The following is a 144,179-nucleotide window of genomic DNA, read 5'->3' as shown; positions in this document are numbered from 1 at the left end:
CATTGTATGCAATATGCTTCAACTGGCTTGAGGTTTTTGTTAGGCTCTGGACCTTCATTTTTCCAATGATCATCGGCACCACATTTGTGAAAGTTTCCCGTTCTTGGCTTAATTATGGGTTTTACCATGGGAGGTCTGACACCTTGATTAGCTACATAATACATTGGTGCAAGCTCTGGTGGAGCATAAGTCACGGTTTCTTGTGAATAATACCAATCTCCTTCTACCATTATTGTCGACAGACTAGGCTCTGCACAGGGTGTAACAGGCACTAATGCTTGTTCATCTATGACTCCTTCAGAGTGCATGTACTTTACAGACACGGCATTATGTCCTGGGTATAGAGGTTGTTGTCCCAACACAGGTTGAGGTCCCCAACCAATAGGCTCACTATGAGGGAAACATGAATAGGAGCTTGACAAGTGTCCTAGTTGCTTTCTTTGTACCAAGCTTGGCTTGTGTGAAGGTGTGTGTGTGTGTGTTCTCTCTCTAGCTCCGACAAAGAGGGCTCATACCTTTATGAGTAGGGATATGCTTTGACTTTTTGAACACCTTAATCCCTCAAGCACCTTAGTTATGGAACACCTTAGCAACTTAGTCATTAAGCACCTCAAGTATCTTAGTTAGCAAGCACGACAAGCACCTCAAGCTTGGGCCGGGTTCCCACCTCAAGCACAGCCCTAGCTTGCCTAAGGTTAAAGGACATTTAACACTAGCCTTTGGAGGTCTTTAATGAAGCTAACCCTAATTTCTTTAAGCTCCATCATGTAGCCTTTCTCTTTGACATACCATCTCTCATTTGAACCCCTTTACCCCACTGGCCCCGTATTGAGATAGATCTATAAGCACATGTCTATATTCTAACCCTTTTTCTCGTCTATTCTTCCAAATTAATGATGAATTTAAGATGAGAAAATCATTTGGGTTGGTTAGATATTAGATTCTATGACATTACCTCTCTCTTGAAATCATAGTCGTCCGACTATGAGGTAGAAGAGATAAAGCCTTAGCCGCTAGTTAATGTTTCTTAGTGGGTAGAGGATCCCTTTTTACCCTACGACATCATTCCAAGATGGATGACTAATCCATTTGGTGCTTGGGAGACATAGCTACCGCAAGCATGTCTGCTCTTTAGTCTATTTCATTCTCCCAAGTAGAGTGATAAATTCTACTTGGTGTTTGAGAGACGTCATCATCACAAACATGATTCCAAGCATGCATACTACTTAAATTTTTTGCACAATAAAAAGAGAATTAGTCTTATAAGACAAAAACATTCATCATTAAAAAGAAACATGTACATTTGCTTACTCTAATGTAGCATTGTAAGCATTGACAAGGTTCATACTATCCTTAAGCTGTATTCCTTGCATCCATCTAGCATATTCAAAAGGATATTTTTTAAACTTAACAAGATACCGTCGGATAATCTTACCATGTTGTAGTATCTTGTCTTCATGCCGAAGGATAGCTTCGGGTTGTAGCACCTCTTCTTGGCCTTTGAATTTGGGAGGGTCTTCAATAATTGGTTCACTTGGTGGATCTCCTTTGTAGGGCTTAAGTAGGCTCACATGAAAAGCATTGTGTGTGAGCCAATGGTTGGGCAGCTTGAGTTGATAAGCCATCTCAATGATTGGCTTCAAGGTTTGAAAAGGACCATAGTATCTTTTTGCTAGTTTAACATAATATTTTTGATGGCCTGTAGGATTTTTACCCGTCATTTGCCCCAATCGAGCCTTGGGAAACTTAAGTACCATCATTTTCTTTAAACATTAAGGCCCTTCTGTACTTGTCAACATCAACTTTTTGCCTTTGTTGAGAGATGGATATAGCCTCCTTAATCTTTTGGAAAGATTCTTGTAGGTCATAGCTACACTCATCGGTAGCAAAGATCTTCCCATGTACTTTAAGTAGCAAGGGACTTTTAGGTCTTCCCTCTAGGATTTCGAAAGGTGCTTTTCCCATAGATGTATGGATAGTATTAATGTATGCATACTCTACAAGGCGTAAGTACTTTTCCCATTGTGAGCGTTCATCTACTTCTGTACTTACGCCTTGTATGCATACTCTACAAGGCGTAAGTACTTTTCCCATTGTGAGCGTTCATCTACTTTTGTAACATAAGTCTTTAGTAGATCTAGTATCATAAGATGTGTCAGCATTTTCATACCAAGCACGAGGAGGTTGCTTCAACCCATACAAAGCCTTCTTACATCTGCACACTTTATCCTCTTGTCCTTTTATGACAAAACTGCGAGGCTGCGTTACATAAACTTCCTCAAATATGTCACCATTCAAGAAAGCAGTAACAATGTGTGATTGATGTATATCCCAACCAAGATGAGTTGCCAATGCACATAGAAAATGCACAGTAGTCATATGACAAGTGGGAGCAAAAGTCTCTTCATAATCTATGCCTTTTTGTTGTGCATAACCCTTTGCAACAAGTCAAGCCTTATGGCGATCGATCTCACCATCCGGCTTGCATTTCAACTTGTAAACCCACTTTGCACCAACGGCGTTTTAGCCAGGAGGCAAATCACATAAAGTCCATGTGTCATTTTCTATAAGTGCATCATATTCTGATTGCATGGCAGCCATCCAATTTTTTGAATTCTTTGCTTTATCAAAAGGCAGAGGCTCCTCAATAATGTAAGCTAAACACAGCCAAAGCATAACAATCTGATACATAAGATGCATGGTGAGAGCCTGAACGAGTACAACTAAACAAAGGTGCATCCAATTTACTATCACGTAAAGTGTATACGAGCCATTTTGGCATATCTCTAGCCTACTCATTTTCAGCCCTTTCCTCATCAAGTACATCATGTACGTTTGCATCAGTAATAGGCGAATCTGTAACATTTTCAGAAACCCCCATAAGTTGTACATTTGCCTCATTGGAACTTACAATCGTATTTCCACCACCAAAAAGAGGGAACAAAGTGTCATAAATGTCCTATGAGCTTACATTATTATCTCTAGTACATGACAGCAAGGGCTGAACAGAATCTTCCACAAACACTACATCCCGTGAGACCAGAATACATTTTGTTTGCGGATGATACAACCTGTACAACCTTTGCTATCAGCACTATAACCAACAAAAATACATTTGACAGCCTTATCATCCAATTTTCTACACTGTGTTTGTGGCACCAAAGCATATGCCAAATAGCCAAAAACACGCATGTGCTCAATAGAAGGCTTTCTGTGGGACGCATGTCTAACCTCACCATCCTATCTTATTGCAGTATTAGCGAGAACCACGATTAATTTGTCAAACCATGGGACGAAGCTGACTCGACTAGTGCATAGAGGCTATAAGAGGTTGTCAATCTCTCGAAAAACAACTAACAACTCGCATCTAACTCAAGCTACACTCAAGTGACTGAAATCACCAAAAGCCAATCGCTCACGGCAAGAAAATCACATCAGTTATAGCATCAAATGACATCCAAATGTAACGAAACTTCTAGGACAAGTTTATAAGGTAAGCACACATGTCTATGGTCTCAAACCCCACTTTAGGTCAAGTTCCAAAATCGCGATTATTAACAGTAGTGGATTTTTTACCTAGTTGTTTTCGACCCAGAATGCATCTAAATGCTTAGCAATGATGCCCCAATACCCCGCCTATGCTTAGTTTTTTATTTAAAAGTGTAAATTTCTAGTTATGATAAAATTATGCCGCGGGTCGGCGACGGCGAAAGCTACGAAATATGGTGAATGGCTTACGTCAATGCGTAGAGCTCTTACCTGCGGTTGCAATGCAACAAACAGCATTCACAATGTGACAATCGGAGAGGGAGTATGAAGCACGAGAAGGAGAGAAGTGAGCGCCGTTAGGTTACGCTGTGTATTTCTTATCCAAAAACCTATAAAACACTTACAAAAATTGGCTTTTATACCTTAGCCAAGGTTTTTGGGTGGTCAAAACTAATAATCTGGAGTTCTACCAAAGCTGAGAATTGACTGGCTGATACAATCTGGAAGCTAGTAGCCTCGGGTCATTAATTACAAGGTTTATCAGAGAAAATAGGAGTTACAATATTCCCGATTTATCAAAATAATAAATGTTTTACAAGGAGAACTCCGAAAAATGGTATCCGCGTTAGCTTGCTGCTAACATTCCCCCCCTCCTCGCCTGTGTCGTCCCTTGACATAGCTTTATGGACTGAAGTAGTCTTTGGGTTGACGACGGGCGAGGCGGTCTTTAAGTGCTTCTAGTGCCTTTTGGTATATAATTCTTCATTCTTTATCAGGCACTTACAAAAATTGCATGTTGACTTGATTCTTCAGCTCCACCGTTGAGTAGCCAACAAACCTGGATGTTAGGTTGCTTATCACCGGCGCAAATATCTTCATTCGCCAGGTGAAGAATCCAGTGTAGAATGATTCTTCAAAGGCTAGCATATTATGCGAGGATAGGAACATGCATCTAGCATAGAATCCGTAAAGGATTTCTTCTGAAGTTTGCCCACTCAGATCGTAACATAAGCCTTTGTTTCCTTCCAAGAATGGGAGCCATGGGGCTCCTGTCTGCTCAAGCTCATTGAAAACTTGTATGCATGTGAGTAGCATCCTGCAGATCTTATATAACATTGCACAGGAGAGATCTGGCAGACTCTTGAAGAATGACATGGTGCCCGTTAGGGTTTTCACCATGTATTCCTCTGTCGCTTGGCCTCTCTCTGGAGCTGGCACCCTGGGGAAGTTGAGCCAAGTTGGCCTCTTCTTCTGCAATGCTTCATGCGCTTGCCATGTCCTTACTCTGGGTACAGGACAGAATGTTGGATCTCTTTGTAAGGCTGCAGGTGCTCTTGTGAACAGAATCAAGTATCTTGGATTCTTGTTCAACCAGCTTAACCTCCACTTTGGGTGGTCTTTATCTATCTCATCTTCTTGTACACCCTTTCTTTTACCTGTAAAAGTTCTACTTTGATGAGAGGGTACGGTAGGGATAGTCCGTGCCATTGAGCGTTGATTTGATTGGGAGTGAGTTGAGTGACGTTGACAGAGTGTAAAACTCTCAACTCTCAATCCATAGCGGCCTTCCACTGCTCATCCACCTCTAAGGTGATCTTCTCCTTCAGTGTTCTTCTTCAGCTTTTGATAGCTGGACCATTGGCAGTGTATCTGCATCTGTGATGTGAATCTGAAAATCTTCATCACCACTCGGCTCTGTTGTGGACTGCGTCTCAAACTCAGCAAATGAGACTGAGGGAATGTCTATTTGTGGCGGCTTTGAAGTGCCTACCTCTTCCTGCATATCTGGATTTCTATCTCTGAGGAGCTGATTTATCCGCTTGAGTTCTGCTATCTCCTTTAGGAGCTCCTCCTCTCTTTGAACCCGCATCAGTGCCAGGTCTCTTTGATGTGACTGTTCAAGCTTTAATTCCAGTTCTAAGTCCTTGTTTTTCTTTTCAAGTGCCTTGTACACTTCATTGGTTCCCTTGATCGAGGCCACGGCTGGGTTTTCTCTGATTTGCCGTAAGAAAATAGCCTATTCATTGATTCTCTGTTCAGAATATTGCAGGGAAGCATTAGCAACATCTAACTGCACTTGAATTTTTTGAGCTGACAGAGAGGTTGTAAGAAGTTCATTCGTGACTTCTGTCAAATTGCTTGTCTTTTACCTTGCAGGCATTAGATAATTTGGTGAGGAGGTCAACTAACTCCTCCATTTCTTTTTGTTGTTTATCCCTGGCTATCTGATGATGTTCCGCTTCTGCCTTTAGTTGTTGCACTTGCCTTTGGAGACCAGTGATGGTAATGATCCTATCTTTGAGAGTTCCTTGAAGAATGTCAATCACCATTTCTAATTCCTTGGCCTTTGTGTTGCGGTTCAAAGCTGCTGAACGGAGTCTCTCCGTCATTTCCTGCATCTGGCGTGCATATTCATTGACCTGTATTATGACTTCATCGTTTGTCTGCCACTCCTCCTGTCGTGCCAACTGGGATGTGCCTGTAGCCTCATGTGTTTCTTCTTGCTGCGTCATAATTGCTCGTGGTTCTTGTGTGGAGGTAATTGGTCGGTCTTCTTTTGGCCATCCTGAGGCTTTGATGCCTCGGCAGTTTCTGGCTAAGTAGAAGTAGATGGTGTGGTCTCAACATTTACTGTCTTTTCAGGTGCCAACCTTTCTTCCTTCTCTGGCTCGGTCTCCGTCTTAGGTGCAGTGGTAGGCTTTTTTTCTGTATCTGCTTCCTCATTGGTTTCTTCTTCCGGCTTTTGAGTCCCTTCTACTGCCTGCTCCGGTTCTGGCTCGGCTTCTTTTTCCTTATATCTATCGGTGTGGTCAGCTTTTTGTGTAGATTCTGTTCGTTGGGTGGACTCAAAATCTTTCTCTTTTTCAGTCTCTGCTTCTTCATTGGTACCTTTTCTTGGTGGTGATGGTGGTGGGCTAGGCATGGGATGGTCCTATTGTTCCGGAGGCGGTGAGGTGGGTCAGGGATATCCCTGGCTTTGCTCTTTTGTAGCCGTTTCCTCAACTTTCTTTGCCGCTTCTTTTGCCTCTTTCAGCTTTAGGGCTTCGGCCTCTTGGTACATTCTTTCTAAATAATCTGTTGGATCATCTGCCTCTTTTCTTGTATGATGCTTTGTTTGAGGTCCTTTCAATCCTATGGGTACCCACTTTTCTGGGCCCTTTCCTTGTGCTTGCCCACTGTGTTGGTAAGCCTGTTTTTCTCTTTCAAAACATGCTTGTTTTTGAGCTGGCTCCTCTTGGTGGGCAGCCACAGCTTTCCTCTTCATCTCTTTCCTCCGAGCTCTCTTTTCTTCGTTGTCAGAGCTCTTGCTGCTGTGCTGCTCTGGTGAGCTGTTATAGATGACTCATCATCTAATTTTTGTGACCTTTTACCTGACCTTGTACCTCGTGGAGAGGGTTGTGCTTCCAAGATCCATGTATTCTGATCAGGGCAGGTGGTAGGTTGTCGGCCATGCCGATGGCATGATAGGCTATTCTAGTCAACACTTCTGGCGCGCCCAAGTATGTGATTTTGCCGTCCTTCTTGGTGCCCTTCAAGGTTGTCAAGACATACTGCGCGTGGTCCAGAGGTTGCCTTGTTGTTGACTTAAGAACCTAAGTGAAGGTGGTGGCCACGGCATGATTTGGTGTAGTGTATCTTGGTGGCCTTTTTGCCAAAAAATGAAAGTGTTGATGGTACAAACGGGCTGGCTCTTCCACCTATTTGTGGATAAGATCGGCGAATGTAGCCGTGGTTATCTCCTTGGTAAATGTGCCTACGGTTTTCCTGTCTCTTACCCGCATGGTCATTCCTTCAGTGGGCAACCTGAGTGCCTCTGCCACTATCTCTTTGGTGATTACTACCTCAACCTTGTTCCCTTGGGTGTCGCATATTTTTGCGGTTCCATCCTCTTTGATGGTGGATAGAAGCTCGTAAGCTTTCTAAAAGTCCACTCCGCAAGGCTCTTGTTCGTAGAAATGCCTAAGCCCCAACCTGCGGTTAGCCTCTTTGTTTCTGGCTTGGTAGCTACATCATAGACCTCTTTAGGTAGGAGTTACAACTCCACCTGATGCCCTTCTTCACTCTTGAACCTACCAGTGAAGACCGTAGTGTGGTGCTTTTCCAGCTGTTCTTTAGAAAGGTAGGATGCCTTTGCTGCTTTGACTAACTCAGGGTCCAGGTGATACGTAGGCAGTTCTTGTAGTTTCTCTTTTTGGTTTAGCTTCTTCTTGGCCCTCTTCACTCCTTGCATTGCTCCTGTTCAATGAATAGAGTGCAAAGTTAGCAAATTTGCCAATTTTTTCTCTGGAATGTCCTTTTAGACTGAAATGCTGATAATCTGGTCCAAATTGCTTCAAATCAATTTTTGAACAAGCAAAGATGCATAAAATCATGCAAGGAACAAAACTGTATGGTCAAAACAAAAATTTGCAACCAAAATAAATAATCGCGATTATTTACAATTGAGGAAAATTTCCAACTTTTGCAAACTTTGCTTTATAGGCTTGAAGTATATACCCAATACATGCTCTGAGTGAATTATGAGCTCATTTGGATGCACAGGTTAAAAGATTTTGGCTTTAGGTCTCTGAAACAATAGATATAAAGGAAATTTGAGATTTTGAACTCCAAATTGATTCAAAGTTGGCTAATGGTCTTAGCACGACATGTACTTTGGATGTATGATGGCAAAATATCAAAATTCACCAATTTTGACTAAAAAGTAAATAATCGTGATTATTAACTTTTCTTCCAAAATTGACATTTTTTTGGTACAAATTGGTTCTAGGCATGGTATAGACCTTGGGTATGAGATATGAGGTGATTTGGATCAAGAAAAGTTGTTCATAACCCAAATTTTGCCTTGCAAAGACTTCTTTGCTGTTTTTGGCAATTTTACAAGTAATGGGTGGTCATTTTGGCTCATACTTGATTTTTGGCATGTAATAGGTGTGTACACATGATAGGTGAGGTGATTTGACAATTTCCAAGCAAAAGTGATGTAAAAGTAAATAATCGCGATTATTATCTTCAGTGACAAAAACTTTGCAAAACCCACAAATTTTGACCTAAACATGTTTCATACACCTAATACAAGTCCTAAATTGAATTTGGTTAAGTTTGGTCATACCGACATCACTTTGTGCTCTGTCCACTCTGAAATCACCATTTTTTGTGATTACTCTGTCTGTTGGGTTGGTCGGTCAACTTTGAGGCTTTGGACTCGTCCATAACATAGTCGTGAAGCTACTTGTCCAATTCTGGCTCATTTGGAGTCAGTTTGGCCTTGTATGTCGAATTTGACGCTTTGTAACCTTCGAGCCGTTTTCTGCTTTTCGAGGGCTTTGCTTGATGGATTTCACCAAACCCATCATATACATTGTATATGAACCTCATTAGCAAGCCATCTTTGGAGTCAGGTCAAAATTCTGGCATTTGCCAAAAACCTAACGTTTCTACTGGGGACCCCCTTGACCCCAGCCGAATGGTCATCCGATGGTATAGAAAGGTTCTATTATGTTAGGGTGTGCTATGGTTCAAATCCCATCCGTTTTGGTCAAGCTGGCAAGCCGCTATGGTCAGTTTTAGGTCGTAGGTCTTCGTGCACTCCTCGATTTCTAGGGTTTTTTCTAACGCTTTAAACTAGCTACCGGCCGTACAAAATGGATCATTATCGAGTAAAGAACATACCCTCATGTCTCATGTGAGACAGCGCTGAAAATGGTCAATTGTGGGCTCCGGAAATGTCGCGCGAAAGAGGCCGAAATCTCTCTCTGCAAAGGCTCCAAGTGGAAATGAGGTGGTTTTAGCCTACCATGGATATCTATACCTGGACTTCCCGAACCAAATTTCCCCAAATTCCCCCGTTAGTCCTACTAGACCGTGAAATCTATGTTAGACTCAAAAACTTCTTTGATCGGATTCCTGTAGCTCATTCTGCAACAATTTTGCAAAAGTAGGCCTGGCCGCTTAATTTAGGCTTCCCGCTTCCGTCTTCTGATTTCATTGAAAATTTTTGTGCTTGTACTCCTTGTCCTTCTGATCACCATCGTGTCTTCCATTTTTCCATCTGAGCTTCCCTGTTATTTATTGTTAATTTTAACCTGTTTATTTGAAAAAATCAAAGAAAATAGTAAAATGCTCTAAAAAAGTAAAGTAAAAATCCAATAATTAAGAAAATCCCTGGAAAAAAACAACTTTATTGTTTTTTGTTGGATTTGTCCATTTTTAAGTCTCCTTATCAACAAAAATGATATTAAAAAAATACCCAAAAAAGGACTATTTTTTATGATTTTCAGATAGTATATACACTATTTACACTCATTGGAAAGATATTATCAGTGAATTTTTCCTTGATGATGAATTATAAGGGCATTATTAGGTATTTTTGCAAAAAATCACACGTTAACATGGAACTTTTTCCTCCCTCTTCAAACATTGCCCTTAATTACGTAGTACTTAGTGCCCTTCCACCCCTCCTAGGTGGCGTACTCCGGGACGGTTGCGTGCATGTGTTGAAAAATTGTGTCTATGCATAGCCGTGATTGGCTCTACCATGATATGAAGATCAATGCAATTCAAACCCATATGCTGTGCAAGAGCTGGGTCTTGAGTAATTGACTCAAGGGTTTTTGATGTCGAGGTTTGTTGCTGATGTCTTAAAGAGCAAATCTTGTAGCTTTTGTGCTCTCTGCTTGATTGTACCATCAGGGTGCTTTAGAATTCTGATTGCTTGAGCTATCGATAGCACTTTCGATTGTTGTCGAGCTTTTTCTCTCCATTGGTAGTTCGGTAGGCTTGGTGATGCATGGTGTGGTGGAGTCCGTTGAGACTTAACTCGCCACTGCTTGATTGGTTTCGCGGTTTGTGGAGAAGATAAGTGCTCCTTTTCTTCCAAACCCTTTTCATGTTAGGTTTCTTGCTCGGAGATACTCGATTCTGTGTTCGAATCCATGGAACCTTCTTTTGTTTCTTCGGTGAAGTTTTTGGCACCCAGATCTGAATTGGTTTAACCTTAAGCGATGCTTTTGGTACCCAAATCTTCCTCACTCCTTGCATGCTACATGTAGCATTTGATTGTTGAGGGAATGGAGAAGATTGGCTCGTGGATTGCTCTGTTGATTGCTTCTTTTCCATTCCTCCTTGCTTGGTGCAATTGGAACAATGAGTTTCCCACCTTAGGTGATAGCTTTAGTTGATTCATATCCCAATCTGGTACTGCTTTGTATGTACGCATCCACGGAATTCCAAGAATCATCGTCTCATTCATGTGTTCATCTGGCAAGCATACAAACTGATGAGGACATGAACATCCATGTACTACCACATTCAAGTTGACTATTCCCAATGTTGGAGTTGGACTCTTGTTGCATCTTTTGATTGTCGCTATGCCTGCTTCTGTTAATGCTTGACTTGTTGCCTTCTTGTATGTGGAATAATTTACTACATTCACTCTAGCTCATGTGTCTACCAAAGCATTGGTGCTATGATTGTTGAGTTGTACTTTGATGCGCACATCCATTCCATCTAACCAGTCGTCATCTGTTAAAACTGCGTCTTTAGGTAATTCCCATTGTTGATCATCTATTTCCAAAGTGTTGATGGGAATCGGTATCTGTTGATTCTTGAGAGCTTTGGTCAGTACCTACCGAGTTAAGAATTTTATTTGTATGCTCAGCTTGTCCGTTTGCTTGTGGATGATAGGGAGCTGATTTGTTATGGATGACCATAAACTCATTAAGGAAATACTCTATTATCTCATTGAGAAAAAGAGTTCCCCGATCAGTGACAATCTCTATTGGCAGTCCATATCTTGTGAATACATACTCATATAAGAATGCAGCAGTGGTTCTGGCAATCATTCTTTTGAGTCGCTTTAGCCTCGGCCCACTTGGTCAAATAGTCCGTAGCTACAATGATATATTGAGTTTGGGTTCTATAAGCAGGTGGCTGTATCGGTCCAACAAAACCTATACCCCATTTTGCGAAGACTCTAGCCCCCATCATTGGTCTTAAGGACATGCTGTCTACTCGTGTTGGCATATTTTCTCGTTGACAAGCATCACACCTTCGAACATATTCTTTGGCATCTGCAAAAAGTGTTGGCCACCATATGCCTGCCATCAAGATTGCTCTTGCGGTGGTCTCACTAGAAAAGTGACCTCTAGCTAATCCAGCATGTGCTTGTTCTATAATCGGAATATACTCGTTTTCATTTACACAAAGACGCAAATGTTGATCTTTACCTCTCCGATACGATTGGTTCTCAATAAGAGCATAGTCTCTTGCTTTAGTTTCAATTGCTCTTTGACGGCATTTACTCATATCCTCAAGAAATGTTCAGCTCGATAAGTAAGTAACCAAATAATTACTCCACTTAGGAACAGGTGACATTTGAAACAATGTTATATGAGGAATAGGTGGTTGTTTTTGACATTGAGTTCAATCTTTTACAAAAGATCTAACATCTCTCCTCATAGTCGGCCAAAATATTCCAAGTCTCAAGATTCGTTGCATAGTTTGGTCTTTCGCAAATTGAAGTCCTACTATGGTAACATGTGCTTGACTTAGGTATTGTTCTTTTTCTTCAGGGTTAATGCATAAAAGCAATATCCTGTCCCGATTTCTTTTATATAGCCTTCCAGCTAGTAATTGATACATAGCCGATTGCTCGATTAAATCAATTGTGATAGGAAGTGGTATTTGTGAATCCACTTGAGCTATTTTCATCAATGACACAATGTTTTCCGACCATCTAGGTATCATTTCCACGGAGAACAAATAGGCATCTGGTAAATCATCGTCTGCCCCGTTAGGTAATTCCCCTGAAACAATCCTTGACAAATGATCTGCTCGTTGATGTGTAGTGCCTTTTTTTACAACTACAGTGAAATCAAATTTGAGAAGAATGATGAACCATCTCACTATTCTCCCTGTGCTGCATGGCTTATTGACCAAATATAACAAAGCTTGGTGGTCCACAAAGAACACAAACTTGTTGGCTAATAGGTAATGCCTATACTTTTTAACGGCATAGATCATTCCTAGTCCTTCTCTTTGGGTGGTGGTGTAATTCTTTTCTGCCATGTTCAATTATCGGCTAGCATAAGAGATAGGAAAGTCAATTTTCCCATCTCCTGGTTGGGCTAGTATACAACCAATAGCAAAGTTTGAAGCATCTACATGTACGTGGAATACCTTATCGCAATCTGGTGCTTTCAATATTGGAGCTGAGGTGAGAGCTTGCTTAAGCTTCATGAAGGATTCTTCACATATCTCAGTCCATTCAAAGTGCGTAATCAAGCTATACATGGGTTTTGCAATTATACCATACATGTAGATGAACCGTCGGTAATATCCACAATGTCCCATGAAGGCTTGTACCCCCTTGACTGTTGTTGGTCTAGGCAAATTAGCGATGACATGAATCTTCTCAATATCAGTTGCTATGCCATTTTTAGACACTATATGTCCAAGAATTTTCCCTTGTCTTCCCATAAATGTGCACTCAGGATTTAAGCAAATCCTATAAAGTCTACATTTCTCGAATACCTTTTTGAGGTGTTCAAAATGATCAGCCCAGATTGACGAATGTACGCATAGATCATCCATGTATTTTCCGAAGATACTCTTTGAAAGCATGGCTTATCAACCTTTGAAATGTGGCTGGAGCATTAGTTAACCCAAACGGCATAACCCGATAGGCAAATATACCCCATTCTGTTGCAAAAGCAGTTTTATGCTGATCTTTTGGGTCAACCAAAAGTTGATTGTATCCCAAAAAGCCGTCTAAGAAGTTGTAAGCTTCTTTTCCTACCACTCGTTCTAAAACATGCTCAGTTATCGGAAGAGGAAAGTTGTCTCTAATGGTAGTTGCATTCACCTTTTTGAGATTAACACACACTCGTAATTTCCTATTCTTCTTAGGTACTACCACAATTGGAGACACCCAATCTGTGTGTTCAATTTCATAAATGAATTTAGCTTCCTTTAGTTTTTCAATCTCTTCTTTGATCTTCCTGGAAAATGTTTTGTTATAAGTGTATGGTCTCTATCTACTTGGTTTCGCATCATCTCTCATGGGTATAGTATGTTGACAGATTTTTGGATCAACACCCTTGAGATCCTTGTAAGACCAAGCGAAGATATCCTGGTATTCCTTTAACAAGCTCAGCAAAAGCTTTTCTTCTTTTTTTGTTAGGTCATTCGCAATGTAAGCAGGTCTAAGCTCTTCTCCTGGTTCAGCCAAGTCTACCCTTTTAGTGTTTTCAGGCCCTTCGTAAGATTCGCCTTGTTTCCGTAGTTCCCTAACAAGTTGTTCAATTATGATTTCCCAATCTTGGAGAGTATACTTTTTGTAATGGGATGGAACATGCATTACATCCTTACCATCCTCTTCTGTGGTTTCCATTTCGGTTGTGTATATCTCCTTTAGAGCTTTTTTTAACTTTTGATATTTCTTTTTTCGCTCGACTATGGTCATGAGTGGTCTCTTATTTTGTGATTTTTCTTGAGTACCCTTCCTTGTTTTTCTCGATGTCTGAGACATTTCTGAATTTTTGTTTGAAGGATATCTGCCAGTTATTTTGTCCTTGACACAATCATTAGCATCTATCTGCATCAGGAATTGTGTTTTACTGGAGACTGATGACATAGGTTGTGTTTTCATGATATTCATGTCTCTCTTTCGTCTATACCATTTTTGTCTTCTTGATTTCTGGTTTGGAAAGTCAAGAAACATTTCATCCCCTCCCCTTAAGAGTAACTGAGCTCTAGTATGCTCTTTTTCTGACCCCAAGTCTTCTCAGGTAGCTGAGTGTTCATCTAACTCATCAGTTGCATTGTAATAGAGATCAAAAAAGACTTGTTGAGCTTTCATCAAGTCCTTGGGTTCCTCATCTTTGTTTCCAATGTTGAGGACTAACATCATTTGGATGGGAATTATGTTGTAGCCATCCTCATTGCAAAATTGAGTAAGCATAGATGTATTAACACATACATCCATTGTCGCTAAAATTTGAGTCCATTCGAATGGTTCAAATAAATGCTCTAGAAAGGGTTCAGGTATGTAGGCTTCATCTGTACAGTCCCTTTCTAGGATACATTCCTCTCGTCTTAAGCATCCATTTTTTGAAGCTCCACACATCCAAATAGGAGTGTCTTTGTTTAACCAGGATGGGAATTTATACTCAACCAAAGAGACTGAATCAAACTCTTGGATGGGTGTTTTCAAGACATCTCTATAAGTGTGATCTTTTAGATTGACTCTTGTTATAGATCCCACCTATTTCAAGTATAGATAGTTGTTTCCCCAATCTTGGATAAGTTGTACATGTCGCATGAAAGGTCTTCCCAATACCAATGTGATTTCATAGTTGAGTTTTTTCCCAAAGTCTACTATGGGAAAAGTGTGTTGATATTCAATTCCACAGGAATTGACTAATCACTTTTTCAAGTAGTCCTAGTGGTCTCTCAATGTGCCCGTCAGGCAACTGCAATTTCATTCGTGTTTGTCTAAGTGGTTGGCTGTCCCCAGGATTCCCATACTGCTTTAGTGGCTATGGCTATGCCAGCTCCACTATCCAGTATTGCCATGGTTTCAATGTCCTTATATTTCACTGGGAGGGTGGTGTTTCCTTCTTCCCCTTCATAATATTCTCTGACCTTGTTCATAGGAACTGATCAAATCTCTTTGTTTTTCATTTCATTTTTCAATTTTCCCAAATTCTTAGAGATTAATCCCGTTATCCCCACCTTCTCTAGGGTTTTCTGTAAATTGTTCCATAAGTATGGCCTGAGTTTCAACAGTTCTCCCAAAGTAAGAGTGCATTGGATGGGTGTAGACATGATTGAATGAATGTTGTCTACTTCTAGGGTCTGTTTGGCTCTTTTTACTTGAGTGGTCTTGCACACGATGGATTCATCTTCAACCTTATCTCCCAAGTAAGAAGGTAATGTTTTAATGTCAATGGTTTAGATATTCCTGAAGCTTCCGATCTGCAATTCCCGTGCAAGGATTGTAAATCCATGTTCATATCAGATGGTAGGTTATCCAACTAGACTTCCTCTATAGGAGCTGACTTTTAGTTAGGCTCCCATCATTGATCTCTCTCACCTTTTCCCATAAGTGTCCTGGCCAGTCTTCCTCTACGAATGGGATTCCGTCTAAGGCATCTTCACTGTCCGGCACTATAAGCTCTGGTTCATTTGTTTCAAGGTGGGGTTCTGCCACCACATCGGATTTCGCTTTCGTTTCTTCTACCGCACGCTCTTCAGGTTTTGCGATACTTTCAAGCTTGGGTTTTTGTTTATCCAGTATTTCTTGCGTGATTCTTACCAAATTTTGATAAGCCTCCAACTTTGCTGCTTCCATGTCTGGAGATGGATAGTTATTCCATTTGTTTTTCATGTTTTGGCCTGCTTGGTAGGCTTCCAAGGCAGCATTAAAAGACTCAAAAAATTTATCAACCAGAATGGATCCTCCATATTTCACAGTTGTTTCGTTGAATTCACTGCCGGTTTCTTTCAACTTGTCCTGCTAGCATTTTCGCTTTCTCTTCGTTTTCAACCCATTGTTTTTGTTTTCTCATCTCATATCTTTTGCTTCTGCTCCTTTTGATTCTTTGAGAAGAAACTTTCGTGTTCTCTGAATCATCAGAAGAGTTGTGTTTCTTTTCTTTACCTGGGATCTAGAGTGATTACCTCGATTGGAACAATCGGTTCACTCTCTGATGAGCTACTAGGGATCACTTGGACTACGTTTATGACAGTTTTTTCCTTGTTCAAAGGATTCTTAAGACAATCTTCTGGAAAGTGTCCTCCCTTTTTGCAACATTGTATGCAATAGGCTTCAATTGGTTTGAGGTTTTTGTCAAGCTCTGGATATTCGTTCTTCCAATGGTCATCAGCACCACAAGTATGACAATTTCCTGTTCTAGGCTTCATCATGGATCTTCCCATGGGAGGTCTGACACCTTGATTAGCTACATAATACATTGGTGCAAGCTCTGGTGGAGCATAAGTCATGGTTTCTTCCATTGGTGGTGGATGTGGACTATACCAATCTCTTTCTACCATTACTGTAGATGGACTAGGTTCTGCATAGGGTGTAATAGGCATTAATGCTTGTTTATCTATGACTCCTTCCGAGTGCATGTACTTTACAAGCACTACATTATGTCCTGGATACGGAGGTTGTTGTCCCAACATAGGTTGAGTTCTTTCCATACCCATTGGTGGTCTTTGAGCTTGGGCCATATTAGGCTGATACCGGTACATGGGTTGTCCTTGGGGCCTTATGGGCACGTACTAAACATTCCTATCATACTTTGGTTTGAAGTAGCACTCTTGGGTCTCATGGTTGGTCCATTTACCCTCGATTGCACACCATTTTTGTGGCCTAATTGGTTGCCCCTGTGGAGGTATCCCTTGTCGTGGTCCTCTCATAGGTGCTTTCTGCATATTGTTCATCATGTTGTTCATCCTTTTTAGCATATCTTCTAGAGATGAGAGTGGTGCCGCAGTAGCCGTTCCACTTGTGCTGGTTTAATGGATGTTGTCTTCTCACTTTGGTTATCCTTAGGGACATCTTCTTCATTGAAGATCTCGCAATTGTCTCCTAGGTCAAGAGTAACAGACACACACGCTTCAAGGGTTGTATGATTTTTACTATAGAGTATAGCACGAAGTTCCTTGTTTAGCAGTCCCTCCAAAAACAAAGATACAAGTCGTTCTTCTGTAGGTATCTCCATCTCTGGGCATTTGGCAATGTATTGTTTCATTCGAGTTACACAATCCCTAGTAGACTCACCATGTTTCTGTTTAAAGTTGTAGATTTGAGCTACCGTAATATGTTTAATCCCTGTTTTGGAACAAGCGGCTACAAATCCTTGAGCTAATGTGTTCAAGTCCATGATTGACCTTGGTGGAATGTTTTGGAACCATGTCAAAGCTTTTCCGTCTAATGTCATTCCAAACCCCTCGACTTGAGTATGAAAATTGAATATACGCTTTGCTCTTAGCACTTGCTTAAAGCTTGCTAAGTGGTCATATGGATCCCCTGATCCGTTGTATTTTCTGACACATTTTTGAAAATCAGATGATCTGACACGTCTATTTGGTTCCGCTCCAGAGTTGGTCCTGTTACGAGTCCTTCAAACCAGTTTGTTGGAAATAGTGACTCATGTAGCCCTGGATTGGCCTTAGTGTCACCCGGTTTTTCTACCTGATGAGGTGGTTTCTGGTTTCTTCACATTACTCTCAAATGATCTCTCATGGTGTTCATCCCTTGGAATTATTTATGTTCCTTGCCCCAATATCCAATCCCGTATGTGGTATTTGGTTTGTTCTACCTCCTCAAGAGTCATCATAACACAGTTGTTGTTATAACAATCCTAAACAGGTAGGTTGGTAGGTCTGTTGATCCCTTATCTTTGATCTTGAAGATATGGATGATCTTCATGGCCGTTACTTGTCCTGGTTTGGCATGAGAAGTTCACAAAAGATCTTTTATGTTTCTATCTTCCCAACAATAGACTCCGATCCTACGATTATCCGTACTAAGGCGTTTCAAAGGCTTCAAGTCTACTTGATCGTATCTCTCGAATTACAAAGTTGGTGGTCCTTCTTTTGCGGACATATCTGGGATTATAGTGTTTTACTTCTAACCCCCATTTGTCTATCATGTCAGGGTTTTTGACCTATAAATATTGAGTTCCGTTTCGATCCATGTACATTTTTCCTTGTTTGTTTGCCCTAGCCTCTTCTTCGAACTCAATACCATGTTCATCAATGCGAATAGCATACTTCTCGTTAGGGTCCAAGTAAACCTGGGCTCCATGACGGTTAGTCTTGTAAAAAGATAGTATATGCTTATAGCGCACTGTCATTCTGGTTTCTGAGTGAGTCGAGTAAGAAGACATTTTGGATGTTGAATCTGAAAAAGTGTCTGAGACTTCTTCAGGAATTGTGTGCAAGGAATTTCCTTGATTCACGCTTTCTTCGGTGGATACTCTACTGGAGGTTTCTCCGAGTATGCCCTAATTTCCTAGTACACAACCAGATCTAAGATTCGTATAGACTTATGAAGCCCTGGATAGAGTACTCACCTTTGGATTGACTTGTCGTCAATTTTCACTTGATTCAATTGCAACTTTCCGTCAAGTCACTGATTCCTCGTCTGCAACCTAATTCGTGTACAAAATTAATCAAGTTAGCTATTCTTCTATAAAGACAGTAGAGCTCTTGAGAACTCTCGTGATTGGTCTCTGTGTATCACTTCCAATCGTGCTAGGGGAATCAAAATTTGACTTTCAGATTCGACTTTAGCAAAATCAAAGGTTTAATATGCAACGTATAAAGTGAGTGTATCTATACCAATTTTGATCTGATTGAACCCAAAATTGCCATGTGGCCTTATGTTATGTTGGTCTATCACTGCATGAGTTCAAAAGTCCAGAATGATGTCTCTAGATAGTAGAAGTAAATAATCGTGATTATTTACTTTTGTCAGTTTTTTGCACATTTTTTATAGGTTTGGCAAGTATACAACTTGTTAGAGTCTCAGGGAAAATTTCAACAAGTTTGGACCAATTCTGATCAAGTTTATCAATTGTTTGGTGTCCGCAGACTCTGATTTCGAGAATCCGGCTTAAGTCTCTCTTTTGGGATCCAAATTTCACCAAAATTGATTTGTGAGGTCTACTTGATGTGCTTGACCTTGTGGTATACTCAAATTTGCAAAATCATCAAGTTTTGAAGCAGATGTAAATAATCGGGATTATTTACTCCAGCTATATTTTTGCAAGTTTTTACCCCAACTTTGACACAGATCTGTTAAGCACCTTAAGTTAAGGTCACGAGCCAATTTTCATCAAGTTTGGGCAATTTTTGGTCAAATGGTCATCAATTATCTGTCCGCAGACTAACTTTGCAATATTAGTCACAAATTTCACTCCACTGGTCCAAATCTTACCAAATTTGGTTTGTGGGCTTATTACAACATGGTAAAGCTAGTGGTATGCAGACTTGGTCAAAAAAGTTGAAAAATAGGGTAGATGTAAATAATCGTGATTATTGACTTCTAATAAATTTTTGCAAATTTTTGGTCAACTGAGCATATACACATGTTTATCACATCAACAAACGCCTATGAATCAAATTTTAACAAGTTTGGACAAATTTTTCCCAAATTTATACTCAAGATTCAAAAAGTCAGTACAAACTTTAGTTTTTACTCTATTTTTTGCCAGTTTAGTGATCCAAATCTTTTGGGCCTTTACAAAAGTTGTTTGTACACATACAATGAGTCAATGGTATGAACCTTGGCCAATTTAGAGTAGAAAGTTAATAATCACGATTATTAACTTTAGGCTTGAAATGAGTACTTTTTTGCAATTTTCTCAAAGACGGTCTTTTTATAATGTTTTTTAAGCCTATAGATCAAGTCAAAACTTAATTTGGCCTAAAATGTCAAGAAAAAGTAAATAATCTGAGTTTTGGTCAACTTCTTGAAATTTTTACCTCGAAGTGTCTTTGAGCTTACCCACTAGTTTGGACAACTCTTAGGCGTAATTACTCTCCAATCGGATTGAGTGGATTCAAGTCTTTTCAAGCTATTTCTAGCCGTAGACTTGAAATTTTGCAACTTCCAATAACAACTCACACTTGATTCTTTCAGAGAGAGCAATGTTCTAAAATCCACCTTGGATCCTACTTACCCTACTCCTAGAGTCTCATGCAATGTGGTTGTGGAAAGTGTCCACAAACACTCATTTTCTTGTGTTTTTTATGTTTTTCAGAGTCTTGATCTTAAGACTTGTCTCGTCTACTAATCATTCTTCAAATCCTAATCTAAATCTACAATCCTACAGTCCTAAAGGTACTCAGCAAGTAGGATTACTTCCAAGCTACCTATACACAGCAAAAGACGACAATCTTAAGCTATGCGATTTTTAAAAGAAAGTTTTGAACTTTAGGCGAACCTAGAGGAAGTTAAAGGACAACTAGACAAGACGCTCCTGTTTTTCCCTAGTTTAGGTCTCTTCGATCCTTGGCAACGGCGCCAAATGTGGGATACATGTCTAACCTCACCATCCTATCTTATTGCAATATTAGCGAGAACCACGATTAATTTATCAAACCATGGGACGAAGCTGACTCGACTAGTGCATAGAGGCTATAAGAGGTTGTCAATCTCTCGAAAAACAACTAACAACTCGTATTTAACTCAAGCTACACTCAAGTGATTGAAATCACCAAAAGCCAATCGCTCATCGGTAAGCAAATCACATCCGTTACATCATCAAATGACATCACGTAATAAAACTTCTAAGACAAGTTTATAAGACTTAAGCAGACACGCCTATGGTCTCAAACCCCACTTTAGGTCAAGTTCCAAAATCGCGATTATTAACAGCAGTGGATTTTTGACTTAGTCGTTTTCGACCCAGAATGCATCTAAATGTTTAGCAATGATGCCCCAACATCCCACCTATGCTTAGTTTTTGATTTAAAAGTGTAAATTCCTAGTTATGATGAAATTAGGCCGGGGGTCGGTGACGCCAAAAGCTACAAAATACGGTGAATGGCTTACGTCAATGCGTAGAGCTCTTACCTGCTGTTGCAATGCAACAAACGCATTCGCAATGTGACAACCGGAGAGGGAGTAGGAAGTGTAAAAAGGAGAGAAGTGAGCGTCGTTAGCTCACGCTGTGTATTTCTTATCCAAAAACCTATAAAAAAACTTACAAAAATTGGCTTTTATAACATAGCCAAGGTTTTTGGGTGGTGAAAACTAATAATCTGGAGTTCTACCAAAGCTGGGAATTGACTGGCTGATAAAATCTGAAAGCTTGTAGCCACGGCTCATTAATTACAAGGTTTATCAGAGAAAATAAGAGTTACAATATTCTCGATTTATCAAAATAATAAATGTTTTACAAGGAGAACTCCGAAAAATGGTGTCCAAGTTAGCTTGCTGCTAGCACTTTCTATCATGCCATGCTTCATATGGAGTAATAGACTGCAAATCTTTTGTAGGACACCTCCTTAGTACATAAGTGGCACACATGATGACCTCAAGCCAAAAAAAATGCGGCAAAGCTTGACTTTTAACCATACATCGTGCCATTTCCGTAAGTAACCTGTTTTTCCTCTTAGCAACACCATTTTGCTGAGGTGTATAAGGCATTGTACATTGGTGATTTATCCCACGACTAGCCACAAATGCATTGAATTCATGAGACATATACTCCCCCCTTCGATCAGAATGGAGGGTGCCCATAGTACATTTTGAGACATTACCAACCATAGCCAGAAATTGTTTGAACTACATAAAACTGCAAACTTTGCTTTAAGCGGAAATACCCATGCATGCCTAGAGTAATCATCAATGAAAGTCACAAAGTAAAGGTAATTGCCCAAGGACGGAGTTTGCATGGGCCCGCAAACATCACTATGCACAAGCTGTAACCTGCATGTGGCCCGAACTGAACCATCCTTTGGAAACTTAGAACATTGCATCTTACCCAACATACAGCCTTCACAAACATGTTGGACAGGTGCTTCAAGGGGTGGCAAAGAAGCAACCATATCAGATTTCTGCAAACGCAGCAAACTGGCAAAATTCAGAGGACCAAAACGTGCATGCCACAGTTTTGCATTTGAAACATCCCTTGAATCTTCAACAGCATTTGCAAAATTTTGCCCACACTTGTCATACAAAGTGAGCTTATACAGCCCATGGGTCAAGAGGCCAGATGCAACAATTTCATCACCAAAATTGAGATCATGAATTGTACATCTGTCATCCACAAATTTGACTACAAGTCCAAGTCTAGCAAGTGCAGATACAGACAAGAGATTCTTCTTGATCCCCGGTACATAAAGTGCATCAACAAGTGTGAAGGAACTGTCATTTGCAGCAGTAAGCACAATCTTTCCAACTCCCTGAACTGGGTAAGAGGCATTGTTGGCACAAGTGACTGCATTCCCATGAGGGACAGACTCGAGAGAGGTGAAAAATTCACAATGTGAGGTAATGTGCTTTGTAGACCCACTATCTAAATACCACACATGTGAATCTACAGCAACAACTGACAAGCATGCATCATGGACAGCACGATTGTAAGTGCACTCTGCGCTAAAAGCCCATTCTGCATCAACATCAGCAACACAGTCTCCTTTCACAGAAGACTCAACAATGACTACATTTGTAGTGGAACCAGCATTGTGCGCTCCCTGCCGCACTGTCGAAGCAAGGGACTTGCCGATACACCGTGTGCGAGCCACAAATGGCTCCAAGCACACAACAAGACTAATCTAGCAAGCTCAAGAGAGCAAAGGGTGTGTCACTCACCGCTCTACACTCACCTTCGTGGTGGATTCCTCGCCGCGATGAAGAAGAAGCTGCAGTTGTGCCGCGCTCAACCGCTTCGCCGCCGTTGTGCCTTCGTAATGCTCGATCGCACACACACTCTCCCTCTCTCACTCTCTCTCACATACACACACACACAAGGAGGTGATGAAGAAGAAGATGGAGATGGAGATGGAGCAAGAGCACTCTTCTATTGCACAAATGAGAGAATAAGTGAATTTTAGGTTTAGTTGGCTTTTATATGAGCTCACCCCATTCACACTTGGGCGCCCATGCTTAGCCAACTAATCCCTTGAATGTCCCAGTTAGAGTGCGCCTCTCATCGGCGATCACTCTTACCCTTTTCCTATTGGTCCGACAAGCCTGGTACCTGACTCTACCAAATACATAATACACGTCCGTCGTAGGTGATGGGGTGTCCGTGAGCCATGACGGTTAACATGCCCCCCTTCCTGATGTAGATTCCGTCCTCGAAAGCTATTGAGTTGAAGCTCGTTCGTCGAGGTGGAAGAGCATTTGAGATGAATGTCCTTAGCCATCTTCAGTCACTGCAAAATCAAACAACATTGGCATAGTAATTGCATTCTCATAAGTGATTAAAAAGCATATGCATTTTTAGGTAGACAAATTGATTGGTAAAAGAATTTCAAACAATTTGTAGCAATGAACATTAAATTGCAATGTAATCAAATGCATAAACAGATGTAAAGGTAAAAAATTAAACAAGTCTGGGGTCGCTAATTTGACGGTCGAAAGGCACTAGAGATCGAATATTAATACCATGGGTAAGCTTCTTAATTTTCTGTGGTCAATTAAGTTGTTTAATCGCGAGAGCCAAGTATTCATGTTCGAGGGCTGACTAGAGGCTATATCTAGAAGACCTTGTAGTTAAGCTACCATAAAAGGAATTTCTCATGAAATCATCGCCTGACTGATTACTTTTTCTTTGACCCCCCAAAGTCTTTTCATAGTGATTCAATTTTGATGTGTGTGCTTATTTTGTATGCCTTGGGTTTTTTTGCTTTTCAAGGAAAAGCGCCCACACTGGGAACCTCTAGGGCTCTAGTACCATAGGCGATACATGTGAGTGAAGTACCCAATCAAGCTGAGATTTCTCTTCCAGCTTAAGATTTTACACTGTGGCACTTTGATTTTTTGTTTGTTCATTTTCAACATTTTAATTTTGTAACTTTGGGGGGTCATATAACACTGTTACACCTCCCAGGCTCATCACACAAGTAAAATCCCTTTATAATACTTAAGCGAAAGGTCAATAGGGTCAAGCCCACTAGAAAGCCTAGTACATTTCACACAATGCTACCTAAATCGGATTAAGAACCTAAGTAACCATTGATTATTAGGAAGGCATTCCCCATGGTATTAAGAGGAGATCTCTAACAGCTAACTTGGTCAATTTAGCTTAGTCGGACTACTTGAGTTTTAAACCTAGACAGCTGATTATGACAAAAGATTACATTGAATTAAATGTTTGATACTAAGCAAATGCATTGAATATTATGCTACCAATCACAATTAAAGCAGACAAACATGGATGCAAAAAAGATAAGGGGCAATGCTAATGGACAAGAAACACCTGTTTGTGTTGATGGTCGCGCTTGATTTGAAGTGGATGAGACAAAGATTCCATGAAGGTCCAAATCCTAACCACAGCAACACGTTCCTGTACACACTATGAAACACAAACAATACCTCTAGGAGGCACATCAGTGCGAAAAGAGAACTTTGCTAATCACTCAACTCTAAAACAGAAACACTCCTATCGTACTAATCTTACCTACCCTCCATCACTCAAGTGATGAGGATCAAAGGTGTTTTATGACATAGGTTTCTGTTTCACTGTACCAAATGTGACATGTGTAGGTTTGAGTCAATGTTTTGACTTTTAATGTGCATACTCGTTTGCTAATTGCTCTTGCTCTTTATTATTTTTTTGTTTTTTGTGAGTATAAAGCTTTATATGTACATTCCCTAAGATTGGGAGATATAGAGGTCAGGGAGGAAGGTTGAGAGGGAAGCAAGTGAATGATGGATGTCAGCATACACTCCCCCCTTCCTTGGGTAGATCATACCGTTTGAAATGAGCTTGTCACCCTTTGAAACCAATTGTTCCAGTTGGTAATAGGTGGAGATTTTTGCCAGTAGTTTTCTATTACCTTAGGCGCCTCGTCGAGTTGCAAGGGTAGTAAGGTACTCTCCCAAGATCGAACTTGAAGTAGTTCATCAGGTGATTCTTGAACACTGGGAGGTGTGGATTCCTTTGTAGCTTTATGGAGGTCCACTATTGTAAGTGGAGGCTGTGGAGAAGCTTTTACCTCCACGGATGCATTACATGAGGAGCTAGAAGCTTCATGGGACTCCCCCCTTCCTTAGCTAGGTGGAACAAATCTTTCTTTCTTTGGTACCCAAACTAGCTCTGGAGCGGGTGTGTAGCATTCTGTGATTTTTTTCTTTCCACGATCATTGATTCGTTTTGGAGCTACGGGATTGGGTTCACATGGGTCAGGTGATAGGTAAGAGCACAATCTATGTTTTGGCACCCAGATTTGATCATTTCCTTGATAGTAGCCTTGGGCTTCCAATAGTCGTTTAGGGATCCATCGCAACATTTTCTTACTTTTCTTGGAGTGAGTGGTATGTTTCTTACAAGGCTTCTGTTTTTTAGCACTAGCTATGGTCACTAAAGAAGCTTTAGGGACCCACTTGTATGTTTTCTTCGTTACATTAGGATGAGTCTTGTTAGAAGCTATATGCATTGCTTGTAGCATATTTAAGGGTACAGGCATTTCATCCCCCTCAGGTGTTACCCAGGTCGTCCCCCTATTTCCCCAAGTGTCTATGGTTGCTGCTAGGTGGACCCAATCCACATTGTCCGACTCAGTCATCCCAGGTAGGATATCCATATAAGGAGAGTTCTCCCCAATGTCCGTGTCTTCGTTACATGTGTAACAATACTATAATGGAGCTGAGTGAATTGTTGTGTCTGATCGATTATCAATGATGAATTTATTTCCTAGAGGATGCGTTCGACCATTTAAAAGATCAACTCGAATGACACAGTCTTGGAACTGTAAGTAGACATGGTTTTTGGACCAGTCATGCACCATTTTTGCTTCCCTCATGAATGGACGCCCTAAGATCATCTCAAATGACATAGGATGCTTGGAAAAATCCATAACAATGAAAGTCTGCCTTACCTTGTGTCCCAAGACCTTGATCCTGAGATCCTTTAGCATTCCAATAGGCGTAACAATAGATCCATTAGCCATTTTTACCACTACGCTTGTGGCTTCAAGGTGAGGTCGCCCCATAGACTCCCAACAACTCTTTGTCACCATGCTGACTCCCGCACCACCGTCAAGGACCCCCTTTACAGTTAATCCTTTAGTAGTGATTGGTAGAGTAGCATTAGATTCATCACCTTCAAAGTATTGCCCCAACGTGTTAACGGGTATTTCAATTACAGATTCATGTCCCGCTAGGTCAGATGGTGGTGCTAAATGTTCCTCATCATTCATCACCGAGTCAGGTTTGTTCATATGTGCAAACTGTGGTAATCCGGCCTGTAATTCTTTATTGAGAAGCGCTCGCAGTGCTAGGAATAATTCTGGATCTCCGTATAACTTAGATATGATAATCGTACGTGTTTCTGAGGACATGAAATCCATTAGCTTGGTTACATTTAATGGCATCTTCTGGGACGTAGGACCCTGACAAGAAAATGGTGAAGATGGAATCTCCACTTCCTCAAGGGGGTCGGGCATTCCCTCATTGAACATTCTCTCTAGTAGGAAAGGTGTGTGTCCACTTTCAGATGTCCTACCCTCACTCTCTTCCCGAATGATACTGGGTATAGCTAACGGCCTGTAGTTCTTGTGAGGTTGAACTTGTGTGGGAAACAGTGTGTCCGACATCTGGATATGTTTGGGTTCAGGTTCTAATTTTCGTTGAGTTTCTTCCACCAAACCCCTCATTTGTTGGACTCGTTCAATTTTCACTGTTGCGTTTGGATAGGTTCCAATCTTTCTCTTGCAATCCTCATTTTTTGTCTCTCGTGGATTATCTTGGGGGTTCGCAACTGGGTGGTTTAACTTTGAATACTCTTTTGGTGTTCGTCGTAATTCCCTCTCGTGATCCTCCTCACTGGCTTTTTCCTTTGTAGTAACAGTTTTGGTCTCCGTGGTCTCTATCGAATCTGAGTCATCCTCAGGGTCATTCATATACACGGGATCCTCTCCTGTCCCTATGTTAGTCTTTGAACTAGGTTTTGAGCTAGAAGCATTAAGGTATTTCTTTCTTTGTGTTTTCTTCTTTCTCGCTCGGCCAATGGATGCAGCATCTCTCTCTTCGAGGATGTAATTTTTCTTTTGGAGCATCGACCGTGTGAGTGCATTCACTGGTGCTATGTTTATAGTTGGTGGTGTCCCATCAACAACCTCTATTATGTTCAATGGTGTGATTTTCGGTGCGTTTGGATTGTTAGGATGCAGTGCGATCAAATGATCTATGCCACAACGATTACAAGTGAGTATTGGCATTGCCAATGCACTCCCTTGACTTGTTTGCATTAGTGCGGCATTCTTTTGCATTCTAATGGGGCACTCAGCTACTCGATGTGGTCCACCACATTCGTAGCACTGAAGAGGTGGTCTCCGGGAAAAACTATTAATGTTTTGGCCTCTTGCTACTAGCGCAATAGCTTGATATACCGGTTTTATTTGTCCCCAATGGTCTTCCATATAGTACATGGGACACTCCTCAAGCATGTCGACTCCATAGGTGATACTAGAGTCTATGTCCTCTTCGCAATCTACATAAGTACTAGATAACTCGCAACCTATTTGGTTCATAGGTGTAACTCTTGGATGAGGGGGTTGCGGTCCTAGCACTGGAGGTGGCAATGGTGTGGTTTGGACCACATTTTGGGTTCTAGGGACCATGTGTTGTAATGGCAACTGTTGCTCCATGGGTGGGGTAGGCATCAATGCAGGAACTCGAGGTGAGTCTGTCCAAGCTATAGGCGGTCTATTTTCATTGATGCGTTTAAGCATTACGCAATCCTTGGCTGGATGGCCATTCCTACCACACGCGTTACAAGTCCCGTTAAACTTTACTCTGAAAGTAGGGCATTCACTCGTAGTATGTGGTCCCAAGAAAATTGAGCACCATTGTTGCTCCCTTCTTGGATACATATGAGTGTTTTGTGGAGCACGATTACCCCTAAGGCTTTCTTGGATGGCCTTGGTGAGATCTGCCAAAGTCATCTCAGATATCGTTTGCTCTTTCACGATTGGCTTTATCTTCATTGGCTCATGCCCTGGTGCTTGCGAGCTACTAGAGTTCGGCTCGACAGACACTCTTTCTCCTGCAATCATTAAATTATCCTCCAATTGGATTGCATTCATGGTGACTGCTTCCCAAGCAGTGATACCTCTAATGACTAGGCCATTATAGATACTTTCATGTCGTAGTCCCCTAATGAATCTATCGAGAAATTGGTTGTTGTTGAATCGCTCGTTTGGATTGCATCGAGAATTCAAATTCTTTAGGCGACTAATGAAGTCTCTCACGGATTCACCTTCTTCTCGTTGGGCTTTCTGGAGCTGAGAGGCTACACCCCAAAGTACTCCCTCTCGTATGTATTCTTTTAAGAATAGTCTCCTAAGAGTAGAGTAGATCGTTTTCTCTTCTACTCTTAAGGTTCTATACCAATCTCCAGCCTTTCCACTTAGGGTCAAACTCAAAGCCTTACACTTATGTAGCTCATTGTGCTTTTCCAAGGAATCGCACACATGTTCAAAGACTTCCATATGCTTTCTAGCATCTCCATCTCCACTGAATTTCTGTGTGAGCTTAGCTACTTGAATTGCCTTTCTCCTAGGCTCTCTATCAGGTGCACTACGCATGATTTCCGCAATAGAGCGACCGATAGTTTGAGCAAATGCTGCCAAATCTCCTATTTGAACAGGTATAATGGGTGTATGTGCTCCTGGAACCACATGTGATATGGGAGTTGTCCTTGGCCTTGGCATGCACGCAGCTCTTGGGTCCCATATTTCGTATGGTGGTGTACCAGACGGTGGTCCAAAGTTTACAGGCGTGGCCCTAGGCATAGGGGGTGCCTGATATGGCATGTTATTATTAAATGGCATGGCTCCACTTGTATAAGATCTTGGATAATGCCATTGTGGATTGTAAGCTCTTGGAATAATCGGAGGTGTAGGAGCTACATGAGGCTGAGGTACGACAGGTGCACATGATTGATACATACATGTAGGTATAGTTGGGGGCACTGTGCTACTAGGCATCGGCGCAGTATTAACAAATGAGCTCCATGGTGTACTTCTTGTCATGCTCACCACTGGGATATGCATGGTAGCCGTAGTGTCATTAAGAGAAAGATGAGCTAGATCTAGGAAGGTAAAGCTGCCACTTGTGGGCTCAGATTGTACTGACCCTCCTAGCGAAACAACATATGGAGGATCAATGGGGCTCACTGAGGGAGTCTCCATTTCTGATAGGGTTGGTTGGTTGGCCTTTTCCGTATCCAAGAATCTCATTAGGCCTGTTGAAGGCATGTTGATCCCTGTGTTCTGTCTTTCTAACTCGACAATCCTATGGAGGACATCACAGACTTTCTGTTGTTGCTCATCTATGCTAGTAGCACCCGATGTGGATTGTAGAACATCTAACCAACCCACATGATAGGTGTGTCCTGTGTACCGATCAATTAAAGCTTCTGCTTGTAGGTCATACTCCCAATTTTTGTTTAGGAATATCCCATCTAGGCCTGGCGTGCTGGAGGTTTCCCTTGAAGTGGAAGCATTATTGCTCCCCATAGCTTGCCCCTCCGTGATTGCTACCTTGGGAGCACTCGGTTGCTCGGCTGGCATAATTGTTGTCATAGGAGCCTTTGCTTTCAGGGCTCGACTTTGTTCTAGCCTTCGTAGGTTCTCAATTTCCCTCTCCCTTGTTGCTTGCATATAGCATTCGATCTCTTGCACTTCGGCAAGACTCCTACCATCGGGTAGTAGAACCTCAGAGGGAGATAGTCCTAAAGGATCAGGAGGTGCAGTGGATGGAACATTCACATGCACACTCTCAAGAAGCATAGGGTCTATTTTAGGCATGAATGACGAATTTACTTCCCCACTCCCTTCATTTATTTCATTAACCGCATGTTCGGAGCGAGTAGCTCTACTAAGGGTCTCTTTTAAGCGGCTAAACACGCTGGACCCGGGCCGTGGGCCCATGGCATGCATGTCTTGACTTGAACTATCAGGTTTTGTTGTAGGATACCCCTCCATGATTTCGTAGTCAGAGGAAGAATCACTAGACACGATATGAGGATCTTGGTTCGCGCTACCTTGAGTCCCGGCCGAAGGTCCAGAACCTAGGGTGGAGGAATAATGGGTGCCCGCGTAAATGGAGGCACTACCAATATGCTCGTGCTCTAACACTCGTCCAGAGCGTAGGTACATGTGACCTCCACACTCTAAACGCGTTGGTGAGTGCCCATGAAGGCCGCTCACTTAGTTTTTTTTTTTTTTTAAAGGTGTTTATAACCCAAGTTTTTCGTTATTCTTGGTTATTTTGTAACCGAGCCACAAAATATGGCGTGTAATAGCTCATGACGAGCGTTTTGGCTAAAGGAACGTGCCGTGCTTTAGAGCTCCCTATTCGGCTACGTGAAGCCCTCAAAATCCTAAAAATAGTCTTTATAGTCCTCGAAATCCTAAAAATAGTTTTTAAATATAAAAAGGTGTATAAACTATATTTTAAAACTGAGGACTAAGGTCTGGGTTTGGGCTTGAGCTTGGGGAATGATCCCCAACCCGATCCTTCTTTTTAAAATATTTTTCTTTTAAGTTTTTTTTTTTTTTTTTTAAGTCGCCGCGGCCGCATCGCGCGCGCGCACACACACACTTAACCTACACCTAACTTATCTACTTACAGCTAATAGAGATACTGCCACACACACTCTAACACAGTTTACACAGTACTACAGTAGCTAACAGATCTACAAAACTAACCTTACAGAACTAACATTGAACCTTACAGAACTAACATTCCATAGCTAATACCTTAATTCTAACAATACATTGCAAAAAAATTGTAACTCCTTCTTTACAGAAAACAAAAAAGACAGTACACTGTAACAAAAATCTTCTCCACACAACCACACACCTTCCTTCTTCACAAATCCTTCAATTGAAATTGCATCACAAGAAAGCGTAAAGTGTTTAACGGAGCTTAGTGTAGGGCATTTCCCCGGCAACGGCGCAAAAAATGTGCGCTCCTTGTCGCACTGTCGAAGCAAGGGACTTGCTGATACACCATGTGCGAGCCACAAATGGCTCCAAGCACACAACAAGACTAATCTAGCAAGCTCAAGAGAGCAAAAAGTGTGTCACTCAACCGCTTCGCCGCCGTCGTGCCTTCGTAATGCTCGATCGCACACACACTCTCCCTCTCTCACTCTCTCTCACATACACACACACACAAGGAGGTGATGAAGAAGAAGATGGAGATGGAGATGGAGCAAGAGCACTCTTCTATTGCACAAATGAGAGAATAAGTGAATTTTAGGTTTAGTTGGATTTTATATGAGCTCACCCCATTCACACTTGGGCGCCCATGCTTAGCCAACTAATCCCTTGAATGTCCCAATTAGAGTGCGCCTCTCATCGGCGATCACTCTTACCCTTTTCCTATTGGTCCGACAAGACCGGTACCTGACTCTACCAAATACATAATACACGTCCGTCGTAGGTGATGGGGTGTCCGTGAGCCATGACGGTTAACAAGCATTTGCAGTGGAACCACCCTCTTTCTTCTTAGCCTCTTTGGCCTTTAACTTAGAATACGACTTGGTCAAGTGATCATTAGCTTTACAATAATGGAAACGCATTTTCTTTTTTCCCTTATCACCAGAATTTCCAGACAAATTGCTGCCAGCAGAAGCATTAGGAACAGAATTTTTTCCACTCGCAGCAGAACCATAATAAGTGGATGTACTGTTGTTACCACCCTTTCTCTAAGAAGCAATAAAAGCCTGTTCAACTGCACGCTGCCTAGTCCTGTTTTTTTTGGAAAGTGACTCTTGACAGCAATGTGCATAATGTATCAAACCTGACAACTTCAGGATTTCCTTGGGTCATAAGTCTCCAAGTACTAGCAAAAGTCTGGTAAGAATCTGGTAAGGCATCAAGAACAGTCTGCAGAAGGGAACTGTCTAAAATGACTTCACCTGCAGAAATAAGTTACTCATTGATATCCTTGACACCAGCAAGGAAAGTGTCCATATCATCTTCCTCATGCATAATCTTCGATTCCAGCTCTTTACGTAGCAAAGCAATTTTAGCCTCATTGCGGCTTGCATAAAGACCTGCTAGAATATCCCAAGCTTGTTTTGCAGATTTTAGGAACAATGGTGCGCTTCACAGACAACACAATCAATGCATGAGCATGCGCATCCTTTACATCCCAACCAGCTTGTTCTGCCGTATGCAAAACAACTCTAATAGCAGCAAGACCTGTAACATCCTCAACATCGCCAGCATCCTTAGAACCAGGACGTACATCAATGCCCTGCACAATATTCCAGACGCCCTTTGACACAAGAACATGTTGCATCATGTAAGCCCACATAGGGTAATTGTCCCCATCCAACCTGTCCTCAACAGCAAACATCTTGAACACATCCGTGTTGTTGTCAGCCATGGTAAATGCTGCACCTGATATGAAAACTGCCTGAAAAGAGGAGAAATGTAGCGGGAATAACACGTGCTATATAGCACAAACCGTAGAAGACTATAAGGCACCTGTTATGTAGAAAATGGCACTGTTAGAAATTCTACACAAAATGATGAAATAGCCTGTGCAGTACTGCCTCTAGTGGAAACGGAGGCCGAAATGATCCCAAATCAAAAATCTGAGGAAACTCAGCTCTACAAGCTCTCCCGAATTTTTTGTCGACCTGTGAATGCTTGCCAAAGATCACTAAAATCGAAGAAAGTGAGCAGGCGTGTGCTAGAGCAGCTGGCGACTAAGCCCGGGAGGACGCAACCTGCTCTGATACCAGTTGTTGAAAATAGGGGTGCAGAGAAATGCACACAGCTTGGAGAAGACGAAGGAAGCCCAAGGCACACAATAGAGAGTGTGTTACTTGGTGTGCAATGGAAAGATAGATAGCCCTAGAGTGATGGGCGTATATACAATGCTCGGGGTAAAAAAACCTCCTAAAGAGGGAAAAAATGCCTCGGCGGTCCTAGTGTGTTCACACACATCACTACCACATGTATATGGTAACAATGGCATGCCCTTCTTGAAGTAATATTGATCCAAGGCACTCACTACAAGCATCACATTAGGCCTCAAATGGCTTTGAGAGACCCGAAAGCATAAGGACTCGTTGGGAGGTAGGCTTCTATTTTATCTTGTAAAAAGCATTTTGCTCCTTAGCAGCCCATGAGTACTTAACGTTCTTCTTTGTTAAGTCATGTAATGGTCCTTCTATTTGAGAGAATTTTGCTATTGAGGCGTCTATAGTATGCACACATACCGATAAAGCTTCTTAGCTCATGTAGATTCCTTGGATTAGGCCATACATTTATTACTCCAACTTTGATGGATCCATATATATACCATCTTGAGAGATAATATGACCTAAGTAATGAATTTTTTGAAGGAAAATTTCACTTTTCTTTTGATTGATAAAAAGCTTGTTCTCCCTCAATGCTTGAAAAATCACTTGGAGATGTTGTTTGTGTTCCTCCATGGACTTGGAGTAGATGATAATATCATCAAAGAATACTCCAGTGAATCTGTGGTAGGGCCTAAATATTTTTTCCATTAAAAGATTGAATGTGGTTGGTGCATTAGTCAAGCCAAAATGCATGACTGTATGTTCATAAAGACCAGACATTGTACGATTTAGGATATCTCATTCACTATCCTTATTTGATGAAGTAGGTAGAGCCTTGTAGCTTATCAAACAAACCTTCTACCTGAGGTCTAGGAAATCAGTTTTTGATAGTGATATGGTTTAGTGCTCAACAGTCCACACACATGCGATAACTAAAAGGACTGGAGAACAAAAAGGAGAGGAGCTGGGCGTCACCATCCCTTTGTCTACCAATTCTTGTACTTGCCTCATGATTTCCTCTTGTTGAGCTTGAGAAACTCGATAAGGAGGCTTGTTAAGCGGTGAGCTTCCTAATAGGATCTCAATTCAATGGTCATAATCCCCTCGTTTGAAATTAAGTCCATTTGCATCAGTTTTGTCTTTACTTTCCATGGGCTTGACATTCCTTCTAGCCCCTTGTTGGAAATTGATGTGCAAAGCAACCATAGTGTGGTGGATTACTTCGGTAATAGAATCGGGCCGTTGGGAGTTAACGTACTTGGGCATCTCTTCAGGTAATCTTGCATAGAATTGTTGTTTTTTTTTTGGCAAAGTCTATCTTTTTGTTGGATTTAGGGTTGCAGAGAAACGCACATAGCTTGGAGAAGATGAAGGAAGGTCAAGGCACACAACTAAGAGTGCATTACTTAGTGTGCAATGGAAGGATAGATATCCCTAGAGTGATGGGCGTATATACAATGCACGGGGGGGAAAACCTCCTAAAGAGGGAAAAAATGCCCCGATGGTCCTAGTGTGTTACACACATCACTACCACATGTATATGGTAACAAATCCCCCCTGGAGGGATGCGGTGAACAAGAGCTGGCACATGAGTAAAGGGAAGCTCCATGCCCTGAGGACATGATCAGTCCACAAAGGGGAGTAAGCCCAAAGATTTGCCGAAAGCTTCGAGCTTCTCACGAGATTGCCTTTGTCAAAAGATCTACAAGGTTGTCCTGTGTTGGCACATAATCCAAGATTATCTCTCCTGTTGAGAGCCTCTCCTTGACATAGTGGTAATGCACCTCAATGTGCTTTGTGCAAGCATGGAAATTGGGTTCCTCGCAACTGCCAATGCGCTCTGACTGTCAGTGTAGATAGTGTTGACAGTGTCCTGTCCAACACCCAAATAAGCCATAAGGCGTTTGAGCCATACACACTCAACCGTAGCTATGAAGACTGCCCTGTACTTTGTCTCACAACTCGAAGTGGCCACAGTAGGTTGCTTCTTGCTCAACCATGACATACATGAACTGCCAAGCATGAAACAAAAACCACTTGTGGACACTCGTGTGTCAAAACAATCGGCCCAATTTGAGTCCGAAAAAGAATGTAAGTCTGGAGGCGATGATCCCCCCTTGCGATAAAACAAGCCAAGATGTAAAGTGCCACTAAGGTAGAAGAAAATCCTCTTGACAGCCTGCCAATGCTTAGACCCTAGGCTATGCATAAATTTGCTGACCTGTGAGACTGCAAATTGAATATCTGGCCTCGTGCTACATACATAAATGAGGCATCCAATAGCAGCTTGGTAAAGAGTGACATCAGCAGCATCACCAGCATCATGTAGACTCAACTTCAAACCTGTTTCCATGGGAGTGGCAATAGGTTTGCAATTGTCAAGTCCAAACTTACATAGTAATGTCTCTATGTAACTTTTCTGACCCAAGGCAATACCACCATCACACTGCTTAAAATGTATACCCAAGTAATGATGCAACAGCCCCAAATATTTAATCTTGAAAGTAGCAATCAAATCAACCTTAAATTCAGCAATATGTCTCTCATTTGGTCTAGTGATCAACAAATCATCAACATAAATAACCACAATGAGAAGTACATCACCCTCACACTTTACATACAATGTGCTTTCTGTTGGACTGTTACAAAAACCTTGTTTGACCAAATGAGTGTCAGCTTTCTCATACCAAGCACGAGGAGATTGCTTCAGCCCATACAAAGCCTTCTTACATCTCTGCACTTTGTCCTCTTTTCCTTTCTTGACAAAACCACGAGGTTGAGTTACATAAACTTCCTCAAATATGTCACCATTCAAGAAAGCAGTAACAATGTGTGATTGATGTTCATCCCAACCAAAATGAGTTCCCAATGCAAATAGAAAATGCACAGTAGTCATACGACAAGTGGGAGCCAAAGCTCTTCATAATCTATGCCTTTTTTCTATGCATAACCCTTTGCAACAAGTCGAGCCTTATGGCGATCGACGTCACCATTCGGCTTGCATTTCAACTTGTAAACCCACTTTGTACCAATGGCCTTTTTGCCAAGAGGCAAATCACATAAAGTCCATGTGTCATTTTCTATAAGTGCATCATATTTTGATTGCATGACAGCCATCCAATTTTTTGAATTTTGTGCTTCATCATAAGAGAGAGGTTCCTCAACATCATGTAAGCTAGACACAGCCAAAGCATAACAATCTGATACATAAGAGGCATGGCAAGAGCCTGAATGAGTACGACTAGACAAAGGTGCATCCAATTTACTGTCATGCAATGTATGCACCAGCCATTTTGGCATACCTCTAGCCTGCTCATTTTCATCCCTTTCCTCATCAAGTACATCATGCACATTTGCATCACTAATATGATGATCAATAACATTTTTGAAAACCCCCATAGACTGTTTTTTGCCTCATTGGAATTTACAATCAAATTTCCACCACTAAAAAGAGGCAACAAAGTGTCATAAATGTCTTGTGAGCTTACATTACTGTCTCTAGTACATGACAGTAAAGGCTGAATAGAATCTTCCACAAACACTACATCCCGTGAAACCAAAATACGCTTTTTTTTGGGGATGATACAACCTGTAACCTTTGCTTTCAGCACTATAACCAACAAAAATACATTTGAGAGCCTTATCATCCAATTTTTTGCGTTGTGTTTGTGGTACCAAAGCATATGCCAAACAACCAAAAACACGCATGTGCTCAATAGAAGGCTTTCTATCATGCCATGCTTCATATGTAGTAATAGACTGCAAAGCTTTCGTAGGACACCAGTTAAGTACATAAGTGGCACACATGATGGTCTCATGCCAAAAAAAAATGCGGCAATGCTTGATTTTTGACCATACATCGTGCCATTTCCATAAGTGACCTATTTTTCATCTCAGCAACACCCATTTTGGTGAGGCGTATAAGGCATTGTAATTGGTGTTTTATCCCACAACGAGCCAAAAATGCCATAAATGCATGAGACATATACTCCCCCTCTCGATCGGAATGGAGGGTGCCATAGTACATTTTGATACATTTTCAGCCATGGCCAGAAAATGTTTGAAGCACATAAAAACTTCGGACTTCTCTTTAAGCGGAAATACCCATGCATGCCTGGTGTAATCATCAATGAAAGTCACGAAGAAGTAAAGGTAATTGTCCAAGGATGGAGGTTGCATGGGCCCACAAACATCACTATGCACAAGCTGCAACCTGCATGTGGCCCTAATCGAACCATCCTTTGGAAACTTAGAACGTTGCATTTTACCCAGAATACAACCTTCACAAACATGTTTGACAGGTGCTTCAAGAGGCGTCAAAGAAGCAACCATATCAGATTTTTGCAAACGCAGTAAACTGGCAAAATTCAGATGACCAAAACGTGCATGCCAAAGTTTTGTTTCTAAAATAGCCCTTGAATCTACAACTGCATTTGCAAAATTTTATCCACACTTGTTATACAAAGTGAGCTTATACACCCCATGGCACAAAAGGCCAGAGGCAACAATTTCATCACCAAAACTCAGATCATAAATTATACATCTATCATCCACAAATTTGACTACAAGTTCATGTCTAGCAAGTGCAGATACAGACAAGAGATTCTTCTTCATCCCAACTACACAAAGTGCATCAACAAGTGTGAAAGAACTGCCATTTGCAGCAGTAAGAACAATCTTTCCAACTCCCTGAATCGGATAAGAGGCATTGTTGGCACAAGTGAATGAATTCCCATGAGGGATAGACTGGGGAGAGGTGAACAATTCATGATGTGAGGTAATGTGCTTTGTAGCACCACTATCGAAATACCACACATGTGAATTTGCAGCAATTGACATGCATGCATCATGGACAATAGGATTGTAAGTGCACTCTGCACTAAAATCCCATTCTGCATCAACATTAGCATCACAGTCTCCTTCCACAAAAGACTCAACGATGGCAGTGGAACCAGCATTTGCAATGGAACCATCCTCTTTCTTCTTAGCATCTTTGGCATTCAACTTAGGACACTGCTTGATCAAGTGATCATTAGCTTTACAATAATGGCAACGCATATTCTTTTTTCCCTTATCACCAGAATTTCCAGACGAATTGCTGCCAGCAAAGCATTAGGAACAGAATTTTTGCCACTCGCAGCAGAACCATAAGAAGTGGATGCATCGCTATGACCACCCTTTCTTTGAGAAGCAATAAAAGCTTGTTCACCTGCATGCTGCCTAGCCTGTTTTTTTTGGAAAGTGACTCTTGCAACAGCAATGTACATAATGCATCAAACTGGACAAGTTCAGGATTTTCTTGGGTCATAAGTCTCTGAGTACTAGCAAAAGTCTGGTAAGAATTTGGTAAGGCATCAAGAACAATCTACACAAGAGAACTGTCTGAAATGACTTCACCTGCAGAAATAAGTTGCTCATTGATATCCTTGACACCATCAAGAAAAGTGTCTATATCATCTTCCTCATGCATAATCTTCAATTCCAGCTCTTTACGCAGCAAAGAAATTTTAGCCTCATTGCGGCTAGCATAAAGACCTGCTAGAATATCCCAAGCCTGTTTTGCAGATTTCGTTGAACAAATGTGAGGAGTAATGGTGTGCTTCACAGACAACACAATCAACACATGAGCCTGCACATCCTTTACATCCCAACGAGCTTGTTCTACTGTAGGCAAAACAGCTCTAATAGATCCTTGTAGCAAGACCTGCCACATCCTCAACATAGCCTACATCCTCAGAACCAGGGCGTACTCAATGCCCTGCACAATATTCCAAACACCCTTTGACACAAGAACATGTTGCATCATGTAAGCCCACATAGGGTAATTCTCCCCATCCAATCTGTCCTCAGCAGCAAACATCTTGAACACATTGTGTTGTTGTCAGCCATGGAAATGCATGCACGTGATGTGAAAACTGCCCGAAATGAGGAGAAACTGAGTGAGACCAGCACCTGCTATATAGCACAACCCGCAGTAGATTGTATGGGACTTGTTATGCAGTATTTGGCACTGATAGAAATTCTGCACAAAATGACAAAATTTCATGTGCAAACTTGGCTGTAGTGGAAACGAAGGCCAAAATGAGCCCGAACGAGAAATTTGAGTAGACTAAGCTCTATGAGGTTTTCCAAAAAAATTGTCGACCTACGAACGCTTTCCAAAGCTCACTAAAATTGGAGAAAATGAGCAGGCGTGTACTGGAGTTGCTGGCGACTAAGCCCGAGAGGATGCAACCTGCTCTAATACCAATTGTTGGAATTAGGGTTGCAGAGAAACGCACACAACTTGGAGAAGATGAAGGAAGCTCAAGGCACACAATTGAGAGTGTATTACTTAGTGTGTAATGGAAAGATAGATAGCCCTAGAGTGATGGGCTTATATACAATGCATGGGGGAAAAAACCTCCTAAAGAGGGGAAAAATGCCCCGACGGTCCTAGTGGGTTCACACACATCACTACCACATGTATATGGTAACACTTTTGAAATACAATAGCCTTGAGATATCAATCCCAATACTTGTCTATCACGAGAAAGAAGCTTCAAGCTCCGCCATTTGGTAAGCACTTTGTCCTTTGCATCGGTTGTAAGGAATTGCTTCATGATGGGAACTCGTAGAGTTTTCCATGTCTTTGGGGCTTCACCATTGCCACAAAGGCTAGCCCACCATTGACCAGCAAACTTTTGGAAGTGTGTAGCCACATGGCATAGCTTGGAGGATTTTCTCGAAAGGCCGAATCAAATTGTTGGATGAAGGCCAACACTTTGTCGGTAGCACCAAAGGTGCCATCATAGGTGAAAAAAGAGATACTCTTTCCTACCTCTTTGAACTTCTTGAGCTTTTGGGACCTTTGACATGCAGGGTAAGATTTGCGATCTCCTCCCATCTTGTACTCTCTAAGAGAATAGCTATTGCTTTTGTCCAAGGAGGAGGAAGGTGAAGAAGAAGGAGAAGAGGGTGACCTCTTTCTTACTCTTTTCTTCCTTTGTTTACTCTCTTCCCTTTTAGAGTGACAAGGAGAAGGATTTTGGGTTGACCATTTCCTCTTGGGAGAAGTTGGTGATCGTCTAGACTACCATGTTCGTGGAGCCACATCTTCACAGGAACTTAGGGGTTCGTTTCTTTCTTGTTCTTTGGATTCGTCCTCTCTTGTGGGAGAGAGTCTTCTTTTGGGGGTCTCATCAAGAGGCCTCCTAAGCTCTCTCTCCTCTTAGAGAGGAAGGGAAATCCCATAAGCACGAAGTTGTTGGGTAACTTCGGCTTGCAAAGCAAGGTTGCCCATAGCTTGCTGCAACCTAGTAACAAGAACATTAACAAACATGGGGGCATCATCATTAGCACCTTCATGTAAAAAATTAAAGTTATTAATGTTCATTCTACTCTCTTGGTTATTTGTCAGCCATACTAATTAAACTTATGTAAAGATTACTTTGTGCTTTGGTACCCTCAAAAACTTTAGTCGCTACTCTTCTTTACCTTTGAAAATCGGTCCTCAAGCAGCCACACCCGTGGTTTAGATAGTGTTGATTGCAAAGACTAATAGAGAGGGTCTAGCGTTGCTCGATTTATTATGGTTCCTGTTGAGCTTTCTTGTAGCTCAATAATAATTAAGCCAAAGGCAAGCCCCGAGAGACTCCATTATTAAAACTATAGTTCCCAACGGTGTAGCTCAAACTAAGTCCTTCTCAACCAAGATAATAGATCCTTGTCCCACTTACCCTATTGCAATAAACAGGCCCAGCCTTTCATGGACAACTTAAGAACCTCTCTTCTTAAGCAAGAAAAGAGAAACCAATAGCTTTGATACCAATGAATGGAAATGGCCTATGAACTTTGAGAATAGCATTTTTGTGAGACTACTTTGAGAACATAGAGGGTGAACTTAATTAGCCGTAGCAACCTAACCATAGTACTTAATTAACTTGGCATGAACAATACTTTTGCAAGGGAGAGAGTTTAGAGAACTTGACAACAAAGGACTGGATTTATGTGGAGCCGGTCCCCCCTCCAATAGGATTTTGTATTATAGATTCTTCCATCAAGAGAGACTTGGTACAATACAATCTTTGTGTTCCTTTGTGACCTAGGTGATGCAATGAAGATGGAAAGCTTCATGCACCACGAGCATAACATTGACTTGGTAGAAAGCATTAACCATCCCCGGCCTCAATCCCAGGGCCTCAAACACCTCAAAGGTGGGGAGAGCTAACGGGGAATGAGAATAGGGAAGAGGAAGAAGAAACATTTATAGCAGAAAGAAATAGTTCCTCACTTATCATCACTCTTCTTGCTTAGCATACATAATAGCATAGTAATGAAGATGGAGAAGATGGAAAGCTTAAGCATTGGACCATGGCTCTCGGTTGGATTTTCATTCCATAGTTAAGATTGTTGGTGTAGGCTCTCATATTCTCTACAAGCTTGGAGAAGGAGATGGAGCTCTTGCACTTTGCACCTCACACAATGAGTGTGTGTGTGTGTGTGTGTGTGTGTGTGTGTGTGTGTGCGCGCGCGTGCGCACACGCAAGAGTATACCCGCCAAGCTAGCCCCCTCCTTGCTTTGGTCGACCCCCTCTTCTAGCATTAGCTTGCACTTGATTGGACCTCCTCAAGCCTCGCCAATCACATGCCTTGGGACAAGTTTCCCCCTTTCCCCTTTGAGAGATAGGACTTGATAAATGCAAAAACAATTAATTAAACTAACTAAATTATCATTGGACCCCTTGGGAGGCCAAGCAATAGGCTTTAGGCACACTATGAGGGCAACAATAGGAGGAGCTTGACAAGTGTCCTAGTTGATTTCTTTGTACCAAGCTTACCTTGTGTGAGGGTGTGTGTGTTCTCTCTCTAGCTCCTACAAAGAGGGCTCGCCCCCTTATGAGTAGGGATATGCTTTGACTTTTTGAACGCCTTAACCCCTCAAACACCTTAGTCATGGAGCACCTTAGCACCTTAGTCAGCAACCATAATAAGCACCTCAAGAACCTTAGTTAGCAAGCATGTCAAGCACCTTAGTCAGCAAGCACAACAAGCACCTCAAGCTTGATGTGCTAGGTTCCCACCTTAAGCACATCCCTAGCTTGTTTAAGGTCAAAGGACATTTAACACTAACCTTTGGAGGTCTTTAATGAAGCTAACCCTAAGGTCTTTAAGCTCCATTAGCTATCCTTGCTCTTTGACATACCATCTCTCATTTGGACCCCTTTACCATTGGCCCCGTGTTGAGATAGATACGTAAGCACATGTCTATATTCTAACCCTTATTCCCGTCTATTCTCCCACATTACATGATGAGTTTAATATGAGAAAATCATTTGGGTTGGTTAGATATTAGATTTTAAGACATGCTCTATCTATTCCTAAGGTCAAAAATCAATTTTGCTGCATTGTGCATAGGGAGCAAAAACATCTTGTAGACGGGCACGACTAGAAACACATTCTCATCGCAAAAGACTTATATTAAATGGAAGAGCTTTCACCTGTAAATGTGTTCGTATGCTTGAAATAGCAATGCAACCTCGTACAAGAGAGACACAAAGGATTGAAGAAAACAGTAGAGTCATAGTAAGCTTTTGCAACGTCTCTCACTTTCATTACCCCAAAAACTTAGGTTCAAAATTACAAAAGTTTGCTTTTATAGCTTAGCCAAGGTTTAAGAATGGATTCCTAGCTAATTGGGCTCAATGAGAAGGCTTAAGAACTACATGAAGTAAGAAATTTGGAAGCCTTCGGTCCCTTTACACTCATTGGCAATCAATAATATTACAACGGTTTTGGACTTTGTGGGATTTCTCATTAATACAAAGGGTTTTAATACAATCAATTGGGATAAAAATGAGAGTGGTGTCCCTTTGATGCTCTTTTTTTGTCTTTGTTAGCCGAGCATCTAACATTCCCCCCTCCTTGCTTTTAACATCCGCCACACAGCTACTTAGGGTGCTAAGTAGTGGTCGGGATTTCTTTTGCTTCAATCCTCCTGGCATGCTGCTTGAGACCTTGTTGGTACTTGAGATGAATTTCTTTGTCCTCTGTGGACATTAATTGCGTGTTTATTCTTTTCCTTTGCTCGATTGTTGAATAGCTAACAAACCTGGCTTTTAAATTGGTGATAACGGGGCCAAAAATTTTGAATTTGTAAGTGAAGAAGTTCGTATAGAATGCCTCTTCAAAGGTTTGTATGTAATATGATGGCAGAAACATCACCCGAGCATAGAATCCATGGAGAACTTCCTCTGAAGGTTGGCCTAATAGATCATAGCACAATCCCTTGTTACCTTCGAGGAAGGACATCCATGCGGCATCTGTTTGCTCCACGCGGTAGAAAGTTGGGTAAGCAGGTGAGGAGCATTTTGGATATCTTGACGAGCATGATACAAGCCCAGTCAGGTATCCCTCTGAATAGCTAGATAGTAGAAGAGAGTGTGTCCACCATATAGTTTTCCATGGCTGGGGCCACTTTGTGGTGGTGGGAACCTTGGGTAATTGAGCCAAGTTGGCCTTCTTTGCTAGATGATTGAGTGTTGTTGCCAACTTTTGACTCTTGGTATCGAACACTGCACAGGATCTTGCTTGATATTTGATGGCGAATTGTATACAAGATGAGATACCTAGGGTGCCGGTTTAGCCATATCTCTCACCATTTTGGATGTGTCGTTGTTGTGTTGGATTCTAAGTCGTTTGGCAGTCTTTCTTTGATCTATAGCACGTCAAAATTTATGAATGGGAAGGGGAGAGCTTGTTGATGCCATGCGTCATTGATATTGTCTGTTGTGAGAAGGTTGACATTGATTGAGTGCAGGATGCCCATCGCTCTTCCCATTGCATTGCCTCTTTCCAGATTTGCTATGTCTCCTCTTCCACTTGTGTCTTTAATGTAGCTTCCTTGTCTACAACTAACCTTTTTGGTTGAGCTGAGGGTCTAACTTCTTCTTGAGGAATCTATAGCTCTAGGAGATTGCCTTCTTGAGTGGTGTCTGCTTCAAATTCCATGAACTGTAAGGCATCTTTATCTCCCATTTCCGAGTTAGCTTGTTCTTCCCCCGATGTGGATACATGTGCTTTGGCAGTCTCTTGTGCTTTGCTCAGTTCTTCTTTGAGTAGTGCTATCTCCCTTTGATATCCTTCTTCCCATTGCATGAATCCAATAGACATTTACATATGTTCTAGCTTTAACTCCATTTCTAGGTCTTGAACCTTCTGTTCCAAAGCTTTGTAGGCCTCATCTGTTCCCTGTAGTGTGGCCATTGTTGGGTTGTCTTAGTTGGAGGTGCAACCTTTGTATTGTGGAAATTGATTCTTGTAAATTAGTGGTGGCCTCTTTAACCTCTTGCTCTTACTGTTGGTTCTTTGTTTTGAGAGATCCCAAGTCTACTGTGGACTTTGCAGTTAGTTTTTCCAGTTCCTTGTGTTTGATCTCCATTGCTTCTTTTTATTCTTCATTGAAGGTGTTGGCAATGTTGAGTCTTTCACTTGAGTACTACAGCCCGCTGATACAAATTGTGAAGTTGTTGGTGGCAAGCATAGATCTCTTCTTTCATTTGGTCCACCGCTTCATGAGCAAACTGGGTGTACTCATCAATGTTGTCTAGAATTTCCAACTTTCTTGATTTGCTCTCTTTAGGCTAATCCATTTGTGTGTCCGAAGCCTCTGTTGGGAGGGCTTCATCAGGTTTATCATCTTGGTCCTCTTCAAGATCCTCGGATGGCTCTGTCTGTGCTTCTACATTTCCAACATTTGGAGCACTTTCCTCTTGTTGTGGTTGCTCTCTTGGAGAAGTAGAGTGTGGAGATTCTTCAATCTGTACTTGTTCTGGTGGTGAGTCCTCTCTAGTTGTGGTTGCTCTCTTGGAGAAGTAGAGTGTGGAGCTTCTTCAATCTGTACTTGTTCTAGTGGTGAGTCCTCTCTCTAGGTGGGCTTTACTCTTTTTCTTGTGCTTTTTCCTGTTTTCTTTGACCTTGTTGATAGAATGTTCTAACCCTACCACAAGATCATCATTCAGATTGTACATGGGGTTTTTGGATAGAACTTTGAACTTTTTGGGCGATGGTTTCCATTTCTCTGCAAAGTCACCTTTGAGCCCTCTTCAAGCTCCCTCTCAACCCTTGCCACTTTTTGGACTGGTTCCTCTACTAGTGATGTAGATCTTGGCCTCTTCTTGGGTTCCTCATCATCTATCTTAGCTTTTTCTTTCTCTCTTTTCTTTCTTTTGAGAGGAGTTTCCTTATCCTCTTTGTCGCTTTTGGTTGCCTTTGCTGCACTAGTCATCTCTTATCTTGGTACATTGACCAACCTTGTCCTCAATCTTGTGTCCATTGGTGTGCTTTGGATTGTACTTCTTCCATAGCCATAAATTTTGCTACGGGGAAGGTGGTAGATGCTTTGCCTGGCCGATAGCATGATAGGATGTCCATGTTAGTACTTCTGAAGCTCCCAAAAAGGTAATGTTCTCTAGATTTTTTACATAGGTGAGGGTTCTAAAGACCTACTGGGCATGGTTCACTTTAGATACTCCCTCTTTCTTTGATGCCTGAGTGAATGTAGAAGCCACGACATGATTTGAAACCCGTGTATCTGGGAGGCCTCTTTGCAGTGAAATGGAAATGCTGGTAATGGAGCCGAAGTGCCCGCTCTCTCTCTCTCTTTGCTTTAGATCAAAGAATGAAGTAGATCTACTGGTGAAAATGCCAATTGTGGGTAGCTGACAATATCTCATCAGTTTTACTCCTTTTTGCAGTTTTAGGGCATCTACGACTTGATCCTCTACGATGTTTACTTTTATTGGGAGCCATTCAAATCTAAAATGGTTGCCCTGCATTCTTGATCTATGATGTTGTGTAGGAGCTCATAGGACCTCTTATAATCCACACCAGAGGGTTCCATCTCTATGTAGTCCTTGAAGCTGATCTTCTCCCAAAGTGGCATGACTGCATCTTCTTTGGCAAGGTCTTGAGATTCCTTTGGCATCATTTGGACTTCTACTCTGGCTCCTTGTGCACTTTTGAATGTGCCATGGTAGAGGGTGGCATGTTGACTCTCTACGTGTTCCTTGGCAAGCCATGTGACATTTGCTTCTTTTAGTGATTCTTCCTCTATCTGATGTGGAGGAAGCTCGGCCAACTTTTCTTTCATGGTCTTCTTCTTTGGATCTCCCGAAGTGGAGGAGAGAGAACCTAAAATAATATCATCACTTTATTGTCACTTAGGCCCTAATCTTGCCCTATCTAGCTTCTACTATGTTAGTTATGGTGGGTGATAGCCTTGGTTGTGTTTCTTGCACTTGGTGTTGCCCGCAATGAGGTTGATGGTCCTCTTTTGAGGTGAGCTTGACTTAGAGTCACTAGCCAGTAGCTCTGTGTCCACTGAAGGTTAGTAAAGGTCAAGTGTAATGTATAGACTGTCCCCCTTGAGTTTGAGGTCAAACGGGTCAATATTTTTCACTATGGTACGCAAAATGTCGCTTTGGGATGAAGCTATGGTCATTTTACTCTATCCTCATGGTTGGGACTCCAATCATCGCACCCCTTATTCTCCACAGTTCCTCAATATGATGGCCTCAACACATATGTCAAATTTGGTCCAAATTTGGCCCCTTTATCTTCGGTGTGCCGAAGATACTAAGTCATCTTTTCTGGCATATTTTTCACATGTGAGCCCACCAATGTGTTCTCCTACTTGATATGAGCCCTTGATTCAAGTTTGGTAGGATTTGAAGGTCTAGTGTGGTCAGTGTTAGTGTTTTTGTTCCCGAAAGTTCCCAGATCTCCTTGTGTTGTCGTGCTCCTTATGACCTTGGTGGTGACCAAAGTGATATTCAAAATACTTCTCGCCACAGTTAGAAACTTACCCCTCATTGTTGGAATGAGTAAGAGCTAGCAAACAATGTGTAGGAGCACGTGACAGGTCACAGAAACCCGCTAGCTAGAGCTCTCTCTCAAAGGACTAGAATAGAAATGAGAGGGAAAATGGCCTAAGGGACTATACATACCTGGATCTTTTAGACACACCCGTCCTATACCTACCCATTGAGATTATTAGGCTTAACAATGCACTCTCGGATCAAAATTTTTTGAAAACCGACATCCATGGACCTTGTTGTTGCAATTTCTGTCAAATGGTTAGTAAGTTAGAGTGGCCGCCGAGTTTTTTGATCGGAATTGTCCCAAAAAAAATTTGGCCTTTCCATTGAGCTTCAAGATTTGGCGTTTGAAGTCAGAATCCCATTTTGACATTCTTGCTTATTTATTTTATTTATTTTATTTATTTTGGCTTTTATTAGCTTTTATTGGCAAAAATTGAAGGAAAATTACTCTTAAAAAATCCATTCTATACTCAGAAACACTAAAACACTTCTAATGTCATTATTTGGCTATGTTTTTGTGGATTGCTCCATTTTGATCATGATTTTGGCATGAAAACAAACAATACAAGTAAAAATAACACTATTTCTTGGCTTTTTGACATGTATGTACAATATATATGCACACCTAGGGGTTATCATATTAGGTTCCCCGTTCATCTCATTCTTAGGACATATCATCTATTTTTTAAGAGAAAAATTAGCGTGTTCACATAATTACTTCAAAACATTGCCCTTTTTCTCTTCCAGATTCATACACTTGGATCCACATTCAACAAAGTATTGTCCGAGTTGTATAGTGCATGGGCTAGAAAGTCGTGTCTATGCATGGCCCTGATTGGACCTATCATGTTATTGATGTCAAGGCATGTAAACACATTATGTGGTGCAAGAGGTGGGTCTTGAGTATTGCACTCAAGGGTTTTTGATGGCGAGGTATCATGTGTTTGAAATCTCTTGAAGAGTAAATCCTGTGGGGTAGTTGGCCGTGTTCTTTGATTGTGCAATATGTAGTCGTTGTTTCAAGAGTACTGGAATCTGTGGTCACCATTGTGACGGATGATCTACTCTTTGTTGGTACCCATTTTTACTCGACTGAGGTTGACTTTAGTTTTGGTGGAGTCTTTGGTACCCATTGATATGTCATTTTTCTTGAATGTACTTTGATTTGTCTGCTTCAGACAATTGGCATCTCAATCTTAGTTGTATATTCCTACTTTGGTTGCCATACCCACTTCATCTTTGATAATTGCGATTTTCATTGATAATGTAGGTGCGATGGGTTCACCTTAGGCTTTTTGGTAATGTGTAACAACTTTTTAGACACCCAAATTTGTCGAGGTTGATTGATAAACTGACTTTTAGGTATCTATATTTGCCTGGTTCCCTGCCTGTTATGACTGTAAGAAGAAAGCTTTGACAAAGCAGCAGTTATAATTGTGTCCTTTGACTCCTACTTTGTTGACTAGAAAGCACCAAGAGCTTCTTTCCATTCCACTTTTCTATATGCAAATGGTACCTTAAGCCGTCCTCCTTCAAGTGTAAGCTCCAAAATCTTAGTATCCCAAGCTTGAATTGCTTTATAGGTCCGCATCCAAGGAACACCTAATATTAGGTCTTTGTTCATATGTTCATCCGCTATGTGTATGAAAGTGTGGCAAGAGAATCCATGAACCATAACATTCAAGTTTATTTTCCCTAGAGTTGAAGTGACTCTATTGTTGCAGCCCTTGACAGTCATTTGACAATACTCTAGTGGTTGAGTAGTTGCTTTGAGATAAGTAGAATAGATGACTGCATTGACTTGGGCTCCTGTATCTGCTAAAGCCTTGAATTTGTAATATTCTAGATTCATGGTGATTCGCATGTCAAGACCATCCATCCACTCGTCATCAGTCTTGACCTCATCCTCTGCTAGGGGTTGTATTTGGAGAGTATTGAGTGGTATAGCTTAAGGAATTGGTTGTCTTGAAACTTTCCTCTTCAAGACACGAATGCACGCTTCCTCCTTGGCTTTGCAATAACTTGATGTTGTTTAATCTTTCTTTCTTTTGCTACATGCATTCTTTGCAAAATATCATTAGTCAAGGGAAGGTTGTATTTGCAGAGTCGACATCCACTTATCCAATTTTCCATGATTTATCTATATAAGGTTGCTAGTTTGATTGCACCACTCAGTGCACCATGTTCAATGAGAAAAGGATCATGTCCCTTTTTATTAAACTTGGGTATATGTTGTTTCAAGGAGTAAACTAGAATCAAATCCCCTGGTTTGAAAACTTTAGTCAGCAAATGTGAGTCAAAAGACTATTTTTGTTTCCATTTTTGTGCATATATGTGGGCAATGGCTACTAAACATTGTTCTCATTGTTCTAAGTCCTCGAGTCATTCTGACAATTCGTGCCCGTTCCATTCCAGATTGCATGCAACTCTTTATGACTGATGTTGATTAAGCCATTTTGGCAATCACTACCACTTTTTGCATGTCTGTGGCTATACCATTTTTTGACACAATATGTCTAAGAATTTTGCCTTGTCTAACCATAAAAACACATTTTGTCAGGATTTAAATAAATCCTATATAGACGGCATTTCTCAAAAACACATTGTAAATGTTCGAAGTTTCTCTCTTGTTTTGTTGAGTGCACACAAAGATCATCCATGCATGGCTCATAGCCTTTGGAATGTTGCTATCGCATTAGTCAAACCAAAAGGCATGACTCGATAAGAAAAAATTCCCCATTCCGTGGCAAAGGCCGTTTTATGTTGATCTTTGGGGTCTATAGTCAATTGGTTGTAACCCGACATCCAAAAAGCTATAAGCCTCTTTGCCAGCTACTCATTCTAGCACATGATCTGTGATAGGAAGATGATAGTTATCTTGTATAGTGGCGATGTTCACCTTCTTGAGATTCACACACACTCTGAGTTTGCCATTTGTTTTAGGCACCACAACAATTGGTGATACCCAATCAGTGTGTTCTATTTCATACATGAAATCAGCTTCTTTGAGTTTCTCAATCTCTTCCTTGAACTTTTTGGCAAATGTATCATTATAGGTGTATGGTCTTTGTCTGCTCGGATTAGCATAATCTCTTATAGGGATAGTGTGCTGGTAGATAGTAGGATCCACCCCCTTGATATCTTTGTAAGACCATGCAAAGAACTCCCTTTATTTCTTTAATGTTATTATGAGAATCTCTTCTTCCTCTTGTGCTAGATCCGTGGCTATGTATGCGGGTCTTGACTCTTCTTTAGGCTCTGCAAGGTCAATTTGCTTGGTGTTTTTGGGTCCCTCATAAGATTTTGACAATTCTTTTGGTTGTCACAAGGGTTGTTCTACAATAATCCTGTGATCTTGCAAAGTGTATTTTTTATAATGAGATTGAACATCGATTTCTCCCGGTTTGTCACTATCCGATTCCATCTCTGTGGTCCAGACTTCCTTCAAAGTCTATTTCAGCTCTTTATATTTTGATTTGTCTTCCATTTTTATCATTAGAGGTTCTTTTCCTTTGGTCTTATTAGGCTTGTGCGACTTTGGTTTCATTTGGTTTTGTTGCTCTAAAGGTTTTGTATCAAGATACCTTCCAGTTATCTTTTCTTTTATGCACTCTCCTGCATCTACTTTCATCAAGAATTGAACTTTGTTTTTTTGTGCAGGTTCTGCAGTTTTATTTCTTAAGTTATTTTCTTGTTCCTTGCAATATCTTTGTTGCACGGCGCTTTGATGTTGGTTTGAAAACTCAAAAAAAAAATCTTCTCCTTCCCTAAGTAGAAGTTTGGCTCTTACATGCTCTTTTTCTGAGTTTGATTCCTCCATGGTAATTGTTTCTTCTTGCAGCTTGTCTGTGGCATCATAGTAGTGATCAGAGAAGACCTATTGCTCCTCAATCATTTCGATAAATACCATTTGGATCGCGACTATCATAACCCTCTTTGTCACAAAAGTGTGTAGGTGTAGATTCATTAACACACACATCCATTGTGGCCAAAATTTGGGTCCACTCAAAAGGTTTGAACAAATGTTTAGGGAATGGTTCAGGTATGTAATCCACATCATTCACTTATCTGTCCAAAACACATTCTTCCCTTCATAAAGTAGCCGATCCAAAAGCCCCACACATCCAAATTGGAGTGAATTCATGTATCCACAATGGCAGTTAGTCTTCGCTGAGGTTTCAAAGTCCAATTCCTTTATAGGTGTCCTCAGAAAATCCTTGTAGGAGTGGTCGTTCAAGTTCACTCAAGTAATTTCTCTTGCTTGTTTTAGGTAGAGACAATCATTGCCCCAATCTTGGATCAATTGTATCTATCTCATGAACGGTCTTCCCAAGATGATTTCATAGTTGAGTTTCTTTCTGAAATCTACAATGACAAAAGTGTATTGGTAGTCAATCTCACGTGAGTTGACTATAACATTCTCTAATAGTCCCATCGATTTCTCTATTTGTCCATCTGCCAATTGCAGTTTCATCCTCATTTTCCTGATTTCTAGCTTTTCCCAGGTTTCCCAAATAGCTTTGGTTGCTATGGAAATGCCTACTCCACTATCTAAAATAGCCATGGTTGTCACATCATTCTATTGTACTAGAAGGGTATTGTTTCCCTCGTTCCCTTCACAATAGTCCCCTACCTTGTTCATGGGCACCAAATTGACAAGTTTAGTCTGTGCCTCTTCGTTTTATAAATTTTCTAGATTCATTTGAGAGACTCCCTTTAATCCCATCTTTTCCATGGTGGTTTGCAAATCTCCCCATAGATGTGGTCGTAACTTCAGTAGCTCACCCAAAGTGATTGTACACTGAATTGGTGTTGCCATAAGGGATTTCAAATTAGCCACATTCAAAGTTTGTTTTGGCCTATTTAGTTTTGTCGCTTTGTAGACCATTGATTTCTCCTCATTCTCACCTAGGTAAGTTTATTTCAAAATTAAGTAAGTGATAAGAGAATTATATAATATTCTATGTTAAGATCACAATGTTGTGAAAGGGTGTTACATATCAAACCAAGTTTGTGAGTAGAGCCCAGGATCAAATAGGATGACGCCATCATGCTCCCTCACCTTTCCCCAAGCATAGGAAAGGGATGACCCTTTGCAATCCTCTTTTGGAGCTTCGACCATGTAAGCTCTAGGAGTCTCATTGCTCGCATTTCTTTTGGGGCAAGAACGATAACCATGTCCTTGCTCCCCACAAAGCATTTGTTATTTTTGCAAAAAGCCTCTAGCTCTTCAGTAGTAGAGAGTATATTTTTACCTTTATAGACTCCCTTCTCCTTGGTCTTGTTGTTGTTGTTGGAATTTCCTTGGACAGGGATTTAATATTTACGTATTACCACAAATTTTGTGTGATCACAAGGTTTTATTGACACATTTACCTAATTACACTTAAAATGATAACAAAGAAGCCCGTTTAAGGTAACCTGGAAACCCACAAAAATCCCGTCGGGTTTTTAAGTTCTCCCTGCGGGCTCGCCGAGAAAACCAAGAAGCTAGGTGGGGCCGCAAAATTATACAAGGCCCCAATAGGGCCCATTGGGTGTTTTTCCTTGAGCCATCTTTTGAGAGAGAGAGAGAGAGAGAGAGAGAGAGAGAGAGAGAGAGAGAGAGAGAGAGATCGACTACCTTTGCAGGTATGTTGAGAGGAGAGAGGGAGAGGGGTCGTGTGGGAGTGTGCTCTGTGTCACAGTACGCGGCAGTAGTGGAGTATCTGACCACACAACCCAGGTATGTGTTGTGTGTGTGTGTATGCATTATGTGGTAGCGTGCCTTTTGTTGTATTGTACGATACTCATAAGGTACCTTACCACACAATGGGAGTGTGTGCATAAACTGTTCTACGGAATAATGCTTACCACGGGGGCATCATCTCGGTGACGCGAGGAAGATGGTGTCATTGTGGTTAGTATTGGCTTACTGTCTGGGTACTATGTCGGTAACGCGGTGAATCTAGAATCCGTATGGTGAGTCAACTTTCCTTCCCCTTTCCAAGAAAACATATGGGCATCGATCGGTAACGCGGCTATATGATGCTCGTATGCAAGCCATTATTTCTTCTTAGATTCGGGCGGCACTTGATTGGTAACGCAGCTAATTGAGTGTCCTTTGTTAAAAGCATCTATTTTTGAATAAATGTAGCGTTCAGGTCATTAACTCGGCCTTTCAAATGCCATATAATCTGTATGTGCATGTGTAATTCATCTTTTAAAGTATTAAGTATATAATTTGTATGTGCATGTGTAATTCATCTTTTAAAGTATTAAGTATATGAAATACTTTGTCGGTAACGCGGGCGTGAGGAGTATTTCATATACAAACGTTTCAATTGTTTGATATTGTTGTTTTTAAGTGTTCTTATGAAACTATATACTAGCTACTCATATTCAAAAGAATGCTTTATTCATCAATCATTATCGCTATTTTAAATGCTACATATACATAAATTCTATGTAATAAAGTATATGCACACAATTTGCATGGTAAATATTTATTTTTATCTTTTTAAAGAGCAAGACGTTCTTTGCAATTTCATAGCTTAGTTTGTATACTTTTAATGTTTTAAATGAGCTAAAATAAAAGTAACAATATGTACATCACGATGCATGTATCTTCCAAGAGGCTTTATTTTTGAAGCGAATCGAAAAATTTTCATTTATTTTGGATTTTTAACATGTTCAATTAGATCTGGATAATTTTATTAGGAGTGACATATTTTTATTGCATTTTACACGAGTAAACATACCATTTTAAAGTCAAAATGATTATCAACCTGAATAAATATAATCATGCAGAAGATTTTGAAGTCTTTAAGTCAGTGTATGCTTTGTTTGAACTAGTGTGAGAGTGCACTATGAAAAATATAAGTTAAAAATTCACAATATGCTGAAGTGTTTTAGATTTTTAACATGTATTGTTTGATCTGGATGAAGTTCTTATAAAGTACTTATTTGCTCTGCATTTACATGTGTAAACATCACATTTTGAGTGAAAATTGTTTCCAATGTTTATCAATATATTTGTGTATATTTTTTAAAGTCTTCAAGGCATGGTTATGGTTTGTCTGAACTAGTGTGAGAGTGTTAGTGCAGTGTACAACCATGAATTTTTATTTGATATGTTGTTTTTTATTTTCCAGTGCTAAAATGATACCAGATCAAAAGAAAATTATTATGCGTGCCATTCAAAAAGAATGTATTTTAGCAATATCATCACGTGCAAATGGTCGCATACAACAGATTAGTGAAAGCGACGTCTTCATCAAAGACCTCACTAGCGCTATATGGGAGAACACAGAGCATAGACTGTGAGGTAAAGACCAATATGAGTTGTTGATTTCAGCAGGGATTCGAGAATTTGACCCCCACCACAAGGTTAGGACAATGTTGGGCAATATGAAAGTCTGTTTTGCAGAGACTTAAAGGAATATATCCCTCCTACCTGTGATATGACAAAATTAGATCTCTAGGACAAATTATGGGAGGAACAGAAGGTCAAGCTGAAGTGTGTGAAATCTCGGGACCAAGCCTCCTTACCAAGCTCGGGCCCAAGATGTACAAGCAACTGTGGGTAGCCGATCAGATGCCAGCGACACCAACACAATCATGCACATGGCTTTGAATGCCAGGCATCTGATTGGCATTCCCCACAAGGTCTTGGTATAAGGTACAAGGGTTGGAGTAGGCTCTTTTGGTGTGTGCACATTGTACACCATCAAAGGCATATCTTTCTTTCTAGACCACATTACATACGTGGAAAAATGCTACAAGGGAGGGAGTGAGACAAAATTTGACAACTTTCAGACAAAGCAAGGAATGCAAACACTTCACCCCTCCATTGTAAGATGCATTGGCTTTACCACCGAAGCCCCTTGGATCACAATATTTCTATACTACAATGGGGGCACCTTGGGGACATGATGTGCCGCTTGTCATTCGCCCATGGAGAGTTCAGACTCCACATGCACATGCTACAACACGGATGGAGGTCATTGCCACAAGAAAATTAGCGCTTACCAGATATGGAGACATTGTGGATCAAAGCAATGATTGAGCAGATGCCAACAATCTATCACACTTTAATTGATGGCGTTGTGGCTGCTCACTTGGTTGGTATAGTGCACATCCATCTACACTCGTTCAACATAATGTCGGACTTTACTCGCACAAGTAAACCCTGTGTTGACATCATTGATTGGGAAATGATGCTCAGAACGCCCGCTAAGCATGTGTCAATTAATTATCTCCATAGAGCGGACAGTTGGACCCTGCAACTTTGGAGGCACAGAAAGCAGAGGAAGCAAAGATAAGTTTTTGGAGTGCAGCCATGAAATTTTATTTTCCAAAAGAAGTATTTTACCACCCCGACCAAGATGTTATCAGGGCCATTCAGATTGAAGTAGACTGTTGGGTGAAGTTAGGAGAGCGGACAAATAGAAGAAATGCATCTGATATTTTGATATTTTTCAAAAAATATTTAAAGACAAACCCTAATCCTGTCCAACGACCGCTTTTTGAGCTTGTGTCATCTTCTAAGTCTAAGTGTTGTGGGGTCTCCTTGTAATTCAACTTCCACATCTATTACCAGATTCTCTTCAATTTTGTTTATAGTGCATTGAGATGCGCAGACATTGAACTCTTCTTCGTCTTTGTTTTTACAATCATACAACCAGGTTGGCATTTCCTCCTCGTAGCCAGCACTTTCAATGTGATGCAATATCTTTTTGTTGCAAAACATATACACTAATTTTTTCGCTCTGTCTGCGAATAGTGCTATGAACATACTTGTACATACTCCAGTTTCTCTCAGAACTTGAGTTGTTGCACATTGTGCCAGTGCTTTCATTGCAAGGGAACGTAAGGTCGAATAATGCTCTCCACCATTCATCATCCACCACTTCCATGCAGTTTGCTCCTTCGCCATTGACTGTACAAAATCATTCGCAAAAGGACCCTCTTTTAATCTAAATGCACTCATTTCTTTGATATAATCAATTTGGTCCTGAACGTTGGAGTAGAACGTGTTGACCACGTGATAGAAATCGCTGACCACCTCTGTAGTGGACATCAAATTTAAATTCCAATACTTTGGATCGAGCATATAAGCCACACTATGGAGTGGACTATGAGCGTTCTTCCATCTTGCATGAAAATACTTCGACAAAATCTTTGTTGTTTGCCAAAGAATGGTACTCGCCACTCCTTTTCTACTTCAAACTCTTTTAGCTCCTCAAGATTTTCAAGACTCTGTTGGACCGACCACCATGTTATCCACACTTTGCCCATATTTGGTACCTTTTGATCAAGGTTGCAAATCGCAAACATAATGGATATCATTACATGGTATGCATCCATCACACTCCTCCACCAAGCAGCTTTGTTTATGTTGCCATGTAGACATATAATTTTCTCTTTCACTTTTTCTTTCTGCTCAAGCTTTCGATTCATCAAAGGCCATGCAATTGAAAGTGTCTATCACAGTGCACTTATTGTGAAGAAGTGATTCCAATGTATAAAAATGCGTGCAAAACCAAGTTTCAATAGGAAGTTTCAACATCACTAGCATGCGCATTCTATACAATTGAGCACTCTTTGTCGTTTTAAGATAAATTTCTTAACCTAACGCCCTGTGTCAATTATTTTGGCGAACCATGTGGTTTCTTCACTAGTGTACCAATCCTTCAGCACCAAGTTTAAGCTGTGCATATTACAACCATTGGCAAAAAAGGAGGAAAGCACTTTTTTATTAATTTACTAGCGTTTTTACAATTCTTTGCGTTGTTCATGACTACTTGAACAACATGTTCAACACCAATTTCTTTGATTACATTAATCAAGACCTTAGAAATGTATTTGCCACTTTTAATTGCACCAAAACTGTCAATTGTCTTTGTGAACGTTTCTCTCCTTAGAAGAACCAACATTACATTGATCAGTGGTCTTTTTTGAACATTTGACCAACCATCATTCACAATTGTGCATCCTGAAAGCGGAATATTTCCAAGTATTATTTTTCCAACATGCTCTTTGACTTCGATGTAACAGTTGTGCAAGAGAACATTTTGTATTGTGTGATAAGAGAAAGCTGAAAATCCTGGGGCAAACTCAGCAATTTCCTTCCAAGCGGCCTTCCAATGATTGTTGTCTACTATGACCAGAGCACTTCTAGTGAAGAATATTGCTTTGGTGAGTGCATTTTGTGCTTCTTCTAGAGACTACATTCGAAAGCTTTGATGCAATAATTTTTGATACATTTGACAAAGTCCACCTTCAATGTGACGCTTAAAAGGAATGTTGCTTGACATTTCCTCTCCCTGCGTAGGCCGTTCTCCAAGGTTAGTTGGTGTCACCACAGGATCAGCAGAGTTAATATTTGGCTCTGACTGCTCTTGACTTGCATCCATAACAGAGCTATATATCTGTTGTCTCTTGCCACCTTTTTTGGCGAGATCTTCCCTCAAACGCTTTGCAATTGCAAATGCCTGAGGATGTTCACATTTCTTACAACTCTTTTTAACGCTACCCAGAAAATGATCCCTAATACATGATGCACCGTTTGATTTTGTTGCGAGGCAAAATTTACATTGCCACTCTATATATCGACTGTATATGTTGTGAGCATAATCCTACTCTTTGCCAGGAGCTATTTTATTCTTTGGCTTCTTCATACTACTTGTGTCGACATTTTGCTCCATTTCTTTTAAATTACAATTAAAGACAAAACAACTAGATGTTCAGTTTTCAAAACGTTTTTCTTCTTTTCAGTATATATTAAAGTTTTCATTCACTAGGAAAGTAATCAAATCTGCACGATATGAGATTTACAATGCACGCTATTCAATCCACATATCAATCACCTATGTTGTGAGCAAACATACACATTGCAATGCACTCTCTGCACGGCATAATAAATACAACAATGCTATGAATTTCTCAATGCAATTATTATTATGATGATTATTTATATGTCCTCTTTGATTTGCAAACAATAAGAAACATCTATTTCAAATGCTAGAAAGAATAATCAACTTCTAAACTGAACGATGTTAGTTGTTTGCAAAGTAATAAAATCTATGATTTATCATGTCATACACTAATAATGTTTCATAATACATAATGCACTCTTTGTATAAACCAATGCATGAAATAACGCAAAGAAATCTTCAATATAATCACACAATTGAGGACTACTTGTACACAGTCAAGGATTGTAGCCCCTTATGCAACCAATTCAATATATAAAAATAGTTTTCACCCAACTAAGGATTATAGCTCTTATATTGTGCAGTGACAATGTATATCAACTCAAATGTATGATGGTAAACATCCAACCCTTGACTATCGACTCAACATTTGCATATGCTCATCTTTTAAAACCAGTTGCAGCCCTCATTTAGACCAATGGCTTTGTCGTAATAAGCATGACTTTTCAAATTTTCAAATGTTTTTGTTTCGTACCTTTATGTTTGGTAAAGGAACTAAATATTTTTAGAAGTGGTTACCGAATCAAAAATCACGTTCAGCCCAAGAAAAGGACCTGTGACTCTATAACCATAGGTCAACTCACAAGGAGATGACAATACCCGGCACTCGGATACACTCCCCAGGGATTTTTCTAGTCAAAGCACAACGATAAGCATGCAGTTTACTTTATATAATTACGCACATCAGGTTTTTTTAATTTTCCTGGCAGGCCCATCAGGCATTGACTTTGGCCCATCGGGAAAATAAAAAAACCCCGCGAGCACCACAAGGAATCTTCTTTTACCCGACGGGCTAACCGGCTCTATGGGTTTTTGCAGGTCATCATCAAAGTCACATTAACAATTAACGTGATCACGTGTTTTTCTTGTGTAATTACTAGAGTTACTAACATAACCACACGATCATGATCACGTCAATGAAATCCTTGGCCTTGGGAAGAAGTTTGAGCAATGTTCTTCCCCTTTGAATCATTTCGATCTTTGTTTTTCATGGGATTGGCATTCCTCTTAGCCCCTTGTTGGAAATTAATACAAGAAGCAACTATAGTGTGGTGGATGACTTCGGTGATAGAACCAAGCCGTTGTGAGTTTACATACTCGATCATTTCTTCAGGTAATCCCACACAAAATTGTTGCTTTTGCTCAACGAAGTCTATTTTTCGAAAGATAGTACCTTGGAGATGTAAATCCCAAAACTTGTCTACATATTTGTGGATAGGCTCATTGGAGAGTAACTTTAAACTGCACCATTTGGTGAGCACTTTATCTTTGGTGTCGCTTGCAAGGAATTGCTTCATGATGGAAACTCGTGGAGTTTTTCTTTCCTTTGAGCTTCATTGTTGCCACAAAGGCTAGCCATTGACGAATTTTTTTGAAAGTCCATAGCTACATGGCGTAGCTTGAAGGATTCAGTGAAACCCTCATCTCCAAAGGCCGCATCGAATTGCTGGATGAAACCCAATACTTTGTCAGTAGCACTAAAGGTGCCATCATAGGTGAGAAAAGAGATACTCTTTCCTCCCTCTTTGAACTTCTTAAGCTTGTGGGACCTTTTCCAAGCAGGATAGGATTTCGATGTCCTTTTCTCTTGTATTCTCTAGGAGAATATCCACTGCTTTGTCAAAAGAGGAGGAAGGTGATGAAGAAGGAGAAGATCTTTCTCACCTTTTTCTTCCTTTGTTTCCTCTCTTCCCTTTCGGAGTGACGAGGAGACGGACTATAGGATGATCTTTTCCTCTTGGGAGGAGTTGGGGATCGTGGAGACCGGCGTTGTCGTGGAGCCACATCTTTAGAAGAATTCTAAGATTCACTTCTTTCTCGTTCATTGGATTCCTCTTCTCTTATCTGAGAGAGTCTTCTTTTGGAAGTTTGAACAAGAGGCTTCATAAGCTCTCTCTCTCTCTCTCTTCTTGGAGAGGTAGGGAAATCCCATAAGCACGAAGTTGTTGGGTAACTTCGGCTTGCAAGGCAAGGTTGTCCATAACTTGTTGCAACCTAGTAACAAGATAGTTCACAAACATTGGAAGAACATCAGTAGCACCTTCATGTGCAAAATCAAAGTTATCAATATTCATTCTATTCTCTTAATTATTGTCAACCATGCTAACTAAATTTATGTATATTCTACTTTGTGCTTTGGTACCCTCAAAAACCTTAGTTGCTACTCTTCTTTGAAAATTAGTTCTTACAAAGCCGCACCCGTGGTTTGGAGACTGTTGATTGCAAAGAGTAGTGGATAGGGTCTAATATTGCTTGATTGATTATGGTTCTTGTTCAGCTTGTTAGTAGCTCAATAATGGTTAAGCCAAAGGCAAGCCCCGAGGGAATCCATTATTAAGTCTATAGTTCCCAACGGTTTACCTCGAAGTAAGTCCTTTTCAACCAAGATAATAGATCCCTGTCCCACTTACCCTCTTGCAATGAAAAGGTCCAACCTTTCATGGACAACTTAAGGACCACTCTTCTTAAGCTCAGAAAAGAGAAACCAATAGCTCTAATACCAATGTAACGGAATATGGCTATAACATTGACTGTAGCAAAAATTGAAATAGTAATAGTGAGCATTTCCTTTAAGAGAATTCTTAAAGAGCTTTTGAAGAGTAATTGATTTAAGGTAGCAAAATGAACATTATTACTAGTTAGCTTGGCATGAACAATACTTGTAAAAGAGAGAGAGAAAGGGTTACATAAATTTGACAGTAGTTGAGGACCGGATTTATGTGGAGCCGGTCCCCCCTCCAAAAGGCTTTTGTATATAGCTTCTCTCATGAAGAGAGACTTGGTACAATACAAGCTTTGTGTTCCTTGAGACCTTGATGGTGCAATGAAAACAGAGACCTTCATGCACCACAATTATGCCCGTAACTTAATCTAATGAAAGCATTAATTTGTCCCTGGCCTCAGTCCCAAGACCTCAAACACCTTCGAAGGTAGAGAGAGCTAGCATGGAATGCAGGTAGGGAAGAGGAAGAAGAAGTAACATACGAGAAATAAGTAGTGTCCTTTCATACCATCACTCATAGTTCTTAGCATAGCATAGCAACTTAGTAATGGAGATGAAGAAGATGGCAAACATAGCATTGAAGCATAGCTCTTGGTTGGATTTGCATCCCATAGCCAAGAGTGTTGATGTAGGCTCTCAACTTCTCAAGCTTTTAGGAGGATCTCTTTCACTTTAACAAAGTGATAATGAGTGTGTGAGAGGGTGTATACCCCTCAAGCAAGCCCCTATTGGATGACCTATAGGGAGGTCCAATGAGAATTTAAATATAATTAAGATCTTTCTCTCAAAGGGGGGAAAGAAGGACACTTGTCCAAATTAAATAATCAGGATCTTTCTCTCAAAGGGGGGAAAGAAGGACACTTGTCCAAATGCTACAATTAAATAATTAAGATCTTTCTCTCAAAGGGGGAAAGGAGGGCACTTGTCCAAATGCTACAGCCCTTGCTTGTTATGACTAGAGCCATCCATTGGCTAGCCCAAGGCTTGAGCCAATAGGCTTGTAGCAAGAGTAGAATAGCAAAATTGAATCCTCTCTCTCTCTCTCTCTCTCTCTCTCTCTCTCTCTCTCTCATATACTCCACAAGCCACACAAATACACTCCCCCATTGTGTGTTGTGCACACAAGTCATCTCCTTCTCCAAGCTTGAGAAGTGGAGAGCCTATATCAACACCCCTTGACTATGGAATGCAAATTCAACCAAGAGTTATGCTCAAAGCAATGCTTATCAATCTCTCCATCTTCATTATCACTATGCTAAGCTATGCTAAATAGTGATTATATGTGAGGAGACTACTTCTTTCTCGTAGAGCTACATCTTCTTATCTTCATCTTCCTCACTCCTTCTAGCTCTCTCCACCTTTGGTGGTGTTTGAGGTCTTGGGATTGAGGTTGGGGACAAGTTCTTGTTTATTGCAAGTAGATTGATGGTTGTTTTAAGCATAAGTTTGGTGCATGAAGCTTTCCATCTTCATGGAACCAAAGGTGTCTTAAGGAACACAAAGATTGTATTGTACCAAGTCTCTCTTCATGGGAGAACCTATAATACAAAAGGCTATTGAAGGGGGGACCCGCTCCAAGTAAATCTGGTCCTCAATTGTGTCAATTTCTCTATTTCTCTCTCTTTTGCAAGCTATTCCTCATGCCATGTTAATTAGGAATGTGTGAATTGTTGCTATCTCCAACCTATCACTCTCTCTATATTCATTAGGAATCTTCTTAATAAAATGCTCACTATGGCTAATCTATTTCCGCTACACTCAAAGATATTAGCTTAATTCTGTTACATTGGTATCAGAGCTATTGGTTTCTCTTTTCTTGCTGAAGAAGAGAGGTCCTTAAGTTGTCCGCGATGTGGATGCTTTGAGTGCTAATTTTCAAGAGCTAAGAGGAGTAGCAACTAGGGCTTTGAAATTGCCAAAGAATAAGCTAACATACACATAAATTCTTTTAGCATGGCTAACAATAATAAAGAGAGTAGAAAAAATATAGATAGCTTTGATTTTGCACATGAAGGTGATACTAATGATGCCCCTATGCTTGTGAGTTCTCTTGTCGCTACGCAACAACAAGCTATGGGTAACCCCACCCTACAAGGTGAAGTTTACCAACAACTTCACACCCATGGGATTCTCCAAACTCCCCAGGAAGAGAGAGTACCCGTGAGGTCTCTTGTAGGGAATTCCAAAAGAAGGCTCTCTCCGGTGAGAGAAGAAGAGGATACATATCAAAGGCCTCAACATCCACTTGAGGATGCACCTCCATTCAAAAGGAGAGGACATGCTTCAAATGTAAAGTCCCCACCGAAGTAAAGAGAAAGAAGTGAATCGCCAATCACTTCGGAAGATGTGGCTCCACGAAGATAGCAAGAACGAAGATCTCCAACTCTTCCCAAGAGGAAAAGATTGTCGCATAATCCTGGTCGTCGTAGTCTCAAACGGAAAGAGAGGAATCAAAGGAAGAAAAAAGAGAGAAAGAGGTCACCCTCTTCTCCATCTTCATCGCCTTCCTCCTCTTGCGATAAAAGTAGCGGTTTCTCCCCCCCAAAGAACCTAAGAGGAGAGGCCATCAAAAATCATATGCTGCTTGGAAAAGGTCCGACAAGCTCAAGAAGTTCAAGGAGGGAGGAAAGAACATCTCTTTTCTCACTTATGATGGCACCTTTGATGCCAGAGACAAAGTCTTGACCTTTATCTAACAATTTGATGCGGCCTTTGTGTTACCATATACATGTGGTAGTGATGTGTGTGAACACAGTAGGACCGCCGGGGAATTTTTTCCATCTTTAGGAGGTTTATTCCCCCTTGCATTGTATATACGCCCATCACTCTAGGGCTATCTATCTTTTCATTGCACACTAAGTAATACACTCTCTGTTGTGTGCCTTGAGCTTCCTTCGTCTTCTCCAAGCTGTGTGTGTTTTCCTGCAACCCTAATTCCAACAATTGGTATCAGAGCAGGTTACGTCCTCTAGAGCTTAGTCACCAGTAGCTCTAGCACATGCTTGCTCATTTTCTTCAATTTTAGTGAGCTTTGGCAAGCGTTCGCAGGTCGAGAAAAAATTTGGAAGACTCATAGAGCTTAGTCTACTCAAATTTCTGATTCGGGCTCATTTCGGACTCCATTTTCACTACAGCCAAGTCTGCACAGGCAATTTTGTCATTTTGTGCAAATTTTTTGTCTGTGCCAAATACTGCATAACAGGTCCCATATAGTCTACTGCGGGCTGTGCTATATAGCACGTGTTGGTCTCACTCACTGTCTCCTCATTTCGGGCAATTTTCACATCAAGTGCATGAGTTTTCCATGGTTGACAACAACACAGATGTGTCCAAGATGTTTGCTACTAAGAGCAGATTGGATGGGGACAATTATCCTATGTCGGCTTACATGATGCAACATGTTCTTGTGTCAAATGGAGTCCGGAATATTGTGCAGGGCATTGATGTACTTTCTAGTTCTGAGGATGTAGGCAATGTTGAGAATGTGGCAGGTCTTGCTGCAAGGATTGATGCTATTAGAGTTGTTTTGCCTATGGTAGAACATGCTCATTGGGATGTAAAGGATGCGCAGGCTCATGCATTGATTGTGTTGTCTGTGAAGCGCACCATTACTCCTCACATTCATTCAGTGAAATCTGCAAAACAGGCTTGGGATATTTTGGCTGGTCTTTATGCAAGCCGCAATGAGGCAAAAATTTCATTGCTGCGTAAAGAGCTGGAGTCGAAGATTATGCATGAGGAAGATGATATGGACACTTTCCTTGTTGGTGTCAATGTTAAGGATATGAATTAGCAAATTATTTCTACAGGTGAAGTCATTTTAGACAGTTCCCTTGTGCAGATTGTCCTTGATGCCTTACCAGATTCTTACCAGACTTTTGCTAGTACTTGGAGACTTATGACCCAAGGAAATCCTAAAGTTGTCAAGTTTGATGCATTGTGCACATTGCTACTACAAGAGTCACTTTCCAAAAAAAAAAGTACAAGACAGCATGTAGTTGAGCAGGCTTTTATTGCTTCTCAAAGAAAGGGTGGTAACATCAATGCAGCCACTTCTTATGGTTCTTATGCGAGTGGAAAATCACCTGTTCCTAATGCTTCTGCTGGCAGCAATTCGTCTAGAAATTCTGGTGATAAGGGCAAAAAGAAGATGTGTTGCCATTATTGTAAAGCTAACGATCACTTGATCAAGCTATGTCCTACGTTGAAGGCCAAGTAGGCTAAGAAGAAAGAGGGTGGTTCCACTGCAAATGCTGGTTCCACTACAAATGCAGCCATTGTTGAGTCTTTTGTGAAATGAGACTGTGATGCTGGTGTTGATGCAGAATGGGCTTTTCGTGCAGAGTGCACTTCAATCCTGTTGTCCATGATGCATGCATGTCAGTTGCCACAGATTCACATGTGTGGTTTTCGACAGTGGTGCTACAAAGCACATTACCTCACATCGTGAATTGTTCACCTCTCTCGAGTCTGTCCCTCATGGGAATTCAGTCACTTGTGCCAACAATGCCTCTTATCCGGTTTAAGGAGTTGGAAAGATTGTGCTTATTGCTACAAATGGCAATTCTTTCACACTTGTTGATGCACTTTATGTACCTGGGATCAAGAAGAGTCTTTTGTCTGTCTCTACACTTGCTAGACTTGGACTTGTAGTCAAATTTGTGGATGACATATGTACAGTTCATGATCTCAGTTTTGGTGATGAAATTGCTGCATTTGGCCTTTTGTGTCGTGGGTTGTATAAGCTCATTTTGTATGACGTGTGGATAAAAGTTTGCAAATGCAGTTGTAGATTCAAGGGCTATTTCATATGCAAAACTTTGGCATGCATGTTTTGGTCATCTGAATTTTGTCAGTTTGCTGCGTTTGCAAAAATCTTATATGGTTGCTTCTTTGCCGCGTCTTGAAGCACCTGTCAAACATGTTTTTGAAGGCTATATTTTGGGTAAGATGCAGCATTCAAAGTTTCCAAAGGATGGTTCAGTTAGGGCCACATGCAGATTGCAGCTTATGCATAGTGATGTTGTGGGCCCATGCAAACTCCGTCCTTGGGCAATTACCTTTACTTCGTGACTTTCATTGATAATTACTCCAGGCATGCATGGGTATTTTCACTTAAAGCAAAGTCCGAAGTTTTTATGTGCTTCAAACAATTTTTGGCTATGACTGAAAAATGTCTCGAACTGTACTATGGGCACCCTCCGTTCCGATCGAGGGGGGGAGTATATGTCTCATGAATTCAATGCATTTCTGGCTAGTTGTGGGATAAAATACCAATGTACAGTGCCTTATACTCCTCAGCAAAATGGTATTGCTGAGAGGAAAAACAGGTCACTTACGAAAATGGCACGATGTATGTCCAAAAGTCAGGCTTTAACGCATTCTTTTTGGCTTGAGGCCATCATGTGTGCCACTTATGTACTTAATAGGCTTTGCAGTCTATTACTCCATATGAAGCATGGCATGATAGAAAGCCTTCTATTGAGCACATGCGTGTTTTTGGTTGTTTGGCATATGCTTTAGTGCCACAAACACAACGCAAAAATTGGATGATAAGGTTGTCAAATGTATTTTTGTTGGTTATAGTGCTGAAAGAAAAGGTTACAGGTTGTATCATCTACAAACAAAGTGTATTCTGGTTTCACAGGATGTAGTGTTTGTGGAAGATTCTGTTCAGCCCTTGCTGTCATTTACTAGAGACAGTAATGTAAGCTCACAGGACAGTTATGACACTTTGTTGCCTCTTTTCAGTGGTGGAAGTTTGAATGTAACTTCCAATGAGGCAAATGTACAACCTATGGGGGTTTTTGAAAATGTTACAGAATCAGTCTATTACTGATGCAGATGTACATGATGTACTTGATGAGGAAAGGGCTGAAAATGAGCAGGCTAGAGGTATGCCAAAATGGCTGACCTGCATACATTGCCTGACAGTAAATTGGATGCACCTTTGTCTAGTTGTACTCGTTCAGGCTCTCGCCATGCATCTTATGCATCCACATTGTTATGCTTTGGTTGTGTCTAGCTTACATGATGTTAAGGAACCTCTGTCTTTTGATGAAGCACAAAATTCAAAAAATTGGATGGTTGCCATGCAATCAGACTATGATGCACTTATAGAAAATGACACATGGACTTTATGTGATTTGCCTCTTGGCAAAAAGGCCATTGTTACGAAGTGGGTTTACAAGTTGAAACGCAAGTTGGATGGTGAGATCAATCACCATAAGGCTCGACTTGTTGCAAAGGGTTATGCACAACAAAAAGACATAGATTATGAGAGAGACTTTTGCTCCACTTGTCGTATGACTACTGTGCGTTTTCTATGTGCATTGGCAGCTCATTTTGGTTGGGATGTACAATAGTCCAACAGAAAGCACATTGTATGTAAAGCGTGAGGGTGATGTACTTCTCATTGTGGTTCTCTATGTAGATGATTTGCTGATCATGGACCAAATGAGAGATATATTGCTGAATTTAAGGCTGATTTGATTGCTACTTTCAAGATGAAAGATTTGGGACTGTTGCATCATTGCTTGGGTATACAGTTTAAGCAGTGTGATGGTGGTATTGCCTTGTGTCAGAAAAGTTACATAGAGACATTTCTATGTAAGTTTGGACTTGAGGATTGGAAAATTGTTGCCACTCCCATGGAAATAGGTTTGAAATTGAGTCTTCATGATGTTGGTGATCCTACAGATGTCACTCTTTACCAAACTGCTGTTGAATGCCTCATTTATGTATGCAACACGAGGCCGAATATTCAGTTTGTAGTCTCACAAGTCAGCAGATTTATGCATAGCCCAGGGTTTAAGTATCGGCAGGCTGTCAAGAGGATTTTCCGCTACCTTAGTGGCACTTTACATCTTGGCTTGTTTTATCCCAAGGGGGGATCATTACTGCCAGACTTACATGCTTTTTCAAAATCAGATTGGGCTGATTGTTTTGACACGCTAGTGTCCACAAGTGGTTTTTGTTTCATGCTTGGCAGCTCATGTATATCATGGTTGAGCAAGAAGCAACCTACTGTCGCCCACTTCTACTTGTGAGACTGAGTACATGGCAGTCTTCACAGCTACGGTTGAGTGTGTATGGCTCATACGCCTTATGGCAGATTTGGGTGTTGGACAGGACACTGCCAACACTATCTACACTGACAGTCAGAGCGCATTGGCAGTTGCGAGGAACCCAGTTTTTCATGCTCGCACAAAGCACATTGAGGTGCATTACCACTACATCAGGGAGAGGCTCTTAGCAGGAGAGATCAACTTGGCTTATGTGCCAACACAGGACAACCTTGCAGATCTTTTCACAAAGGCATTGTCTTGTGAGAAGCTCGAAGCTTTCTGCAAAGCTTTGGGCTTAGTCCCCTTTGTGGACTGATCATGTCCTCAGGGCATGGCACTTCCCTTTACTCATGTGCCAACTCTCGTTCACTGCATCACTCCAGGGGGGATTTATTACCATATACATGTGGTAGTGATGTGTATGAACACACTAGGACCGTCGGGGCATTTTTTCCCTCTTTAGGAGGTTTTTCTGCCCGTGCATTGTATATACGCCCATCACTCTAGGGCTATCTATCTTTTCATTGCACACTAAGTAATACACTCTTTGTTGTGTGCCTTGAGCTTCCTTCATCTTCTCCAAGCTGTGTGTGTTTTCTTGCAACCCTAATTCCAACACTTTGGGGATGAGGGCTTCAGGGAGTCCTCCAAGCTAACGATGAAGCTCCAAAAACATGAAAAACCCTAAGAGCTTCCATAATGAAGCAGTTTCTTGCAAGCGATGCCAAAGAAAAAGTTCTCTCTGAATGGCGAATCTTGAAGCTGTCTCCCTACGAGTCTATCCACAAGTATGTGGAAAGTTTTGGGATTTACATATCAAAGCCTTTGTCAACAAAAAGATAGACTTTGCAGAAAAAACAGCAGTTTTGTGTTGGGCTTTTTGAAGGTATGGCCGAGTATGTCAACTCTCAACGGCCTAGGACCATCTCTGCAGTCATACACCATATTGTGGTCGCCTTGCAAATCAATTTCCAACAAGGGGCTAAGAGGAATTCTAAGCCCATAGAAATTAAAGAGCGAAATGAACCTAGAGGGAAGGATAATGCTCAAAATTCTTCCAAAGGTAACTCTAGCAACAACAATAAAGCTAAGGAAAAAGGAGTCTACAAAGGCAAGAATCAACTTTCTCCCAAGGAGCTAGAGCGTTGTTGCAAAGATAACTGGTGCTTCAAGTGCGGGGAGCAAGGACATACCTATCGTGCTTGCCCCCAAAGAAATGTGTGCAATGAGCCGCTAGAGCCTCTATGGTTGAAGCTCCAAAAGAGGATGCTCATTGCCAAGGATTTCTCCTTTCCTATGCTTGGGGAAAGGTGCGAGAGCATGATGCCTTTATTTTGTTTGACCCTGGTTCAACTCACAGCTTTATATCCACGGAGTTAGACACCAAGCTAGGAATACAAGCCCACAAGATGGGAGATGCATTGAAAGCCAATGGAGCTTTCAAGGGACAAGACGCAATAAAATGTCATAAATGTCCTGTGAGCTTACATTATTGTCTCTAGTACATGACAACAAGGACTAAACATAATCTTTCATAAACACAACATCCCGTGAAACCAAGATACACTTTGTTTGCGGATGGTACAACTTGCAACCTTTGCGTTCTGCACTATAACCAACAAAAATGCACTTGACAGCCTTATCATCCATTTTTTTGTGCTGCATTTGTGGAACCAAAGCATAAGCCAAACACCAAAAAACGCGCATGTGATCAATAGATGGGTTTGTATCATGCCATGCTTCATAAGGAGTCATAGACTGCAAAGTTTTTGTAGGACACGTGTTGAGTACATAAGTGGCACACATGATGGCCTCAAGCCAAACCAAATGTGGCAAAGCTTGGCTTTTGACCATACATCTTGCCATCTCTAAAAGCAACCTATTCTTCCTTTTAGCAACATACTTTTGATGAGGCATATATGGCACTGTACATTGGTGTTTTATCCCACGACTAGCCAAAAATGCATTAAATTCATGAGACATATACTCCCCCCCTCGATCGGAATAGAGGGTGCCCATAGTACATCTAGAGAAATTTTCAGTCATAGCCAAAAATTGCTTGAAGCACATAAATACTTCGGACTTTGCCTTAAGCACATACACCCATGCATGCCTAGAGTAATCATCAATGAAAGTCACGAAGTAAAGGTAATTGCCCAAGGACAGAGTTTGCACGGGTCCACAAACATCACTATGCGCAAGTTGCAACCTGCATGTAGCCCTAACTGAACCATCCTTTGGAAACTTCGAATGTTGCATCTTACCCAAAATACAGCCTTCAGAAACATGCTTAACAGGTGATTCAAGAGGCGGCAAAGAAGCAACCATATCAAATTTTTGCAAACGTAACAAAATGGCAAAATTCAAATGTCCAAAAAGTGCATGCCAAAGTTTTGCATATGAAAAAGCCTTAAAATACACAACTACATTTGTAAAATTTTGTCCACACTTGTCATGCAAAGTGAGCTTATATAATCCATGACATAAAATGCATGATGCAACAATCTCATCACCAAAACTAAGATCATGAACTGTACATCTATCATCCACAAATTTCACAACAAGACCAAGTCTAGCAAGTGCAGTTATAGAGAAAAGGCTCTTCTTGATCCTAGGTACATGAAGTGCATCAACAAGTGTGAAAGAACTACCATTCACAGCAGTCAACACAATCTTTCCAACTCCCTTGACCAGATAAGAAGCATTGTTGGCACAAGTGACTAAATTCCCATGAGAAACATCCTTGAGAGAGGTAAACAAGTTACGATGAGAGGTGATGTGCTTTGTAGAACCACTATCAAAGTACCACACATGAGCATCTACAACATCACGGATAGAAGGATCATAAGTGCACTCTGTACTAAAAGCCCATTCTGTATCAACATCACTATCACAATATCCTTTCACAAAAGACTCAACAATAGCTCCATTTGTAGTGGAACCAACCTCTTTCTTTTTAACCTCTTTTGCCTTCACTTATGATACTGCTTGATCAAGTAATCATTAGCTTTACAATAGTGGTTGCTGCCAACAGAAGCATTAGGAACATGTGATTTATCACTCGCAAAAGAACCATGAGAAGTGGCTACATTGCTGTTACCACCTTTTCTTTGAGCAACAATAAAGGCATGTTCAATTGCACACTATTTAGCCATATTTTTTCTGGAAAGTGACTTTTGCAACAACAATGTGCATAATGCATTAAACTTGACAACTTCTGGATTTCTGTAGGTCATAAGTCTCCAAGTACTAGCAAAAGTGTGGTAAGAATCTGGCAAAGCATCAAGAACAGTCTGCACAAATGACTTCGCCTGGCGAAAAAAGTTGCTCATTAATATCCTTGACACCAACAAGGAAAGTGTCCATCTTATCTTCCTCATGCATAATCTTCGACTCCACCTCTTTATGCAGCAATGCAATTTTAGCCTCATTGCGACTTGCATAAAGACCAACAAGAATATTCCAAGCATGTTTTGCAGGTTTTGCTGTGAAAATATGAGGAGTAATAGTGCACGTCACAGACAACACAATCAATGCATGAGCCTGCACATCTCTTACATCCCAATGAGCTTGCTCAACCATAGGCAAAACAACTCTGGAAGCAACAACTCTGCCACCAAAACCTGCAACATTGTCTACATCCTCAAAACCCAGGACGTACATCAATGCCCTACACAATATTCCAAACGCCCTTTGACACAAGGACACGTTGCATCATGTAAGCCCACATAGGATATTTGTCCCCGTCCAATCTATCCTCATCAACAAAGATCTTGAACACATTTGTGTTGTTGTCAGCCATGGAAAATACTTGCACTTGATGTGAAAACTGCCCGAAAAGAGGAGAAACGAAGCATAACCAACATGTGCTATATAGCACAACTTGTAGAAGAATGTAAGGGATCTGTTAGGCAAAAAACAACACTGACAGAAAATCCGCCCAAAATGATGAAATTGTCTACACATCACTACCTGTAGTGGAAACGGAGGCCGAAATGAGCCCGAAGTATTTGTCAACCTACTGATGCTCATCAAAGCTCACAGAAAACTGGAGAGAGTGAGAAACACGTGCTAGAGCTGCTGGCGACTAAGCTCGGGAGGATGCAACCTACTCTGATACCAATTGTTGGAATTAGGGTTACAGGGAGATACACCCAGCTTAGAGAAGACAAAGGAAGCTCAAGGCACACAACAGAGAGTGTGTTACTTAGTGTGCAATGGAAAGATTAGATAGCCCTAGAGTGATGGGCGTATATACAATGCACAAGGGGAAAAAACCTCCTAGTGAGGGAAAAAATGCTCAACGATCCTAAGTGTGTTCACACACATCACTACCACATGTATATGGTAACAAGGGATAATTTGCTAAATTAAAATCAAGAAATACCTTGAAAAATCCGTTGATTGAGAACAGTTTCAGAGCACTTAGGAACACTTGTAACCGCAATTTATTAGCCTTTCTTGTTTATGCGATAAATAGGAGATAATTATTGATATTGAACTTGTAAAGCCTTGCTTCAACCACCTTGGAAAAAACGTCGTCGAGTGAATACAGTTTGGAACCTCCGTCCTCAATGATAATTAGCTGTGCTAATTACAATACCACCAAGTTGCAAAGAGGTAGTTTATATGGACTCTGCTCGTCGGTTATAGCTTATGCCAAAAAACGATAATGAGAACTCTTTAGATATTTTGAAGATGCTTGAAAGCTCATTAATTCCTCTGAAATTTCTGTTACTAATTTGACTTGGCACTTGGCCCGCCTTTGCCTTGTGTTGGCGATGTAACTCTGCTTGCCGCCGATGGCAAGTACAAGAGGGTGGGGGGTTGCCGATTGTGGACACCTACCCTTGGCCATTTAATGGCCTTTCACATTGGCAAGGCGTCCACATTTGAAGGGGAAAAAAAAAAACAAAAACCAAAGCTTCTGAGCAATGGTGGCGGGCAGTTGCGCAGGGAAAGATGAGGGTGAAGCTCACGCTATGGGTTGCAGCAGAACTGGAGCGTGTGTCGAAAAAGCCTCCTCAGCCTAGAGCAAAAACAAAGAGAGAGGGAGCTTCACGATTGGTGATGGTCGACGGTCACCTCTGTCCTTGGCTAAGAGTGCCTCCCCTCCTCCTTCCCGAATTGCAAAAACATGCAAGACTTAGAAGGACCACGTCGTTCTCTCAAAAACTTGACTCTCTAAACCAATGTGAGACCTAGGGGTGGACAAAAAATTTGATCTCTCCCAACTTCTCTATTTATAGCCCTTGGCTCTTGCAAGTAGGATCCTTAACCTTATGCCTTGCCTTCGGCTCGTGAGCCATTTAGACCCCTTTGGCCCTTGGCTTGACAGAGGTGGTTAAGGTGATAGGCTTGCAAATGTGACGTCCTGGGAGGAGAATGAGGGGCAAGGGGGACGTTTGAATTTACAAGTTTTGTACATGTTTTACGTTGCGCATAGCCTAAGATGGTTATCCTTTTGTTTATAAAGCTGGTTTCCAATCAAAGTGAAGTCACGAGCTTCTATTTCTATCGCTTTCTGACGTGCTCTGGTAAGTCCAAGAAGTCAATAATTTATTGGCTCCATTCTGGTGTAACTGTTATTTGAAACAATATCGCATGTTCTATTGGTGGGTTTGATCTGCATTTGGCACAACTAGTTATATGATCATGAACATCAACACGTATAGTTGGTCAATACACTTCCAATTGTCACAAATGTTGGAAAATTTTTGTGCACGAGCAACGAAATTCTAAGTCCTGATTATGTGCTTCCAGCAAGTGTTCATCGCTGCACAAAAGCTCACCTATTTTCCTGAATTTACAAAAAGCGCATCGGACGGCCCGAAAGGGACGTGGGCCATTGATCCATGCCTCTCTGCCCATGAGATAGTCGGTCCAAGGGGTGTGCCGTGCACTTAAGCTGAAATTCTACGTCCTGCTGCAATACAATGATGAAGACCAAGAATTTCCGGCGTCGTGTCGACGACGACGGTGATGGCGAGGACGCCACGCAGGTCAAGCCCGCTTCTCTGCATTCTGCCAAAATCAGCGGAAAGAAGGACAAGGGCGCTGCGAAGAAGCCTTCCGGCCCTAAACTCCTCAGTTTCGCTGAGGATGAAGATGGTTCTGAAGCAATTAGCAAGCCCGTTTCCATTAAGAAAGAAAAGCCCTCTCTCGTCAATTTTGACACAGACGATGACTCCTTTAAGCCTAAGAAGAAAGCATCAGGATTTGGCGCCTCTCAAGCGTCGGGGCCTAAGCTCTCCACCAGCAAAGACAAACCAGCAGTCCATTCCAACTTCCAACCACAGGCAGGTGAATACACTAAAGAGAAGCTCCTTGAGCTGCAGAAGAACACCATCCGGCTTGGTGGAGCAAAGCCTCCACTTCAGGAAAACAAGCCTTTGGAGCCTGTCATAGTGCTCAAGGGTCAAATGAAACCTGCTGTGAGCGCCACAGTGGAGATACAAACTCTTGTGACAGACCGAGAAGTCCTTGGGGCCAATGATGGCAAGCTTGTGGCATCCAGGGTAAAGGATGTAAGTTATCGAGTTAAGCTCGACACAGATGATGCAGAAAACAGATTAGGACTTATGGGAATAGGTGCTGGAGCTGAGGGTGGGGGTGTGACCCATATTCCGGATGCAGCTGCTATTGCTGCTGCAAAGGCAAAGCGGGAAAGATTGCGACAAGCACAAGCCCTACCTGATTATATTCCAGTTGGAAATTCAGATATTCTAGAATTGCGAGGCAAGCCTCGTGATGCTGCCACCTCTGAGAGGGATGACTCCTCTACTGATGATGAAGGAGAAATGCAGACCAGGATTGCTATGATGGGGGAGCTGCCAAGTGAAAAGGTGAAAGCAGGGGTTTTTGAATCTATGGAGGACAAGATCGAGGACAGAACCTTACCAGGTCAAAAAGAAGATGATGAGGAGGACGAGGAACGTCGATGGGAAGAGGAGCAGTTGAGAAAAGGATTTGGAAAGAGGGTTGACGACTCTTCAACCTGGCCTGGCACAACACCCTCAGTCCCACGTCAAGAAGTTCTACATACTGAGAGTTATTTTTCAGGTGGGCTGGCAACAGCTCCTTTGCCAAGTTCAGCATGGGGTTTTAGTGGGCACAATATGGAGTCAATGACCATTTCACAGAGAGCTGAAGCTGCATTGAGCACATTGTATGACACTCTGAGAAGAACAAGAGTAGGTCTCTGCGTATTTGCAAAGATACAACCATCAATTTTCTCTGTCCAGGACCTCTTGTTTTTTTGTTTCATTGTGTTCTTTGTTGGCTGGAATTCATTTTCTTTCTGCAGGATACACATGACTGGACCAAGGCAGAGCTTCAGAAGACTGAGGACAACCTGTCTTCGTCACTATTGAATATATCGACGCTGGAGAACTCCCTTACTACAACTGGGGATAAGTATGTGTACATGCAAAAACTCCGTGACTATATTGCAGTTTTATGTGACTTCTTAAAGGTATGGGCATGTCTTCAAGAAGCTCCAAGCTACATCTTTAAAGCCATCATCTCATGCAGTATTCATGTCACAGAGTAAAGCTCCTTTAATTGAGGAGCTAGAAGAGCACATGCAGAGACTTCATGAAGAACGAGCCACTGCTATTAGTGAGCGGAGGTTGGCTGATAATGCTGATGAGACAGTGGAAGTAGAAGCTGCAGTTAATGCTGCCGTGTTGGCTTTGAACAAAGGAGCCAGTGCTTCCACTGCCGCAACTGCTGCAGCAACTGCAGCTTCCAATGCTCTTGCTGCACGAGATGGGTCAAACTTGGCGACGCAGGTTGATGAATTTGGTCGAGATGTCAACCTGCAGAAAAGGATGGAGTTAAAAAAACGTGCACAGGCCCGAGAATGGCGAAGGGCTTGTGCTGCCAAACGGAGGGTAGAGTCTGCTGTGTCGAATCTAGTAGACACTTTCAATGGTTTACAAGTTGAAGGGGAAGCAACGAGTGATGAAAGTGAAAGTGAAGAACGAGCTTTTAGGTCAGGTTGTGCTGACATATTGGAAACGGCAGACAGAGTGTTTGGAGATGCTGCTGAAGAATATTCACAGCTAGCTATAGTGAAAGAGAAGCTTGAAAGCTGGAAACGATTGTATTCTTCAGCATACAGGGATGCATATGTTTCTCTAAGTGCCCCTGCCCTTTTTGCCCCTTACGTACGCCTTGAGCTTTTGAAATGGGACCCTCTTTATGGCGATGTTGATTTCGACAGTATGAAATGGTGAGACATTGAATCTTGTCCTTTCTAGGATCTCTCAATTGTTTTTGCATTTTATTTTTAACTAATTCTTAAACACTTGAAAGGCACTCTTTTCTCTTCGATTATGGCATGCCAGCCAATGGCATTGATGTAAGTCCAGATGATGCGGATGTGGATTTGGTGCCAAAATTGGTGGAGAAAGTGGTATTGCCTGTTCTTCACCATGAAATCGCTCATTGCTGGGACATTTTGAGCAGTAGAAGCACTTCAAATGCTGTTGCCGCGGTAAAAGTAGTCTTGAATTATGTGCCTCCATCTAGTGATGCTCTACAAGACTTGCTTGCAGCTGTTCGGTCTCTTTTATTGAAGGCGGTCGAAGATACGGAGGTAATTAATATGCACAACAAACTTTTACACATTTGAATGTGACACTTTATCTGGTCACATGTTTCTGCTGGTTTTAGCCCTTCTGAGGAAATGGTAGTTTATGAAGTATGGTGTGGTCTATTGTGAAGTCTCCAGATGTTATCCTGATTTGATGTAGTATGCCTTAGTTCTTAGTTTTATAACACTTCTTTAGGAATCTTTGAACAAAAGTAGAACTGTCACTTTTGTAATTCATTGGTTTACTTTCTTTGACAAACAAACATAGATCGAGAATGCTTGCAGTGCTTTTTCCCCCTCCTTGAGAAAGAACAGAGTGGCGTGTTAGTGTTGGCTTTAGCCCATGTGAGGAAATGGTTGCCTTATGAACTATGATGTAGTGTGTTGTAATGTCGCACTCCAAAATATTGGTCTCCTTTTCACTACAGCAATAACAAACAGCAAGTATCTTCCAAACTCATGCAATATGTGGTATTTTCAATGTTTTGTGGCACTCAATCAGGAAACTTTGAATAAAGTAAAATATTCACCTTTCGCATGTTGTCTTTCAAATTTTCTTGCAAACATTCTTATAATGCTCTCAATGCTGAGGCGTGAGGCTGGACCTGATGGTTTGAGTGCTTCTTCCTCCTCCGTCGCCATACATCGACCTCATCAAATGGTTCCATTTTGCTGGTGTCTTTGGGGTTGTGTGACTTGTCAGCAACTGCAAACATAAACTCTCTAGAAGCCAGTAGAAAGATGAACACTTTTGCTGGTGTCTTTGGGGTTTTGTGACTTGTAAGCAACTGCAAACATAATTTCTGTAGAAGGCAGCAGAAAAATGAACACTTTTGAGTGGACGAGGTATTCGCTAATCTGGTGCCGTTTTGGACTTGATTGAGAGAGATTAAGCTTGCTGTTTTTCCCCGCTTTTTCTCCAGTTTGGGGCTTATTTGGGTATGTGGAGGCTATGGACCCTTGTTTATGACTTCCCGTCTCTCACCCTTGATTACCGTGACCTCTCTTCATCGAGGGGAACCCCGTGGAGAATTCAGGATGGAGTAGTGCTGGATTGCTTTAGTTTTCCTAGATGTGGTTATGTTGCTATGCCTTCCCGAACGGGGAGCAAGCATGCAGCTTTTGGATCTGGAGGGGGAGCCAATTTTTCAGCTTTTTTCTTTATAGAGAAGTGTTTGGACTATAGTGGGATCTTCTTCAACACTCATGAAGGAGACTGTATGGCTGTGTTTTTTTCTTCGAGGAGTTGGATTGGCAGATTTGTTGTGCCTCTTGCAATTGCATATGTATTTTCTTGGAGTTGTTGACGGAGTTATCTATTAGAGGACTTTACGAAGGTTGATACGGTGTTGCAGCCTTGTCTTGGACATGCAAATGTGGAGTTTTGGCCCATCTTCAAGAGGGGTAGTAGGTTGACGATTCGGTTACACTTTGTGACAGGTTGTGGATTATGGATAACATAGGGGATTTGATTCCTCCTAGAAGCAGAGCACGTTCTTTGATTTTTTCTTTTCCATCCAAGGATGTAAGTTTCAGCTCCAGCTTAAGTAGACTCTAAGGGAGATTCTGCTATCACCAACACCACTTCTTGTATGATCATCCGACTTTCAGAGGATGAGGTCTATAGGTGGAGCATGTGGTGCCAGATGCTTAGCCGACAGTGACAACAGTTTAAGGAGTTTTTATTGGAATATGGAGTATTTCTATCTCCATGTGCTCTTGTCACCGATGTTAGTGTGGCCCTACGGATTTGGTCACTCCTATGCGCTTTTGTGAGCTTTTTGGTACCATTTGTGGCACATGTTTGCAATCTTTTATGGGTAGTATTCTTGATGGTTGACAACAGATTTGTCGAGATCTTATGGATGACAGGTTTGCATGCAATGTCGGCAGTTAGTGGGGATATCTAGTTCCTACTTTTGCAATCAGCAAAAGTAGTTAGTCGGCAATGTCGGCAGTTAGTGGGGATATCTAGTTCCTACTTTTGCAATCAACAATATTTGGAGCTCTCTCTGGTACTTCCCTTTGGAGAGCTTGGTAGGGATATCTAGTCCCCACTTCCGCAATCAACAACATTTGAAGTCTCTCCCGTACTTTCCTTTGGAGACCTCCAACCTTGTGGCAGCCCATTTCGGCATGTTGCAGGTCTCCTAGGCGGTTCCTTTACTCTCACCTTGAGTATTGGTTTTATTTTATGTATTGGACACTAATTGCACAATTGAGTGCGTATATTCTCTTCATCATAAGTGGAAAGGACAGATTCTAAGGAAGGAAGTTACAAAAGCGGGAGTATGTGTACTCTTTCGTTTTTGTATGGAACTTAGCATATTGTATTGGATTGTCTCTACAGGTTTAATCTTGATAGTTGCCGAGGAGTGGCGGATATATGGTTTGATCTCAGGGAGTTTTCTTGAGTAGCTAGGTCCTATGGGACCTTGATGGTTTCTTTGGCAAACATGATTCTCAAATGACCACCTTTCAGGTCTTTTGCTTCTTAGCAGTTCGAGTTTATTGATGGTGTGATCCTCTTTGGGCCTTGAGTTCTATGAGATTTAGGTTTTGTGATTCAATTAAGGTTGTCTCTGATTTCTTTTTTGGTGGTACTTATACTCCTTTTCAAGGATTGAGTAGAAAGGGGTGCTTCCTATCATTTGAGGGGAGCTCTCAGCTTTAGCTTTGGAGCCTTCAATGACAGTGGTTGCTATGTTCAGACGTGGGTCAAGTCAGTTGTTACCTCAGATCGTACTTTTGAGGATACTTTTCTTTTAGAGGGTTTTCCAGGTTATTATCTTCAAAATGCAGTTAGGATCGTGGCGGATGCTTTCGTGAGCCACTTTGCTTGGTCTTTCAGATTTGTGGCGTGATGGTTGCTCTTCCAAGTAGTGGTTCCTATGTTTTATCGTCTAGATTCATCCGTGGAGACTATACCATACAGGACTCATCTACTTCTCTTATTTATCGATCAACATGGAGTTCTTGTATAGATGGATAGTGGTCCTTCATGGACTAGGAATTGTTCCAAGAAACAAATCCTTCTGTTTTAGTTAATAAAACTGCCCATTGGGCTACAAACTGCCCCAACAGGGGGAGGGGGGGGGGGCTATATCAGCACGAGGGGAGACTTCCAATGAAAAAGTGAGCTATGTAAAGTGATGGCTAAATCAGGATATTTGAGGAGGAAACTGTTACGAGACGGGCACTATGTGCCAACGGAAAAGAACAGATTGAACAACTTTAAGCACTTCAAATAACAATGAACTGAAAGAGATGCACAAGACACGAGACGGGGAGTGGCGGAGTTCCACCCCATAGAGCACTGGCCCCAAACCTTGGCGCCCCTTTCGGTATTTCCTTATATTGTACATCGCCGGTACTCCATCCTTTGTACCTCATGCGGAAGCATGACAGAGAATGAGCTTTTGGCTCATATTTAAAGGCCCTTGGCCTACGAAAAGCAGCTTACATGAAAAGCTATAAACTCAAAAGCATCTGGTTCAAAAGCGGGTGGCCAAAAGCTGTCAGCGCGTTTTGCGAAAATATGTACAGCTGCCACATGGCACTGTAAGCGCGAATTGCGGGACTGTCCGTACAGTCTGCCATGTCAGCATGTCAACGCGTCTTGCTTGAGTTCCATACAACAACCACGTCATCATCTTCTACGCTTTGTGTGTTGGCTCCGCTTTAATTTTAGCTCCTTTAGGTCCCCTGGGCTCCACCGAACAGGGTCCCATAAGTTGGTAGTACTTCTTCTGCTGCTGCTTCGTCGTAGGGTTTAGGCCCCTCGACCGGAATGTGCAGGTTGGCTCCGTTCTTTAGTGTCTTGACATGTCAAAAATTTGTGACAGGAATAACCACACAGATGGCTTGTACTGCCATCTAGGAGCCCCATGGACCATGTGTACAAAGGCCCTGGAAGCCAAAGTTGTTGGAATGCCTCGCGGCGCTCCCACATACGGTCGGAGCTGCCGTGCAGTCTCTTGAAGTGACCTCGAAGTGTGTGGATCAGCTCCAACCATATATCTCGTACAGTCTCCACTAGCGAGATGGGGCGGGCCTCGAAGATGCGGAAGCAATGGGCTCTCCATATGAACCAGAGAGTCAAGTTGCAGATAAGCTCCCAACAAAGGTTTCTATCACTGCTCCACTCCTGAGGCATAAACTCTGTGGTGACAGGCTCCTGTATCACAATCATCCTGTTAGCTCCTTTAGGTCTCCTGGGCCCCATCGAACGGGGTCCCATAAGTTGGTAAGACTTCTTCTTCTTCTACTGCTGCTTCGTCTTAGGGTTTAGGCCCCTTGGTTGGGATCTGCAGACTGGCTCCGTTCTTCAGTGGCTTGACACGTCAGCAATTTGTGACAGGAATAATCACACAGATGGCTTGTACTGCCATCGGAGCCCCATGGACCATGGCGTAAAAAGGCCTTGGAAGCCAAAGTCGTTGGAATGCCTCGCGGCGCTCCCACATTTGGTCGGAGCTGTCGTGCAGTCTCTCGAACTGACCTCGAAGTGTGTGGATTAGCTCCAGCCATATATCTTGTACACTCTCCACTAGCGAGATGGGGCGGGCCTCGAAGATGCGGAAGCAACGGGCTCTCCATATGAACCAGAGAGTCAAGCTGCAGATAACATAGTTACCCAGAACGGGATTTCAGAACGGGGAACAGGGAACGGCAACGGGCATGAAACGCCATTTCATGTTATGAACACTCATGCTTGAAACACGGAACGGGGATTCGAAACGGGAAGTTGGAATGGGAACGAAGACCTGAAAATGACCATTTCCTGTTACTATGGCAGATAAGCTCCCAACGAAGGTTTCTATCACTGCTCCACTCCTGAGGCATAAGCTCTGTGACATGCTTCTGTATCACAATCATCTTGCTAGCTGAGGATAACTCAAAACAGCAACACCCCAGGTATAGTGACTAGCTAACAAGCAGGGCTGTTGACATCAACCCTAGAATCCGAAGCCAAACCTGCTGTGCTATGGGTAGATAGTGCCTCTGTGACTCAAGTGGGTGGTGGCATGTGGCACGGCCTGTCGGGTGGCCACTGTAAACCAACAAACTCTCCACTGGTGTAGCTCGATGGGCAACAAGCCATTGGAACATGGTGAATCTCCTTGACTGTCTGCTGTCCCACAAGCGCTTCTGAAAGTCTATCAAGAACTCCGTTGTGAGACCCTCGTCATGTCAGTGCCTTACTGTTGCAGCAGGGCGAGCGTCTCTCCGAGTTGCCAATATGTGGCGTCCCAGTTGTGCAGTGTACTGGAAAAATGGAATCCTTGAGTGACCATCCGAAGCAAAAGGGTCCTGCCAAAACCACTACCCAGGGTCCCAGTGCACTCGCGACAGAGGGCTACTCTCCCAAGCCAAGACCCTCTAATGTCCTGTCTCAAGATTTGTCAGGTCGGGATCCACAAATCCTTCCTTTGATGCCCACAACTCGAATTTGCTGAAAGCATCACTTTGCTACCTCTAGTGCCTCCATGGCAACTTTGTGGAGGCGACCCTCTTGTTGAACCTCAAAGAACATGCAAAGGTCTAAGTCGGAGCAAGCCCGAACTGCCATGAGGACCTCAAGGCGGGTAAAGGCCTTAGAGTTAAGGAGGGTAGATTAGTGTGCCATTCATGGTAATGGCATGCTAGAAGAGGTTAATGTAGAGTTTGAGAGAGAGACTATTGCACAATAGAGTAGATGCAAAATAGGTTGATTATATTGCACACAAAAGAGATTGCAGAAGGTTGCTTATATGCTAGCTTGTCACATGCACCTTGCTTGTTGCGCATGCTACACACACAAAGTTTCTTGCTTACACACACCTCTTGCCTTCATAAAGGCACACACATGCTCCACATGACTTCTAAACTAGAGGGATTTTCTATGGGGGTGAGGTGTGACAAAATTGAGGATGTCACGTGCACATGACTTTGTGTGCCACGTGGACATGCTTCATCGACTTCCATAGCCAGTTTTCCCCTTCTTCCTAGGTAGGAGTGTCTAGAATCCTAGTAGGATTAGTACCGGCAATTTTGTGAGCCTGTTCGTATGTCACGTGACACATCCCAACCCTATGTGTCCTTGGACAAGCTACACCACAGCAGGGTTCAGTCAGTTCAGTCAAGTTTAGATTAGCAGTGATCTGGCACTTTTGTGAGTCTATTCGTAGACCGTGCATGCCCAGTCACTTAGCATAGATGCATATCCTCCGGTTGCACACAGCATGATCATCGGAATTCCTATCAGAATCCATTAGCATCAGTTAGGGGAATTTTCCAGTGCATTTAGCCTATTTTCCTATTTATTGGTATTTTCACTTATTATTTTTAAGTGACTTTCCAACAAAAGTAGGTAGGGCAATTTTGCTAAGTTAATATATAAGCAAACCCAAGTTAGCACTTTCTGGCAGAAGAGGCAGTAGGAGCTTCCCGCTCAACAGGCAACTTCTCAGCAGTACCCCCCCTCAGCATCAAGATCCATCGCCATCCTCACCTAGCCTTGGCGTTTTCTCAGCATCCACATCGCCATTGAAGTTTCCCCTTTTGGCGTTAGTCCCCTTGCAGATCAGCCCCATCCTCGGTGTTTTCCCGCGACAGAATCACCTCAGGCCTTAGCGTTTTTGTCCCAGCAAGCTCAGCGATTTTGCAGCATCTACTAACGCTGGATCTGCTGGTCAATTCAGCGTTTTTCTTCATTGCATTCAGCAGAGCAGACATCAACCTTGTACCGTTTTCATCAGCAGATGCATAGCAGCCCTAGCGTTTCCTGTTTCCAGCCATTCGGCAGCAGAAGGTCATCAAATCACTAACGCTAGGACAGCAGGTTAACGTTTTTGGTTTGCAGCCTAAAACACAGATTTTCAGCATATGGAACAGTAGCAGATCAGCCCCCAGTCGGTTGCAGAAGTCCCCCAACTTTAGCCCAAGAAAACGCAGCCAAAACAGTCATTTTCAGCCACCGAAACAGTCCCCGAATTCAGCGATTAGAAGATCTCAGATTTCAGCCATCAAGTCGTCGTCGTCACCACCGTCGTCGTCATCGGCATAGTCCCATTGCATCAGTCCATTGCATACGCATTGTACACCTTTGTGCAATCAAAGTAGACCACTCTCGCCGATGAGAGTGGGGCCTTCGGAGGAGGGTTTTACAACCTCTCGGTGTCGTATCTCTTCTCTCTCCTTCTCTTAGTCTCATTCACTTGCACGCACAATATCCACTCACTTTGTTTGTGATCATAGCATTCTCCATAAGACGGAAAGCTCTCTCTTTCCCTAAGAACTAAAAGGAACCTTGAGCAACAAGGATCACTAATTTTGAGAAAATACAACATTCATTCCGCTGCACCTTACATTGGTATCAGAGCTTTGGAAGTGTTCTGCATTACTCAAGGAAAGAACCACAAGAACCACAATAATTTTTTTTGCTTGTTGTGATCGCACGAACCCAAGTTTACTTGGGCGTGGCGATTCCTAATCGTGTTTTGTTGAAGAGTGACAAGAATCCCAAGAAAGAAGGGCTTGTCCAGCCTCCCCTTGTGTCTCTTTTCACTCACTGAGAGCGGACCATGCACTTAGCGGCCGGCCAATCGACGTGAGGTGGGAAAAAGCAACCTTGGTGTGAGCGCAAGGCCGCCAAGGGGTGCGCCCGCAGAAAAGGGTAGAACTCGGGTGAAGAGAAGATCCTTCTCAGCGCGATTTGCAAGCGAAAGAAAACTCAAGAACCTCACGAACCCCAAGAACCCAAGACCCTCAAGACTCAAGAACCTCAAGAATCCAAGATTCTCAAGATTCTCAAGACCCTCAAGAACCCAAGTTCCTCGCGAGCTTAAGACCCCAAGATCATAGTGCATGGTCGTCACCTGAAGCGGAATGGATACTTTGCATACAGGTGATGAGCATGAGAGAGGCGACGAAGACTCGTCACCACCCGGAGATGATTTTTCCAACCCTCCCCCTTCGCTATCTACGCCACGAGTTGGACTCACTCCTATGGAGATGATGGTCAAGTCGATGTCAGACATGATGGCACAACAACAAGAAATGAATCGAGCTGCATTGGCACAACTCGCAAGCAAAGCAGAAGAACAAGTAGCAAAGGACCGTGCACAAGAAGCCAAGGGTCGTGAGCGCGACGAAAGAAATACAAGATTGGCCGCACAACAAGAAGAAAATTGACTTGCTCAGGAACGTGAGCGCATTGCTCATGCCGCAAAACAAGAAGAAAATCGACTTGCTCTCGAACACGAGCGCGATGAGAACGAAATGCACGAAAAGCAGAAAAGGACGTCGAGCGTGAAGCTCAAAGGGAGTTTCGCAATCAAGAATTTACTGCAAAAATCCTAGCCTCGAAGACCGAACAACCCAAAGATCGTGGGAGTTTGTCAAGTGGCGCAAGCCATGACGCGAATTCCAACCAAAAGTTGACTTTCAGTAAGTATGACGGTAAGATGGATGCTACAGTTATTCATTCTTGGTTGCATCAATTTAATGCTTATTTTGCGACAACTAAGAAAACAGGAAATAGCAAAGTTTTGACGGCAGCTATGTACCTTGCCGGTGATGCCATCAATTGGTACCACGCATGGCAAGAGGCACAGCTACCCGCGCACCTAGAGGCAGCCGACGATTTCACGCCCCTCTCTTTTAGTTGGGCTGATTTCCAAGACATGCCACCTCAGTACCTCGCACGATTGAAGGACGATTGGTGCGCTCTCAAGCAAAATGGTATGCCGGTTATGTCTTTTTCTAATCGTGTTTTGTAGCTAGGTACTCAATTACGCATGTCGGATGAAGAGCGCAAAGAGGCTTTTCTCTTTGGATTGGACGAGTATATCAAGTACAATGTCGAGGTACTCGATCCAGTCGATCTCAACAAGGCGGTAGCGATTGCTCCTGCACAGGAGATGAAGCACAACAAGGGAAAGCCTAAGGAGAACAAGACTTCCACAAGTACCTCGCAGACTCCTCAGAACGATAAGAATGGTAAGAATGATAACTCTTCTAACCAATCTTTCAACAGTCTCATATCAAAGAATTCTTCCAATGAATCTAAGGATAAGGCTAACACAACTGCTAAACCTAAGCTTACTCCGGATGAAAAGGTAGCACAAGGAATTGTAGGAGGATACATCACTTCGGAAGAACAAAGCACTTATTCTAAAGAAGGTCGTTGTTTTCATTGTCACATTAAGGGTCACATAAAAAGAACATGTCCTAAGCTTGAATCAAATGAATCTACAGAACCCACAGCACCCACTACATCTGTCAATGCAATGAATGATAACACGGGTGTGCCCAAAGTTTCTCAGGACCCTCCCATTGATGATTCACTCATTAAATGTTATGGTCATACGTCGGGGCTTCGTTTTGTTATATTGTTTGACTCAGGTAGTATGCATGATGTGATCAGCCCCTCTCTTGTTGAGAGAGCCCGTCTCGAAGTTAGTCCGAGATCTCCTATCGAGGTCTCTGGCTTTCGTCCTGGTATGGACGCTCTCATCACGAAGGAGTGCCTTGATGTGTTGTTTGCAATTCAACAGACTGCCTTCACTAGAAGATTTGTTGTTTCTCCTCTCTCAGGATGTGATATGATTTTAGGCATGAAATGGTTTCGTGAAATAAACCCTCTCGTTGATTGGGAGGCTAACACTTTAACTCTCAATGCCAAAAGTGATTCTCCTACTGTTTTTTATGGAGTGGATACTTTTCCTTCTCCATCTCTCATTGCTAATATGCAGGACAAGGTCGAAATGATTCGAGATAAGGAGACTCTCTTAGTCCCTTTTTCTCCACAGCATGACACACAAGATTTGCATGATCATGAGAAGCATGATGATTTGAATGATAATGATTTGCATGATGATTTGGATGACAAAGACAAGCATGATGACTTGCATGAAGAAGATGTGATTGTTCACCAGGATGAGGTGTTCGTGGATGCTTTTTCTAGCGAAGCTAACCTCGTTGCAGATTCGATCAATCACGAAGGATTGATCTTGGCTCTCGAGCCTAGGTCCAAAGATCCCCTTCAGGAAGAACTGATCTTGGCTCTCGAGCCTTGGTCAAAAGCACCCTCACAGGAAGTATTGTGTGTTCGCATGATTGATACGCATGCATTGTTCGAGTGTTTCATTTGTGAAGGTTTCCTGTATTTTAGTCAACATCGTTATGTGATCCCTTTTCCTAGGCATGACATATTGTATGTTGAGCACGTTTCTATCATGGATGAGCACGAATGCATGCGGATTGTCCATGAAAAGCTGAAAGGTATGTATGTAAGGAAGTCACATTCCATGTCTCTTCCTTGGCATGACACAGTTTCCGAAAGAGCACATGATAGTATGAGCACCAAGCATGGGCATTTCCATTGTGATTTGCCACAGTTGATTGATTTCGATCAAACAGAAAAGATTCGAACGCATTGTTTGCATGTGTTTGATGAACGGGTTGTCACTCCGTCTCTATGTTCATCGACATTGCATACACAGTCTTTAGAGAAGACAATATTTTTTTCCTTCACTTTACATGGAATGGGTATGTTCATGGTTTTGTGTTGGAGATGGTTTCAGGAATTTTCAGCCATGGAGATTCTTGAAGACGAAAGAAGTAGGTCTCTAGACGCAGCTGAAGCATCAAAGGAGCCACAGAAGACTTTGTGTCGCTTTCGGCGCGGCCCAAAAAAGCAAGCATTGCAGACCTTTATGAAGTTCAAGTACCGCACGACCCACACATCAGAGTGGGCCGACGAAGAGTTTTTCAGATTGTGTATGTTTAGGAACAGAAGAATGTGGCGGCGAATGCATTGTCTTGTAATAAGGCTTTGATTTTGGCTATTTCGGCAGTTCATCATCAACATCTTGGAGGATATGGTAGATTAGTACGCCATTGATCCGGATTTTGCAGACATCTCTAGCTGGCTACATAGTGGGGAAGTAGTTGCGGGCTATTCACTCTAGGAAGGCTATTTGATGTGAAAGAACTTGTTGTGTGTTATACGAACATTAAGGAATTAGGTTTTGACAGAGTGCAAGCGTCGATCTTTTTCGGGCCACCGAGGCATAGAGACCACCTTAAGAGGTGTGGAGCGGTTTTTCTATTGGCCGAGGCTCAAAAAGGATGTGGACGAGTTTGTTTGCAGTAGTTTGATATGCCAAAAGGTCAAGTTCGACAGGCATAAAGCACCAAGACTTTTGAAACTTTTACCTAAACCTAGCCGACCTTGGGAAAGCATAGCAATGGATGTTATTTTTGATCTTCCTAAGACTCACAATGGGCACAATGACATCTAGACAATCATGGATAGATTTAGCAAGCAGACTCACTCTATTCCAATCAAGAAGACGGTTAAGTCAGATTATTTGGCTAAACTGTTTTTCTCGTAGATATTTCGACTTCATGCCATGCCTCAGTCTAGTTTCAGGTAGCGATCCCCGTTTTACTAGCTTGTTTTGGATGGCAACCTGGGAGAGTATTGGTACTCGATTACAATTCTCGTCCTCTTTCCACCCGTAGACTAGTGGGCAATCAGAGATTGCGAATTCAGTAGTTCTCGACTTGTTGAAGTCTTACATCTCTGATCAAAAAGCTCAATGGGAAAAGTTTTTGCCCTTGTTGGAGTTTGCCTACAACAACACAAATTACAATACATACGTCTATGGGGAAGGCGTCGTTTGAGATCATTGAGGGTGCTAAGAAGGTTCCACCTATTCTAAGCACCAAGGATAAGATTTTTGAAGCATATCAATTTGTTCAGGATCTGGAGACTGCTTTTACAAAAGTGCACGAGGCTCTTGAGAAGTCTCAAGCAAGGCAAAGAAGGCAGCGGACAAGCATTGACGTAACTTGCAGTTGAAGGAAGATGATTGGGTGCTTCTACGTTTTGAGAAGGTATGCCTATGGAAACTGTTGCTAATTGGACTATTTTCTTATTTTTAATGATTAATTTCTTTGTCAAGGATATTTTATTGTGTACACTAAGAACTGTTAAAAGATTGTAGCTATAGGAACTGCCATCAAGAACGGACAACTCTGATGTGTCATTTGATGGGTGACGGTAAAACATCGCGAAGGAGTTTTCGTAAGTTCGGTGGAAAGGGCCGGGTTATGAGTGCCCCTGATGCGTCACATGATGGGTGACGGGTGCATCAAAAAGGGGGCATTCCGTAGGCTAAGGAGGAAATCCGAACTGAGTAAGAAAATACGCAACGCAAGCACAAGAATAAAGATGGGTTCGATGAAGCTTTTTACGAAAAGCAGGAACATTCGCGAGAGGGCAGATGCTTTCCCGCGAGGAGTCTGTGTCTGCATTGCATCTGTGCTCGTATTCTGCACCTGGGGACGCCTGGAATGTGTTCGTGTAGCATTGTTTTCACTAACTAAGTGAGTTTTTAAAGTTTGAACAGGTTCACACTTTATTTTATAAAGTGGCCGGTCACTTTTAAGTGACCAGCCCTCTTATAATAAAATAAAGCAAGGCTCTTTAAAAGCCCAGCGCTAATAAGCTACGCATGGGCTGAAAACAGCGAGCTCTCTCTCTCCTCTCTCTAGAAGCACCAGAGCTTCTGCTTTTTGTGCCCTATTTCCGCCGGGTACCCAGGCCTATAAAAAGGCAGCAAGCGTTCCAGTTTTATGCACGCCGGGAGCAGCAGAAGGAGTTAGCGCTGAAGATTCTGGAGCAAGTGTTGGCGACGGAAATCTGCAAGTGTTCGTGTGACGACTGAGTACGGAGGTCGCCTTTCCGAGCAAGGAGCGACAGGTATAATGTGTTGATACGCATTGAGAATTGTTGCTTTGTGTGGTTTGTTTTGCAGGAATCTCCCTTCCTACGGGAAAGCCCCTCACAGGAAGTACGGCTTCACGCCTAAGTCCCTTGGGGAAAGTACGGCTTCGCGCCTAAGTCCCTTACTGGAAAGAACGGCCTTGTGCCCAAGCCCTTTACTGGAAAGCACGACCTTCGGGTCTAAGATTACAGAACGGAGGGGTTTCCTCGGGTTCTCGTGCTTGTATATGAATTCTCCCTAAATAAAGAATACTCTTGACGGGGGGGGGGGGGACCAGCCCATCTTCTGGTCCCCAATACTGTGTCGATCTTCTCCCTTCTCTCACATTTGCAAAGTATTTTATTTCAGATTTCTAAGTGCTCGTGTACGCTCCCGTTTTGTGACAGTGGTATCAGAGATCGGACTCCTCTCTTTCTTTGCAAAGAAGGACGATTCCGAGAAGAACCATGTCGAGCCAAGGGAGAAGCGTTGAACAGGAGCTTCAACAAGTGCGAGCTCAGCTTGCGGATTTGTAACAAATCTTACTATTGCCAGATGTCCAAACGCTCTTGGGCGGAATGAAGAAAACGAATGGAACCGATACAGTCGGGCATCCAGACCACACTGTTGGCGTGAGACCACAGGAGGAAAGAGAAGAAGAACGTGCCGAGGTGCACAAAGGATCTTTGGATTGGAATGAACGGCCTACTCCAAGGAAAGGCCAGGAAAAAGCGATCTCTTTGTTAGACGAGAGCAAGGACATCTCTATCTCATCTCCATCTTACTCTCCTGATTATACTTCTACTTCTCGATCGTCTCGTCAGAAGAAGGAAGCCGCTACTACTACTACCCTACATCAACCTAAAGATAAGCCACGATTCAAGAAGCATGGTCGCAAGTCTCAACATCGCATGAGAGTCTTCAAATCGGGCGATAAGGACATCAAGTTCGAAACCTACAAAACGGACGGAGAGATATCTCTAAAGCACCGTCCTTCATCAGACAGTTTGAAGTCGCCTTTACCAACGGGTACTTCACAGAAAGATCCAAATTACGCCATGTGGGGATGCACCTCAAGGTAACGGCAAGTAATTGGTGGTTAGCCAAGATTCTGGAAGGTTCTCAAGCCAGAACTTGGGAGAGATTCAAATCTGAATTTTATGAACAATTTCTTCCGCCTGACTTCGAGCAGGACATACGGAAGGAATGGGACTGGCTCGCCCAGAATGAACATGAAAGAGTAACGACCTATGTGGACAAGTATTGGTCGGTTCTTCTGAAGGTCACTCCCTTCATGAAGATTGCCGACGAGGAAAAGAAACGAAAGTTCGAAGCGGGTCTCCAACCGCAACTTCGAAAGAGTATGAAAGTGTATCCGCATGATACTCTTCAGAGGATGATGGAGTCAGCAATCATTGTTGAGGATTTGCACTCATCTGGGACGCCCAGAAAATTGGAGCATAGCACTTACCGTGCAAGACAAAGAGGGGTCTACGATGACCAAGGGGGCCAAGGAAGAAAACGTCCTCCATCTAGGGACTATGATCATTCTAAGAAGCCAGAGGGCAATGGCAAGCGAACTAAGTATCTTTCTCCTACTCAACTTCAAACTTTCAAAGAGGAAGGAAGATGCTTCTACTGTGGCGAGAAAGGACATATGAAACCGGATTGCCCGCTAAAGCAGCAACGGCAAGAACAAGCCTCTACCAGGCAAGAGAAAGCAAGGAAGGAATCCGCTCCACCAAGCTCGAACTCAATTTCAGATGTTCAAGGAAACACAGAAACGGAGAAAGGGAAGTGTCAACTTCTGAAGGGCTGGGGGTCTTTGAACAACCAGCGAGTACTGATTCTTTATGATCGAGGATCCACGGATAACTTCATCTCCTTGGATACGGCGGAACGTTTGTGCCTCACACCGGCTCAGCTTGGCACACCGGTTACATCCGGATCAGCATTCGAGGGGTTGACAACCAATGCAACTCCCGTGCAAGGACAGCTCAATCTTCGGATTGGCGAGTACAAGGACCGCGAATCATTTTTGATGACACCCATCGAGGGATGTGATATCATCTTGGGTATGCCATGGCACTTCCAGATGACACCTATTCCTGATTATGTGGAAAAGACCCTCACTTTTGATCATGGGGGTAAGAAAATAAAGATTCATGCTGATGTAGGAGATTGGCAGTTCCCAATTGTAAGTCATATCTCCATTAAGAAAGAAATGAAGAAGTGTGTTTCTGCTTACTTGATTTTTGCACGTGAGAAGGATAAAACTAGTGGGGATTCACTCTCTAGTCTGGACATTAAGCGTTTTCAATTTATTGAAAAGTACAAAGATTGTTTCACGGAAACACTCCCTGATGAACTACCTCCGGTACGCCCGGAAGATCACCGCATAGATCTCATACCGGGTAGCTCGCCTCCCAATCAACCCCCTTATCGGGTGAGTCTTGCTCAGCAAGAGGAAATTTTGAAGCAAGTCAACGAGCTTCTAGAGAAAGGGTTAGTACGGCCAAGTGCCTCACCCTACTGCTCTCCAGTTCTACTCGTGCAGAAGAAAGATTGCACGTTTCGAATGTGCATAGACTATAGGTCTTTAAACAAGATCACGATCAAGAATCGCTTTCCGATCCCTCGGATTGATGATATACTTGATAAGTTGCAGGGTTCAAGTGTCTTTAGTCGCATAGACTTAAAGAGTGGGTATCATCAGATACGGATTGCCCCTGAGGATGTCCATAAGACTGCTTTCCGCACAACCTTTGGACTATATGAATTTTTGGTAATGCCTTTCGGCTTGACCAATGCTCCTGCGACGGACCGCATTTTCAGCCCGTATCGAGCTTTTACGGGAGTATTCTTTGACGACATACTCATCTTCTCTAAGTCAGAAGAGGAACATCGGAAGCACTGGACCTAGTGTTTCAAGAATTGCGAAAGCATGAGTTGCATGTGAATGCAAAGAAGAGCGAGTTCTTTCTCTCGGGGATACACTATCTTGGCCATATAGTCTCTCACAATCAAGTGAGTATGGATCCTACCAAGATCCGAGTGGTAGAAGATTGGCCTATTCCCACTACGGTACATGATGTACGTAGCTTCCTGGGATTATGTTCGTATTATCGAAGGTTTGTCCAAGGATTTGCCCATGTAGTAGGACCACTTCATGACTTGACAAAGAAGAAGGGTCCTTTCAGATGGGGATCGAGACAACAAGGAGCTTTTGATCGGCTCAAGTACTTGCTAAGCCATGGACCCATTTTGATAGTGCTTGACTTAAGGAAACCATTTGAGGTTCACTGCGATGCTTCAGGCGATTGCATCGGAGCAGTGTTAAACCAAGAAGGCCATGCAGTGGCCTACGAAAGCAGACGGCTTAAGGATGCAGAGTTGCATGCATCAATCTACGAAAAGGAACTCACGGCTGTGATTCACGTCTTATCCAACTGGAAGCACTATCTTCTAGGAGCGGATTTTGTGATCAAGACTGATCACCAGAGTTTGCGGTATTTTCTTACGCAAAGGAAACTATCTGAGAAGCAGATGAGATGGGCAAACTTTTTGTCTATGTTTCACTTCCAGATCCTTCACACGGCTGGGAGTAAGAATGTGGTCGCGGACGCATTGTCTAGGCGGCCAAGGGTGAACGCTATCACTTCGGTGTATCACCAAGAATTAGAAGCACTACCGGATTTGTATCCGAATGATCCAGACTTCTCCACCGTTTGGGGAAAGCTACATCGTGGAGAGAATGAGTTTCCCTATTCCATTCGGGACGGTTATCTCTACCACCATCAGGCCATGTGTGGCGGAACCATTAAGAAAGAAGATCATGGATGAAGCACACGCTTCGCCTTATGCGGGTCATCGGGGTATTCTCCCTACGACCTTAGCAATGGAAAGATATTTCTTTTGGCCTAGCCTTAAAGCAGACATTGATAAGTATGTTAGGGAATGCTTGGTTTGCCAAAAAGTGAAGTATAATTGGCATAAGACGCCTGGGTTGCTACAACCCTTGCCTGTGCCTAATGAACCTTGGGAAAGTATTGCCATGGACTTCATCATGGACCTCCCTAGAACTCAGATTGGAAATGACGCGATCTGGACCATTGTGGATAGGTTTAGCAAGCAAGCACACTTTATACCAGTCAAGAAAATGATCAAAGCAGATCATATGGCTAGGGTTTTTCTGGCACAAATCTTTAAGCATCATGGAATGCCTAAGTCTATTGTGAGTGATCGAGATCCTCGCATGACAGGAAATTTTTGGCGTGCTTTGATGGATAATCTTGGTACAAAGCTGAATTTTTCATCTGCCTACCATCCTCAAACGGATGGGCAAAGTGAGATAGCCAACTCCACAGTATTGGATATGTTAAAAGCTTATGTGTCAGACTGGCAATTTGACTGGGAGAAATATTTGCCCCTTGTCGAGTATGCGTATAACAATACCATACACTCATCGACGGGGAAAGCACCTTTTGAGATTCTCTATGGTAAGCCTTTACTTCCACCAATCCTTTTAACTAAGGATAAGATCTTTGCAGCAGATGAATTTGTCCGGGATTTGGACACAGCCTACGGGCAAGTTAGGAGAGCTATTCTACGCTCTCAGGAAAAGCATAAGAAAGCTATTTGCCCCTTGTCGAGTATGCGTATAACAATACCATACACTCATCGACGGGGAAAGCACCTTTTGAGATTCTCTATGGTAAGCCTTTGCTTCCACCAATCCTTTTAACTAAGGATAAGATCTTTGTAGCAGATGAATTTGTCCGGGATTTGGACACAGCCTACGGGCAAGTTAGGAGAGCTATTCTACGCTCTAAGGAAAAGCATAAGAAAGCTGCAGACAAGCACAGGAGGAATCTAGACTTAACAGTCAGACAGTTAGTCTTACTCAAGTTTGAGAAGGCAAGACTTAAGAAACAAGCGTCTCAGAAGGGGAAGGTGGTAAAACCTTCTACCCGTTATTATGGGCCGTTTAAGATCACTGAGCAAGTGAATGATGTCACCTTCCGATTAGAGCTACTGCCTAATTGGAGGATCCATAATGCTTTCCATGTCAGTTTACTCCGGCCGTATGTGGGACCGCCTCCGAGTCAGCCAAGTGCTGAGGAACCTTCTGAGGTTGAGGAAACAGAAGAAATACTCCAACCGGAACAGATAGTAAGTCATCAAGAGCGGCCCCTCAAGTCCGGAAAAATAACACGGAAGTATTTGGTTAAGTTTAAGAACTATTCGAATTTAGATGCTCAGTGGATGACGCAGGAGGAATTAGCAGCTTATCCCGAGATACTGAAGGTATATGTCCAAGCACTACAGTTGAGGTCAACTGTTTAGAAGCCAGAGGGATGTTGCTAATTGGACTATCTTCTTATTTTTAATGATTAATTTCTTTGTCAAGGATATTTTATTGTGTACACTAAGAATTGTTAACAGATTGTAGCTACAGGAACTGCCATCAAGAACGGACAACTCTGATGTGTCATTTGATGTGTGACGGTAAAACATCGCGAAGGAGTTTTCGTAAGTTCGGTGGAAAGGGCCGGGTTATGAGTGCCCCTGATGCGTCACATGATGGGTGACGGGTGCATCAGAAAGGGGGCATTCCGTAGGCTAAGGAGGAAATCCGAGCTGAGTAAGAAAATACGCGTAAGAACGTAAGCACAAGAATAAAGATGGGTTCGATGAAGCTTTTTATGAAAAGCAAGAACATTCGCAGGAGGGTAGATGCTTTCCCGCGAGGAGTCTGTGTCTGCATTGCATCTGTGCCCGTATTCTGCACCCGGGGACGCCTGGAATGTGTTCGTGTAGCATTGTTTTCACTACTAAGTGAGTTTTTAAAGTTTGAACAGGTTCACACTTTATTTTATAAAGTGGCCGGTCACTCCTCTTATAATAAAATAAAGCAAGGCTCTTTAAAAGCCCAGCACTAATAAGCTACGCATGGGTTGAAAACAGCTCTCTCTCTCTCTCTCTCTCTCTCTCTAGAAGCGCCAGAAACAGCGAGCTCTCTCTCTCCTCTCTCTAGAAGCACCAGAGCTTCTGCTTTTTGTGCCCTATTTCCGTCGGGTGCCCAGGCCTATAAAAAGGCAGCAAGCGTTCCAGTTTTATGCACGCCAGGAGCAGCAGAAAGAGTTAGCGCTGAAGAATCTGGAGCAAGTGCTGGCGACGGAAATCTGCAAGTGTTCGTGTGACGACTGAGTACGGAGGTCGCCTTTCCGAGCAAGGAGCGACAGGTATAATGTGTTGATACGCATTGAGAATTGTTGCTTTGTGTGGTTTGTTTTGCAGGAATCTCCCTTCCTACGGGAAAGCCCCTCACGGGAAGTACGGCTTCACGCCTAAGTCCCTTACGGGAAAGTACGGCTTCGCGCCTAAGTCCCTTACGGGAAAGAACGGCCTTGTGCCCAAGCCCTTTACGGGAAAGCACGACTTTCGGGTCTAAGATTACAGAACGGAGGGGTTTCCTCGGGTTCTCGTGCTTGTATATGAATTCTCCCTGAATAAAGAATACTCTTGACGGGGGGGGGGACCAGTCCATCTTCTGGTCCCCAATACTGTGTCGATCTTCTCCCTTCTCTCACATTTGCAAAGTATTTTATTTTTCAGATTTCTAAGTGCTCGTGTACGCTCCCGTTTTGTGACAGAAACGAAAGGGTAAGGGGTGACTTTTCCTAAAGTTGAGTATGAGATACCATGGTCCTTTCCAGATTCAGGAAAAGATAACTGATGTATCATTCAGACTGAAGATACTTGATACTTGGAAGATTCACAATGCATTTCATGTGAGTCTGTTGAAACCTTTCGAAGGTGAGGTGCCAGTGGACAGGGAGCTCGAGGAGCAACCCGGAGTGGAAGAGATCTCGTTCCAGACAGATATTGGCTCACAAGGAAAGTGAAAGGCAAAGTGATACGTAGGTATTTAGTCAAGTTTAAGAACTATCTGCCATTGGATGTGAAATGGATGGAGGAGAAGGAGGACCTAGCGGATACTTCTCAGATTTTGAACCTTACCTTGAGGCGTTTGGTCTAGCTTTGACTATTCCAAGAGTTATCGATGATCAACATGTTGAATCTGGTGCGGTGCGGACTGCACAAGAGCGGAGTTAGTGCGCTCCTTTGTCACAGATTACCCAGATAGATTTACGTCATTGATTTCTTTTCAGATTTCAACAGTACTCGCAGTACCCACAGTCACCGGTTTTGGAGGAATTTTCATTGGTGATGCATCCACATCATCAGAAGCATTCATCAGTCAACATCAGAAGTACTAATAGAAGCTCGGCAGCTGTGCCTCAGTTTTAACAGGGGGTGATGTCACGTGCGCACTTCACTTGCGCCACGTGGACATGCTTCTGCCATGGTCTAGCATTAGTCATAGCCTAGCTTAGGACTGAGCGTGACACTATGTGAGCCTCTAGCAAGACGTGCGTCCCCAGGTTGGTCGCACTTGCATACCCTCTTTTGCACAGAACAATTATCCCATCATGAGCATTTTCCAGAGCATAGAACTCTGTTTTTCAAAGTACATATATTAATAAGTGACTTTTGTTGGAAAAGTAGGTAGGTCAAATTGCCAAAGAATCTATAAAAGAAACCCATTGGGCACTCAGTAGAAGCAGAAGACAGAAGACAGAATACAGAAGGGAACTGAAGTACACAAGTTAGCCGTGTAGTAGATCAGCTCGAGCAATGTTTTCTGAGCAGTTTGGCCAGCGTTAGTGGATTAATCCTCAGCGTTTTCCAGACAACAGTCTAGCGTTTTGCAGATCAGCCCAAGCCCGTGGCGGTGCCGCCCACTTAATAAGTGGACAGCCATCTGATAAATAAGGCAACAGATCAACCAACGTTTTCTCACTCTCTCTTTTTGGCAAAACAACCCCAAAAAAAAAAAAAACCCCGACCGCGATCTCTACGCGGGCAACCAATGCTCTGCTATCTTTGCCGTGGCCAGGGAGCTATAAAAGCATCAGACGCCCTCTCTCAGAGGGAAGACTAGTTTTCGCAAGGAGGAGATGCTGCTGCAGATTTCAGCCGCAAAGAAGACGTTGCCGGTGATGCCCATGGCTGCCCCAAGTGTACCAGATGTCGCCAGGACCCAATGCGCGAGTTCCCTAGCGAAGAAGTGCCTACGGAGCGTGTTTCCATCGCAACAAGCTGCTGTTTTTCTCTGTTTTCAGCCCATAAACGTCGTGGACGGGGCTGATTTACAAGAAGGAACCCGAGAACACACCTCTTTTGTGTGTAGGATTGGAAGAGAGAATTTTCTATGTAGAGACCTCTTCCGGGGAATTGCTTTTTTGAGAATCGAGTTGCGTTTTGAGTGTCCAGACTTTGAAGGTAGTGATTTTCATGTTATGAACTCTGAGTATTTGTTTGCAGCTGTACTTCCTCTTAGTGAGGGAGTAGGAGCAGAGGAAGGCATGAGCCTTTGCAGGAGAAAGCGCTATGAGGAACTAGAGCCAGATCAGCCCAAGGGTTTCGTACCTGAGTTTGGGAAGTAGATCCATGGATCTGAGAGTGGTAGACTCTCGAGATGTGATTCGGAAGTTCAAATTCTCAAGGGAAGGACTTCGTGTCCAGGAAAGCAGAGCTATTCTACAGGAAGAGGACTCCCCAGTACTGTGTCGATCTTCTCTCTCTCTCTCTCTCTCTCTATCTATATCCTCTGGCTTCAATAATAAGTGATAAATCTTGATTATCCAAATATATTTTATATTGATATGCGCTCCCGTTTGTGACACGTTGCATTGGACACCCGATATACAATTGGTTGCTATTTCCGACGCTCAAGGTGCACGGTCCTACGTGCAATGGTAGGTGTGCAATTCCAAGAGAGGGAGGAGTATACACTGAAGGGCTGCCAACTCAACCAGAAACACAAGAAAGAAAAAAAAAACTTTTTGGGGATTAGCGGATTAATGCAAAATCTTCAAAGCTCTGATACCAATGTCAGGTGTAGCAAAATTGAAATGGTGAAGATCTAGGTTTTATATTTCCACAAATCCTTTTCTTTCTTTCCTTGCGTTAGTGATTCCTTTTAGCTTGAATGATGGTTTCTTTTACTTTTCCCTGAAGAGAGGGAATGAGAGAGAGCAATAGAGATGTGTAGCGGGAGAAAGAGAGAGAGTAGAAGAGAATAACACTCTATGGGGTCCCATCCAACCCTCTCAAGGGCCCCCCACACCGTTGCCGATGTGGTATTTGCTTTTGATTACGTAAATGGAATGTACACAAATGCAATACCTCAAGTGCAGACTCTGTTGACTCGAATGATGACTGTCACCGCGGTAACTCCTCAAGACGAGGCACCTCCTGGGTTGATTTGATGCACCTTTGGATCCTTCTTGATGTGGCATTGCGGATGGCCACCAAGGGGTAGAGCTGGGGCTGAATTGCACTCTCGATATGAAAGGAATGAAGGGCTGAAAATGCAGATCTTGACGATGCCGATCCAAGCCGATTCGGCAAGGGAAGGGCTGAAAATTGACAACAGTGGGGGACTGATTTGCAAGATCTGCAAGCAATGGGCTGAAATCTGCAAATCTGCTGGCTGATCTGGCGTTTTGGTCAAAAACGCTAGGGCTAATGGTTGCTGGTAGGGAAAACGCTAGGGGAAGGTAGCGCTAGCTGATCAGATGCCCAAATGCTTGACTGGATGCTCCCTTTATAGGTGAGGTTTACATGTTATAAACTCCCTTATGTTGAGGTAGGGCAAAACCTGTGTCAAATTCCTACAAATAAATCATTAAAATGATTTATAAATTAGTTTTACCAGGGGGTTAGTTTCTGGGTGAAACCGTTGCACATTTGTCCACTCAGGAATCCGATTGATACAGGGAATGGCTCTTTGGATTCCTCTAACCTAGAACTATATGCATGTCATGCCAGATGCTCACCGTAGTGTAATAGCATCTTTCAAAACGCGTGTACAAACCATTTATGCAAGAGGGTTCTAAAACTGGAAAACCTAATCTAATGGACTCGTCCGGACATGTAGGTCTTGCGAATAGGCCTACAAAATTGCTTGTACTAATCCTCCTAGGATTCTAGGCACTCCTATCTAGGAAGAATTGGAAAACTGGCTTTGGAGGTTGATGAAGCATGTCCATGTGGCACACAGAGCCATGTGCACGTGACTTCCATCGCCATCAGCACCCTCGACATCGGCATTAGCAAATCAACCCATAGCCTCGTCAGTTTGTAGATCGCGTACCAGAATATTACCTGTTTTGCATTTTCAGCCCTTATCCTCACGGATTCTAGCATCTACGACAAGATCCTTTCAACATCTCAGCATCTAGGACCATTGTATCAACATTTGTGTAATCTACAACAAATACCTCTCTAGCGATAGAGAGAGGGGCCCTTGGAGTGGGGTTTGGGACCCCATCCGGTGTTAGTATTCTTCTCTCTCTATTACTTACAGAACCTTTACTCACAGAACCTTCTCACAGTAGCATTCTCCTCTCTCTCTTATCTATTGCACATCTTTTATATGAAGTAAAAGGAACCCATTCATGCAAAAAAAGGAACCTTGAGTACACATTGAGCACTCATCATGAGCATTCACCATCAATCACTTCCACTGTTCCGCTGCACATTACACGGAGGTGATTGGTGTCAAATGGGTCTGTCTACAAGACCAAGTACAAATGTGATGGTTCTTTGGATTAGCACAAGGTACGACTCGTTGCCAAGAGCTTCTCTCTTATCTGCCTTTAGACAAGTTGAACTTGTCGAATTATATGTTTGTGCGGTTAGAAATATTTCTACTTTTCCAATTGGAAGGTAGATGGATGATATTGATATATTGTCCCAACTAACACATTTTAGAACAACATTATTATTTAGTACTGCATTGTCAGAGAGATAATCGAGTATTATAGTAGAAAATTACCCCCTTGTGGTAGCTTGATTGCTTCACCATTGGTGGACCCATGTTAAACTATTGATGTCGTCCTATATGTGAACATGCTTGTTTGCCCACAACCTGGCTGTTCATGTCGATAGGTTTGTTTGTAGGCAAAGGAATGGAGTCTATTGCTTGGGGTCTTGCTGATGTCTTTCTATATGTGACACATGCTTGTTTGCCTAGAATCTTGCTGTGCATGTCAATAGGTTTGACTGTAAGCAAAGGAATGGAGGTTGGCGGAGTCTATTGCTTGGGCTCTTCTTGATGTCTTTCTATATGTGGCACATGCTTGTTTGCCCACAATCTGGCCGTACATGTCAATATAGGCAAAGGAATGGAGGTTGGCGGAGTCTATTGCTTGGGGTCTTGTTTAAAAGGGCAGATGTGTGTTTAGGTTGATGGACATACTAAACTAACCTAAAGGTTCATTTTTGAACAATGAATCTTTTATGAATCCAGGTGGAGAAGGGTAGGGTCTATGCGTTTTGTAGAGCCAAAGACTGGTTGACTTCGCACAGTCGTATTGTTGCACTTGAAGCAGGGTAGGGTTTGTATGCAGAGAAGAAAATTGCCCATGGAATTTGTGTGTGTGTGTGTGTGCACGGTTTGAGTGTAGCAATTTCCATTTTAAGCTTACATTGTCCATGGCCACCTATAGCGCTACCTGATTACTGTTGTGGATGGTTGAATGATGGTCATTCTCCATCCAAGCAGCCTGCCAAAGATACTTCCCTTCTTGCCAAATGTATGCCTATGCATGTGTTTAAATAGTCTAGGATTGAATTTACATAACAGCCAGGGAAAAATAATGGTACTTGATTTCCATTCATGCTTCTCAAATTAGCGTTGTTTTGAATCATTTGTTTTTTTTGATTTTTTGTTTTTTTTGTTTTTTGAGTCTCTTATTGCTATGTAGGTGCCTTCATGGAATCATCAAGTCATGAGTATTGTACCTCAAGCTGCTCGGATTGCAGCGTACAGATTTGGAACTTCTGTTCGACTTTTGAAACATGTTTCTTACTGGAAGGATGTGCTTGCAACACCTCTTCTAGAGAGACTTGCATTGGAGGACCTGCTTTGTGGCAAGATACTTCCGCATTTGCGAAATCTTATACTCTCTCCTTATGATGCAATCAGCAGAACCGAGCGGGTTGTGAGTGCACTGTCTGGAGTTTGGATTGGTCCAAATGTTGCAACCAGGTAGGGGTTTTCATAATTCTCCCTATGTTCGTGTTTACAATTTTTATACTATTGGAGAAGCTCTTCACTTGCTAATTCTCACTCTGCAAATAGCCTTGATGTTTATACTTATAAGACTGACGTGTGTTCTTTGCTTTTTATGGGATATAAGAGACTCATAAAGCCTGTACAACATTATTATATGTCTATGAAACAATAATAAATATGTGGAAGTTAGTATGCTTTTTTGAGCCTCGGCCAATAGAAGTAACGCTCCACACCCTTCAGGGTGGTATCTATGCGGCGGTGGCCCGTAAAAGGTGGACAATGGCACTCTGTCAAAACAGGACGTTTATAGCCGTTGGCAGCTCTTGACTGTTGACCAAGGGCCGTTGAGGACAACTTTTGGGGCCGTTTTGGAGTGCCAAATTGAAGCACTTAAGCCACATTGGATTCTATGTGCTAGGACTCCACTTCTCTCATGCTCATGCTCTCATTGCTCAATGCTCCCATGTTCTAGCTCTAAAGTGACACTTGTAGAGACTAGAGTCTTGCCTTTCCATCTTCTCTCCCTTGGGTCTCTCCCTCTCAAGCTCTCATAATTCACGTCTCCATCCCCCCTCCCCTCCCTTCCCTCTCTCTCTATTATTTGTTTTTTTATTTTGAACGTACATAACGTCATCGTACATCTTAACTTTTTTTAGTTCGTTTAGTACCGTACATCGTCGTACGTGTACAAAACGTACGGGACCATACGAGACCACTATGGTTGGTGGATAATAGGAAGTGAACTCAATAAAGGCACAATGCCAAGGTGGGGTCACCGAAGGAAAGTACTCGACAACTGGGCTACATTGCATTTTTGGATGTGGTCTTAGTGGGGTAGATGGTCAGATGACCACTGGGAGTCCAACGGAAGCATCCGCTAAAATCTAGGGAATTGCTATTTTGGACCATGAAATCTGTTGGCGTCATTATCTCCGGAATGACAAGGGGAACATTTTAGTACTCTACTGCAAAGTCAACTAGGCAACCAGTTGGGAGATTTTTAAGCGGGAAGCCCAAAGCGGGAAATTGCTTGTAAATGTGCCAAGTGGTACACTGTGTGCACTTCCCTCTTGCAGCAAGAAGGGGCGCTCGATTTCTAGCTAGGAGAGCTCATTTACAAGTTTTATCACAGGTTAAGATCTATTGACTGCAAGTTTTCCCTCCATGTACAGTGTAGTGCAAGAAGTCATGTCCTGCACACCTTACACTGCTCTCTCTCTCCCCTATGTGCAGTAATGTGATGCCCCTCAAGAGGGCTCTTCATTTGACTCATGTACAGCTGTCTGGTCATATGCGTTTTTTGGTGAGGCAAGAGCCTCTCTGAGTAGGAACAGGAGTAGCGAACTGCTGCTCCAAAAGCAGGTACTGGTGAGGGTGATAACCTCAACGTACAGGTGCGTTTTCAGCACTGGTTATGCGCTGAATTTGGACTGTTTTTCAGCCATACGGATCCTAGAACCATGGGGAACAGTGCCCAATTGTTAGAGGACAGTTCAGGGACTGTTTAGGGCTGAAAGCAGGGCCAAAACCAGTAAATACAGTGTGCTGAATTTACTGTTTTTGGGCAGAAAACAGAGGGTTTATGCCAGTGGAAGTGAGAGCAGGGGAATTGGTTTCGGGCAAGTTTTGGGGTTGTTATGCTGTCGAAATTTTTCCAGAACAAGTGGTATCTAGCTGGATATAGGTAAAGAATTCCCAAGACTCTTCTTTGTAATTTACCCTCTTAAAGATTAAATAAATACCGAAAGGGGTGCCGCTTTTGGGGCCTACAGGTTGTCGGCGTCTGCTCGGAGCATTCTAGCTTCCGAGCCTTGTGTGTGCTTTAAGTGTTAATTCGTGTCGCAGGTTACCTTTGCAAAGTTCTCTGTGTGTGTGAAAACCTAAAGTAAAGTAAAGAATTTTGAGTGAAAGCCAAAGTCTACCGCCCTACGGGCCGGTTTCATGGTTCTGTTGCAAAGTCTGCCATGCATCATCATAAAATCATGGTAGAAAGGCATGTCCCACCATATGCAGGGCATCGTGGTATTGATGCGACAGTTAAAGCGGTAGACATTCTTCTATTGGCCTACCTTGAGGAGAGATGTGGATGTCTTTGTGCAAGGATGCCTGATTTGCCAAAAGGTCAAGTTTGACAGGCAAAAGACACCAGGGTTGTTACAACCACTGCCGATTTTGGATAAGCCATGGGAAAGCATTGCTATGGACTTTATCTTTGATCTTCCAAGAACGCCAACACGGAATGAGGGTATATGGACCATTATTTGCAGGTTTAGCAAGCAAGCCCATTTTATCCCTGTTAGGAAGAAGATAGAATTTGATCAGATGACACGTTTATTCATGTACAATATGTTTTGTGAGTCTATTCGTAGACCGTGCATGCCCAGTCACTTAGCATAGATGCATATCCTCCGGTTGCACACAACATGATCATCGGAATTCCTATTAGAATCCATTAGCATCAGTTAGGGGAATTTTCCAGTGCATTTAGCCTATTTTCCTATTTATTGGTATTTTCACTTATTATTTTTAAGTGACTTTCCAACAAAAGTAGGTAGGGCAATTTTGCTAAGTTAATATATAAGCAAACCCAAGTTAGTACTTTCTGGCAGAAGAGGCAGTAGGAGCACCTTGCTCAACAGGCAACTTCTCAGCAGAACCTTGGTGGATTCCCTCCAAGCAAGATCCCAAGCCTTGGCGTTTTCTCCAAGCAGCAGATTCCTATCCCTAGCGCTTTCAACAGCATTCATCGCCGGAAAGCTAAGCCCTTGGCGTTTTTGCATCAGATCGTCGCCGGAAAGACCATCACATGCCTGGCGTTTTTCACATGCCCAACGTTTTTGGAAATGCAAGATCAGCTAGCGTTTTTGGTCAACCTCGGTCTCTAGTGTTTTGGATTTCAGCAATAGAAAAAGTAGCAGATTCAAACCACAAGAAGTAGCAGATTCAGGCCCTTAAAGATCATCAGTTTTCAGCCATGAAGAACCTCAGTTATCAGCCCTAAAACGCAGATCTGCAGCAGTCATAAACGCAGATTTTCAGCCTATGGAATAGCAGCAGATCAGCCCCAGGTTGGTTGCAGATGTTCCCCCATTTTCAGCCATAAAAACACAGCCAAAACAGTCAATTTCAGCCACCGAAACAGTCCCGAATTTCAGCGATTAGAAGATCCCAGATTTCAGCCATCAAGTGATCGTCGTCGTCATTGGCATAGTCCCATTGCATCCGTCCATTGCATACGCATTGTACACCTTTGTGCAATCAAGTAGACCACTCTCGCCGTCGAGAGTGGGGCCTTCGGAGGAGGGTTTTACAAACCTCTCGGTGTTGTATCTCTTCTCTCTCCTTCTCTCAGTCTCATTCACTTGCACGCACAATATCCACTCAGTTTGTTCATGATCATAGCACTCTCCATAAAGACGGAAAACTCTCTCTTTTTCCCTAAGAACTAAAAGGAACCTTGAGGAAACAAGATCACTAATCTTGAGAAAATACAACATTCATTCCGCTGCACCTAACATTGGTATCAGAGCTTTGGAAGTGTTCTGCATTACTCAAGGAAAGAACCACAAGAACCACAAGAACCACAAGAATTTGTTTTTGCTTGTTGTGATCGCACGAACCCAAGTTTACTTGGGCGTGGCGATTCCTAATCGTGTTTTGTTGAAGAGTGACAGGAATCCCAAGAAAGAAGGGCTTGTCCAGCCTCCCCTTGTGTCTCTTTTCACTCATTGAGAGCGGACCGTGGACTTAGCGGCCGGCCAATCGACGTGAGGTGGGAAAAAGCAACCTTGGTGTGAGCGCAAGGCTGCCAAGGAGTGCGCCCGCAGAAAAGGGTAGAACTCGGGTGAAGAGAAGATCCTTCTCCAACGCGATTTGCAAGCGAAAGAAAACCCAAGTTCCTCGTGAACTTCAGAACCCAAGACCCTCAAGAACCCAAGTTTCTCGTGAACTTAAGAACCCAAGACCCACAAGAACCCACAAGAACCCACGATTGCAGAATGATCATCACTCAAAGCGGATTGGATACTTCGCTTGGAAGTGATGAGCATGAGAGAGGCGAAGAAGAATTTTCCCCACTAGGAGGTTTTTCCGACCCTTCCCCATCTACGACAAGGATTGCAATAACTCCTATGGAGGCTTTCGACAAAAGGATGATGGTCAGGAAGTTAGAAAGCAAAGAAAGAATAGCAACCATAGAGCGCAAATACGAAGAAAGAATGGCAGCCATAGCGCGTGATAGCGAGCAAGCACGCTTGGAGGCCAAAGCAAGGGAAGCAGAATTTGATCATGCGAACAAAGCAAGACAAGCAGAATTTTATCGCGAGAACAAAGCACGAATGCAAGAGATGTTGCGACTCTTTTCTCAAGTTCAGACACAGATGCAAGAGATTCGGGAAAAGGAGACTCTCTCAGTCTCTTCTTCTCCAAAGCATGACACACAGGATTTGCATGATCAAGATGGGATTTCTCACAAGCATGATGATTTGCATAATCAAGATGTGATTTCTCACAGGTATGACGAGTTGCATGAAGATGACGTGATTGTTCACAAGGATGATGTGTTAGTGGATGCTTTTTCTAGCGAAGCTAATCTCGTTGTAGATTCGATCAATCACCAAGAATCGATCTTGGCTTTCGAGTCGAGGTCCACAGATCCCCCACAAGAAGATTCGCTAGATCCAAAAGAACCGATCTTGGCTCTCAAGCCTTGGTCCAAAGAACCCTCACAGGAAGTATTATGTGTTCGCATGATTGATCGCACGCATTGTTCGAGTGTTTCATTCGTGAAGGTTTCCTGTATTTTAGTCAGCATCGTTATGTGATCCCTTTTCCTAGGCATGACATATTGTATGTTGAACACGTTTCTCTCATGGATGAGCACAAACGTATGCGGATTTTTCGTGAAAAGTTGAAAAGTTTGTATGTTAGGAAGTCACATTTCATGTCTCTTCCTTGGCATGACACAGTTGTAGAAAGAGCACATGATAGTATAAGCACCAAGCATGGGCATTTCCATTGTGATTTGCCACAGTTGATTGATTTAGATCAAACAAAAAAGATTTGACCTCATTGTTTGCATGTGTCTGATGAATGGGTTGTCACTCCGTCTCTCTGTTCATCTACATTGCATACACAGTCTTTGGAGGAGACAAGATTTATTTCCTTCACTTTACATGAAATGGGTATGTTCATGGTTTTGTGTTGGAGATGGTTTCAAGAATTTTCAGCCATGGAGATTCTTGAAGATGGAAGAAGTAGGACTCTAGACGAAGTTGAAGCAAGGAAGGAGATTAAAAAGATTTTGTCGCTTTCGGCGCGGCCCAAAGAAGCAAGCGTTGCAGACCTTTATGAAGTTCAAGTAGCGCTCGACCCACACAGCAGAGTGGGCCGGCGAAGAGTCCCTTCCACGATTACGGATGCTGTTGGCGATCTCCCTCGACGCCATACAGTTCGGTACCAGTACCTCACTTTGAAAAGAAGGGGATGTCACGTGACACATCCCGCAGGGTTCAGTCAGTTCAGTCAAGTTTAGATCAACAGTGATCTGGTACTTTTGTGAGTCTATTCGTAGACCGTGCATGCCCAGTCACTTAGCATAGATGCATATCCTCTAGTTGCACACAGCATGATCATCGGAATTCCTATCAGAATCCATTAACATCAGTTAGGGGAATTTTCCAGTGCATTTAGCCTATTTTTGTATTTATTGGTATTTTTACTTATTATTTTTAAGTGACTTTCCAACAAAAGTAGGTAGGGCAATTTTGCTGAGTTAATATATAAGCAAACCCAAGTTAGCACTTTCTGGCAGAAGAGGCAGCAAGAGCACCTTGCTCAACAGGCAACTTCTAGCAGAACCTTGGTGGATTCCCTCCAAGCAAGATCCCAAGCCTTGGCGTTTTCTCCGAGCAGCAGATTCCTATCCCTAGCGCTTTCAACAGCATTCATCGCCGGAAAGCTAAGCCCTGGGCGTTTTTGCATCAGATTGTCGCCGGAAAGACCATCACATGCCTGGCGTTTTTCACATGCCCAGCGTTTTTGGAAATGCAAGATCAGCTAGCGTTTTTGGTCAACCTCAGTCTCTAGCGTTTTGGATTTCAGCAATAGAAAAAGTAGCAGATTCAGACCACAAGAAGTAGCAGATTCAGGCCCGTAAAGATCATCAGTTTTCAGCCATGAAGAACCTCAGTTATCAGCCCTAAAACGCAGATCTGCAGCAGTCATAAACACGGATTTTCAGCCTATGGAATAGCAGCAGATCAGCCCCAGGTTGGTTGCAGATGTTCCCCCATTTTCAGCCATAAAAATGCAGCCAAAGCAGTCAATTTCAGCCACCGAAACAGTCCCAAATTTCAGCGATTAGAAGATCCCAGATTTCAGCCATCAAGTCATCGTCGTCGTCATCGGCATAGTCCCATTGCATCCGTCCATTTTATACGCATTGTACACCTTTGCGCAATCCAGTAGACCACTCTCGCCGACGAGAGTGGGGCCTTCGGAGGAGGGTTTTACAAACCTCTCGGTGTCGTATCTCTTCTCTCTCCTTCTTTGAGTCTCATTCACTTGCACGCACTATATCCACTCACTTTGTTCGTGATCATAGCACTCTCCATAAAGACGTAAAACTCTCTCTTTTTCCCTAAGAACTAAAAGGAACCTTGAGCAAACAAGATCACTAATCTTGAGAAAATACAACATTCATTCCGTTGCACCTAACAAGAGGATTGTTTGAGAACATGGGCACAACGCTCAAGTTCTCGTCTTCGTTTCATCCACAAACTGATGGACAGTCAGAAGAGGCTAATTCTACTGTCTTAGATCTGCTGAAATGCTATGTGTCAGATAATAAGGGCAAGTGGGAACAGTATTTGCCTATGCTCAAGTATGCGTACAACAATACGGTGCATTCATCGACTTGCAAGGCACCTTTTGAGATTGTTGAAGGCGGCAAAAAGGTTCCTCCCATTTTTTATACAAAGGACAAGATCTTTGAGATAGATCGATATGTTGAGAACATGGATGAAATGTAGAAGAAAATTAAAGTTGCCTTGGAGAAGACTCGAGCAAAGAAGAAAAAGGCTACTGATTGTCACCGTCGTGAATTGTTGTTATCACCTGGTGATTGGGTTCTGTTAAGATTTGAGAAGGCAAGGTTAAAGAAGATGAAGGGCAAGGAACAGCTGTTTCCTAAGCTTAGCATGCGTTACTATGGGCCTTTTCAAGTGCTTGATAAGATCAGCGATGTGGCTTACAGGCTGAAATTGCCTGATGCATGGAAGATTCATAATGCGTTTCACGTGAGTCTTATAAGACCCTTCGTGGGTGATGTGCCAGAAGATATGCCAGATGAGAATCAGCCAGAAGTTGAGGAACTTGATGAGATCCTGGTACCCAAGCAAGTTCTGGCACATAAGGACAGAAAAGTTAAGGGACAGGTTGCAAGACGCTATTTGGTGAAGTCCAAGAATTATCCACCTATGATGCGAAGTGGATGGAAGAGCATGAACTGTCAGAGTCACCAAATGTATTGTAGCTTAACTTGGAAGCCTTTGGGTTACAACCTACTTATGCCCCAACCCAACGTGTGCAAAGGAGGGGTAATGATAGAACTAGCACATCAAATGTACTCATGGATACAATGCAATAGCAGTGTACATTGTTTGACAAAAGTATGAAGGTCTCATTAAGTCATTTGTACACATGTTTTGACAGTCTTTCTTGGGATACATGTGATAAAAGGGTGCTTACCACACTTAATCATCTATGGCATGTATATATGGCACGCAATCAAGGACTTTTTGCGATTTTAAGAGGGCGGTATGTCATGAGGACGTGGCAATTGCTAACTTGAGTTGTTGGTTTCTTTCCGATGATTTTTGTTTAATTTTTGGGACCCTTTTTTTGAAGTTGCAAATAGCCGGACGTTGTATGGCCAATGTGAACGGTAGTTTCACCCGCAGATGAGAAGTTGGTCGGAATTGGAACTCGTATAGTAAAAGGATGTCTAGGCTCAGTTCAAGATCATGTAGGTCCCCCCGTCGCACTTAGCAAGTTGGTGGATACTAGGAAATGAACTCAATAAAGGCACAATGCCAAGGTGGGGTCACCAAAGGAAAGTACCCGACAACTGGGCTACATTGCATTTTTGGATGCGGTCCCAGTGGGGATAGATGGTCAGATGACCACTGAAGTCCGGAAGCATCCCCTAAAATCTAGGGAACTGCTATTTTGGACCATGAAATCTGCTCGGGTCATTACCTCCGGAATGACAAGGGGAACATTTTAGAACTCTACTGCAAAGTCAACTTGTCACAAAGTGTTGATGTGTCTGCCCGAGAGCCGAAACCCTAACTGCAGCTGAAAACCCTAACCCTAAAACCTGCAAACCCTAAAATCTGCCAAAAACCCTAACCCTAACCCTAATGGCAGCAAGGCTGAATCCCGAAATTTGCAGAGGCATGCTGACGTGGCATCGTACGGCAAGGCCCGGAAAAAGTGGCGGAGATTGCGCTAGCTGAAAATTGTGTGGCTGCTTTTTGCTCTACGAAATTTGAGAGAGAGAGAGAGAGAGAGAGAGAGAGAGAGAGAGAGAGAGAGAGAGAGAGAGAGAGAGAGAGAATACTTTTGCTTTATTTTCTGAAGCCCAAGAGAGCTTGTGAGAGAAAGAGCCTTTGCTTTATTTTTCAGGCTGTTGATTTTAAGCTTTTGGGACTCTGCTTTTGGTATCCCTTCTAAAATAAACATGTGGATTGGGCTCCCACTCTGCAGAGCATCTAGATGCAGAGTTTGAGAGTGAGACCCGATCCACTCTTGTACTTTCAACACTGATTAATACAAAAAGAAATACCGAAAGGGGCGCTAGTCTTTGGGGCCAATATCTCTAGGCACGGAACTCTGCCGGGCCAGTGCAAATCTATTGTGAACCGTGAACTGTGTTGAAGTGGTTATTTGGTGTTGTCGTGATTGATTCTTGACTTGGAGTGTCCAAGTCTGTTACAATGGTATCAGAGCACGGCCGATTTCTCTTCTATGGGAAATCGATCCCAGTTTTTCTTCCACGGCACCTATGGCTTCACGCAAGGATCAATTGACTCCCTCTGCATCCGGAGATGCGGGCAAGGATCACAACGAAGATTTCGGCAGAGTATAGCCCACTTCGGCCTACTCAGGCGGAGCAACGAGAGATGAAGCATTGTCAATTGATCGGCGATGCAACAAAGATGATGCTCAATTTTACGAAGGACCCAAATTGTCGAAATATATGAGCTAGACTTCTTTTCAGGAAGTGTATGAGCAGTGTGGCAGAAAACCACAACACCACCCCCGAAACCCGCTCTCAAGAAACCTTCTGCTCACAAGCAATATTCAGAGAAGGAATTAGAAGAGGTGGTTGATGCACGGATTGCTCAGCTTTTTGACGCGTAGAAAAAAGCTAAAAAGCACAGCAAAAAGCAAAAGAAAGGTACTGACTTCCCGGGTTATTTGGGTCGGCAATCGACATTTGATAAGGCAAAGAAACAGAAGAAGGGTGTTCGATTTGAAGGAGTACCCAGTTCTTCTTCTTCTTCTTCTTCTTCTAGCTCTTCAGATTCGAGCGAAGAAGACAGAAAAGGCAAAAGGCGAAGCAAGAAACAACACTTCGGAAAGGGCAAGTGTCACAAAGTGATGACGTGGCGGACAACAAAAACCCTAATTTCTGCCAGAAACCCTAAAATTCCTGCAAACCCTAATTTTTGCCAAAAACCCTAAATTCCGGAAATCGCGAAGGCGGATTATTAATTTTTTTTTTTTTGGAAAATGATGAGTGACGCGAATTTTGCTTTTGCTTTTTTTTATAAAAAAAGAGAAAAGACTCTCTAAGAGAGAGAGAGAACTGATGCTTTTGATTTTAAAAGCTTTTGGGGCTCTGCTTTTGGGCATCCCTTGTAACCTTTAAATTAGTGGTGAGGGCCTCACTTCTCAGAGCATCTGGACGCAGAGTCTGAGAGTGAAACCCTTACCGCTCTCTTGTACTTTGATGATTGATTAATACAAAAAGAAATACCGAAAGGGGCGCCAGTCTTTGGGGCCAATATCTCTAGGCACGGAACTCCGCCGGGCCAGTGCAAATCTATTGTGATCTGTGAATTGTTTTGAAGTGGTTATTTGGTGCTGTCGCGGTTGATTCTTGACTTGGAGTGTCCAAGTTTGTTACAGTGGTATCAGAGCACGGCCGATTTCTCTTCTACGGGAAATCCGATCCCCGATTTTTTTTTTCCGCGGCACCTATGGCTTCAGGCAATGATCAGTCGACTCCCTCTGCATCTGGAGATGCGGGCTGGGATCACAACGAAGATTCAGACAGAGAGTATGGCCCGCCTCGGCCTACTCAGGCGGAGCAAAGAGAGATTGAGCGTCGTCAATTGATTGGCGATGCAACAAAGATGATGCTCAATTTTGCCAAGGACCCGAAGATGGCAAAATATATGAACCAGACCTCTTTGAAAGAGGTACAGATGGAGTTGCAGAGAACCACAACACCACTCCCGAAACCCGCTCTCAAGAAACCTTCTGCCTCCAAGAAAATATACGGAGCAGGAACTGGAGAACGTGGTTGATGCACGGATTGCTCAGCTTTTCGACGTGCAAAAGAAAGACAAAAAGCACGGCAAAAAGCAGAAGAAAGGCACTGACTTCCCGGGATATTTAGGTCGTCGGTCGACATTTGACAAGGCAAAGAAATTGAAGAAGCGCGTCAAGTTTGAAGACCTACCTAGTTCTTCTTCTTCTTCTTCTGACAGTTCTTCTAGCTCCTCGGATTAGAGCGAAGAAGACAGAAAAAGCAAAAAGCGAAGCAAGACACAGCTTCGGAAAGGGCAAGAAAAAGGCAAAGAAGGCTACATCTCGCCCAGAGACTGACAGTTCTACTGAGGACTCGTCTACAGACAGCTCAGATTCCGATGACGGAAAGTTTTATGCGAACAAGAAGAATTTTTTTCAAGGCCAACCAGTATGACTTTCTCGAAGATAAAAGCAAGAAAGTCCGAGAGTTTAAGGAAGGTGGCCACTCGACCAAGTTTGATACTTTTCAGGATACTCAGATGCTTCGAAGGCTTTGTCTTTTATACAGCAGTTTGACATCGCTTTCGCGGGAGGACGCTATTCAGAGCACTCCAAGATTCGGAGAGCTGCCTCTTACTTTAAGGGGAATGCTCGTACTTGGTGGTCCACGCTTCTACTAAGCAAGACTATGCCAGTTACATGGCTGAAATTCAAGAGGCTTTTTATTTCTTCTTGGTTGACTCAAGAGTTTGAGCGAGATATACGAGCTACTTGAAACCATCTCTGGATGACCAAGAGCGATACAGTGAATTCTTATTGTGAAAGATTCTGGAGCTCTTTTCTACCCGCCTCTTCATTCAAGAAGATCTCGTTCAGAGAACAGATTGAGCGGTTTACCTTGGGTCTACCTACAGAGATCGGAGATCACTGCTTGGAACAGAAGTCGGCTTCTATTCAGGAGTTGATGAGTCATGCGAAGCGGGGCTTTGCCATTCACTCTGGCAGTCTGACCTACCCCACAGATGAGGCCATGACACAACGAGCCGAACACACTTCTGGGAATGAAAGTAGAATGAAAAAGAGCAACCCAGAGAAAAAAAAGGATGCACGACCCAAGCTTACTCCTGAGGAGAGAGCTCGCTTCATCAGAGAGGGGAAGTGCTTTGGATGCGGGGAACATGGACATGTTTCCGCGAAGTGCCCTGATACGGCACAGAAAGAACAACATGATAAAAACAACGACAGGTCTGAGAGTTCGAGAGCAGTTGAGGAATGTGGCAGAAAAGGCAGATAGAAAAGTAGAACTGGTACCACATGGCGTGGGACCTGCACCGAATCTAATGAATGAAAGTACAAACTTTGCCGCTTTCGGGGCAAAGCGAAGGATCAGGAAGCTCTTTTGAAGGAGCCAAGGCCAACTTCTTTTCACTTGGAATTGGCGGTCGATTTGGAACTAGGCCCGACAGACTGACGCCACAGGCGGAGGTAGTTCGACTGGCACCCGGATGGGATGTTGCCATTACACCGAGCATTGGCAAACTTCGTTTGCAATGACAGGGGTGTTCAGGGCACGTGAGTGACGTTCTACTCGGGATCCCTTGGTACCACAAGAACTACGCCGTGGTTGACTACCGGGCCGAGAAAGCGACTTTGATAAATGAAGGGCTTAGAGATTGTACTTGAAGAACTTCAGTTTTCTTACTCATTCTTTTGGGAGAACTGAACGATGGATAAAAGTTGAATATGTTTTGACCTAAAGAAAAGAACGCCAAGATTTTTTTCTCCACGCTCCTGCCGATTGCTTTTGAGAGGGCCTGAAGATCATACCATTGATCTGATATCTGGAAGCACGCCACCGAATCGGCCACCTTATCGTGTGAGCCGAGTACAGAATGAAAAGATTATGAACTCAGTGCAAGACCTCTTGGAAAAGGGTATTGTCCAGCCTAGTACTTCACCGTATTGCTCTCCAGTGTTGTTGGTTTTGAAGAAAGACGGATCTTGGAGAATGTGTATCGATTATAGCACTCTCAACGAAATCACCATCAAGAACAGATTTCCGATTCGATCGATGATATACTCGACAGGTTACAGGGATCCTCGTGCTTTAGCAGGATTGACTTGAAGAGTGGATATCATCAGATCAGGATAGCGCCAGGAGATGTCTACAAGAGAGCTTTTCGAACGACTTTTGAGTTATTTGAGTTTTTGGTGATGCCTTCTGGCTTAACCAATGCTCTTGCGACATTTAACCGGATGATGGATAGGATTTTTCGAGAGTACAGGCTATTTGTTGGCACTTTCTTTGACGACATCATTGTTTTCTCCAAGAATGAGGCAGAACACAGAGATCATCTGCTTCAGGTCTTTCAGGCATTACGAGATCACAAGTTAGTGATTAATGCAAAGAAAAGTGAATTTTTCCTACCAGAGATACACTTTTTGGGACACATTGTGTCAACAGCAGGAGTGCAAATGAACCCGGCCTAGATAGAGACTATCCGTGATTGGCCCGATTTGAGGAATGTCCATGAAGCTAGAAGCTTCTTGGGACTGTGTTCGTACTACAGGCGGTTCATATGAAAGTTTGCAGAGGTTGCTTCCCCTTTGCATACCTTGACACAGAAAGGAGTACCTTTTTTGTGGGGACCCACAGAGGTGACTGCCTTTCGGACATTGAAAGAGAAATTGACTACGAGACCTATTTTGACGTTGCCGGACTTGCAGAAGTCATTTCAAGTATTTTGTGATGCTTGTGGTCGTAGTTTGGGTACGGTCTTCATGCAAGAAGGCCATGTCATAGCTTACGAGAGCCGTTTGTTCTCTAGGCCGGAGATGACAGCACAGATCTATGGGAAAGAGCTTTTGGTGGTTATCCATGCTCTTACTCAGTGGCGGCATTACCTACTCGGAGCGGATTTTACTGTCTTTATAGACCATCAGAGTTGGCGCTACTTCTTGTCATAGAAGCAGCTTTCGAAAAAGCAGATGCGGTGGACGAACATCTTGTCATAGTTCCACTTCCAGATTGTCCATGTGCAGGGATAGAAGAATGTGGTGGCAGATGCTTTGTCTCGGAAACCGTTGGTTCTGGCTATTTCCGCGATACATCATAGGAGCTTCGAGGATATGGTCGATCAGTATGCCACAGATACAGATTTTGCAGATATTTTCACACGGATACGGGATGGGGAGACAGTAGCGGGATACTCCCTTCGGGAAGGCTACTTGATGAAAAAGACTGTTGTGCGTTACACAGCCGTTGAGGGAAAAGGTTATGACTGAATTCCACTGTCCACCTTTTACGGGTCACCGCGGCATTGCTACCACCATGAAAGGGGTAGAGAGATACTTCTTTGGGCCGAGACTCAAAAAGGATGTGGAAGAGTTTGTGCGCAGTTGCTCAGTATGCCAGAAGGTCAAGTTTGACAGGCATAAGGCACAGGGATTGTTACAGCCTTTACCCATACCCACCCACCCCTGGGAAAGTATTGCAATGGGTTTCATTTTTTATCTCCCGAGAACACAGAATGATCACGATGATTTTCCGATTACATGGCACGTCTGAGACGATTGTCTTCGACAGAGACCCCAGATTTATGAGTTTGTTTTGGAAGGCAATTTGGGAGAACATTGGCACGCGGTTGCAGTTCTCGTCATCGTTCCACTTGCAGACTGACGGGCAATTTGAGATTGCCAATTCAGTGATTTTAGATTTATTTAAGTCTTGTATCTTGGATAAGAAGACTCAATGGGAAAAGAACTTGCCTTTGGTGGAATTTGCCTACAATAACACGATACACTCTTCGACGGGGAAGATGCCATTTGAGATTGTTGAAACTGCTGCGAAGGTTCCATCCTTCCTGAGCACGAAAGATTAGAAATTTGTAGCGGATGAATATTCGCGAGATTTGGATACGGCTTTTGCCAAGGTTCGCGAGACTTTACAGAAGTCTCAAGAACGACAGAAAAAGGCAGCGGATCGCCATCGTCGCGACTAGAAACTGAAGGAGGATGATTGGGTGCTCTTACTTTTGAGAAGGCACGCCTAAGAAAGAAACAGGGAAAGGAGAGGCTTTTTCCAAAGCTTAGTATGTGATACTACGGACCTTTCCAGATTACTGACAAGATAAATGATGTCTCCGTCCGATTGAAACTGCCAGATACTTGGAGGATTCACAATGCATTGCATGTGAGTCTCTTGAACCCTGTTAAGGGTGATGTGCCTGATGATGGGGAGCCTGATGAGCAACCCAAAGTGGAAGAAAACGAGGAGATCCTTGTTCCTGAACAGATTTTGGCACATAATGATACGAAGAAAGGTAAAGTCCGAAGGCGGTTCTTGGTTAAGTTCAAGAACTTTCCTGCATTTGATGCGAAGTGGATGGAGGAGGAGGACCTAGCAGATACTCCTCGGATTGTGAAACTTTACCTCGATGTTTTGGTTTAGCATAGTCTACTCCAAACGGAACCCAGAATTCAGTTTGGCCGGAGATCTGGTGCAGTGGGATGCACAAGAGGGGAGTTACTCCACTCCTTTGTCAACAGATGCCTCGATTTTGATACTAAAGTCACTAATGTCTCTTTGAGCTTCAGGGATACTGAGAGCTGACAGTATTCTGCTGGATGACTTTATGAAATGGAATTCCTGATTATGATACTGATTTGTTCTTGACTTCTTGTGAGTGCAGGAACTGATAGCCGAAATGAATGCAGCATTTTGGTCTACTTGATCTCGAATAGACATGGTTGCAATAGGGGTTAGTCAATCGGACATCGATGAGGTCCCGATTGGACCTAGATGTGATTGCTAGCTACATTGCCGATAAATCATGGTCTAAGATTCGAATGAATGTTGAATGTCATGTGATGTCCTGTGATGTCTGGTGATGTCCTGTGATGTCGTGTGATGTGACTGTCGATTTTGTACATGTGCTAGATGTGTGTTCCTAGTACGTAGGTACTAACAGTCAGTGTCTGCTAAGATGGTTTATGGCTTTTGTCGGTTTTGCAGGCGTAATCGCGGTCGATTACAATGCTTTCAAGAGGGGGGTATGTCACAAAGTGATGACGTGGCGGACAGTAGAAACCCTAATTTCTGCCAAAAACCCTAAAATTCCTGCAAACCCTAATTTTTGCCAAAAACCCTAAATTCTGGAAATCGCGGAGGCGGATTATTAATTTTTTTTTTTTTGGAAAATGATGAGCGACGCGAATTTTGCTTTTGCTTTTTTTTATAAAAAAAGAGAAAAGACTCTCTAAGAGAGAGAGAGAACTGATGCTTTTGATTTTAAAAGCTTTTGGGGCTCTGCTTTTGGGCATCCCTTGTAACCTTTAAATTAGTGGTGAGGGCCTCACTTCTCAGAGCATCTGGACGCAGAGTCTGAGAGTGAAACCCTTACCGCTCTCTTGTACTTTGATGATTGATTAATACAAAAAGAAATACCGAAAGTGGCGCCAGTCTTTGGGGCCAATATCTCTAGGCACGGAACTCCGCCGGGCCAGTGCAAATCTATTGTGATCTGTGAATTGTTTTGAAGTGGTTATTTGGTGCTGTCGCGGTTGATTCTTGACTTGGAGTGTCCAAGTTTGTTACAGCAAGAAAAAGGCAAAGAAGTCTAAATCTTGCCCAGTGAGTGACAGTTCTACAGAGGACTCGTCTACAGACAGTTCAGACTCTGATGACGGCAACGTTTATGTGAACAAGAAGAATTTTTATAAAGCCAATCAGTATGACTTTCTGGAAGATAAAAGCAAGAAAGTCCGAGAGTTTAAGGAAGGTGGACAGTCGATCAAATTTGACACTTTTTCAGGATATAAAGATGCTTCGAAGGCTTTGTCTTTTATATAGCAGTTTGACATTGCTTTCGCGGGAGGACGCTACTCAGAGCACTCCAAGATTCGGAGAGCTGCCTCTTATTTTAAGGGGAATGCTCGAACTTGGTGGTCCACGCTTCTTTTAAACAAGATTGCGCCAGTTAAATGGTTGAAATTTAAGAAGCTTTTTATTTCTTCTTGGTTGACGCAAGAGTATGAACGCGATATATGAGCTGCTTGGAACCATCTTCGGATGACCAAGAGAGATACAATGGATGCTTGTTGTGAGAGATTCTGGAGCTCTTTTCTACCCGCCTCTTCATTCAAGAAGACCTCGTTCAGAGAACAGATTGAGCGGTTTACCTTGGGTCTACCTACAGAGATCCGATATCACTGCTTGGAACAGAAGTCAGCTTCTATTCAGGAGTTGATGAGTCATGCGAAGCGGATTTTGCCATTCACTCTGGCAGTCTGACCTACCCCACCAATGAGGTCATGACACATCGAGCCGAAGAGACTTCAGTGAATGAAAGTAGAAAGAGAAAGAGCAACCCAGAAAAGAAGGATGCACGACCCAAGCTTACTCCTCAGGAGAGAGCTCGCTTCATAAGGGAGGGGAAGTGCTTTGGATGCGGGGAACATGGACATATCTCCGCGAAATGCCCTAAAAAGGCACAGAAAGAACAGAATGACAAGGACGGCGACAGGCCTGAGAGTTCGAGAGTAGCTGAGGAACGTGGAAGAAAAGGCAAGATGAAAACAGGACTGGTTCCAGATTGTGTGGTTACCGATCCCAACACCATGGACGAGAGTACAGAACTTTGCCGAGCTTGGGGCAAAGTGAAAGAACAAGAGGCCCTGATCTTCTTTGATGGAGGAGCCAAGGCCAACTTCATTTCACCGGAATTGGCGGCGTGGCTTGAGATCACTCCCGATCGGATGGGACCACTTGCGGAGGCTGTTCTAGCGGCACCCGGCAGGGACGTAGCCATTACACTTGTCATTGGCAAACTTCGGTTGCATTGTCAGGGGTATTTGGGGCATAAGGACTTTTTCATAATGCCTTTGGAAGGTTGTGATGTTCTCTTAGGGATTCCTTGGTACCACAAGAACAACGCCGTGGTCGATTATCGGGCGAGGAAAGCAACATTGACTACAGAGAAGGGCAGAACCATTGTACTTGATATTAAAGTGAAGGGCGAGTTTGTCTCTATTGTATAGGCTTCGGCCATTTCTAAATTAATGAAATCCAGTCTGTTTGTTTACTAGATCTTTATGAAAGAATTGAGCGATAAGGATAGGACAAATATGTCTAAACTTGATAAAGAACGCCAAGATTTTCTCAACTCTCATGCTGATTGCTTCTCAGAGGGCCTACCAAGCGAGTTACCACCTGCTCGTCTTGAAGATCATAGGATTGATCTGATACCTTGAAGCACACCACCGAACTAGCCACCTTACCGTGTGAGCCGAGCACAGAATGAAGAGATTATGAACCAAGTGAAAGACCTCTTGGAAAAGGGTTTTGTCCAGCCTAGTACTTCACCGTATTGCTCTCTGGTGTTGTTGGTTTTGAAGAAAGACAGATATTGGAGAATGTGCATCGATTATAGAGCTCTCAACAAAATCACCATCAAGGATAGATTTCCGATTCCTAGGATCGATGATATACTCGACAGAGTACAAGGATCCTTGTGCTTTAGCAGGATTGATTTGAAAAGTTGATATCATCAGATGAGAATCGCGCCGGGAGACGTCTACAAGACAGCTTTTTGGACGACTTTTGGGTTATTTGAGTTTTTGGTGATGCCTTTTGGCTTAACCAATGTTCCTGCGACATTTAACCGGATGATGGACATGATTTTTCGAGAGTACATGCCATTTGTTGGCACTTTCTTTGACGATATCATTGTTTTCTCCAAGAATGAGGCAGAACACAGAGATCATCTGCTTCAGGTCTTTCAGGCATTACGAGATCACAAGTTAGTGATTAATGCAAAGAAAAGTGATTTTTTCCTACCAGAGATACACTTTTTGGGACACATTGTCTCAGCAGCAGGAGTGCAAATGGATCCGGCCAAGATAGCGACATTGACTACAGAGAAGGGCAGAACCATTGTACTTGATATTAAACTGAAGGGCGAGTCTGTCCCTATTGTATTGGCTTCGGCCATTTCTAAATTAATGAAATCCAGTCTGTTTGTTTACTCGATCTTTATGAAAGAATTAAGCGATAAGGATAGGACAATATGTCTAAACTTGATAAAGAACGCCAAGATTTTCTTCACTCTCACGCCGATTGCTTCTTAGAGGGCCTGCGAGGCGAGTTACCACCTGCTCGTCCTGAAGATCATACCATTGATCTAATACCTGGAAGCACACCACCGAACCGGCCACCTTACCGTGTGAGCCGAGCACAAAATGAAGAGATTATGAACCAAGTGAAAGACCTCTTGGAAAGGGGTCTTGTCCAGCCTAGTACTTCACCGTATTGCTCTCCAGTTTTGTTAATATTGAAGAAAGACCGATCTTCGAGAATGTGCAATGATTATAGAGCTCTCAACAAAATCACTATCAAGAACAGATTTTCGATTCCTAGGATCGATGATATACTCGACAAATTACAGGGATCCTTGTGCTTTAGCAGGATTGATTTGAAGAGTGGATATCATCAGATCCGAATCGCGCCTGGAGACGTCTACAAGACAGCCTTTCGAACGACTTTTGGGTTATTTGAGTTTTTGGTGATGCCTTTTGGCTTAACCAATGCTCCTATGACATTTAACCGGATGATGGATAGGATTTTTCGAGAGTACACACTATTTGTTGGCACTTTCTTTGATGATATCATTGTTTTCTCGAAGAATGAGGTAGAACACAGAGATCATTTGCTTCAGGTCTTTCAGGCATTACGAGATCACAAGTTAGTGATTAATGCAAAAAAAAAGTGAATTTTTCCTACCAGAGATGCACTTTTTGGGACACATTGTCTCAGCAGGAGTGCAAATGGATCCGGCCAAGATAGAGACCAACCGCGATTGGCCCGATTTGAAGAATGTCCATGAAGTTAGAAGCTTCTTGGGATTGTGTTTGTACTATAGACGGTTCATTCGAAATTTTGCAGAGCTTGCTTCCCCTTTGCACATCTTGACACAGAAAGGAGTCCCTTTCTCGTGGGGACCCACAGAGGTGACTGCCTTTCAGACATTGAAAGAGAAATTGACTACGGGACCAGTTTTGACTTTGCCGGACTTGCAAAAGTCATTTGAAGTATATTGTGATGCTTGTGGTTGTAGTCTTGGTGCGGTCTTAATGCAAGAAGGCCATGTTATTGCTTACGAGAGCCGATTGTTCTCAAGGCCAGAGATGACAACACAGATTTATGAGAAAGAGATTTTGGCGGTTATCCATGCTCTTACTCAGTGGCGACATTGCCTACTCGAAGAGGATTTTACTGTCTTTACTGACCATCAGAGTTTGCGCTACTTCTTGTCACAGAAGCAGCTTTCGGAAAAGCAGATGCGGTGGGCGAACATCTTGTCACAGTTTCACTTCCAGATTGTCCATGTGCAGGGACACAAGAATGTGGTGGCAGATGCTTTGTCTCGGAAGCCGTTGGTTCTGGCTATTTCCGTGATACATCATAGGAGCTTCGAGGATATGGTCGACCAATATGCCACAGATACAGATTTTGCAGACGTTTTCACATGGATACGGGATGGGGAGATAGTAGCGGGATATTCCATTCAGGATGGCTACTTGATGAGAAAAACCATGTTGTGCGTTACATAGCCGTTGAGGGAAAAGGTTATGACTGAATGCCACTGTCCACCTTTTACGGGTCACCGCGGCATTGCTACCACCATGAAAGGGGTAGAGAGATACTTCTTTTGGCCGAGACTCAAAAAGGATGTGGAAGAGTTTGTGCGCAGTTGCTTGGAATGCCAGAAGGTCAAGTTTGACAGGCATAAAGCACAGGGATTGTTACAGCCTTTACCCATACCCACCGGCACCTGGGAAAGTATTGCAATGGATTTCATTTTTTATCTCCCGAGAACACAGAGTGGTCACGATGGTATCTGGACTGTTATTGACAGATTTAGCAAACTGGCTCATTTCATTCCAGTGAAGAAGACAGTCAAGCCGAATCACTTAGCGAGAGTGTTTGTGGCCCAGATTTTCAGATTACATGGCATGCCTGAGACGATTGTCTCTGACAGGGACCCTAGATTTACGAGTTTGTTTTGGAAGGCAATTTGGGAGAACATTGGCTCGCGGTTGCAGTTCTTGTCATCGTTCCACCCGCAGAATGACGGGCAATCTGAGATTGCTAATTCAGTGGTTTTAGATTTATTGAAGTCTTATATCTCGGATCAGAAGACTCAATGGGAAAAGTGCCTACCTTTGGTGGAATTTGCCTACAATAACACGATACACACTTCGACGGGGAAGGCGCCATTTGAGATTGTTGAAGGTGCTGCGAAGGTTCCACCCCTTCCTAAGTACCAAAGATAAGATTTTTGAAGCGGATGAATATACGTGAGACTTAGATACGGCTTTTGCCAAGGTTCGCGAGACTTTGCAGAAATCTTAAGGACGACAGAAAAAGGCAGCGGATTGCCATCGTCGCGACTTGAAATTGAAGGAGGATGATTGGGTGCTCTTACGTTTTGAGAAGGCACTCCTGAGAAAGAAAAATGGAAAGGAGAGGCTTTTTCCAAAGCTTAGTATGCGATACTACGGACCTTTCCAGATCTCTGAAAAGATAAATGATGTCTCCTTCCGACTGAAACTTCCTGATACTTGGAGGATTCACAATGCATTTCATGTGAGTCTTTTAAAACCTTTCAAAGGTGATGTGCCTGATGATGGGGAGCCTGATGAGCAACCCGAAGTGGAAGAAAACGAGGAGATCCTTGTTCCTGAATAGATTTTGGCACATAAGGATACAAAGAATAAAGGTAAAGTCCGAAGGCGGGTCTTGGTTAAGTTCAAGAACTATCCTGCATTGGATGCGAAGTGGATGGAGAAGGAGGACCTAGCAGATACTCCTTAGATTGTGAAACTTTACCTCGAGGCTTTTAATTTAGCATAGTCTACTCCAAATGGAACCCAGAATTCAGCTTGGCCGGAGATCTGGTGCAGTGGGATGCACAAGAGGGAAGTTACTCCGCTCCTTTATCAACAGATGCCTTGATTTTGATACTAGAGCCACTGATGTCTCTTTGAGCTTTAGGGATACTGAAAGCTGACAATATTCTGCTGTATGACTTTATGAAATGGAATTCTTGATTATGATACTGATTTGTTCTTGACTTCTTTTAAGTGCAGGAACTGATAGATGAAATGATTGCAGCATTTTGGTTTGATCGATCTTGAATAGACATGGTTGCAATAGGGGTTAGTCTATCGGACATCGATGAGGTCTTGATTGGATCTGGATGCGATTGCTAGCTACATTGCCGATAAATCATGGTCTAAGATCCGAATGAATGTTGAAAGTCATGTGATGTCCTGTATGTCTAGTGATGTCCTGTGATGTCGTGTGATGTGACTGTCGATTTGCACATGTGCTAGATGTGTGTTCCTAGTACGTAGGTACTAACAGTCAGTGTCTGCTAAGACGGTTTATGGCCTCTGTCTATTTTGCTGGCGTAATCGAGGACGATTACAATGCTTTCAAGAGGGGGGTTATGTCACAAAGTGATGATGTGTCTGCTCGAGAGCCGAAACCCTAACTGGTGCTGAAAACCCTAATTCTGGAAACCCTAACCCTAAAACCTGCAAACCCTACAATCTGCCAGAAAACCCTAACCCTAAAACTTGCTAGAAATCCTAGCCCTAACCCTAATGACAACAGGATTGAATCCTAGAATTTGCGGAGGCATGCTGATGTGGCATCGTATGGCAAGGCCCGGAAAAAGCGGCGGAGATTGCGCTTGGCTGAAAATTGCGTGGCTACTTTTTGCTTTTTGCTCTACGCAATTTGAGATAGAGAGAGAGAGAATACTTTTGCTTTATTTTTTGAAGCTCAAGAGAGCTTGTGAGAGAAAGAGCCTTTGCTTTATTTTTCAGGCTTTTGATTTTAAGCTTTTGGGGCTCTGCTTTTGGCATCCTTTGTAAAATAAACATGTGGATTGGGCTCCCACTCTGCAGAGCATGTGGACGCAGAGTCTGAGAGTGAGACCCGATCCACTCTTGTACCTTGAACACTGATTAATACAAAAAGAAATACCGAAAGGGGTGCCAGTCTTTGGGCCCAATATCTCTAGGCACGGAACTCCGCCGGGCCAGTGAAAATCTATTGTGAACTGTGAACTGTTTTGAAGTGGTTATTTGGTGCTGTCGTGATTGATTCTTGACTTGGAGTGTCCAAGTCTGTTACACAACTAGGCAACCAATCGGGAGATTTTTAAGCGGGAAGCCCAAAGCGGGAAATTGCTTGTAAATGTACCAAGTGGCACACTGTGGTGCACGTTTCTCTTGCAGCAAGAAGGGGTGCTCGATTTCTAGCTGGGGGAGCTCATTTGCAAGTTTTGTCACAGGTCAAGAGCTATTGACTGCAAGCTAAGTCATGTCCTGCACACCTTACACTGCTCTCTCTCTCTCTCTCCCCTACGTGTAGTAATGTGATGCCCCTCAAGAGGGCTCTTCATTTGACTCATGTACAGGTGTGTGGCATCTAGCTGGATACAGGTAAAGAATTCCCAGGATTCTTCTTTGTAATTACCCTCTTAAAGATTAAAGAAATATCGAAAGAGGCACCAATTTTATAGCCTACAGGTTGTCGGCGTTTGCTTGGAGCATTCTAGCTTCTGAACCGCGTGTGCTTTCTAAGTGTTAAACCCCGTCGTAGGTTACCTTTGCAAAGTTCTCTCTGTGTGTGAAAATCTAAAATAAAGAAGTTTGGTGAAAGCCAAAGTCTACCGCCCTATGGGCCGGTTCAACCAAGGGCTTCCGAGACAGTGAATCTGCCACTAAGTTCTTCTGTCCGTAATCATGGACAATCTAGAATTGTGATAGGATGTTAGCCCATCGCATTTGCTTTTCCGAAAGCTGCTTTCGTGAGAAGTAGCGTAAACTTTGATTATCCGTAAAGACATTGAAATCAGCTCCAAGTAAAATAGACTATAGTGTCGTCACTGTGTAAGAGATGGATAACTGCCAATAGCTCTTTTTCATAAATTTGTGCTACCAACTCTGGACGTGAAAACATCCCGCTCTCGTATGCAATGACATGGCCTTCTTCCATCAAAATTGCTTCCAGACTACGACCACAAGCATCACAATAAACTTCAAATGGCTTTTACAAATCTGGCAAAGCCAACACTGGTCCGATAGTCAATTTCTCTTTGGGGGTCTGAAAAGTGGTAACCTCCGTCAATCCCCACATGAATGGGACTTCTTTTTGAGTAAGTAAATGCAGAGGACAAGCTATCTATGCAAACTTTCTAATGAATTGCGGATAGTAAGAGCACAAGCCCAAAAAGCTTCGAACTTCATGAACATTCTTTAGGCTAGGCCAATCACGAATAGTCTCAATTTTGGCCGGGTTCATTTGCACTGCTTGTGCTGAGACAATATGCCCCAAGAAATGTAAATTCACTCTTTTTTGCATTGATAACCAATCTATGCTTCCGTAATGCTTGAAAGACCTGTAACAGATGATGTCTGTGTTGTGCTTCATTCTTGGAGAAAATTATAAGGTCGTCAAAGAAAGTGCCCACAAAAGATTGATACTCTCGAAAAATCCTATCCATCATTTGATTAAATGTTGTTGGAGCATTCGTAAGTCCAAAAGGCATAACCAAATATTCGTATAAACAAAAGGTTGTCCGAAAAGCTGTCTTGTAGACATCCCTCGGGGCAATTCGGATATGATGATATCCACTCTTTAGATCAATTCTGCTAAAACAAGAGGATCCTTGTAGTCTGTCGAGAAGGTGATTTTGTTAAGAGCTCTATAGTCAATGCACATTCTCCAAGATCCGTTTTTCTTAGTACTAGCAATACCGGAGAACAGAAAGGTGACGTGCTAGGTTGGATGAGACCCTTTTCTAGAAGTTCTTTTGCTTGGTTCATTATTTCTTCATTCTGTGCTCGGCTAACTCGATAAGGTGGCAGGTTCGGTGGTGTGCTTCCCGGAATAAAATCAATAGTATGGTCCTCAGGACGAGTTGGAGGTAACTCGCCTGGTAGGCCTTCTGAGAAACAATTAGCCAATGTGTGCATAAATTCTTGTCGTTCCTTTTCCAATTCAGACATATTGGTTCGTTGTTCATCATTGAGCTCTTTCAAGAAGATCGAGTAAACAAAAAGACTGGATTTTATTCACATTCTTCAAAGTAGGTTTCCTTGCCCGATAATCAACCAGGTCGTTGTTCTTGTGGTACGAAGGGATTCCTAGGAGGACGCCACACCCTTCCAAAGGCACGATATAAAAGTCCTCGTGCCCTAAATACTCCCGACAATGCAAACGAAGTCTGCCAATGACAGGTGTAATGGAAACATCCCGTCTGGGTGCCGCTAGAACTGCCTCCTCCTGTGGCCCCATTTTGCCGGGCGTAATTCCAAGTTGAGCCGCCAATTCAAGAGAAATGAAGTTGGCCTTGGCTCCTCCGTCGAAGAAGATGAGGGCTTCTTGATCTCGTACTTTGCCCCATGCACGGCAAAGGCAAAGTTCTTTGTCCAATGGTACGTTTTTCAATCCATAAACTGGCCACCCTGGCATGGGCTTCCAATGGAGTTTAAGGCAATTGTTAGAAATGTCTAAAAAAAAAACCCACTGCGTATATAAAGCAATAATTCTTGATGTAAGAAATCAGTTTAATTTTTTTTTTTTGTTGCAGCTACTAAAATGGAAATCCTCCATGCATATAATGTGAAGCATTGTCCAAAGCAAGCTCTGCCAACACTCGATGTCTTCTACTTCATCTACGATCTCGGGTTGGTCTTCTTCAAGAATCTCCTTTGGGAGATCTCCTTGAAACAACTTCAACGAGAAAACATAGAAACGTTGTGCATTGACCATGAGCTAGGCAATCACTTCCGAGAAAAAGATGCTTATGCATCTGAGCTCACCCCGGACGATGGTGAAGAAAGGCCCAGGCGCCAGAGTCGAAGGAACGCCTCTCTAAGCTCTCGCATGAGATCGTAGCTGCCCTGAAGTCTCTCAAACTGTCCCCTGAGAGTGAATCAATCAACTGTGACAATTCACAACGGAAATGCCCATGCTTGGTGCTCATACTTTCATGTGCTCTTTCTACAAGTGTGTCATGCCAAGGAGGGATCACATAAATACGCTGACAAAAATACAGGAAACGATCACGAATGAAACACTCGAACAATGCGTGCTGACGAATCATTCGAACACATAGTACTCCTTGTAAGGGTTCTTTGGACCTAGTCCGAGAGCCAAGATCGGTTCTTCCTGAAGGGGTTCTTTGGACCTCGACTCGAAAGCCAAGATCAGTTCTTCGTGACTGATCGAATCTGCAATGAGGGTAGCTTCACTAAAGAAAGCATCAACTAACACATCATCCTTGTGAACAATCACATCATCTTCATGCAACTCATCATGCTTGTGAGAAATCACATCTTGATCATGCCAATCATCATGCTCGTGAGAAATCACATCTTGATCATCATGCAAATCATCATGCTTGTGAGAAATCACATCTTGATCATCATGCAAATTATCATGCTTGTCATTCAAATCATCATGCAAATCTCGTGTATCATGCTTTGGAGAAGAAGAGACTGAGAGAGTCTCCTTTTCCCGAATCTCTTGCATTTGTGCCTGTACTTGAGAAATGAGTCGCAACAACTTTTGCATGTGTCGTGCTTGCTCATGCTCACGCTCTATGGCTGCCTTTCTTTCTGCTTTTCTTTCTGCGTGTTTGCGATCCATTTCTGCCATTCTTTCTACTCTTCTTGCTTCGCGTTCTAGCTTCCTGTCCATAAACATCTGCTCCAACTCCTCCATAGGAGTTAGTGCAATCCTTGGCGTAGATGGGGAAGGGTCGGAAAAACCTCCTGGTGGGGAAAATTCTTCTTCGCCTCCCTCATGCTCATCACCTCCAAGCGAAGTATCCATTCCGCTTCGAGTGATGACCACTTCTGAAGTCGTGGGTTCTTGTGGTCTTGGGTTCTTAAGTTCACGAGGAACTTGGGTTCTTTGGGGTCTTGGTTCTTGGGGTTCTTGAGTTCTTGAGTTCTTGAGGTGAGTTCTTGAGTTCTTGAGGTTCTTGCGGGTCTTGAGGTTCTTGAGGTTCTTCTTTAGCTTGCAATCTGTGTTAGAGAAGGATCTTCTCTTCACCCGAGTTCTGCCCTTTTCCGCGGGCGCACCCCTTGGCGGCCTTGCGCTCACACCAAAGTTGCTTTTTCCCACCTCACGTCGATTGGCTGGCGGCTAAGTGCACGGTCCGCTCTCAATGAGTGAAAAGAGGCACAAGGGGAGGCTGGACAAGCCCTTCTTTCTTGGGTTTCCTGTCACTCTTCAAAAACACGATTAGGAATCGACACGCCTAAGAGAACTTGGGTTACGTGCGACCGCAGAAAGCAAAAAAAAATTATTGTGGTTCTTTCCTTGAGTGATACAGAACACTGCCAAAGCTCTGATACCAATGTAAGGTGCAGCGGAATGAATGTTTGAACTTTGCTCAAATTTAGTGCTCCAAACTGTGCTCAAGGTTCCTTTTTGTTCTTATGGAAGGGAGAGCCTTCCGTGGCTTTAGTGAGAGAGTGCAATGGACACAAACAAAGTGAATGAAGAGTGTGCGTGAAAGTGCATGAGACTGAGAGATAGAGAGAGAAGAGAATACGACAACAGAGACGTTGTAAAACCCTCCTCCGAAGGCCCCACTCTATGGCGAGAGCGGTCTACTTATGATTGCACAAATCTCTACAATGCTTGGACTTGCCGACGATGTCGACGATGATGAGGACGACGACGAGGCGGGCTGAAATCTGAAAATGCTAAGGGCTGAAATCTGCAAATCTTTATCTGCTGAATTCTGACTCTATGTCGGTGACGATGTCGATGGCGACGATGCGACGATGACGCGCTGAAAACGCAGATGCTGAAATCTGCGTTTTCCGGGCTGAAACTGCAAACTTCAATGGATCCCACCGTGCGGCGAGGATCTGTTGCGGGAAGGTGAGATCTGCGAGGTTCGGGACTCGTTCTGCTGTGTCTAAAGGCTGAAAACTGAAAACGCTGGTCCTATGGCTGATTCTGTCGCGATGATTTGCAAAAACGCTGGTGGCTTTAGGTTGATGCAAAAACGCTAGGCTGAAAATGTTCCTGCGGAGGTGAATTTGCTAACGCTGGGGTTTCTGTGTTAAGTATGGAGCCTGATTTACCCTTGTAATTTTCTGTGGTAAAAGCGCACATTTGTAAGGCCCCCATTATGAGGAGAAGCCATCGTGCGTGAAGGAAAATCACTCACCGGAAACCAAAATTTTCACGGACAAGAATCAGGGGCAACTTTAAAGGCCTCGGGGGCGGAGGCCCCCGAGACTTTTTTTTGCCGGAATATTCTTTTTCGCCGGAATATTATGGCCGGACGGTGGCCGGAAAGTGGTCGGAAAACAACCGGTCGGTTGGCCGGTGGCCGGTAGTCAATGGCCGATGGCCGGTGGTCGGAAGTCAATGGCCGGTGGCCGGAAGTCAATGGCCGGTGGCCGGTGGCCGGTGGCCGGTGGCCGGTGGCCGGTGGCCGAATTCAAAAGCGGACTTATCTTCTCAAGGGCGGCCACACATGGGCGAATTGGAGGGTCCGATTTGGACTTATTCGCACAAGGGCGGCCACATGGCTGTCTCTCATAAGAGAGGGCAGCCCTTTTCGCCTATAAAAGGAGGCCATTTCTACACACATTTCATAGTGTGAAGTTGATGCAACAAGGTGAGTGTGAGGTGGTGAGAGTGAAGCAAGGCGGGAGCTCCATTAAGGGTATAATCCCTTTGTAAACTACTTCTTGTTTTGAAGTACTAAAGCCATTGAGTGGCTGCTTTCCCGTGGACGTAGCCCACATTGGGTGAACCACGTATATCGTGTGTACTTTCTCTCTCTCTCTACTCTATAATCTCGTGTATATAAATCTGTCTCTCTCCATTAAGTAATCTACTCAATTATCTATTTAGCTACGTCTTATTTCCTAACAACTGGTATCAGAGCAAGGTTTGCTCGTAGCTAAATTATCTCAAGGAAAGGATTCCTTGAATTGAGTGGGAGTTATGGCGGAGGAAGGGAAGCTCAAGATTGAGAAGTTCAACGGCAAAAACTACCAACATTGGAAGATGCAGATTGAAGACTATCTCTACCAGAAGGACCTCTATTTGCGACTAGGCGGTCTTGCGAAGAAGCCCGCAACAATGGCAGATGAAGCATGGATTGTCCTTGATCGAAAGGCACTGGGAACAATCCGGTTAAGCTTGGCGTCAACGGTGGCCTTCAATGTTTCGGAGATGAAGACCACGGAGGACTTGATGAAGTCACTTGACGACTTCTACGAGAAACCATCGGCATCCAATAAGGTATTTCTTATGAAGCGCTTGTTCAATCTAAAGATGGCAGACAATGGTTCAGTTGCAGAACACCTAAATGACTTTAACACAAACATAAGTCAACTTCGATCAGTGAAAATCAATTTCGATGATGAAGTGCGAGCTGTCCTTATACTATCATCTCTACCGGATAGTTGGGACAGCCTTGTGATGGCTGTAAGTAATTCTATCTCTGGCACAAATACTCTTAAGTTTGATGATGTTGTGGGTGTTCTCCTAAGCGAGGAAATGCGAAGGAGAAGCACAGGAGAATCATCAAGTGCTGCACTATCAGTGGAAACAAGAGGAAGGCCTAAGGAGAGGTTCAAAAACCAAAAGGGTCGTGATCGCTCAAGACGGAGCAAGTCACGAACAAAGTCAGTTCTTGAATGTTGGAACTGCGGCAAGAAGGGCCACGTCAAGAAGGATTGCTGGTCCAAGAAGAAGAAGGAGACGGAGTCTCAAGACAACAAGCCAACATCGGAGGCCAATGTGGCAGGTAAAGTAGAGCAAGATGCTCTAATTCTCTCATTAGACAATGTGTCTAATTCCTGGATAGTAGATTTCGGGGCTTCATTCCATGCGACACCACACAAGCAACATTTCCAAGACTACACCAAAGGTAATTTTGGGTATGTATACTTGGGAGATGATGAAGCTTGTGAGATTGTCGGCAAAGGTACAGTTTCTGTCAAAACTGCTAATGGAAATGAATGGAAGCTTAAAGATGTTAGGCATGTTCCTTCTCTTCGCAAAAATTTGATCTCTACAGGACAATTGGACGATGAAGGTCACAACATTGCATTCGGAAACAAACGGTGGAAAATCTCAAAGGGATCTTTGGTAGTTGCCAAGGGTGAAAAAGTCGGTACACTTTACTTGTGTACTGTTAGCACACAACCTTCAGCTTGTGCAGCAACTACAGAAGTTGACAGTGCGGTGTGGCACTACCGACTTGGGCATATGAGTGCCAAAGGAATGCAAATCCTTCAAACAAAGAAGCTTCTACCAGGTTTGAAAGAAGTGGACTTAGAGTTCTGTGAAGATTGTGTTTATGGTAAACAAAAGAGGGTAAAATTTCAAAAATCAGGAAATGAAAGAAAAAATAAAAAAACTTGAGTTGGTTCATTCTGATGTTTGGGGTCCTGCAAGTACACCATCACTTGGTGGCTCATTGTACTATGTAACATTCATAGACGATGCGACTAGAAAAACATGGGTTTATATCATGAAGAATAAATCCGATGTATTTTCCATATTTCAAAGGTGGAAAGCCTTTGTGGAGAATGAAACAGGTACCAAGGTTAAATGCCTTAGATCCGACAATGGAGGCGAATATTGCAGCCAAGCTTTTGAAAGCTTTTGTGCTAGCAATGGCATTCGGAGGCAAAGGACAACCCCAAGGACACCTCAACAAAATGGGATTTCAGAAAGGATGAATAGGACAATCATGGAACGAGCACGAAGCATGCGGCTATATGCAGGCCTATCGCTTGAGCTTTGGGCAGAAGCTGTAAGTACGTCTGTGTACTTAATCAATCGGTCACCCTCAACGGCTTTGGATGGAGGAGTTCCAGAAGAGGCATGGACAGGTAAACCGGTGAATTATGCATTTCTCAAAGTGTTTGGGTGTGAGGCTTTCATGCACATAGATAGAAGCCTAAGATCAAAGCTAGATGCAAAGTCCAAAAAGTGTTTCTTCATTGGCTATGGAGAAGGAGACTTTGGGTATCGCCTATGGAATCCTGAAGATGGTAAAATCTTAAGGAGTAGGGATGTAATTTTTAACGAACAAAATATGTACAAAGATTACTTGAAAAGAAAACAAACAAAAGAAACAGGTGATGAGTACATGGAGCTTGAGGACGGTGAAAACTCAAGGACTGCAAACGGTGACAATGTGCAACAATGTCAACCAAATGAGGAGCCTCAACCTATTCCCCGAAGATCTACAAGAGCAAGTAGACCTCCAGAAAGGTTTGTTCCTTCCTTCAACCATCTCTTGATCTCAGATTCTGGAGAGCCGGAATCATACGAAGAAGCTATGCAACATAAATCCAAAGAAGGATGGACGAAGAGCATGCAAGTGGAGATGAACTCACTACATCGCAACCAAACATGGGAGTTGGTTGAGTTGCCTAAAGGTAAGCGGGCACTTCAAAACAAATGGGTGTACAAGCTAAAGGAAGAAGAAGGTGGGAAGAAAAGGTACAAGTCTAGGCTTGTGGTAAAAGGTTTTTCTCAAAAGAAAGGTATTGACTTCAATGAAATATTTTCTCCTGTTGTAAAAATGAACTCAATTAGGCTTGTCTTAAGCCTTGTGGCTGCTCATGATCTAAATCTCGAGCAAATGGATGTAAATACGGCATTCCCTCACGGTGACTTAGAGGAGGAAATCTATATGCTTCAACCAAAGGGGTATGAAGTAAAAGGTAAGGAGAAAATGGTTTGCAAATTAAAGAAGAGCTTGTATGGTTTAAAGCAAGCATCAAGACAATGGTACTTGAAGTTTGATCGATGGATGTTGAATCATGGATTCACAAGATGCAACTCCGATCACTGCGTCTACACGAAGAATTTGGGAGATGGGAAATTCATCATCCTAATGTTGTATGTTGATGACATGTTGATTGCAAGTGCTAACATGCAGGACATCAAAGACCTAAAAGAGGAGCTGTCTAAATCTTTTTCAATGAAAGATTTAGGTGCTGCAAAGAGGATACTTGGTATGAAAATATCAAGGGACAGGACGAAGAAGACAATAAAGCTATCTTAAGAAGATTACATCAAGAAAGTACTAGAAAGGTTTGCAATGCAAAATGCAAAACCAGTTTCTACACCTTTGGCTGATCATTTTAAACTGACGAAGGATATGTGTCCAAAGACACAAGAGGAGATAGCCTATATGTCTAAAGTTCCATATGCTGCAGCGGTAGGTTCTCTAATGTATGCTATGGTCTGGACAAGGCCAGACATTGCACATGCAGTGGGAGTTGTGAGTAGGTTCATGGACAACCCAGGTAAAGAGCATTGGCAAGCTGTGAAGTGGATACTTAGGTATCTAAAAGGGACAACAACAAATGCTTTGTATTTTGGAGGAATTGATATTTTTCTAGAAGGGTATGCTGATGCAGATATGGCAGGTGACAAAGATACTCGAAGGAGCACTACTGGCTATGTGTTCACGGTTGGAGGCACAGCAGTAAGCTGGGCTTCAAAGCTGCAGAAAGTGGTTTCACTTTCTACCACGGAAGCAGAGTATGTAGCAATGACGGAGGCAAGCAAAGAAATTCTGTGGCTTCACAGATTCTTAGAAGAGCTTGGATTCAAACAAAACAATTGTGTCTTGTACAGTGATAGCCAAAGCGCTATCCATCTTGCGAAGAACTCAGCCTTTCATTCAAGGACAAAGCACATTGAGGTGAGATATCACTTCATACGCACTCTTTTGGAAGAGGGACAACTAAAGCTAGGAAAGGTGCATACAAGTGAAAATCCTGCAGACATGTTTACAAAGGTGGTCAACAAGGAGAAGTTGAGTTTTTGCTCATCTTCAATCGGTATTCAAGGATAAGAAGCCAGAATGGAAAGCAGTCACAGGTTTGGTTTGGAGATCAGTCTCCAAGTGGGAGATTGTTAAGTATGGAGCCTGATTTACCCTTGTAATTTTCTGTGGTAAAAGCGCACATTTGTAAGGCCCCCATTATGAGGAGAAGCCATCGTGCGTGAAGGAAAATCACTCACCGGAAACCAAAATTTTCACGGACAAGAATCAGGGGCAACTTTAAAGGCCTCGGGGGCGGAGGCCCTCGAGACTTTTTTTTTTCGCCGGAATATTATGGCCGGACGGTGGCCGGAAAGTGGTCGGAAAACAACCGGTCGGTTGGCCGGTGGCCGGTAGTCAATGGCCGATGGCTGGTGGTCGGAAGTCAATGGCCGGTGGCCGGTGGCCGAATTCAAAAGCGGACTTATCTTCTCAAGGGCGGCCACACATGGGCGAATTGGAGGGTCCGATTTGGACTTATTCGCACAAGGGCGGCCACATGGCTGTCTCTCATAAGAGAGGGCAACCCTTTTCGCCTATAAAAGGAGGCCATTTCTACACACATTTCATAGTGTGAAGTTGATGCAACAAGGTGAGTGTGAGGTGGTGAGAGTGAAGCAAGGCGGGAGCTCCATTAAGGGTATAATCCCTTTGTAAACTACTTCTTGTTTTGAAGTACTAAAGCCATTGAGTGGCTGCTTTCCCGTGGACGTAGCCCACATTGGGTGAACCACGTATATCGTGTGTACTCTCTCTCTCTCTCTACTCTATAATCTCGTGTATATAAATCTGTCTCTCTCCATTAAGTAATCTACTCAATTATCTATTTAGCTACGTCTTATTTCCTAACATTCTGCTTCTTGCTATTGCCAAGAATCTGCAAGATAAAAAATGCTAGGTGTTGTAGTCTCTTGCAAAACGCTAGGCCTCTGTGGAGTTCTGCTGAGAAGTTGCCTGTTGAGCAAGGTGCTCCTGCTGCCTCTTCTGCTAGAAAGTGCTAGCGCTAGGTTTGCTTATATACAAACTTAGCAAAATTGCCCTACCTACTTTTCAACAAAAGTCACTTAATAAAGAAGTGAAAATGTCAAAAATAGGGAAAATAGGTTTAATGCACTTGAAAATTCCCTTGATGGATTCTGATGGGAATGCTGATGATCATGCTGTGTGCAACCGGAGGATATGCATCTAATCTAAGTGTCTGGACATGCCGGTGTGCGAACAAACTCACAAAGTGCCAGATCACTTCCTATTCTAAGTTGACTTGATGGAACTGAACCTTGGTCATGCTTGCCCACGGACACATAGGGTTGGATGTGTCACATGACCTGGTCTCTCATATTGTTTCCCACGGTGAGCAGCCCGGTGCTGACCCAACTCACCTCGCAAACCCTTTATCCCTCGACACCGTTGCTCCCGCACATCTTCCTACCTCCTATGCCAGAGACTCCTTGACTTGGATTTGTTGCCGATTCCTCGCCTTTGCAGGTTTCTCTCCTTGTGGTTAGAGTGTTCCTCGTGAGGGTGGTCCCTATATCATACTCATCTTTGCCTATTCTCCGGTTGCTACAGTGGGTTTCTCTATCTCAATAGTGATCATCATTGATGAGCTATTTGACACTTGTTTTTGGTGTATCCTTCTGTAATTCTTTGGCAACTTGTTACAAGTGCTAAAAAGCACCAAAGCCAACTACATTAATAAAACTTGTCGCCCATAAACTTAGCAGCGTAGAAAAAGTGACAAGTCAGCAGCCCGTACGTGCCACATCATCACCTGTCCGTACACGTGTGCAGTTTGCGACGCAAATCTGGGTGCTTGCACTAGATTGTGGTCCTTGAGTCCAGTTCTAGCTTGGCTCTGCTCTCTCTCTCTCTCTTCCGGTTCGGTACCAGCATGCCACGCCATCACTTTGTGAAATAACAGTCTTGATAGGCAGTGGTCATCTTTTAAAGGACTTGAATCACAGTAAAGCAGAACACCAGAGCTTGAAAGATGACTTCATGAACACAATGTGCTTGCATGGAAGAGTGTAGTTCCCCTCTATCATAGTAATGGCGCGAGATTTGTGGTATTAAATTTCTGTTTTTGGTCAAAAACCAGAACTTGATGCATAATTGCAGACATCACATGCACCCGCACGCACATGTCACGTGCACATCTAACCCTATGTGTACGTGGACAAGCTACTTCATGACATGGGTTCAGTTCAGGTAGATTAGGAAGTGATCTGGCACTTTTGTGAGTCTGTTCGCAGGCCGTGCATGTCCAGACAATTAGATTAGATGCATATCCTGTGGTTGCACACATCATGATCATCAGCATTACCATTAGAAACCATTAGGAGCATTTTCCAGTGCATAAAACCTATTTTCCCTATTTTAGCCATTTTTCACTTATTATTTTTAAGTGACTTTTGTTGGGAACTAGGTAGGGCAATTTTAGAAAGCAAGTACATAAAGAAACCTAGCGCTAGCACTTTCTGGCAAAAGAGGCAATAGGAACATCTGTTCAACAGGCACCTTCTTAGCAAGACTCACCCCCATCAGCAAACCTAACGTTTTTGCTTTGGCAAGGCCTAGCATTTTTCACCCAAATCAGCCCTGGCGATTTGGATTGCAGATCAGCCCCGGCAACAACAAGATAGCATGACTCCCTAGCATTTTTGGCATCAAGACCACAGATCAGCCATAGCGTTAGCAGATTTCTCACCAGAACAAGAATCAGCCCTAGCGTTCTTGCAGTTGCAGAACCTCTCAGCGTTTTGCAGATTCTTTGCGAGAAGACCTCAAGAAGGACCAGCGTTTTCAGTTTTCAGCAGTCAGACTCTGCAGTAGAACCCCCGAATCTCGCAGATCTGACCTTCCCGCAGAAGATCCTCGCCGCACGGTCAGATCCAGAGTAGTTTGCAGATTCAGCCCGGAAAACGCAGATTTCAGCATCTGCATTTTCAGCACGTTGTCGTTGCATCGTCGTCATCGACATGGTCACCGATATAGAGTCAGAATTCAGCAGATAAAGATTTGCAGATTTCAGCCCGTCTCGTCGTCGTCCTCATCGTCGTCGACATCGTCGGCAAGTCCAAGCATTGTAAAGATTTGTGCAATCATAAGTAGACCGCTCTCGCCATAGAGAGTGGGGCCTTCGGAGGAGGGTTTGACAACATTTTGGTGTCGTATTCTTCTCTCTATCTCTCAGTCTCATGCACCTTCATTCACAGTGCTTATCCACTTTGTCTGTGTCCATTGCACTCTCTCACTAAAGGAAGGGAAGGCTCTTCCTTTTGTAAGTAAAAGGAACCCTTGAGCACAGCTCGGAGCACTCATCTTGAGCCAAGTTCAACATTCACTTCCGCTGCACCTTACAGCAGAGGCACACACACATGCATAGAGCAATGGTAGTAGTAGATGGTGTTCTGCCTCCTCCATGCAAGCTGTTTTGACACCCTGAGATACAGAAAGCAAAGGCTGTGGTAATTGGGTGCTCATTCATGATCAACCCACCTGTGTTCACGTTACGATTGGCTCTGTCATGCCTCGGATCGTCTATATTTCTCTTGTCCATCTCTCCTTTCGCCTTGCTGTGTCTGACTAACTGTTATATTTCATCTTAAGGCCATGCTCTTACAATCTAACTGAAACGCTCACATGGAGCGAGATGGAATGAAGGAGATATCATCAGGCGCATTTTCAAAAGCCTCATATGAAGGGTTGTCTGTTTGAAATGTATGGTTACACCTGTGAGAACACCTTGCTTATTAGGCCCGCCATGGCATGGCGATATGGCTGCTGTTTTGGCTTTAGACATCATTGTCATAACCTTGCTCTTACTAGTGTTCTTGACCATCTATGCTGGCTACTAAAAGGAGTATGCTATGTGCTATTTGTTGATGTCCTTCCTCAGCTCAAGCATGAAAGTACATATTCATGTCCATCTTAGTCAGTTCGTTGGTTTCATAGAGTACATTCTAATCAGGAATTAATTCTATACAAACCTGCATCTACTCTTGGGCAATTGCCAATGCATTGATGACATGATTTTATTCTTCCTGTTTGGACAAGCTGTGAAGTCAAGGTCACATGTTGTCAAGTTTTGTATTGGTTATCTTTTGCCTATTCTAGGTCCGTACGTAGTCTTTAGTATTTTATGTATATTAGGATTTAAGAATTTTCTCTTTTGTCTTTTGTTTGTATTGTTGCATGGAGTCTCATTTATAGGATTGTAGTCTTTGTGCTGTCTTATCCTTGTTGTGATTGTCTCTGAAGTTGAGCACTTGTTTTAAAGTTTCAGAAGCTTCTCTCATTTACTTTGCCTAAGCCTTTTCTAAAGAGCACTTTACAAGTAAAAGATGTTTGTTTCCATCTATTTTCTGTTAAGAAACAAATAAACTACTCAGTGATTTATTTTGCCTTCTTTATCATTTTCTTTGTACCTTGCTTTTGTTTTTTTTTGGAATTGTTGTAGCCCCTGCTGAAAAGTATAAGTTTAGACTTTTCTGACCTACTTAAGGTATATAAAAGTCTACTCTCCTTCTCCCTAGCTTCAGACAAGTTGTCAATGCTTTTTGTCTATCTTCTCAACTGCAATTTTGAGGCTCATCTACTTTGTTTTACTTGCAGGCCAAAGCTTCAGCCTTTGGCTGACTTTCTAACAAGCATTGGCAGAGCGATTGAGAAGCGAAAAGGTGTCAGTTCTGATGATGTTTTAGGACTTGTGAGAAGGTTGATTCGCATGCTTGTTGAGCTGAGTGAGTACGACAGAGCTCGCGCACTGTCAAAAACCTTCCAGCTGAAGGAGGCCCTTTAGCTGGCATCAGGGAGTGAAGGTTTGCACAGGACATGTAGCAAACTACTTTTCCTGATTGTGGCACATGATTTTATGTGTTTTGTGCTTTGTCCTGACAGCAGTAACACAGGCTTAGGTTGAGGTGACCAGTTTTGCTGGACTCCGGTGATTGATGCTATTCACAAATCCGGGGCATTTCCTGTACACTTGCATGTATTACATCGTTATTGTGTAGGATATAAACTTGGAGCAAGCTAGCAGCAATGAACAATTTAGTGCGTTGCTGGGTAAGTGGTGGGCCAATTAAACAATGTGACCATCAGAAGTTCTATGGCATCAGTTATTGTATAAAGCACCATACTCTTGATCAGTTTTTAGTCACTTAGTCAAGAGTCAATGTTGGTTGTCTTCATTTCTTTGGGATACATGTCAGTTTGCGTGCTCATTTTTTCTGTAGTTGTGTGAACTTGTACATAATTCAATGCCGAACACTTGTACCGTGTGGTAGGTTTATGCCAGGCTGCAAGAATGCTCATGTCGGGTGATTGTAGGATGCTATGTCGACAGTGTTTGCACCTCAAGCTTGAATTTTAGGGCGTGTTGAGTCTCAATTTCTATTATAAGTGATTCTTCAGATACATCAAGATTCAAGTTTGAGCGAGGCTTTCTGCAATCTTATCTAGCTGCTACTAGATGTGGTAAGAGTGTCATGATCAAGATGCTACTTATGCCGCCTCTGTAAAGTCACATGCCTTTTTGTGGCGCACGCAAGCGGTGGGCGCACGCTTGCACCCATGCACATGTAGGTGTTCTTGGAGGGGTGAAGGCATGTTGCATGTCTTCTTGCGTAGGGGCTGCAACTGCACTTTGTGCACCTGTGTCCGTGCACGCTGAGCGCATTTTAATTGCCTGGATTTTTGTGAAAATAGTGTATGGCCCCCAAGGGGCCGGCTGGATGGAGAGAGAGAGAGAGAGAGAGAGAGAGAGAGAGAGAGAGAGAGAGAGAGAGTGAAATGAGGGCCTGTGTAACAGTCAGAGAGGGTGCATCCATAAGTACTGGAGGGGAGGCACTCTGTTCATGCTGAACCCATGTCCCTGAAAGCATGATGTCATCTCCCCATACCAGCATGTTGCATCTCCTTGCATAGCTAACTGTTGAGAAAACTCAGGTCAAACAATAGAAACAAAATGGAAAACTACCCAACTCTTGATATGGAAGCAGCAAAGCTAGAAGATTACCAGAACTTAGTGTAAGTCATGCAAACAATAATGAAAGCACAGAAAGCAAAGCTAGAAAACCTTGGGAATCCAATAAAGGATAAAACTAAGCAAGAACTAGTGGAAATAAAAGACACTAAAGAATTGAGGGATTCTTTGGTTGAGAATGACAAACCTAAAATTATAGTATGTAAGAACACAAAACTAAACCAGGCAATGCAGACTTTATATATGGATAACCTTCAATCAATCATGTCAACACATGTTCAGTGCACCATAACATTGGGAGAATTGTTGAAGATCAGACCACATCGATGGAAAGTTCTACCAAACACTTTAGAAAAAGTGGGGATTATAGGACTAACAAAGAGAGAGCCAACGAGTTGTCCTTATAATACTCTTGAAGTAAACATGTCAAATCCGTTCCTATGAGCAAAGCGGGAGATTATTGCAAGGAAAACAAAGGAATCACAACTCTTCCTATGGAAATTGACAATGTAAAAACCATGGTTGTACTAAATAGTGGACTTGGTATTGCCATAGCCACATAAAAAGTTCGGGAAATTGGGGAAGCTGGATCAATTACACAAGTAAACTGGAAAAGTCACTCTTACAAGGATGTCCTAAAAACACCTATCCAAGAGTTCGATTTGAAAACATAAGCCGAAACTAAATTACCATCAATGTTGAACAAAGACACTCCTATTTAGATGTGTGGGGCTTTAGAGAATGGTAATTTAAAGAGAGGATTATATCTTGGGTTGAGAAGTAAACGATGCCGATTATGTACCTGAATATTTACCTAAATACTTATTCGAGCCATTTGAGTGGGCTTAGATTTTAGCCACCATGGACGTTTGTGGCAGGGAGTCTACATCAACCTTATTCAATGATGAGGAAGTCTACAACATTGTTCCAATCCACATGGTAATTATTGTGCCATTGAATGATTAGCAAGTTTTCTCTGATCACTATTATGATATGCTATAGATGAGCTAGAGGAGGAGGCTCTTACCATAGAGGAAAATTCTTGCTCTCGAGGAAGAGAGAAAAATTACTTTGCATTTTTCAATCACCATCAAAGACGGCAAAGATACAAAAAAATGAGAAGGAAAATAAAAAAGAAACCAATACGTGTTAGAGATTGAGGGCAAGATGACATTTTTAATGATAATTAATGCAGAAGATTGAATCAAAGACAAAATCACAAACATATACCCCATCTCAGAAAAAGAGAAGAACACAAAATGACAAATTGAAACAAAACAAAAATCGCACAAAGACAACAAAGCAAAAGAAAAAGAACCATCAATGACTAAAATGGAAAGGAATTCTAAATATTGGAAACTGAAAAGAACCTTGAAAGAGGTTTGGACCACTAAAATGGAATCAGAAAGCAACAAACAAGGAAACATTAGCATTCCATTGCATTACAAGAAGAATACTTTGTAGAACCAAAGGTTCGTTGTAGAGAAACCCGTGAGACAGTCTAGGGAACCAGGGAAATCCTACAAAGAGCCAAAATATATAAAAAAGATTGACCTAGAAAAACCTGAGGAAGAATCAAAACTAGCTGACAGAGCACCTGACCTGTCTCAAGAAGAAGAGGAGATCCTCATCAAAATGTTAAAGGAATTTTGGGATGTTTTTTCATGGTCTTAAAAAGATATCAAGGAAGTGACATCTACACTCTATCCATGCAAGATAATGCCAAGCGAAGCAGACAAAGACCCTATACCTATAATGAGACATTTGTAAAGAGGATGAAGGAAGAGATTGAAAAAATCAAGGAGGTGGACTTCATCTATATGAAATAAAACACACAGACCCTATACCTATAATGAGACATTTGCTAAAAAGATCAAGGTAGAGATTTAAAAACTCAAGGAGATGGAATTCATCTATACAAAATAGAACACACATACTGGGAGTCCCCAATTGTGGTACACCAAAGAGAAACGGTAAACTAAGAGTGTGCGTTGTTACCATATACATGTGGTAGTGATGTGTGTGAACACACTAGGACCGCCGGGGCATTTTTTCCCTCTTTAGGAGGTTTTTTCCCCCGTGCATTGTATATACGCCCATCACTCTAGGGCTATCTATCATTCCATTGCACACTAAGGAATACACTCTCTATTGTGTACCTTGAGCTTCCTTCGTCTTCTCCAAGCTGTGTGTGTTTCTCTGCAACCCTAATTCCAACAATTGGTATCAGAGCAGGTCACGTCCTCCCGGGCTTAGTCGCCAGCTGCTCCAGCACACGCCTGCTCACTTTCTCCGATTTCAGTGAGCTTTGGCAAGCGTTCGCAGGTCGACAAATATTTTGGGAGTGCTCGAAGAGCTTGGTCTGCTCAGAATTTTGATTTGGGCTCATTTCGGCCTCCGTTTCCACTACGGGTAGTACTGCACAGGTTATTTCGTCATTTTGTGCAGATTTTCTGTCAGTGCCGTTTTCTGCATAACAGGTGCCTTATAGTCTTCTACGGTTTGTGCTATATAGCACAAGTTGTTCCCGCTCCATTTCTCCTATTTTCGGGCAGTTTTCACATCAGGTGCAGCATTTACCATGGCTGACAACAACAACACAGATGTGTTCAAGATGTTTGCTGCTGAGGACAGGTTGGATGGGGACAACTACCCTATGTGGGCTTATATGATGCAACACGTTCTTGTGTCAAAACGTGTCTGGAACATTGTGCAGGGCATTGATGTACGTCCTGGTTCTGAAGATGTAGGCGATATTGAGGATGTTGCAGGTCTTGCTGCAAGGATTGCAGCTGTTAGAGTTGTTTTGCCTACAGCAGAACAAGCTCGTTGGGATGTTAAGGATGTGCAGGCTCATGCATTGATTGCATTGTCTGTGAAGCGCACCATTATTCCTCACATCCGTTCAGCAAAATCTGCAAAACAGGCTTGGGATATTCTAGCAGGTCTTTATGCAAGCCGCAATGAGGCTAAAATTGCTTTGCTGCGTAAAGAGCTAGAGTCGAAGATTATGCATGAGGAAGATGATATGGACACTTTCCTTGCTAGTGTCAAGGATATCAATGAGCAACTCATTTCTGCAGGTGAAGTCATTTCTGACAGTTCCCTTGTGCAGACTGTTCTTGATGCCTTACCAGATTCCTACCAGACTTTTGCTAGTACTTGGAGACTGATGACCCAAGGAAATCCTGAAGTTGTCAAGTTTGATGCATTATGCACATTGCTGTTGCAAGAGTCACTTTCTAGAAAAAACAGGACTAGGCAGCGTGCAGTTGAACAGGCTTTTATTGCTTCTCAAAGAAAGGGTGGTAACAATAATGCAGCCACTTCTTATGGTTCTGCTGCGAGTGGCAAAAATTCTGTTCCTAATGCTTCTGCTGGCAGCACTTCGTTTGGCAATTCTGGTGATAAGGGCAAAAAGAAGATGCGTTGCCATTATTGTAAAGCCAATGATCACTTGATCAAGTCGTGTCCTAAGTTGAAGGCCAAAGAGGCTAAGAAGAAAGAGGGTGGTTCCACTGCAAATGCTGGTTCCACTACAAATGCAGCCATTGTTGAGTCTTCTGTGAAAGGAGATTGTGATGCTGATGTTGATGCAGAATGGGCTTTTAGCGTAGAGTGCACTTACAATCCTGCTGTCCATGATGCATCATGCTTGTCAGTTGCTGCAGATTCACATGTGTGGTATTTCGACAGTGGTGCTACAAAGCACATTACCTCACATCGTGAATTGTTTACCTCTCTCGAGTCTGTCCCTCATGGGAATTCAGTCACTTGTGCCAACAACGCCTCTTATCCAGTTCAGGGAGTTGGAAAGATTGTGCTCACTGCTGCTAATGGCAGTTCCTTCACACTTGTTGATGCACTTTATGTACCTGGGATCAAGAAGAATCTATTGTCTGTATCCGCACTTGCTAGACTTGGACTTGTAGTCAAATTTGTGGATGACAGATGTACAGTTCATGATCTCAGTTTTGGTGATGAAATTGTTGCATCTGGGCTTTTGTGCCGTGGGCTGTATAAGCTCACTTTGTATGACAAGTGTGGACAAAATTTTGCAAATGCTGTTGCAGATTCAAGGGCTATTTCAGATGCAAAACTTTGGCATGCACGTTTTGGTCATCTGAATTTTGCCAGTTTGCTGCGTTTGCAGAAATCTGATATGGTTGCTTCTTTGCCGCCTCTTGAAGCACCTATCAAACATGTTTGTGAAGGCTGTATTCTGGGTAAAATGCAGCGTTCTAAGTTTCCAAAGGATGGTTCAGTTAGGGCCACATGCAGGTTGCAGCTTGTGCATAGTGACGTTTGTGGGCCCATGCAAACTCCGTCCTTGGGCAATTACCTGTACTTCGTGACTTTCATTGATGATTACTCTAGGCATGCGTGGGTATTTCCGCTTAAAGAGAAGTCCGAAGTTTTTATGTGCTTCAAACAATTTTTGGCTATGGCTGAAAATGTCTCAAAATGTACTATGGGCACCCTCCGTTCCGATCGAGGGGGGGAGTATATGTCTCATGAATTTAATGCATTTCTGGCTAGTCGTGGGATAAAACACCAATGTACAGTGCCTTATACACCTCAGCAAAATGGTGTTGCTGAGAGGAAAAACAGGTCACTAACGGAAATGGCACGATGTATGGTCAAAAGTCAAGCTTTGCCGCATTCTTTTTGGCTTGAGGCCATCATGTGTGCCACTTATGTACTTAACAGGTGTCCTACGAAAGCTTTGCAGTCTATTACTCCATATGAAGCATGGCATGATAGAAAACCTTCTATTGAGCACATGCGTGTTTTTGGCTGTTTGGCATATGCTTTGGTGCCA

General features: G+C 42.7%; 1 protein-coding gene and 1 pseudogene across 2 annotated transcripts; one reads left to right on the top strand and one right to left on the bottom strand.

Moving 5' to 3' along the window:
* Positions 1–24,927: 24,927 nt before the first annotated feature.
* Positions 24,928–28,236, bottom strand: LOC147428834 (uncharacterized; annotated as a pseudogene).
* A 45,078-nt stretch (positions 28,237–73,314) lies between these two features.
* Positions 73,315–138,548, top strand: LOC147428833 (GC-rich sequence DNA-binding factor-like protein). Of its 2 annotated transcripts, XM_086495391.1 has the most exons (6): positions 73,316–74,606; positions 74,720–74,887; positions 74,961–75,649; positions 75,733–76,015; positions 100,611–100,894; positions 137,986–138,548. In XM_086495391.1, exons 1-6 carry the CDS (start codon positions 73,350–73,352, stop codon positions 138,170–138,172), a joined length of 2,868 nt encoding a protein of 955 aa, XP_086351517.1. In that variant the 5' UTR covers positions 73,316–73,349; the 3' UTR covers positions 138,173–138,548. The 2 variants fall into 2 exon arrangements, with proteins under 2 accessions (XP_086351519.1, XP_086351517.1); XM_086495393.1 differs by lacking the exon at positions 100,611–100,894 and having other exon boundaries at positions 73,315–74,606; positions 137,986–138,141.
* The last annotated feature ends 5,631 nt before the right edge of the window (positions 138,549–144,179 follow it).

The sequence above is a fragment of the Adiantum capillus-veneris genome, chromosome 22, assembly GCF_014529385.1.
Source record: "Adiantum capillus-veneris isolate H3 chromosome 22, ASM1452938v2, whole genome shotgun sequence".
Taxonomy (NCBI): domain Eukaryota; kingdom Viridiplantae; phylum Streptophyta; class Polypodiopsida; order Polypodiales; family Pteridaceae; genus Adiantum; species Adiantum capillus-veneris.
The sequence above is the reverse complement of the archived record's forward strand: the minus strand, read 5'-3'. Positions and strand labels throughout refer to the sequence as shown.

Bases quoted from the DNA above. Each gene is read 5' to 3' on its own strand.
- LOC147428833 (XM_086495391.1), top strand. From the start codon at position 73,350: ATGATGAAGACCAAGAATTTCCGGCGTCGTGTCGACGACGACGGTGAT. The intron at 74,888-74,960 runs GTATGGGCATGT...TTCATGTCACAG, and splicing joins TTTTATGTGACTTCTTAAAG to AGTAAAGCTCCTTTAATTGA. The intron at 100,895-137,985 runs GTAGGGGTTTTC...TTTTACTTGCAG, and splicing joins GGTCCAAATGTTGCAACCAG to GCCAAAGCTTCAGCCTTTGG.